This window comes from Haliotis cracherodii, unplaced genomic scaffold (genome assembly GCF_022045235.1).
Source record: "Haliotis cracherodii isolate W230 unplaced genomic scaffold, xgHalCrac1.p SCAF_21, whole genome shotgun sequence".
Taxonomy (NCBI): domain Eukaryota; kingdom Metazoa; phylum Mollusca; class Gastropoda; order Lepetellida; family Haliotidae; genus Haliotis; species Haliotis cracherodii.
The window spans coordinates 8,775,696-8,884,534 of NW_027266277.1; the positions used below are offsets into that span (position 1 = coordinate 8,775,696).

The 108,839-nt window shown below is 41.6% G+C and overlaps 3 protein-coding genes across 6 annotated transcripts; 1 reads left to right on the forward strand and 2 right to left on the reverse strand.

Annotated features, from left to right (window-relative positions):
* The first annotated feature begins 19,271 nt into the window (after nucleotides 1-19,271).
* On the forward strand, nucleotides 19,272-30,918 carry LOC139470921 (IgGFc-binding protein-like). Its single transcript, XM_071253247.1, has 6 exons — nucleotides 19,272-19,315; nucleotides 26,686-28,057; nucleotides 28,607-28,706; nucleotides 29,597-29,644; nucleotides 30,002-30,070; nucleotides 30,446-30,918. Exons 2-6 carry the CDS (start codon nucleotides 26,726-26,728, stop codon nucleotides 30,712-30,714), a joined length of 1,818 nt encoding a protein of 605 aa, XP_071109348.1. The 5' UTR covers nucleotides 19,272-19,315; nucleotides 26,686-26,725; the 3' UTR covers nucleotides 30,715-30,918.
* Nucleotides 30,919-35,644: 4,726 nt separating this feature from the next.
* LOC139470742 (DIS3-like exonuclease 2) lies at nucleotides 35,645-92,836 on the reverse strand. Of its 4 annotated transcripts, none has more exons than XM_071253023.1 (25): nucleotides 92,732-92,836; nucleotides 89,318-89,480; nucleotides 82,034-82,548; nucleotides 81,872-81,940; nucleotides 80,067-80,120; nucleotides 77,187-77,288; nucleotides 76,471-76,609; nucleotides 75,498-75,679; nucleotides 75,196-75,343; nucleotides 74,327-74,411; nucleotides 73,606-73,705; nucleotides 70,711-70,861; nucleotides 69,373-69,485; nucleotides 66,752-66,859; nucleotides 65,880-65,948; nucleotides 65,567-65,674; nucleotides 58,616-58,752; nucleotides 57,167-57,290; nucleotides 50,086-50,145; nucleotides 49,284-49,370; nucleotides 48,901-49,048; nucleotides 44,680-44,810; nucleotides 43,079-43,183; nucleotides 40,851-41,021; nucleotides 35,645-39,945 (listed from the first exon to the last, which is right to left on the reverse strand). In XM_071253023.1, the coding sequence occupies exons 2-25, from the start codon at nucleotides 89,439-89,441 to the stop codon at nucleotides 39,913-39,915; spliced, it is 3,063 nt and encodes a 1,020-aa protein (XP_071109124.1). In that variant the 5' UTR covers nucleotides 89,442-89,480; nucleotides 92,732-92,836; the 3' UTR covers nucleotides 35,645-39,912. The 4 variants fall into 4 exon arrangements, with proteins under 4 accessions (XP_071109124.1, XP_071109121.1, XP_071109123.1 ...); XM_071253020.1 differs by having other exon boundaries at nucleotides 89,285-89,480; XM_071253022.1 differs by having other exon boundaries at nucleotides 89,285-89,480; nucleotides 92,752-92,825.
* A 9,673-nt stretch (nucleotides 92,837-102,509) lies between these two features.
* Nucleotides 102,510-104,361, reverse strand: LOC139470744 (14-3-3-like protein 2). The gene has a single exon (XM_071253024.1). The coding sequence runs from the start codon at nucleotides 104,214-104,216 to the stop codon at nucleotides 103,467-103,469; it is 750 nt and encodes a 249-aa protein (XP_071109125.1). The 5' UTR covers nucleotides 104,217-104,361; the 3' UTR covers nucleotides 102,510-103,466.
* Between the last annotated feature and the right edge of the window lie 4,478 nt (nucleotides 104,362-108,839).

Below are 108,839 nucleotides of genomic sequence, written 5' to 3' on the forward strand. Positions count from 1 at the left end.
GATATTTTCTTTGTAAGAAGGCGGTCAAATCGAGCCAAAACGAAGTCTCCCGCATTGTCACATTTCAAGCGACTGGTTTACGTATACACTGAAAACTAATCACCAGGACACAGAAAACGATATAATTTTTAAAAAACGAAAGGGATTAAAGTGTTTTATCTGAGAATAGTTTGAAATATGAATCAAAAGTCTTTGCTAGTTTAGAAACTCTCTGCTTTCATATTTGTTTTTATGCGTGGTTCATCTGCCATAAATTTATCATGACATTACATGGTTATTATTCTGTAGCCACTCTATATATGGAGGTTTACAGATGTTACGTAATGTCTCATTTCTAGCTTCACCAGTATACCTGTCAGTTTCTGTTTGTAAATTATGATAACCAGATCTAAACTGAGAATGTCCATGTTTCCCATGGTTTACTGTGTGGATATATGGTGTGGTTCAGCACCGAAGATCGGTTTAAAAATGAGTATCCAAACCTTTTGTGCAATTAAATAATTCAGTATGCCATTGATGAAATGCCAGTCTTGCTGTTACGACTCTTTAAGTCTACCTAAATATTCATTTCAAAATAACGTTTCATTTCGAACCATCTGATCTTGCAAAACAAATCTGAATCCGTAGACGTGTAATGTATGCTTATTTCTAGATGCCCAACTCTTACAACCATAACTTTCCATTTGTACAAACAAATTATAACATTTCTTGACATCAACTTTTATAAGGTATAAATATACAATGGATATTTTCCACTTTCGCCTGGCATATAATGGTCTAATACAGAGGGCTTAATTCCTAACAACATTTAGTCCCCATATGTGTGCACCGTAGGCCCATTATACATTACAGAGTATACAGTGAGAGAGAAACATTATAATACAAAGGTAAATTTTAGGTGATTTACACAAGACGCAGTTTCATTGCTTTGTAAATGAATACGGATAGATTTTGAACGATCAGTACATTATTTGATGCCATTAAAATATTAAACATATGTATGGAGGGGTACAGGTAAAACTTTTTTGGTATATTTTCGTCTTAAATGTACATATCGATCACAAATTATTATATAATAAAATCCATCTTCAATTTGATTTTGATTGCAAGCCAGACATAACCTTTCAGATTTTAACTCTCTTTTTTTATACCTACCAGTCTCAATTCGGGGCTGGTGGGAACAGCATCTAAATTGCGCAAGGGCACGCCAATATTTAGAAATTGATCATTCTTTTAAATATGTTTCTAAGTCGAAATTTGTTTTGAATAAACTGTAAAAAGTTGATTTCGAGTTTGATGAAAGAGCTGAGTCCCAGTTTTGTTCATAAGATAATTTTAGACGGAGTTTAAATTCCGACAGAAAGCTGGAGATATTACTTATAAATTGTTGTTCCCATATGTAACTAAAACCAGTAGAGAATAGGATGTGTTTTACTTTTGATGTCCAGTAAGTTTTACCATTACTACAGTCTAACAATAATAAGTTATAACATTTCTTTACCAAACGTGATTCAGGCATATTAATTATTTTCCACAAATACTTAACAAGACGTTTAAATGCAAATATGTACATTGGGTATCTTCCGCATTCTCCTCTAATAACGTGATTTTCGGATGACTGCTTAACAAATATAAATCTCTTACAAACATTTGTACAACTTCTATTTCTTCGTAATTATGAACACCCCAAACTTCAGAGCCATACAATAGAACTGGGCTGATTTTGGAATCAAATATTTTTAAAAATAGATCATGAGGTAATGGATTTAACATATATAATGATTTAATAATTCCACACATAACCTTTTTTTGCCTGAGTTGATGCACTATTAACATGAGCAGACCACAGTAGTGATCTAGAGAATAATAATCCCAAGTATTTGTAACGTGAGACAAATTCAAGCTGGTGCTCGTTAAAATACCACTTTTCGACTCTTGATAAATTTCCACCATTTTTAAAAACAACGATTTTAGTTTTTGCTAAGTTAACAGACAGGCGGTATTTATCACAAAAACAACTTAAAACATTAATTCGTTTTGTAGCCCATAGACAGTATCTTCAAAAGAGACGATATCATCTGCAAATAACAGCAAAAATACCTGTATGATATCAGGATGCGGTATTTATCACAAAAACAACTTAAAACATTAATTCGTTTTGTAGCCCATAGACAGTATCTTCAAAAGAGACGATATCATCTGCAAATAACAGCAAAAATACCTGTATGATATCAGGATGCAGTTGAACCCCTGGCTCACATGAAGATTCTATTTGTTCAGCAAGCTCATTTATAAAAATAGAAAATAAGAAGGGGCTCATGACGCAGCCTTGCCTGAGGGTTCCCTCCCATAACGTAGACCTCCAAAATGCACACCTCCCAAAAAGCAGTTAAAATTAGCTCACTAATTAATTGGGCCATCCTGGTCACACCTAATTAATGAATGGACTGGTCCACTCCGCTGCTATGAGGGGTTATCAATATGTTGAGACAATGAGCAGTAGTGGACAACAACAACATTGTCTTAAAAAAACTCCTCCTTTCTTTAATCTGCTCCCGGTACATCACAAATCTTATTCAAACATTACCTTTAAACAAGTTGTGGGATTTGTGTAAGAATATACCAAATGTTCTCAATCACTAATACGTCCTTCTCTTGTGTATGGTATAACATAATAGATATATTTGAACATATGAGCCTAAACCTACCTATCTCAAAATCAGAAATTAAAAGTGTAAACACACCAAAAAAATACCAAAAAATGGCATAATCAATATCAAAACTCAAATAGCCAAATCAAAAAAGTACTCAGAAAACCACTAGCCAAACCTAAAATCCTACACCCCTCTAAAAACATTGACAGATTAATTACAAAACTCCAAACAGGACACACTAACCTAAATAACCACCTAAAAAACTTACAAGACACACCACAGGCAACTGCCCCCACTGCAAACAACCCGAAACCACAGAACACACACTCATCCACTGCACCCACTACCAAACACACAGAACCACACTACAAACCACCCTCAATCTAAATTAGGCTCCTACTCTAGATGAAATACTAAACCCTCAAAATAAACTAGAAAACTTCAAGGCCCTAGGCGTATTCCTAATCAAAAAAGATCTAATTAAGCGCATCTAAAAACTAATTAATCTACCAATCCAAAATCCAATAAACATACAAACACCCACCTCACCCGGCTCCCTTAGTTCCCTCCTCCACCCACTTCGGCATTTAGTCCAAATTTAAAAATTCCAAAAATTCAATATAAGCAAACCCTAAAAGACCCCTCTTGGGTTGCACACACCACTTTCACCCTTTTCGCAATACACTAAATGGTCCGGCCAGGCCCGTGTGCGAAATACGCTACAGTCGGAAAGCGCACGTTAAATTTCCTATATCAGTCAGTCAGTCAGCTTCAACCTCGTCCAATTAAGCTTTGGCCGGAGTTATGAAAGTTGAGTATGTCTTGTCCCAGAAAGGTGCCCCACAAGTTCTCCTAGACGGCTACATGTATGCTAAGAACAGGACGAAGAATGAAAATGTGTACTGGGGATGTGTGAACAGATCTTGCAGTGGCAAGTGCACCACAGTCAGAGACTACGTTCGCGGCACGTCAGAACACAACCATCCACCTAGTGATGACCGAGCAGTGAGATTTGTCAACGCCACAAGGAAGAGGGCCCCGGAGGATGACGATGCCCGGTTAACATTTAAATACAAAATTGTGAAATCTACCCAGCTTTCTTTCTTGTTACATGGGTGATACCATTTTACTTAATCAAGGGTACAGGGTACTACTTACTGATGCATCCAGCCATAACGAGTGTTGTTTTAACGGGTCTGCGTTTTGGCAGGTCTACGTTTTGGGAAGATACCATTGAGGCCTGAAGGGCATTAAAAACATTCAGATAATATGCAATTTGATTTCACACATTCCTTCACTCATCTATAGATAGATTCAAGTACATTAACTTGGGTGAAACTCCCCTGTATTTTAATATAAACTATAATTTAAATCTGTGAACAAAGTCGAAAGCTTTTTTGAAGTCTATTTTCTATTGTGCTATATCCTTTTCGAAATTCCGCTTGCGACTCGCTACTTTTGTCGTACGAATTTTCCCAAAATACTAATCTTGCATTAAGAACTGATGCATAAAGTTTACTTAGAGTGCTTAAAAGGGAAATACCTCTATAATCATTAGGATCAGATTTATCACCTGACTTATACAAAAGGATTATGATACCTGTACTACATGATTCAGGGAAATAGGATGATTAAAAAATGACATTAAACAACCATTCCATGCACGGCAACAATATATCGGAGGAGGATTTGAAAAATTCTGAGATAAGGTTATCTCCCCCTGGAGATTTAGAGTTTTTTAGTTGGTAGATTGCTTCTTGTATATCTTATTGAGTGAGCGGAGAATCCAGTATACAGTATCCTATCATAAGCATTATAGTCAGTATCAGAATTTTCAGTCTGTTCTGGCAAATTAGCGTCACATTCTTCAAATAAGTTCTTGAAATACTATAACCATTCTGATATATTTACATTGTCCTTTTTTGACGACTTGGTTGACATATGCGGTGACTCGGTCCGAGATCGATATTAAAATCTGAGCACATTGCAAACAAATCACTTGACACAATGACATAATCTATTACACTCGCTCCTGTTGACGCAAGAAATGTACAGTCACCAACGGACGCATCTGAACCAGCTCGACTATTCACAATAATCATATTTAAAACAGAGTACAGATGAAGTAGTAGTTTCCCATACTTATTAACAGATTTATCAGTTGATAAACGTTTTATGTGTAGACTGTCACATAAGAAATCACAATTTTCCATTTGTAAAGTTTTCATTATATCGTCTTCAACGAAATCTTTATCCGTACCAGCATTGAAGTCACCCCCTAGTACAATAGACACGTCACCATGTTATTGCCAAACATCCATAAGAGAATCTTGAAAAATAGACATTCCACAATTAATGTTTTTATCACAATACCACGCTGAATTCTCTGGGTTGATATATACAGAGCCTAACAGTATATCTTTGGGTGAACTAAGAAGTGACTTGTCAAATAAAACAAATATACAATTAGTTTGATATTCTTTTCCTTATCAGTAATGAAATTCCTCCCGAAGGTCTACCATACAAAGCAGTTTTACATGCCTGAACAGTGCGCGATACATAGTCTTCGAATATTGTAGCTAAATCACAACTATTTGCTTCAAGTATATCGATGATCTGATATCGTTCAATAACCATTAAAGAACCAATTCCCTTTCATTGATTTACCCACCTTAACTTGAAATAACTTGACCAGTGAGTTGCCTCGTCACCATTTGATAGTGATTCATCAAGACCTGCTCAGGACATAGTCTGAATCGTGCAATCGACTCTGTTTTTAGCAGACATTTCTTTGAATGCGGAAGGGGTTTTGTCGCTATTATTGCCCCTTGTATAGACTAGATTGATTTTAACATCTCACTACTGCTCCCTCTCACCCTTGCAACATACTGTCACCTGGAATAGTTTTTGATGGTATGATTTCAATACCGAAATCTGGACAATGTGTTTGCTGTTATAGTATATTGAAGTCTATCTATTATTCCGTTTCATAGCTTGTGCATGGAGGCACATTATTATTTGTTGCCTGCTCCAGTGATATTTAACGCCTCCACAAACGAAATTATAATGAATTGTATTTATGCTTCAAGCTGTGTATATGAGATGTTGAATTATGTTCTCTAAACCAAGTGTTATTTTGTCCGTCAGATATTTCCAAACAAACTCATGAACATCAAGCGAATTATGACTTAATTGTCTCAACTTGTTTACTTCATGACCTATCGATTACCTGTAAAACAAGTGATTTGCACGGGCAACGTATTTACAAAGGGGCCTATCAGCAAGATACATGCACGCTGTGACAAATCCTATCGCATATCAATAGCATGCCACACTGTGCGTCATCCGCACTGCCTACAGTGATGGTGGTAAGGCATAATAAACAAGCAGCCACAGTTATTTGTTTCTCGGCAATCAGTTAGGGCTTAAGTGTATATGAATGTTGTATAGAAAACAACAAGTTGTTTATTTCTCATGGAGTTATTTACAGTTCAGTGCCAGTTCAGTGGGGTAATCATAAAGAAATGTAGCTTGATGGATTACTATGCCGAAAACACCCGTAAAGAAATGTCGGAAGAGGTGACTGACGGGATCGTGTGGTTGGGCTTGCTTACTTGGTTCATGAATGTCATCGTATCCCATTTACGGAGATCGATGCTCAGAATATCAATCACTGGATTGGTCCAGACTCGATTATTTACAGACCGCCGTCATATAGCTGGATGATTGCTGAGTGTAGTGTTGAACAACAAACAAACAAACCACGCCGCACACTTCTAGTCTCCCAACCAGTTTTGCAACATTTTTTTAAACGTTTGTTTCTTTCATCCCCTTTATATCGCGCCACTGCATCAGTTGCCAACAGTCATATAGCAGTGTGTTTTCTCCCCCTTGACTTTCCAAGGGATAAGGGGTCAGCATTTACACAAGTGAGAATTGTCAGAATTATCCTCCGCTTGTTGGAATGGAATTGTTTTATTTTGGTCGCGTTGACCTTGATTTGAGACCTGGACATGGTAGGAGATGTGTTGGTAAAGAGAATGGGTCGAATTCATGGCAGTTAATGGAACAGTCATAACAACCACAGCAACCACGCCATATTTTCCAACCATACCACTGTTGTGTGTTGAAATGTTAAAATAAAAGCGAAAAGTCACCTATGTCACTGATGCGTCAAACTTGGAAACGTCCTCCAAATGTCTACCATAATAAATCTTTTAAAGCTATATTTAAGCCTTGATTTTTGCAACACTGATCAAACAACCTTTTGAGCATGAGTCGAATGACGCTCTTTGAAATCTTCCAGGAATAAGCATGCCCGACTGTGCCTCAAAAATTGGGAAATGTAGACACAAACGGCCGCAGCTGCTTGAATATTGCTCGAGATGAAGGAAAAGTAGACTGTTGGCAAGTTGAAGCCATCCTTCTTGCCATACACTCTGGATGTCACTCTGAATCTTTATGCATAGCTCTAAAGAGGAAACAGGCGAGGTTGTCTCACTGGTCTCCTTCATGTCCAGTTTAGATGGGTAACTCGTCATACACACTGAAGATTACTATCGATCGTGTCGTCTTCCTGTGAATGTGAGTGAGCGACTCAGCCGCCTCACTGCAGGGCACCACGACCACTCAGCAGCGGTTGGCTGTGGTTACACTGTTTCATTGTGGTTGGCTGTGGTTATACTGTTTCATTGCGGTTGGCTGTGGTTATACTGTTTCATTGCGGTTGGCTGTGGTTATACTGTTTCATTGCGGTTGGCTGTGGTTATACTGTTTCATTGCGGTTGGCTGTGGTTACACTGTTTCATTGCGGTTGGCTGTGGTTATACTGTTTCATTGCGGTTGGCTGTGGTTACACTGTTTCATTGTGGTTGGCTGTGGTTATACTGTTTCATTGCGGTTGGCTGTGGTTATACTGTTTCATTGCGGTTGGCTGTGGTTATACTGTTTCATTGCGGTTGGCTGTGGTTATACTGTTTCATTGCGGTTGGCTGTGGTTACACTGTTTCATTGCGGTTGGCTGTGGTTACACTGTTTCATTGCGGTTAGCTGTGGTTATACTGTTTCATTGCGGTTGGCTGTGGTTATACTGTTTCATTGCGGTTGGCTGTGGTTATACTGTTTCATTGCGGTTGGCTGTGGTTACACTGTTTCATTGCGGTTGGCTGTGGTTATACTGTTTCATTGCGGTTGGCTGTGGTTACACTGTTTCATTGTGGTTGGCTGTGGTTATACTGTTTCATTGCGGTTGGCTGTGGTTATACTGTTTCATTGCGGTTGGCTGTGGTTATACTGTTTCATTGCGGTTGGCTGTGGTTACACTGTTTCATTGCGGTTGGCTGTGGTTACACTGTTTCATTGCGGTTGGCTGTGGTTATATTGTTTCATTGCGGTTGGCTGTGGTTATACTGTTTCATTGCGGTTGGCTGTGGTTATACTGTTTCATTGCGGTTGGCTGTGGTTATACTGTTTCATTGCGGTTGGCTGTGGTTACACTGTTTCATTGCGGTTGGCTGTGGTTATACTGTTTCATTGCGGTTGGCTGTGGTTACACTGTTTCATTGCGGTTGGCTGTGGTTATACTGTTTCATTGCGGTTGGCTGTGGTTACACTGTTTCATTGCGGTTGGCTGTGGTTATACTGTTTCATTGCGGTTGGCTGTGGTTACACTGTTTCATTGCGGTTGGCTGTGGTTATACTGTTTCATTGCGGTTGGCTGTGGTTATACTGTTTCATTGCGGTTGGCTGTGGTTACACTGTTTCATTGTGGTTGGCTGTGGTTATACTGTTTCATTGCGGTTGGCTGTGGTTATACTGTTTCATTGCGGTTGGCTGTGGTTATACTGTTTCATTGCGGTTGGCTGTGGTTACACTGTTTCATTGCGGTTGGCTGTGGTTACACTGTTTCATTGCGGTTGGCTGTGGTTATACTGTTTCATTGCGGTTGGCTGTGGTTACACTGTTTCATTGCGGTTGGCTGTGGTTACACTGTTTCATTGCGGTTGGCTGTGGTTATATTGTTTCATTGCGGTTGGCTGTGGTTATACTGTTTCATTGCGGTTGGCTGTGGTTATACTGTTTCATTGCGGTTGGCTGGGGTTATACTGTTTCATTGCGGTTGGCTGTGGTTACACTGTTTCATTGCGGTTGGCTGTGGTTATACTGTTTCATTGCGGTTGGCTGTGGTTATACTGTTTCATTGCGGTTAGCTGTGGTTATATTGTTTCATTGCGGTTGGCTGTGGTTATACTGTTTCATTGCGGTTGGCTGTGGTTATACTGTTTCATTGCGGTTGGCTGTGGTTATACTGTTTCATTGCGGTTGGCTGTGGTTACACTGTTTCATTGCGGTTGGCTGTGGTTATACTGTTTCATTGCGGTTGGCTGTGGTTATACTGTTTCATTGCGGTTAGCTGTGGTTATATTGTTTCATTGCGGTTGGCTGTGGTTATACTGTTTCATTGCGGTTGGCTGTGGTTATACTGTTTCATTGCGGTTGGCTGTGGTTATACTGTTTCATTGCGGTTGGCTGTGGTTATGCTGTTTCATTGCGGTTGGCTGTGGTTATACTGTTTCATTGATATATTAATCCTACATATGATATGAAACGCGTCCCTATGCAACCTGTTCGTGCATTTGACCGTACATTTTCCTTATATCAAAATAAAGGGACCTCAAACCGAAACACATATATACATATATATGCAATATTTCACGGTATTCCAATTAGTTATTCGCGTGACCTAAAACAAACGTGGACGTATCAATATCACAAGAATGAAGACTATACGTGTTCCACCCCTGTTGAGTGAGTTAAAGCACCTTGTTTATAAATCCCGACACTCGTATCAAATGTTTAATGGAGACATTGTAAGCAATGTTCCTTCTTCTAGTGTTTGATAGCAGTGTCGCATAGACGGCGTCAGAAACGCCATAGCCATCACAACCACCATCACCACGGGCAGCCTGGAAACTAGGACATGATAGCAACACTATGAAGTTGTATGATAACTTATGTTCACGAATTGTTGAGGCGATCAAGCTAATGAACAAATATGGCTATAAGTGTTATTGGCGTAGTTTGTTTTAAATTGTTTAGCGCAAGCACAAACGGCACGTGGACAGAAACTTGAAAGATACATAACGAGATAAAAGTAACACAATTACTGTCAAGGTCAAGTTATACAATAGATTTAATAAATCTATATGAATATATAGGTATTATTTCAGTACGTATATATGATCTGACCTTTCCACAGCACATATTTGTTTTATATATCATGCTATACTTTCTATACAGTTCTAACGCGTTAAAAAGAACTACCTTAACTTCATTGAAGTGTACGCTACATATATTTCCTGTGAAATTGACTTCTGTGTTACTAACAGGCTGAGAGAGGGAGGAACTGTTAGACTTCCTACACTAAACTGTCCTACTCCTGTCTCCGCACCACATCAACACGTTAGCTACACACTGCGACACTGTCGCCAGCTAGTGTGACCGAATATAGAAGAGGCAGTGTTTGGTGTGAATGCAAGACGAAGCGTTTTAAATACAAAGGGTACATGTCGTCGTGTCATTCAAGAATCAATTGTGCTGACCCAAAACAACCGTGTATTTGCGTTCTGTTGAAACAGCAGAGAGCAAACACGTTCTGTGCATGTGCAAACATATTTGCATTGGCTCCCACGTGATCGATCGGTTTACACGAAACCAATACGAAACATCGATTTGTTCAAACGGTCCTAGATAAATTATGTCTCTCGTGGAATCATTAAAGCCATAACGCAGCATATGTTCTTTTTTGTGTTTTTCATACTATTCATACAGTTTCCAAATGTTTATATACATTATCTCCAAAAAATGTAGATGGTCATGAAATATACATGATATGATCGGTCTTTGAATATGACTACCAGAGATAAAAGGTTTCAGAACCAACCCCTAACGTGCAATTCCTCCGTGCACATGGGAAGGTGATCATTCTTGATTTTGACACCTCAATAAAAGGTCTTTGCTCTGATACATTAGCACTGTTGATTTTCAGCATCCACAGTAACACATACGCATTCTATTCTTTTAGAGCGTTTTAGTGCAGTATTTGATTTGAGCAGATTGGGAATGCGTCGTCTTTAGCGTGATGAACGCCCATTGTGTCTCAGTCTATGATTTGCAGACGTTGAAACATGTTTCTGCAGACACAAGATGTTAATGATGGGCCCTGTACAGAGTCCTAGGGCAACAACACAAGTCCAGGATCAGAAACCAGGCTTTAAAAAATAGAGCGCAGTCAATTAAATCGCTATCAAAATATGAAAAATGGTACTATAAAGGTAACCAATTGGAGATAACAAGTTTTTATGAATATTGAGGGGTGTATTTTACTAACCGTCTTTCATGGACATATCATGTAAGCCAAGCATCCTTACAAGCTCAAAAGGTATTCATTGGTATACAACGAAATGCATATGGTCTAAACTTTGATTATAATACACTTTTCAAAAATTTTGATATAATAAGACCAATTTTATTGTATGGTGCAGAGATTTGGGGACTCTCAAAAGTAGATGCTATAGAAAAGATTCACGTATGCATGTAAGAAATATTTAGGTGTAAAAGTTAATACACCCTGGGTTATGGTTTATGGTGACTGTGGTCGCTATCCACTGTATATTTTTGCATATATTAAAGTCATCAAATATTGGTTAAGAATTTTAAATATGCCTTTGTATAGATTTCCAAAGTGTTATAATATGTTATTGTTGTTTGATTCAAATGGTAAAAGAAACTGGGCAACTGGTGTTAGAGAACTCTTATTTGAATCTGGTTTTGGTAATGTTTGGTATGATCAACGGGTCAATAATACTGCTGAGTTTATCCAGTCACTGAAACAAAGACTAAAAGATATTTATTTACAATCATGGAATGTTTCATTGGCATTATCAAATTAACACTTTTAGTATAAACTTTTTAAATCTTACATTTATAGAGAATGCTATCTCGTTGATATTACCATACCAAACTATAGAAAAGCATTGGCACGGTTTCATTGCATGTCGCATGATCTACATATTGAAACAGGCAGATATATAAATACGCCACGAGAACAAAGAAAATGTAACATGTGTAACTTAAATGAAACAGAAGACGAGTATCACTTCCTTATCAGATGTCCGTTATATTTAGAACTAAGAATAAAATACTTACCAAAATACTATTACAGTGAACCAAACATACGTAAATTTATAAGTTTATTAAAATGTGAGACAACAGAGGTTGTAAAGAATTTATCAATGTTTATTTACCGTGCTTTTGCCCATAGAAATGAAATTATTAACTGTTAATTAAATACTAGCTATGCCAGAGTAAAATGAGCATATTCATGGTTGTCATGATGTATATATGTGGGAGATAATTTATTTCAATTTGATGTTCTATTGTAATGATTAATTATGTTGAATTGTATTATGTACTAAAGGCCTGTGGCCTCTTGAGTAAGAAATAAAGATTGATTGATTGATAATGCACTTGTGCCTGATGACCGGTGTTAAAGTTACCGTCCAGGTGATTAGAAATCGTTTGCATGCTCGACGACTACATGTCTTACCATCGTTAACAAATCCACGCACTCTAGCCAGACGCCAGTAGGAAAGCATGGACACTTTTGGAATCACCAATGGTCTCGTCTAATGATGAAAAGAGTCCTGGATAGACGTAGGACGTGTGTGAAGGCGCCGTGACGCAGGTCAACGTAAGACATGACAGGTTTCGGGGCGGGTCGGTAATGATATGGGACGGGAACACACGAACTGCCAGGACGCGATTCCGAGACAACATACGGGCCGAATAGTCGTGTCGTTTGCGCGTCGTAATGGTCCACATTGTCTTTCAAGACGACAAGGTTCGTGCCGACCGTGCACGTATCGTGCTACATCCAGCAGCAAAACATCCCCAGAATGCAATGACCAGATTGTGTTAAAAAAGAAACTTGAACCTTTCAATCCAACAGATAATCTTTTTTATATTGGCGTCAATCAAAATATGGGTCTTATAAGTTTTTTTGTTTGATACTATATCAAGGCGCCGTGTTCAAGGTTAACATATATATTTTCAATTTCCTACAAAACAGGTCCTTAATTCCATTCGATACCTGTCTCCGTCAAGATCTTACAAACTCTAAACAGAAGGTCATATTCGGTAAGCGAATGTTTAGCCCAACCGAAATGGTGTCGTATTATTTTAAATCAATTAAATGTCAGGTTTGTAAAACGATTCGATCTCACCAAACTCTCAGGTTTGTCAACACAGTCCGTTGTCAATAACGGTTTCTGCTTGGTTATTTTATAGCCTCTGTCCCTGTTTCTGAAAAATCGATCTGAAAAAACACGAGCCCACACAAAACACTAAGGTTCCTTTCACCATACATTTTAAACTGGCATATTGTAATGATGATGTGAAACCTGCATCTATGTTATATACTGCATAACGAGGTGCACCCTTCATCTGTTTTATATACTGTGTGGCAATGTGAACCCTGCATCTATGTTATATACTGCATAACGAGGTTCACCCTTCATCTGTGTTATATACTGTGTGACAATGTCAACCCTGCATCTATGTTATATACTGCATAACGAGGTGCACCCTTCATCTGTGTTATATACTGTGTGGCAATGTGAACCCCGCATCTATGTTATATACTGCATAACGAGGTTCACCCTTCATCTGTGTTATATACTGTGTGGCAATGTGAACCCTGCATCTATGTTATATACTGCATAACGAGGTTCACCCTTCATCTGTGTTATATACTGTGTGGCAATGTGAACCCTGCATCTATGTTATATACTGCATAACGAGGTTCACCCTTCATCTGTGTTATATACTGTGTGGCAATGTGAACCCTGCATCTATGTTATATACTGCATAACGAGGTGCACCCTTCATCTGTGTTATATACTGTTTGGCAATGTGAACCCTGCATCTATGTTATATACTGCATAACGAGGTTCACCCTTCATCTGTGTTATATACTGTGTGGCAATGTGAACCCTGCATCTATGTTATATACTGCATAACGAGGTTCACCCTTCATCTGTGTTATATACTGTGTGGCAATGTGAACCCTGCATCTATGTTATATACTGCATAACGAGGTTCACCCTTCATCTGTGTTATATACTGTGTGGCAATGTGAACCCTGCATCTATGTTATATACTGTAAGACAATGTGAACCCTGCATCTATGTTATATACTGCATAACGAGGTTCACCCTTCATCTGTGTTATATACTGTGTGGCAATGTGAACCCTGCATCTATGTTATATACTGCATAACGAGGTTCACCCTTCATCTGTGTTATATACTGTGTGGCAATGTGAACCCTGCATCTATGTTATATACTGCATAACGAGGTGCACCCTTCATCTGTGTTATATACTGTTTGGCAATGTGAACCCTGCATCTATGTTATATACTGCATAACGAGGTTCACCCTTCATCTGTGTTATATACTGTGTGGCAATGTGAAACCTGCATCTATGTTATATACTGCATAACGAGGTGAACCCTGCATCTGTGTTATATACTGTAAGACAATGTGAACCCTGCATCTGTGTTATATACTGTAAGACAATGTGAACTCTGCATCTATGTTATATACTGCATAACGAGGTGAACCCTGCATCTGTGTTATATACTGTGTGGCAATGTGAACCCTGCATCTATGTTATATACTGCATAACGAGGTTCACCCTTCATCTGTGTTATATACTGTGTGGCAATGTGAACCCTGCATCTATGTTATATACTGCATAACGAGGTGAACCCTGCATCTATGTTATATACTGTAAGACAACGTGAACCCTGCACCTGTGTTATATGCTGTAAGACAATGTCAACCCTGCATCTATGTTATATACTGCATAACGAGGTGAACCCTGCATCTATGTTATATACTGCATAACGAGGTGAACCCTGCATCTATGTTATATACTGTGTGGCAATGTGAACCCTGCATCTATGTTATATACTGCATAACGAGGTGAACCCTGCATCTATGTTATATACTGTAAGATAATGTGAAACCCACATACTGGAATGGAAAATGAAACTATTTGTTACGTGTTCGTTAACCGAATATTGAATCAGCCTGCTGGCATAGTGAACAGAAAGTATACTTGAGTTACAAAGACATGAAAATAAAGTGTAAATAGTAAAATAAATAGCATATTGCATGGACATGGTAGAAGAGAATTATATTTTATTGTCTTTAAATAAATCAAACGTACATTTATTCAGTCTTTGTTGACATATGATAAAATAAATATCCTTTTCACACATGATTGTATCTCACTCTGGTGGTCGATGATTTCCACGTCTGGTGTTCAGTACACGACTCTGCACTATATTAACAACAACAGCCTGGTTCTACTCATTTCCTGAAGCCTATAGTCACACTGATGGAGATCTGAGATGAACCACTCGCTCACGGAGAGATTACGTTACGGACAGTTGGTTTAGTTTGGGGGTCTCCCACAAAACCAGTCAGGCATGATAATCCCCAAGAACAAAAGGTGTCTAATTGAGTTTGGCGTTTCTGTTCTCCTTTCTGACGACTAGGTGCAAGGTTCACTCGTGATGCAGTGTATGAGAAAGATACAGGGTTCACCTTGTGATGCGGAGTATATGATAGATACAGGATTCACCTCGTGATGCAGAGTATAGGATAGACACAGAGTTCAACTCGTGATGCAGAGTATAGAATAGATACAGGGTTCACCTCGTGATGCAGAGTATAGGATAGATACAGGGTTCACCTCGTGATACAGAATATAGGAGAGATACAGGGTTCACATCGTGATGCAGAGTATAGGATAGATACAGGGTTCACCTCGTGATGCAGAGTATAGGATAGATACAGGGTTCACATCGTGATGCAGAGTATAGGAGAGATACAGGGTTCACCTCGGGATGCAGAGTATAGGAGAGATAAAGGGTTCACATCGTGATGCAGAGTATAGGAGAGATACGGGGTTCACCTCGGGATGCAGAGTGTAGGAGAGATACAGGGTTCACATCGTGATGAAGAGTATAGGAGAGATACGGGGTTCACCTCGTGATGCAGAGTATAGGATAGATACAGGGTTCACATCGTGATACAGAATATAGGAGAGATACACGGTTCTCCTCGTGATACAGATTATAGGAGAGACACAGGGTTCACCTCGTGATGCAGATTATAGGAGAGATACAGGGTTCACCTCGGGATGCAGAGTATAGGAGAGACACAGGGTTCACCTCGTGACGCAGAGTATAGGAGAGATAAAGGGTTCACATCGTGATGCAGAGTATAGGATAGATACAGGGTTCACCTCGTGATACAGAATATAGGAGAGATACAGGGTTCACCTCGTGATGCAGAGTATATGATAGATACAGGGTTCACCTCGTGATGCAGAGTATAGGATAGATACTGGGTTCACCTCGTGATACAGAATATAGGAGAGATACAGGGTTCTCCTCGTGATGCAGAGTATAGGAGAGATACAGGGTTCACCTCGTGATGCAGAGTATAGGATAGATACAGGGTTCACATCGTGATGCAGAGTATAGGAGAGATACAGGGTTCACCTCGGGATGCAGAGTGTAGGAGAGATACAGGGTTCACATCGTGATGAAGAGTATAGGAGAGATACGGGGTTCACCTCGTGATGCAGAATATAGGAGAGATAAAGGGTTCACATCGTGATGCAGAGTATAGGATAGATACAGAGTTCACCTCGTGATGCAGAATATAGGAGAGATAAAGGGTTCACCTCGGGATGCAGAGTAAAGGAGAGACACAGGGTTCACCTCGTGATGCAGAGTATAGGAGAGATACAGGGTTCACCTCGTGATGCAGATTATAGGAGAGATACAGGGTTCACCTCGTGATGCAGATTTTAGGAGAGATACAGATGCAGGGTTCTCCTCATCATACAGTATATAACTTAGATGGAGGGTTTATATTGTCATGCAGTATATAATATACATGCACGGTTCACGTCGTTATACAGTATATAACACAGATGCAGGGTTCATATCGTCATGCAGTATATAACTTAGAGGGTTTATATTGTCATGCAGTATATAACATACATGCACGGTTCACGTCGTTATACAGTATATAACACAGATGCAGGGTTCACATCGCCATGCAGTATATAACTTAGGTAGAGGGTTTATATTGTCATACAGGATATAACATAGATGCAGGGTTCACATCGTCATGCAGTATATAACTTAGATCGAGGGTTCACATTGTCATACAGGATATAACATAGATGCAGGGTTCACATCGTCATGTAGTATATAACTTAGATCGAGGGTTCACATTGTCATACAGGATATAAAACAGATGCAGGGTTCACATCGTCATACAGTATATAACTAAGATAGAGGGTTCACATTGTCATACAGTATATAACATAGATGCAGGGTTCACATCGTCATGTAGTATATAACTTAGATCGAGGGTTCACATTGTCATACAGGATATAAAACAGATGCAGGGTTCACATCGTCATGCAGTATATAACTTAGATGGAGGGTTCACATTGTCATACAGGATATAAAACAGATGAAGGGTTCACACCGTCATGCAGTATATAACTTAGATCAAGGGTTCACATTGTCATACATGATATAACATAGATGCAGGGTTCACATCGTCATACAGTATATAACTTAGATCGAGGTTTCACATTGTCATACTGGATATAACACAGATGCAGGGTCCACATCGTCATGCAGTTTATAACTTAGATTGAGGTTTCACATTGTCATACAGGATATAAAACAGATGCAGGGTTCACATCGTCATGCAGTATATAACTTAGATCGAGGGTTCACTTTGTCATACAGTATATAAAACAGATGCAGGGTTCACATCGTCATGCAGTATATAACTTAGATGGAGGGTTCACATTGTCATACGGGATATAAAACAGATGCAGGGTTCACATCGTCATGCAGTATATAACTTAGATGGAGGGTTTTATTGTCATACAGGATATAACATAGATTATTGCACTTATATAGCGACGTGCTTGCATGTGTACGTGTGTGTGTGGTTGCCTGTATTAGTCTGGACTAACGCCGGCCCACTGAGATAGCATGCCGCAGTTTAACATGAAAACCCCACTCAGGAACAATATACTGACTTCGAGACCGCCAGTCCTTGTTTTAGCCCCTTAATCCGGAGCGCCAGGCGGGGAATCAACAAGTACCATCTTTTGGGTATGACGCGGCCGGGGATCACACATCCGACCTTCCTCTCTTCGGACGGACGCTCTACCACTAAACAAGGGAAGCGGTCAACGGATGTATGGAAATATAAATATACAATATCTATTAATGTTATCATCTTGGGTTGCTGTTTTAAATTTGTTGTGTTGGTCTAAAGGAACCAATACACATATACTTGTTCATAAAGCTAGTACAGCATTACTTTCTTTTAAAGACTTACAGTATATTTCACCATCAGTTTTATTTAACATTTTGTTACCCAGACTAAACCAATATCATTTTATACATGTGAAGTGTGAGGTTTCGCATAAAATTGTTTAAATATGAAATATGTGTTGGTAATCATGTTTCAAATGTTGCTGTAGATTAGGTGTATTTGTTGACTATCAACAGAGATGTATTATATACAGCTTGAAATTGTAATCGCTATATAATAACAGATATCCAAACTTAAAACGTCCTCACCAGAGGGTAAGCATGTCCTGCCCTACCGATAGCACCTGGCACTCTCACATTTGCAAATAAAAGTCAGTGTTTAGATCAATATAATCGTGTAACCTGTGCAGCAGTGAAACTAGTCTTGAACACTTATTGTTGTCGTCTTGATCACACAAGACGCAGGTGACAATCTTGTATGTCTTATTACATCTGTACAAAGAAAAAGAGATTGTGATCAACAAGACCGGTATTCGGAGGTTTGTAAATCTAGTAAACTCTGTATCAAGAATATTTTGAGAGAATCTCCTATAATTAAGAAATGTCCACATGTAAAAATGAACGTTTCAATCAGTAAGGAATCCTGCTGACTGTATGCACATGGGCCATGTTGTCCGAATACGTATAAAACTTAAATGTCCGAGTTTATACATCGTATAAACTTAAAGGTCCGAGTTTATACATTGTATAAACTTAAATGTCCGAGTTTATACATTGTATAAACTTAAATGTCCGAGTTTATACATTGTATAAACTTAAATGAATGATCTTTATGAACCGCCAAGTCCATAACGTTGTTAAAATGCTGAGAATAACTGACCATACATAACATGACATGTTATTACCATCACACCGTGAAAGGTGCCGATATCCCACATGTTGTTTGAACGAAATGATTAACATCAATAATCAATTACATGAGAAATGTGTATTATACACAAGCCATGTTTCCTTGAGTGGGGTTGGCGACAGAAGGGGAGGAACCACTTTCTGGCTGTGTTAATAGCCCATTGTCCAACACTACTTGTATAAAGGACTCCATTGATCATCCATAAGTTGCCAGCCCCTGGAATGCTCTCTGAGTGATGGCACGAAAGCTTCTGCCTGGTTCTGGAAAACACCAGCTCCTCCAGTGAAGACAAACACCCGGCCACAGGTAAGTTTGCAAATATATTGTTTCCTTAAACAATGAGATATGGAGATTTTTGTTTGATTTTCTTTTAACATTAAACGTATTTTCTTTATCCAGCAAGTTATGCTAATGATAAGATCGGCTTGTAATTAATGTGTGCGAAAAAAAGCTTCTGACAACGTTTTATGGACTGCTGCAACTGACAACAGTCCATGTACGTACAGACGGCATCCTTATAGCAGGATCGTGTTTGTCTATAGTTTGTAGATATCAGTCCATGTGCGTGCGGATGGCATTCTTATAGCAGGATCATGTTTGTCTATAGTTTGTATATATCAGTCCATCTACGTGCGGATGGCATTCTTATAGCAGGATCATGTTTTGTCTATAGTTTGTAGATATCAGTTCATGTACGTACAGACGGCATCCTTATAGCAGGATCATGTTTTGTCTATAGTTTGTAGATATCAGTCCATGAACGTACCGACGGCATCTTTATAGCAGGATCATGTTTTGTCTATAGTTTGTAGATATCAGTTCATGTACGTACAGACGGCATCCTTATAGCAGGATCATGTTTTGTCTATAGTTTGTAGATATCAGTCCATGCTCGTACAGACGGCATCCTAATAGCAGGATCATGTTTTGTCTATAGTTTGTAGATATCAGTCCATGTACGTACAGACGGCATCCTTATAGCAGGATCATGTTTTGTCTATAGTTTGTAGATATCAGTCCATGCTCGTACAGACGGCATCCTAATAGCAGGATCATGTTTTGTCTATAGTTTGTAGATATCAGTCCATGCTCGTACAGACGGCATCCTAATAGCAGGATCGTGTTTGTCTATAGTTTGTAGATATCAGTTCATGTACGTACAGACGGCATCCTTATAGCAGGATCATGTTTTGTCTATAGTTTGTAGATATCAGTCCATGAACGTACCGACGGCATCTTTATAGCAGGATCATGTTTTGTCTATAGTTTGTAGATATCAGTTCATGTACGTACAGACGGCATCCTTATAGCAGGATCATGTTTTGTCTATAGTTTGTAGATATCAGTCCATGCTCGTACAGACGGCATCCTAATAGCAGGATCATGTTTTGTCTATAGTTTGTAGATATCAGTCCATGCTCGTACAGACGGCATCCTAATAGCAGGATCATGTTTTGTCTATAGTTTGTAGATATCAGTCCATGTACGTACAGACGGCATCCTTATAGCAGGATCATGTTTTGTCTATAGTTTGTAGATATCAGTCCATGCTCGTACAGACGGCATCCTAATAGCAGGATCGTGTTTGTCTATAGTTTGTAGATATCAGTTCATGCTCGTACAGACCGCATCCTAATAGCAGGATCATGTTTTGTCTATAGTTTGTAGATATCAATTCATGCTCGTACAGACGGCATCCTTATAGCAGGATCATGTTTTGTCTATAGTTTGTAGATATCAGTCCATGCTCGTACAGACGGCATCCTTATAGCAGGATCATGTTTTGTCTATAGTTTGTAGATATCAGTCCATGCTCGTACAGACGGCATCCTTATAGCAGGATCATGTTTTGTCTATAGTTTGTAGATATCAGTCCATGCTCGTACAGACGGCATCCTTATAGCAGGATCATGTTTGTCTATAGTTTGTAGATATCAGTCCATGTACGTACAGACGGCATCCTTATAGCAGGATCATGTTTGTCTATAGTTTGTAGATATCAGTCCATGTACGTACAGACGGCATCCTTATAGCAGGATCATGTTTGTCTATAGTTTGTAGATATCAGTCCATGTACGTACAGACGGCATCCTTATAGCAGGATCATGTTTGTCTATAGTTTGTAGATATCAGTTCATGCTCGTACAGACGGCATCCTTATAGCAGGATCATGTTTTGTCTATAGTTTGTAGATATCAGTCCATGCTCGTACAGACGGCATCCTAATAGCAGGATCATGTTTTGTCTATAGTTTGTAGATATCAGTCCATGTACGTACAGACGGCATCTTTATAGCAGGATCATGTTTTGTCTATAGTTTGTAGATATCAGTCCATGTACGTACAGACGGCATCCTTATAGCAGGATCATGTTTGTCTATAGTTTGTAGATATCAGTCCATGTACGTACAGACGGCATCTTTATAGCAGGATCATGTTTTGTCTATAGTTTGTAGATATCAGTCCATGTACGTACAGACGGCATCCTTATAGCAGGGTCGTGTTTAACTGTCACGTGTGTACTCTGGCACGCATTGAAGAAAAAGGTCACAGAAACATAGGGTGTTAATGATATTTTCGTAGTGCACACTCAGAAGGATTGGCAACTAAGGATAGAAAAGAAAGAATGTTGATTTGTAAATGTATTTTTACAACAAGGTTGCGTCACATCGGACATATGTGTGTTCATCATGACGTCACATATCGGAAGGGCCGTCGGGTAACCCAGTGGCTAAAGTGGAATATCCGGGTTCTATTCCCCAAATAGGTACAATATGTAAAGCTCATTTCCTGTGTCCCCCGACGTGCTATTGCTGAAACATTGCAAATACCGGACACATGTGTGTTCATCATCGCGTCACATAACAGATAACCGATAAAAAAATATATAATCGATAAGCCGTATATGAGGAATGTCTGCACGTGTGCTGCTAATATGAAACGAATTGTAAGCGAAATCCATATCATTAAAATGTAAGTCAGCGTTTAGTCTGATCACTCAATCACAGTCAAACCACGTCCATATCCCAGTCACCCTGTAGTCTAACCATGTCACACCTTGGTCCATATCCCACTCACCATAGATACCTATCTGTAGTCTAACCATGTCACACCTTGGTCCATATCCCACTCACCATAGATACCTATCTGTAGTCTAACCATATCACACCTTGGTCCATATCCCTGTCACCACAGATACCTCTCTGCAGTCCAACCACATCAAACCTTGGTCCATATCCCTGTCACGATAGAAACCTCTCTGTAGTCCAACCACATCAAACCTTGGTCCATATCCCTGTCACCATAGATACCTATCTGTAGTCTAACAATTTCACACCTTGGTCCATATTCCTGTCACCATAGATACCTCTCTGTAGTCTAACCACGTCAAACCCTGGTCCATATCCCTGTTACCATAGAAACCTCTCTGTAGTCCAACCACGTCAAACCCTGGTCCATATCCCTGTGACCATAGACACCTCTCTGTAGTCCAACCACATCAAACCCTGGTCCATATCCCAGTTACCATAGAAACCTCTCTGTAGTCCAACCACGTCAAACCCTGGTCCATATCCCTGTCACCATAGAAACCTCTCTGTAGTCCAACCATGTCACACCTTGGTCCATATTCCTGACACCATAGATGCCTATCTGTAGTCTAACCACGTCAAACCCTGGTCCATATCCCTGTTACCACAGAAACCTCTCTGTAGTCCAACCACGTCAAACCCTGGTCCATATCCCTATCACCATAGATACCTATATGTGGTCTAACCATGTCACACCCTGGTCCATATCCCAGTTACCATAGAAACCTCTCTGTAGTCCAACCACGTCAAACCCTGGTCCATATCCCTGTCACCATAGATACCTATATGTGGTCTAACCATGTCACACCCTGGTCCATATCCCAGTTACCATAGAAACCTCTCTGTAGTCCAACCATGTCACACCTTGGTCCATATCCCACTCACCATAGAAACCCTATCTGTAGTCCAACCATGTCTCACTTTGGTCCATATCCCTGTTACCATAGAAACCTCTCTGTAGTCCAACCATGTCACACCTTGGTCCATATTTCTGTCACCATAGATGCCTATCTGTAGTCTAAACATGTCACACTTAAGTCCATATCCCTGTTACCATAGAGACCTCTCTGTAGTCCAAACATGTCACACCTTGGTCCATATCCCTGTCATCATAGATACCTCTCTGCAGCCTATCCATGTCACACCTGGTCCATATCCCTGTCACCATAGATACCTATCTGTAGTCCAACCACGTCACACCTTGGTCCATATCCCTGTCACCATAGAAACCTCTCTGTAGTCCAACCATGTCACACCTTGGTCCATATCCCACTCACCATAGAAACCTCTCTGCAGTCTAACCATGTCACACCTTGGTCCATATCCCTGTCACCATAGATACCTCTCTGCAGTCTAACCATGTCACACCTTGGTCCATATCCCTGTCACCATAGAAACCTCTCTGCAGTCTAACCATGTCACACCTTGGTCCATATCCCTGTCATCATAGATACCTCTCTGCAGTCTAACCATGTCACACCTTGGTCCATATCCCACTCACCATAGACACCTCTCTGCAGTCCAACCATGTCACACCTTAGTCCATATCCCTGTTACCATAGAAACCTCTCTGTAGTCCAACCACGTCACACCTTGGTCCATATCCCTGTCACCATAGATACCTATATGTGGTCTAACCATGTCACACCCTGGTCCATATCCCAGTTACCATAGAAACCTCTCTGTAGTCCAACCATGTCACACCTTGGTCCATTTCCCACTCACCATAGAAACCTCTCTGTAGTCCAACCATGTCACACTTTGGTCCATATTCCTGTTACCATAGAAACCTCTCTGTAGTCCAACCATGTCACACCTTGGTCCATATTCCTGTCACCATAGATGCCTATCTGTAGTCTAAACATGTCACACCTTGGTCCATATCCCTGTCACCATAGATACCTATCTGTAGTCCAACCATGTCACACCTTGGTCCATATCCCTGTCACCATAGAAACCTCTCTGTAGTCCAACCACGTCAAACCCTGGTCCATATCCCTGTTACCATAGAAACCTCTCTGTAGTCCAACCACGTCAAACCCTCGTCCATATCCCTGTCACCATAGATACCTATATGTGGTCTAACCATGTCACACCCTGGTCCATATCCCAGTTACCATAGAAACCTCTCTGTAGTCCAACCACGTCAAACCCTGGTCCATATCCCTGTCACCATAGATACCTATATGTGGTCTAACCATGTCACACCTTGGTCCATATCCCTGTCACCATAGATACCTCTCTGCAGTCTAACCATGTCACACCTTGGTCCATATCCCTGTCACCATAGAAACCTCTCTGCAGTCTAACCATGTCACACCTTGGTCCATATCCCTGTCACCATAGATACCTCTCTGCAGTCTAACCATGTCACACCTTGGTCCATATCCCTGTCACCATAGAAACCTCTCTGCAGTCTAACCATGTCACACCTTAGTCCATATCCCTGTTACCATAGAAACCTCTCTGTAGTCCAACCACGTCACACCTTGGTCCATATCCCTGTCACCATAGATACCTATATGTGGTCTAACCATGTCACACCCTGGTCCATATCCCAGTTACCATAGAAACCTCTCTGTAGTCTAACCATGTCACACCTTGGTCCATTTCCCACTCACCATAGAAACCTCTCTGTAGTCCAACCATGTCACACTTTGGTCCATATCCCTGTTACCATAGAAACCTCTCTGTAGTCCAACCATGTCACACCTTGGTCCATATTCCTGTCACCATAGATGCCTATCTGTAGTCTAAACATGTCACACTTTGGTCCATATTCCTGTCACCATAGATGCCTATCTGTAGTCTAATCATGTCACACCTTGGTCCATATCCCTGTCACCATAGATACCTATCTGTAGTCCAACCATGTCACACCTTGGTCCATATCCCTGTCACCATAGAAACCTCTCTGTAGTCCAACCACGTCAAACCCTGGTCCATATCCCTGTTACCATAGAAACCTCTCTGTAATCCAACCACGTCAAACCCTGGTCCATATCCCTGTGACCATAGACACCTCTCTGTAGTCCAACCACATCAAACCCTGGTCCATATCCCTGTTACCATAAAAACCTCTCTGTAGTCCAACCACGTCAAACCCTGGTCCATATCCCTGTCACCATAGAAACCTCTCTGTAGTCCAACCATGTCACACCTTGGTCCATATCCCTGTTACCATAGAAACCTCTCTGTAGTCCAACCATGTCACACCTTGGTCCATATCCCTGTCACCATAGATACCTATCTGTGGTCTAACCATGTCACACCTTGGTCCATATCCCAGTTACCATAGAAACCTCTCTGTAGTCCAACCATGTCAAACCTTGGTCCATATCCCACTCACCATAGAAACCTCTCTGCAGTCTATCCATGTCACACCTTGGTCCATATCCCTGTCACCATAGATACCTATCTGTAGTCCAACCACGTCAATCCCTGGTCCATATCCCTGTCACCATAGATACCTATCTGTAGTCCAACCGTGTCACAGCTTGGTCCATATCCCTGTCATCATAGATACCTATCTGTAGTCCAACCATGTCACACCTTGGTCCATATCCCTGTCACCATAGATACCTATCTGTGGTCTAACCATGTCACACCTTGGTCCATATCCCAGTTACCATAGAAACCTCTCTGTAGTCCAACCATGTCAAACCTTGGTCCATATCCCACTCACATTAGAAACCTCTCTGCAGTCTATCCATGTCACACCTTGGTCCATATCCCTGTCACCGTAGATACTTATCTGTAGTCCAACCACGTCAATCCCTGGTCCATATCCCTGTCACCATAGATACCTATCTGTAGTCCAACCGTGTCACACCTTGGTCCATATCCCTGTCATCATAGATACCTATCTGTAGTCCAACCATGTCACACCTTGGTCCATATCCCTGTCACCATAGATACCTCTCTGCAGTCTAACCATGTCACACCTTGGTCCATATCCCTGTCACCATAGATACCTCTCTGCAGTCTAACCATGTCACACCTTGGTCCATATCCCTGTCATCATAGATACCTCTCTGCAGTCTAACCATGTCACACCTTGGTCCATATCCCACTCACCATAGACACCTCTCTGCAGTCCAACCATGTCACACATTGGTCCATATCCCTGTTACCATAGAAACCTCTCTGTAGTCCAACCGCGTCACACCTTGGTCCATATCCCTGTCACCATAGATACCTATCTGTAGTCTAACCATGTCACACCTTGGTCCATATCCCTGTCACCATAGATACCTCTCTGCAGTCTAACCATGTCACACCTTGGTCCATATCCCTGTCACCATAGATACCTCTATGTACTCATGGGCAATTTACAATGTTATGTTTTATCATTTTTTTAGATTTTTAAATGATAAGATTTGAGGAACAGAAGAGCAATGTTGAGGAACGCCATGGATAATCTGCTAATTATTATGACCGTTCTTATGTGTAACAGAGGTAAGCGTAAAGATGTCGCTTGGCAAGAGGCTGTCCTACTCAAACAATGAATGTTATTAGCAAACGGTTATAATAGAGCCTCGGTGCGTCTTAAATATATTGGGGTTTTATTTCAATTCTATCTTTTCAGGCTGTGATGTAATTTGCGGAATTCAAACCTGAAAGTGAATATGCGCGCACGCGTGTGGCATACGTGTTTGTTGGCACTTATTCTGTCTCTAAATCAAGGCTGCTTTGGGAACGCCGGCACTGACTTTGTGTTTGCCTTTGTACAAGTGTACCACACAAATGACAGCTATGACTATCTGGTCCTAACACCAACCACGGACCAGGGAGCAGAGGTGAGAGTTATCGCCCCTGGATATCCTAACCTGGTCAACGAAACCATCATTCTTGCCCCAGGTCAAATACATTCCCTGAAAGTTCACGGAGCAATGGCAATGAACTATGGGTCATACATAGACAGAAGAGGTATACATGTGACGTCATCACATGATATAACCGTTGTAGGAATTGACACGGAGTCTTGGAAAGGATCCGGCAGCAACTACGACTCATTTCTTGTTCGACCAACGGATCAGTTAGGGAATGAGTACTATGCTGTTTGTTATTATATCACGAACAGTGCGGCTGGGTCGACGTTTGCTGTTGTCGCCACCAATAATGATACCTTGGTTTCCATCACCTTGACAACATCAGATAATGTGACCGTAACGTTCGACAGTGACACATACTCAAATGGTGACATAATAACAAGGACCCTGGAACAGTATGATGTACTCCAAATTCAGACTCGTTCTGATCTCACCGGAAGTCACGTGATTGCAAATAAGCCCATCACCGCCTATAGTGGCGTTAATCGAACACGTGTTCACTTTTATGGATGTTCGTCCACAATGGTTGACCAGCTTCCTCCAGTAAACGTTTGGGGGAAGGACTATGTGACAGTGCCGTTTCCGAACAGAATGTCAGGAGACATCTACAGAGTGCTGGCTAGCTGGACCAACACGGCGTTGTATGTATATGGTGTAGGTTCATACCTCTTACGGGAACCTGGAAACTGGATGGAGTTTTACTTGGAAAATGCTACATACGTTCGAGCAAACAAACCTGTACAGGTGGCCCAGTTGTCGGTCAGTCGCACCTCTGATGAAGGTGACCCATCATTGTTGATACTGTCCCCCATAGATGCAGCAAGAACATCATACGTCTTTGGTGTCAGTGTGACGGGTAAATGGCGGTATTACGTGGCAGTTGTCATTCAAGAATTTGCGATAGATGGTTTGCTTTTCAATAACCAAAGTGTTAACGTCTCTAACGTCTCAGTCGAACAAGCAGAAGGAAGCCAGTATGCAATTGTTTATATTGAACTGATGAAATCGGCCTACCACAATACTATCACACATGAGGGACACGTTCCGTTCTTGGCCTATGTGTATTCGGGCGAAAAGTGTAAAGCTACGGCACACTCGTTAGGAACTGCAGCGTCAACGCTTTTTGACGTGAGTTTTTCCTGTTGGTCTCTTTTTTAAAGTGCGTGTGTGCGTGCATGTTGTGTGTGCGTGCATCTTTTTGTGTGCATCTGTGTATGGTGCAGTTAGGTGATAACCTTTCAACATCTGTTTTCTGTATGTATTCATTGCGTATATGTTTTAATTGTTTGACCTTTTCACTAAGAACTAACAATATAGATATATGTATGACTGTTAGAATTGGTCCCCAGCATTGTATGCGACCAAATGGATCAGTTTTCAGGTTCTGTGATTTGGTAGGTGTGTGTATCGTTGCTCATAATATCGATCACTAGATTGCTTGGTCCAGACTCGATTATTTACCGGCCGCTGTCATAGCGTTGGAATATTGCCGAGTACGGCGCTAAACAACAAACTAACAAATCAGTTCTCAGTGACATTTTCCTCGGCCGACTACCTGTGTATACTGTGAAGAATGCCATGTTATCTATGTCTGTTCTCACGCAAGGTGTGGACGTGGACGAGGTGTGGTTCGGCTTCTGGCTATCTTACCTCAATGTCCAATGACCAACATTTCAGGCCTGTGCACCAACATCTGGTTACCCAGGAGACGGCGTGGACAACGACTGTGACGGCGTCGTCGACGAAGAGGCCTGTTGTGTGAACAAAGATGGAATAGGTACTTATACATATCTTCTCGTCGGTGTCAATCCTTGGCCTCGGGCTACAGTTCTACACGATGTAATGTCTGCTGTTGTCGGCTGATGTCTGCTCGAGGCACAAGAGCAGAGGACCGTGTCTCTCAATCTCAAGCCCCCAATACTTTTACTGTCGATTGAGAAAGAAGTTTGTTCTTCCCGTCGAGACTTGGTTCTTTGAGAGAATGACGTCTTCTCATGTATCCTTAAATGTTTAGTAAATTGGCAAATCACCTAGGAATTTAAATTTCAAATTTCCCCATGATGGCTACAGTGCTAACATACTATTGTCGACAACAGTTATGATTTTAAAGTCACCATCTTCCCGAGGCAAGAGAGTTAACTGACTTTAAAAGGCCGAAATCGAAATCAGGTACGTAAAGTGTAATGCAGATTTCGGTCGACTGCAGGATTTGCAAAGCATGTGCACCGCTAACTCGTTGTCAACAGATATTTTCTAAATCTTTTCATGTTTTTAATCAAGGTGCTCACTTGATTTGATGCACTTCGCGGTGTAAGAATCGTTTTATCACATTAAAGATCTTGATTATCGATCAGATCGTCTTGACTGGGCGCCACCGTTTTGTTTAAAGCAAATGCAAGTGATACGAGAGGTTGAATCTGATTGGTCAATAGGAGAGGCATAGAAAGGACATAACTCGTAATAGCCACTGGTGGCGCTACGATCGATCCCAGGAATTCCAGCCTAGTTCGGCAAGGGTGGAAACTGGACTTTTAAAGTCAGTTAACACTCTTGCCTCGGGAAGATGGCTTGTCATCGGTGGGAACAACATTGGTGTATTTAGTATTTAGTATTATCCCTAATGACTAAAAGGAGGAACTGTTCTCATGGTGCACTTTGATATTTCAGATGACGACCTAGATATGGTGATTGACGAGGACTGCTACGCTCCTCCAGGTACAGATAAATACACGCACGCGCGCGCACACACACGCACACACGCACACACGCACGCACGCACATATCATCTTAAGCATACACATTACAATCCCACCTACCTATCGGGACACCCAGCTTGTAATTGTGTGGAATGTGCCTTAAATACACTCTAAGATAATCTGAGGAAGGGTCGACAACACATCGCTTTGAGACCGAGCATATTTTGATTTTGATATACTTGTATAATGGTTTTGTCGACAAACCATGGTCACACTGAATTATCCTTGCCCTTAGATCTATTAGTTGAATAGTGAATCATTATTTTGAGAATCATCTGTTACTCAACGCACATTTAAGACGTGTTCTATATTCCAGCTGTGGAGATGAGCAGTGTCTCGGGGCTTGCTGTGTGCTGTAGAGGGGACACAACCTACTTGTGTGAAGGTAATGCTCCACACATTGTACTGCTAGATATTCTCCCAGCAGTGCGTACACTGGCACTCAAGTTACGATTCATCATATCCCGATATTTTGTCTGATAACACCATTCATTACCTATTAATAGCATTGGCATTATTCAATTGATTGCATTACGATAATATATGAGTTGTAGGAATTACATGTATAATTATTTTTAGATATTAAACTATAACTGGTCGGACATATAACTTATATTTGTTTTCAAGCATAAACTGCTATTTATGTTCATCATATGCCGACAAGCTGAAACATGGGTGGGCCGGCATAGATTAGTCTGTCAACAAATCGTAGTCTGACAAAACTTGTTACAGGCCCACGTTTACTTTCCCTCTTCCACAGAAATCGTAAGAAATGGACATTTCACAAGGATGGGCGACAAAAAGTACTTAGCCACTGACATGGCAGCATCTCATACCCGCAACAAACAGCAGTGTTTCCATAACTGTGGCAGAGAGAAGGACTGTTGGGCTCTCAACTACCACCCGCCATCTTTATCTGGAGACGGTAACTGTGAATTGCTCCGGGGAGCAGTGACCGGCTCCACACAGGAAGGGAGCTGGACACACTATCAACTGGACAGATCTTGGTCGCAATATGTACCCCTTTGAGTAGCATTGCTCGTGTCATCCTTCACAAAAGGCGAGGGAATGTTTTAGGTCAATTGATCATGTTAAATACGATCCAAACGTATTTACCCCATCTGTATCATTACAAAAACAAATAAAAGCATGAACAAAGCATTTATATAATACTTACATATGACGTGGAACAAGCATAAGTTCCAAATATGTGAATTTAGGGTTGGAATTATAATTTGAAGCTGTTTTTTTTGGGGGGGGGGGGAAGCTTTCTTTAAAAAATAACGATTGCGCATGTACCGAGGCGGACATAAACATTTGGAATGTTTCTTGTTGAGCTTTGTTAAATACTGTGTTTCAGGTGTGACCCCTGACATGTATAAGTTTAAATAACAATAAACAATTCCAGTTTTTACTTGCTCTCAAACACTGACTTCCCCAACTTCAGAAGACAATAAAATTATATCCAACTTGGACTTTAACCCGTTTCTAGTTAGTACTCGAAGACCCATAAATGTTCATGAGCATACATAATATTAGCACACAAAGCCTGGGTCGAAAAGCCTACGACTACATTCATGCAACTCGCAGGAGAAACACGTTCATTGTCATGTAGGATGTCTCAAATACAACACAGCCAACAAGCGCTGCGCGGGGCGGTCGGGTAGCCCAGTGGTTATAGCGTTCGCTCGCCTCACCGAAGACCCGGGTTCGATTCCCGACATGGGTACAATGTGTGAAGCCTATTTCTGGTGTCCCCCGCCGTGATATTGCTGGAATATTGCTAAAAGCGGCGTAAAACCATACTCACTCACTCACTCACAAGCGCTGCGCAGGCAGGGCGTCACACGTCATGAGATGCTGACCCTGTGTGCAGGCTACCCTTTAGTTCACACCATTTTTATTAACACAGTATTCTCTATGGGACAAAGACCGCCTCAGCGGTCAAGTGATAGAGCGCCCATCCGGAGAGCGGAAGGTCGGGGGTTCGATCCCCGGTCGCGTCATACCAAACTATGCAAAAGATGGTACTTGTTGTTAGTCGCCTGGCGCTCGGCATTAAGGGGCTAAAACAAGAACTGTGTCTGGGTGATATTCATGTTAAACTGCGGCACGGTTGGTGGTAGTATTCAACACAACTTATCTTTACATTCTTGTGGACCCATATTTTGTGGGTGTTTTTTCGTGTGTTGCTGCTGGGACTATGGTCTCTGGTTGATGTTTTTGGTCTGCGGATTATGTTACCAAAGCTGTGTGATCGATGGATTACAACTTGTGCAGCGTCACTATAGCTCACCTGGATATTAGTAAACAGCTAGAGATGAGTTGAACCAAATACATGTATGTTACCACAAGGAGATACAAACATGCGTACATTTCAGAGGATAAGCTTAAAAGGCCATACAGGAATGTGAGAGTATGGTCAAAACAAGATAAACTGTTTTGCGAAAAACGGAACATACCAGTATTTGTTGAATACAACAAACTAAACAAATACAAATCTCAGTACGTCTTGGGCAGAAAAATAATCCATAAATAGATGTGTCAATATGAATGCCCTGGTTGCCATATTGAACTTCTTGAACAGAGTCGGTTCCATCATGGGTGGGAGCAAGCGTGTGAAGCACGGTGTGATTGGTCCAGTGGTGGCCCAGAAGTGCTGTACAGTAATATATGTAAGGAAATGCGTGTGGACAGAATCAGGACATGGATAAACTGCAAAGGTCAAATAAAGATAAAAAAAAATGGAAATACTAAAAGTATATTTTGAGCACGCTACAACTACACATTTAACAAATTACGTGAAATTTTAGGCATAGATATGTTTGTCAAGGTGACCATTTTGAAAATAGGATCATTGGTTCAGTGGTTTCTGAGATGTTTACGACGCAGAAGGGATGCTGGACAAACAGGCAATTTTAAGTGACACCTCGCAGTATTGTCGTGCGTACAAAAAGCATCATTGGGCTGTGTGGAGGTCCCATACATTCCGATATGGCCATTCATACGTTACATGTTACATGGGCGTCGTGGTGTGGTGTTGCAACGTCTTATATATTCCTCATATATGGTGGATGCGTTTGTTTACAGTTTAAAAAAACAATGTTATGGTTCCAAACGTATATGTTATATAGCATCATCACATGTGGTACAGCAGGTATTTTATGCTCGTAGATGATGAGTGCAGGTGATGCTAAAAAGATAATAGAAACTTCGTTTCGTAATAATAGATTTATTTTTAGATTGGCCATTTGGTAAATCTTTCCATTTTCAATTTAAAGAGTTAAACCCTCATTTTAAACATCACGGTTAAACCTTTATTCCATTGTATGAGTGCATATTATTACACAAATATCACTTATCTTGGCCTTTTTTTCTGAAAAGACACTTAATCATTACAGGGATTTGAATCAATGTTTCGGTTGGTTTTAAGCACATGTATAAAGATTTACTAGATCGTGTGGTTTCTGGGAAGGTTTTTAAATATTTCATCACAACTTGATTTTAATTTGAGTTTCATAAAAACGAAAATATTTTGATTTTCTCGCAACAAATCTGAGTAACATTGCGGCGCTAGCCATGTTGAAGTTCATCCTTTCGGCGAGCTACAAACATTCTAGACATTCTTTCTAAAATTGAATCAAAGTGATCAGTGAAATATGATAAAGAGACGCTTCTTTTGATAACTGTGTTGCATCTCTTTTCTATCTGTGCGTACTTCTATCATATAAACCTATAACCGAAAGACATCTGACCAGGCGACATTTCAACATGTGCTGATGTGATTAGCTCAACAGAGAGATGAAGCTGCGAAGACAAAACTGCTGAGCTGCAGTTCAACACAGTAGCAGCCCAATCACAACAACACATTACTCCAGAAATATGTCCACACCACGACATTAGACGCCAGGTGAAGAGTATTACACAGCTCGGCTATTCAAGTAGCAAGCTGTTTCCAGTTTTGGACATTTACCTAATTGAACACCACTCCTGTAAACAGAGACTGCTTAAAACTGATCTTAACAGTCTGTAAGTCGCATTAGAGCGCTCAGGTTTAATATGGAAGAAAAGGGCAAAGAGAGGTGAATTCCCCATGCAGTGGTCGGGTACTGACGCTCCATGGACCATAACAAAGTACATCTGTGATTCCGACCTACGTCCAGCTCACCCAGGCAGTAGAAGGCACCTCTCCGCGAAACAAATAATGATTAATGAGGCCTTGAACCACTTGCCCATCCGTTTTGTCGAGTATATCAGAATATCAAAGACACAAGGCCTCTGGTGATTGATACACACGTACGATTTGGAGACCTCCCATTTATCAGATACCCCAGTGTCAGACAGTTTAAAATCAAAAGTCGTGGTTGAGTACCCTTATTACCAATAGCTGTTACCCATAAGAAAAACTGGCTAGTCCTGCTCATATCCCAGTTGTCAGATGCTGTACTATACAAATAAGACGAGAGATAAATTCAAACTGCATTTTATCATTTTATTTACTTCATATTTGTCAGCACAAAAATATAGCACGTGTGTATAAATAAACCAAAGCAGTCATCAACAGTCATCAAAACACAAGAATATTACTTATAAGACAAAGTTATCGTGTCATCATCCACCCTGTTAGTAATCGTTGAACCTCACAGAGACGGCACATCTGGACAAGTATACATGGCCTCTATCTAAATATCCTGGACTTGATGAACATGAAGAAGAGGTAAGGCAGAGGCACGGAGGATCCATTTCTCGACCTCTGTATCCTCCCGCTAATTGTCCACCAGTCTAAGAAGGGCCTTGGAACCTTCGCCATGTAGCTTGTGCATACAACAACCCTTCACTTATGCATCAGGGAACTCGATCTGGATAGCACTGATAGCTGCCAACTTAAAATCTGTCTGGATCTTTTCTGGAGACAAAGCTTTGTTTAGGAGCTTTTGTTCAGAACATGGATCTTGAGAAGACTGAGAAGACGGCTGAATGAAGCAATAGTGCGACAAGGAATCAGGGCATATACTAAAGTATAGGGTGGGGATCCAACAGACAGTTGGTTCCTCAAGTCAGGAATGGCGGTAATTGTCCCATCCATGTAGACGACAGACCCTGACTTGAGAGCATACAATTGTGCACCAGGCGAAAAGTAGTGTCTGATGTCTCGGTGGTTATGGTCGCTGTAATTTCTTACAAAGTCACCACAGGTCTTCACAACACGCCTCCAGTGAACACAGGTCTTCATGGTCTTGTTCGTGTTGAAGAGGTGCGCTGAAACAGCACCTAAGGGGTACCTTTCTGCAACCCTGTCATTATTGTGACAATTTTCACAATTCTGAAAATATATATATACTTTAATAAAAACAGACAAATTGAGATGAGATCTTAGTGTCAAGATATTCACATCATCAAAGAGTTCATTAAGTCTCAAAGGTATTCACTTCGCCATGTGGTGAGTTCATTTTATCTGAGTAGATAAAGGTCCTTAGTTATTTGATCTTTCCAACTCGAGGATTAAGACTGGTCCATTATCACAATAGGTATGCCTCACATATTTTTATAAGCCACCACTATTAAACTGTCTGACTAATGGGGTATCACCATTTGGAGATGATATGAAAATTGACAAGACTACTTCCAAACATGGTCCGTGTACCTTGTAAACGACCAGATTATGCTATTACAGCAAGTGTGCAATAATTTCATAATGCAGCTTACATGCCAACATATACCAGACAAACAGTTCACACTACGAAGCAGGTGTCTCCATTATGTTTGAGGAAACAGCAGTCAGGAAGGACAGCGAAAGAAATATATGATCACATGATCAAAGTGATGAGGAAAAGTGTCCCTCATTGCACGACTGTAATTTGATGGCGGGTTGAAACATGGCAGAGTCACCTTTAACGACAAGCATGGGTAGCTGAAGACATATTCCAACCCTGATTATTTATTAACAAACACAGACAAATTGTTTTCAAAAGTTTATTTCATACTTTAGATAGTCATGTAAACAATTTCATTGAAATAACATTTTGTATAGACATGTGTTTTTATTTCTTTCTGTAAGGGAAAACCTTTCCAACCATACAGCAACCCCTTCACTAATGTCATGTCGTGTGGTGGAAGCAAGGTCAAACTAGTTGAGATCAGCTCAAGAGAGAAACAGCCTTCATGCTTGCAGAATATCATGAAAAAACTTCTCACAGAAATGATGTGAAGAAGTGTGTTGTCATTAAGAAATTTCTGAGATGGCAGAAAACTCATTAATGATGAAGGAAGATCTGAGACCTCGCAATAATCCTACATGTTAAAGAATGACTTCCATCAATTGGACAAGGCTCCAGTCACCATCACCATCACCAAATAAAACTTCAACAGCTTAAAAGTGGAATTCCCCATACACAACAAAAAGAAAATACCATAAGAAAACTGCCCCTGACCATGCCCACCCATAGAAACAACAACAGAGACATAACATATACAACAGCTAATAGACAACTTAATTAGACAAATAGACATAATTCCAGTATGCTTCAGCTTTTTAACTCGACTAACCTGGTGACTTATTCACCAATCATCACACATCTGGAATCATTCAGAACTGTGTCTGGGAATTTATTAATTTAGTGAGTGAGTGAGTTGGGTTTAATGCTGATTTAACAGTATTCCAGTTATATCACAGCATGTCACCTTGACGTGGGAAGAAAGCCTAAAGTGATGCAGGTCTCAGATGTTACCACCTTGGTGAAACCCACAAGCACGGATATGGTGCTGACAAACCTAGAAACATAATCAGGACTAACCAGGATTCAAGCCCACAATCGTAGGATTCTAAGGTGCCCAAGGGAAGCAACTCTTCACAGCAAACTGCTTTGACAACTGTGTTTTCTGTGCCACTATTCATGTTGGAATATCTAAATTTTGTATATCATATCCTAGAACACAGCATTATGTTAAAAGCATAATAATTGGCACATCTGTTACACACCACAAAACTATTTACAAATAAGTATAAAATGTATTTACTGAAAATAACATGTCAGAAATACCATGATATCCACATGTCATGCTATGTGAAGAGGTCTCTGGATAAACATTATCAAACACAAGCTGTGTGATAACCTATTGTTTGGCCTGCATAGCATATAACGGAAGAGTAGTAAGTTATTAAAAAGGCCAGTGAATAACCTCTGGGGATTCAGGGCCAGTGTATAACCTCTGGAGATTCCAGGCCAGTGTATAACCTCTGGGGATTCTGGGCCAGTGTATAACCTCTGGGCCAGTGTATAACCTCTGGGGATTCCGGGCCAGTGTATAACCTCTGGGGATTCTGGGCCAGTGTATAACCTCTGGGGATTCTGGGCCAGTGTATAACCTCTGGGCCAGTGTATAACCTCTGGGGATTCAGGGCCAGTGTATAACCTCTGGGGATTCAGGGCCAGTGTATAACCTCTGGGGATTCCGGGCCAGTGTATAACCTCTGGGGATTCTGGGCCAGTATATAACCTCTGGGGATTCCAGGCTAGTGTATAACCTCTGGGGATTCAAGGCCAGTGTATAACCTCTGGTGATTCCAGGCCAGTGTATAACCTCTGGTGCTTCCGGGCCAGTGTATAACCACTGGAGATTCCGGGCCAGTGTATAACCTCTGGGGATTCAGGGCCAGTGTATAACCTCTGGGGATTCCGGGCCAGTGTATAACCTCTGGGGATTCCAGGCCAGTGTATAACCTCTGGGGATTCCTGGCCAGTGTATAACCTCTGGGGATTCCAGGCCAGGTTTTAACCTCTGGATTGTCAGGTCCACACTCAATTATTTACAAGCTGCTATCATAATTAACAATGAGAATCAGATTCATGATGATTTGATAAAAGAGAAACCATGGAAATAAAAGATGCCTCAAAGTATTAAAATCCTTTTGGCAAATCTATAAACATTCATCTTTGGATGTGAAAGACTGCAATGTCATCCTACTTGACTGAGGCTGGAATCTAGTGAAGCCAACAAACAATGACCGCATGCATTTCAATCATATCCTGGTGTGTCAGCCTCATGGACAAGCTTGTTGTCAGAGGCAACTAGCGGGATCGAGTTGTCTTGCTCACAGACTTCGTTGATGCATGTCCCAATTGTTTAGATCGATGCTCATGATGTAAATCACTGGAATGTATGGTCCAGGTTCCATTATTTACCGACCGCTGTCATATAGCTGACAAACAAACCAATGATGAACAAAATCATTAAACAATGTAGGTTGTAAACATTATCACTTTAGTGAAACCCATAAGTATGAGTATGGTGCTGACAAACCAAGAACATAATTAGAGCAAACCAGAATTAGAAACCAAGAACATAGTATTCTGGCATGCCTAAGGGACACAACTCTGCAAAGCAAATTACATCACCTTCGATGATCACCCTTGGCCTTGTCTGCCACAGAGAAATAACTATTGTCAAACTAATATGCCTCAAAAGGCAGCACGTCAGCACTTTGTAAAACATTTCATGAAGACACAATGAGCATGAGCTCCACAAAGAACACTTAGCATGAGAAGGGCTCCACTACAGCACAACATGGTCACTGGGAAATTGTACTTTAGCATTGTGGGCTTAAGTCCTTCAGAAATGTCCAGTGTGATGAAACACATCAAGAAAATTGTAATGGAGACAAACATCTCTAAAAATCACTACAACTGGAAACTCTACATAAACCCAAGTTGAGTGTGGATGAAGATGCCAAAATGAAACTTTGTTTCTGTTTTTTGTGCCTTGTGGTTTCTGAGCAAGGTTTGTTGTTCTTTCTGAACAGTTTCACAAACTAGATATATACATTGTTAATTTTAACTAGGAAAGTGTCTGCACAGACAGCTGCAGCCCCTATATCTTGCCTCCAGCTAAGATAAAGATCAACCTAAACCATGGTTTACTGACTCCTATTACTCTCACTTTGTCAGTACAAAAATCATATACAATGTTGCTTTAGTTGACATGACATCCAGTATAGTGGCATCCATTCTGCTTGTGAAAACACAAGCAGTAAAATACTGCGCCAGGCAATGTTAGGCCTCCAGACACCTTAATAAGACATTTGTATGCATTTCCAGTTTAATAACCTTGACCTTCAATTTCTGCCAATCCCATGATTCATTATTTCTAGTTTAAAACATGAATCATGTTGTACCAACACAAAGGATTGTTTGAGTACACAAAAAAGCTTAACTAACAGATGAATGACCATTCCAGTGACGTTGACCTTCACTGGAGGTCACTAAACACCAGATCACTCTCAAGGATATGTACGAAATTACATTTGCCAACAGTAAACACTTCTTAAGTTATAATGAACACAATACATTATTGAGTGTGTGACCTTCAGAGTGAATGTCTTAGATGGACAGACAGACAGACAAAATAATCACAGCACTGTCAAAACTAATTAGGTGTCATGGCAAGCAGCACAGAGTCCATGTGTCTCAGATGTCCACAATGTAGGTCAGGGAATGGCAGGTTGGCCACTGAAGCATGGCCTTGTGGACGAGGTGCAGGATACTACAGTCTGACCAGACATAATAGGTGGCTGTCTGACAGCCATTCACCTAAGCAAACCCATGTCTTGTCAAAGTATATTAATACACCATATCCAACATGAGATCTGTGTACAGAATAACCCTGTCCAGAAGTGTATTATGTAGATGAGCATGTTACAGGAAACTGTCCAGGACTACAGCCACTCAGAGAGTCTGTAACAGAGATGCTGGTGACCAACACTATGAACAATGTCTACAGCTTAGGTCATTTATAGGTCTGTTAACGATAAACAGTCATACTTAAAACCTTCCTAACTCTGACAGTTGAATCAAAGCACAAAGTAAAACAGTTCACAAGTGGTGTGATGTCCCATTCCCTACTGGCGACAGATGAAGATGTAAATCCACACGACCTGACACACTGCATTCACACAATGAAAACACATTAGAAAATACAATTGTTCATCACACAACATGCACCCTCAGCAACTCCATAAGGTTTGATTCACATGGTTGCTTTCTATCTGTCTGGACTGACCCTCCACACCTCAGAGGTGGTAATGTATAAGATGATGGGTATTGCCAGCCATTTCTCCAGTTTGGTAGGCTTGACAGCAGTGGGTCCAACTTGTCTAGGTGCCGAGGTGATCACACTTGGTATCAACTCATCACTAGGACATGTCTGATCAGCATCCGGGGATAACATTCACTAGCAGCTCTCTGTTGGTCTTTTGAGGATAGCCTGTAATGTAACAAAATATATATAACATTTACACATACCTTAAACACTCAACTGAAGTCAATCACTCCTACACACAGTGACACGAGTTCACTTGGTACCTTTAGTCAATGTGGGGCCACGTCATAGTAGATAACCACAAACTCCAGATTTCCATGATTTCAAATGGAAAAGCACCATGTATGGTTTGATTCGCACCATAAACTGACCATTGATGGCGAAACAATGGGGGATATAACTAAGAAGGTGTTTGTATTACATGCAAACACAGAAGACCATACCAACCTTTCCTGAAGCCCCAAAACTTTCCCATCAGTTGCATGTATCATGATCTATTTTGACTTTACGTCAGGTAATACTTGGCTTCACACAAGCCCAATGCAGTAACACCTTTGTAACAGAAAAGCCTATGCCTGTAGCTACTTCAATAACAAGGTGAGGTGGTGAAATGGGGTTTTACGTCGTGTCCAAGATTATTGCACTTATATAGCGACGTGCACTTACGTGTGTGTTTGTGTGGCTGCTTGTACTAGTCCGGACTGATGCCGATTTATAGTGCTAGCTCACTGAGATACCATGCTGCAGTTTAACATGAATACCCCACTCAGTCACAGTATACTGACTCCGAGCCGACCAGTCCTTGTTTAAGCCCCTTAATGCCGAGCGCCAGACAGGGTACCATCTTTTAATGTCTTTTGGTATGACGCGGCCTTGGATCGAACTAGCGGTTGAGAAAAACAATAGTGGTGGCGGCAGCGGAAGCAGTGGTGGCGGCAGCGGAAGCAGTGGAACTCACACTCCAGCAAACAAATGAAGTAGCCCCCTTTACAGGGAAATGGCAGGATCTGCTTGTTCAGGGAAGTGAATCATCTATGGTTGTTTTCTTTGTGTGAATTATTTCCACAAACCTTCCACTTCAGAGGGTCTCTGTTGTCCCCCATCATGCAGATTGTGACTGATGTAAAGATCTTCAGCGTCTGTTTGGCAGCCTGTGGATAGTCGTCATCTGCTGCCCAGACTAGTGTGAGAATAGGTTGTTTGTGGTCCCTAATGTAAGACTTGCTCTGCAGAGGCAGTTGCTGCAAACAGGAAGACAATTATTTTTATGGACGAACTGAAACCATAAACACGAACCCTTTCTTACTCGAAAGCTTCATAAAAATCTGTACAAAGAGAGAATTAATGCTGGGGCAAGCAAATGTACCACCAAATCCTCGTCTCAAAGTTGAACTATACTGATCACCGACCAGTTATCACCATTTCTTTTCATGTTATTTCTGAAATTTTCCATGTTTAAAGTTACCTGTGGTAATAACTTTAAATTTTGTGAAACTACAAGCAAATGCACATTTTTCTGTCTGTGGAAAATGTTTCAGGAGATTTCTGTTACAACGCAACGACAGGGAATCAAAACAGTTGAAATAGAACTTTCCCATAGGCCAACTGTACCAGTTATCGGCATTGTCTAAACAGCACATGCCACATGAACACATACACCACTTTGTTATACAAATTAAATTTTCTATTTTCTCTGGTATCGTACTCTATGTTTATATTCATCACAATTAATAAGAAATGCTTTTATCAATTTGTCGTGTGCAAACTGATGTACACTAATATTCCCCAAACTTGATATACACATGTTTATCCTCAACACTATGTACTATTGATTTCACAATATATACAGGGTGATGCATTTTTTTTAAATATCTCAAATAGGTTTCAGAATTGAAATTTGGGGAAGAAATGACAGACTGTAGTAAGCTATAACAGAACTAAATGTGCATCCTTGTGTTGTTGGATTTTAGTTTACACATTGTATTTGAGCAAGGTGATTATATGGTTGGTTTTTTAATATTTCTTCACAAGAGTTAGTTGTGTTCACCATTTTTGGACAAATATTTCTCTTCTAATGAAACCAAGCAAAAGTAGAACAAGATGTGGTCACGTGTGCGCCATAACGGGGAGTTGGCAATAATTGTTCCTCAGTGATAACTGGTCGCTGCCAGGAATCCTTAATACGATCAAGGAAGGACTTTCTTTATACTACGAAAAAGTATTTGAAACAAGTGGAATTAAAGCTAAGTGGATTCTCAAAATGGAAGGGATTTGCTTCAAATTTTGCAATCTCCGAAAAGAACAATTCTGTCAAAACTACTTTATACACCACCATCCCACATGGCAAACTTAAGGAAAAACTTAATTCCTTGATCCAGGGCCATCTGTGGTGATCACATATATAGTGACATCTCTCTCTTCATAGGTTCATTACAATTTGTGAAAAATGAAAGCAAATGCCATCTGAAGTCTAAAGTTTACTGAGAAAACAACATGTGAAATGCTGGACTTCCTCATAGATAAGAGGGGGCACAGGTGGCCCAGTCATCTAAAGCGCCACAATTCGCTGTGCAGAGTTGCATCCCTTGAGCACACCAGAAACCTATGATTGTGGGTTCTAATCCCAGTTCACCCCGATTATGTGTCTGGGTTTGTCAGCACCATACTCGTGCTCATGGGTTTCACCGAAGTGGTAACGTCTGAGACCTGCATCACTTCAGGCTTTCCTCCCACATTAAGATGACATGCCATGATATAACTAGAATACTGTTAAAAGCGGCATTAAACCCAACTCACTCACACATAGATAAGAAGCAAGCATCCCTATGGGCACCAATTGTGCTCCCTTCTTGTTGATCTGTTTCTTTATGCATATCAATCATACTTTCTGCTAGACTGGCAAAGTCAAAACAAGGCCATTTGGCTAAGAAGTTTAACTGAAGCATCATATATATCGATGAGCTGATATTGTTCAATGACAATGAAATATCCAAGAAATAAAGGAGACCAGTGACTCTGCCTCATCTGTTTCACATTTAGATCTACGCATAAAGATTCAGAGTGAACAAATCCCTCTACATGACTGTATGACAAGAGGGATGACTTCAACTTTCCAAGAGTCAACTTTCCCTTTTTGCCTTTGGTGTATACATGGTTGTGATGTAGTCAGAACCATACATTCAATTCAAGATTTCTTGTAAATATGGAACAGGTTTGGTTGTTTATATTTCTGTTACCAAACCATTGCTATAGAGGTGATGTATGTGTTCCAACAGCATGGAATAGCTCCTCTACTTACATCACAGTAGACACGCTTGGAGACTCCGAACTTGAGAATGAAAACATCAAAGGAATGATCCATCACCCCCATTACCATCGCCTTCTCTTCAAATGGGCCAACCTCCTGAAGACAAAAAAACTTTCATGTACATCAAAACCACTACAACATTTATAATTAACAAAACTTACAGTATGACCACCTTCCCCCTCTTACCTCATCACCACCTTCCCCCTCTTACCTCATCACCACCTTCCCCCTCTTACCTCATCACCACCTTCCCCCTCTTACCTCATCACCATCTTCCCACATCTTACCTCAACACCACCTTCCCCCTCTTACCTCATCACCACCTTCCCCCTCTTACCTCATCACCATCTTCCCACATCTTACCTCATCACCACCTTCCCCCTCTTACCTGATCACCACCTTCCCCCTCTTACCTCATCACCACCTTCCCCCTCTTACCTCATCACCACCTTCCCCCTCTTACCTCATCACCATCTTTCCACATCTTACCTCATCACCACCTTCCCCTCTTACCTCATCACAATCTTCCCACCTCTAACCTCATCACCATCTTCCCACATCTAACCTCATCACCACCTTCCCCCTCTTACCTCATCACCATCTTCCCACCTCATACCTCATCACCACCTTGCCACCTCATGACCACCTTGCCACCCCATGACCACCTTGCCACCTCATGACCACCTTGCCACCTCATGACCACCTTGCCACCTCATGACCACCTTGCCACCTCATGACCACCTTGCCACCCCATGACCACCTTGCCATAACCACCTCTCCACCCCATGACAACCTCTCCATCCCATGACCACCTTGCCACCCCATGACCACCTTGCCACCCCATGGCCACCTTGCCATCCCATGACCACCTTGCCACCTCATGACCACCTTGCCACCCCATGACAACCTCTCCATCCCATGACCACCTTGCCACCCCATGACCACCTTGCCACCCCATGACAACCTCTCCATCCCATGACCACCTTGCCACCCCATGACCACCTTGCCACCCCATGACCACCTTGCCACCCCATGACCACCTCTCCACCCCATGACCACCTTGCCACCCAATTACCACCTTGCCACCCCATGACCACCTTGCCACCCCATGACCACCTTGTCACCTCATGACCACCTTGCCACCCCATGACAACCTCTCCATCCCATGACCACCTTGCCACCCCATGACCACCTTGCCACCCAAAGACCACCTTGCCACCTAATTACCACCTTGCCACCCCATGACCACCTCTCCACCCCATGACCACCTTGCCACCTTGCCACCCCATGACTACCAAGTTCAAGTTCTTTGAAGGACGTACAAATGGGATCTGTTTGTCCATTACATTTCATTTCCGGAGCATAACTCATAAACAATTCAATATTTTTTCATGAAACTTTGTACACACATCGGGCTTGCTTTAAACAGGTGCATTTTTTCCTTTTTTGAATTTTCCAAAGCAACCATTTGGAGTTGGGTTCAGATGGGGATAGGGATCATTTCAGGAGCATAAGTCATAAACTGTATCTTATTTCTTCGTGGAACTTTGTATACATTTTAAAGTGTCCAACATTTCCCACACATCACCCACCTTGACAAAAGCAGCGAAGAACATCTCGGAGCTCATCTCCTGCACCCTCTTGGCCATGTACTTCTTGTCGTTACAGTGGTCAGCCTGTTTGTGCAGCAGGCGATGGTCCTTGCTGGTCTCCCTGCAGTAGGCTGCAAACACCAGCACTGTGTCAGGCTACAGATCTCTCACCACAGTAGTCACCACAACAAGGCCATCATTAATGTACAACAAAGAATGAAGTGTGTTTTTAGGCAGCATAACAAAGTTCTAAATCAATTCAAAATGCAGATGAGTGGGAGAATGTTCCTTCTGCTGTTCTAGTTCACGATGCAGCACCAGTAACTGAGAGTGCATGAGTGCAAAGTGGGGCCATGTTCTAGTTCATGATGCAGCATGTTCTAGTTCTAGTTCATGATGCAGCACTAGTGAGTGAGAGTGCATGAGTGCATAGTGGGGCCATGTTCTAGTTCATGATGCAGCATGTTCTAGTTCATGATGCAGCACTTGTGAGTCAGAGTGCATGAGTGCATAGCGGGGCAATGTTCTAGTTCAGGATGCATTATGTTCTAGTTCATGATGCAGCATTAGCGAGTGAGAGTGCATGAGTGCATAGTGGGGCCATGTTCAAGTCCATGATGCAGCATGTTCTAGTTCATGATGCAGCATATTCTAGTTCATCATGCAGCACTGGTGAGTGAGAGTGCATAGCGGGGCCATGTTCTAGTTCATGATGCAGCGCTAGTGAGTGAGAGTGCATGAGTGCATAGCGGGGCCATATTCTAGTTCATGATGCATCACTAGTGAGTGTGAGTGCATGAGTGCATAGTGGGGCCATGTTCTAGTTCATGATGCAGCGCTAGTGAGTGAGAGTGCATGAGTGCATAGCGGGGCCATGTTCTAGTTCAAGATGCATCACTAGTGAGTGTGAGTGCATGAGTGCATAGTGGGGCCATGTTCTAGTTCATGATGCATCACTAGTGAGTGAGAGTGCATGAGTGCATAGTGGGGCCATGTTCTAGTTCCTGATGCAGCATGTTCTAGTTCATGATGCAGCGCTAGTGACTTTGAATGCATGAGTGCATAGTGGGGCCATGTTCTAGTTCATGATGCAGCGCTAGTGAGTGAGAGTGCATGAGTGCATAGTGGGGCCATGTTCTAGTTCATGATGCATCACTAGTGAGTGAGAGTGCATGAGTGCATAGTGGGGCCATGTTCTAGTTCAAGATGCATCACTAGTGAGTGTGAGTGCATGAGTGCATAGTGGGGCCATGTTCTAGTTCATGATGCATCACTAGTGAGTGTGAGTGCATGAGTGCATAGTGGGGCCATGTTCTAGTTCATGATGCATCACTAGTGAGTGAGAGTGCATGAGTGCATAGTGGGGCCATGTTCTAGTTCAAGATGCATCACTAGTGAGTGTGAGTGCATGAGTGCATAGTGGGGCCATGTTCTAGTTCAAGATGCATCACTAGTGAGTGTGAGTGCATGAGTGCATAGTGGGGCCATGTTCTAGTTCATGATGCATCACTAGTGAGTGAGAGTGCATGAGTGCATAGTGGGGCCATGTTCTAGTTCAAGATGCATCACTAGTGAGTGTGAGTGCATGAGTGCATAGTGGGGCCATGTTCTAGTTCCTGATGCAGCATGTTCTAGTTCATGATGCAGCGCTAGTGACTTTGAATGCATGAGTGCATAGTGGGGCCATGTTCTAGTTCATGATGCAGCGCTAGTGAGTGTGAGTGCATGAGTGCATAGTGGGGCCATGTTCTAGTTCAAGATGCATCACTAGTGAGTGAGAGTGCATGAGTGCATAGTGGGGCCATGTTCTAGTTCCTGATGCAGCGCTAGTGAGTGTGAGTGCATGAGTGCATAGTGGGGCCATGTTCTAGTTCATGATGCAGCGCTAGTGAGTGTGAGTGCATGAGTGCATAGTGGGGCCATATTCAAGTTCATGATGCAGCGCTAGTGAGTGAGAGTGCATGAGTGCATAGCGGGGCCATGTTCTAGTTCATGATGCAGCGCTAGTGAGTGTGAGTGCATGAGTGCATAGTGGGGCCATATTCAAGTTCATGATGCAGCGCTAGTGAGTGAGAGTGCATGAGTGCATAGCGGGGCCATGTTCTAGTTCATGATGCATCACTAGTGAGTGAGAGTGCATGAGTGCATAGTGGGGCCATGTTCTAGTTCATGATGCAGCATGTTCTAGTTCATGATGCAGCATGTTCTAGTTCATGATGCAGCATGTTCTAGTTCATGATGCATCACTAGTGAGTGAGAGTGCATGAGTGCATAGTGGGGCCATATTCTAGTTCATGATGCAGCATGTTCTAGTTCATGATGCATCACTAGTGAGTGAGAGTGCATGAGTGCATAGTGGGGCCATATTCTAGTTCATGATGCAGCATGTTCTAGTTCATGATGCAGCACTTGTGAGTGAGAGTGCATGAGTGCATAGTGGGGCCATATTCTAGTTCATGATGCATCACTAGTGAGTGAGAGTGCATGAGTGCATAGCGGGGCCATATTCTAGTTCATGATGCATCACTAGTGAGTGAGAGTGCATGAGTGCATAGTGGGGCCATGTTCTAGTTCATGATGCAGCGCTAGTGAGTGTGAGTGCATGAGTGCATAGCGGGGCCATGTTCTAGTTCATGATGCATCACTAGTGAGTGAGAGTGCATGAGTGCATAGCGGGGCCATATTCTAGTTCATGATGCATCACTAGTGAGTGAGAGTGCATGAGTGCATAGTGGGGCCATGTTCTAGTTCATGATGCAGCGCTAGTGAGTGTGAGTGCATGAGTGCATAGCGGGGCCATGTTCTAGTTCATGATGCATCACTAGTGAGTGAGAGTGCATGAGTGCATAGCGGGGCCATGTTCTAGTTCATGATGCAGCATGTTCTAGTTCATGATGCAGCACTTGTGAGTGAGAGTGCATGAGTGCATAGAGGGTCCAGGAAATGGGTAGAAGATAGAGGGAAGATAACACCCAGCTTCCCAAATTAACACTAACCACAATCAAGAAGTTGGAGCATTTAATCCCCAAGGAATAGTTTCAACATGTCTGGTGGATTCAATACCTCGCAATCCAGCTTGTGCAACAACAGGCAATATGTACACAGTGTCATCTTAAGTAGTAAATATATAACATGAACGATATATCAACACCTGACTAACAGCAACAAATTGTTTTTATGGACTTTGACTCTTTCTAATATTACAAACAATGGATGATGTGATTGTTTTGTGTTCTCAACAATGGATGATGTCATTGTGTTGTGTTCTCAACAATGGATGTCATTGTTGTATTATCAACAACGGATGATGTCACTGTGCTGTATACTCAACAATTGATGATGTCATTGTGTTATGTTCCCAACAATGGATGATGTCATTGTGTTGTGTTCTCAACAATGGATGATGTCATTTTGTTGTGTTCTCAACAATGGATGATGTCATTTTGTTGTGTTCTCAAAAATGGATGATGTCATTGTGTTGTGTTCTCAACTATGGATGATGTCACTGTGTTATGTTCCCAACAATGGATGATGTCATTGTGTAGTGTTCTCAACAATGGATGATGTCACTGTGTTGTGTTCTCAACAATGGATGATGTCATTTTGTTGTGTTCTCAAAAATGGATGATGTCATTGTGTTGTGTTCTTAACTATGGATGATGTCACTGTGTTGTGTTCTCATCAATGGATGTTATTGTGTTGTGCTCTCAACAATGGATGTCACTGTGTTGTGTTCTCAACAATGGATGTCATTGTGTTGTGTTCTCAACAATAGATGAATTCATTATGTTGTGTTCTCAACTATGGATGATGTCATTGTGTTGTGTTCTCAACTATGGATGATGTCACTGTGTTATGTTCCCAACAATGGATGATGTCATTGTGTTGTGTTCTCAACAATGGATGATGTCACTGTGTTGTGTTCTCAACAATGGATGATGTCATTTTGTTGTGTTCTCAAAAATGGATGATGTCATTGTGTTGTGTTCTTAACTATGGATGATGTCACTGTGTTGTGTTCTCATCAATGGATGTTATTGTGTTGTGTTCTCAACAATGGATGTCATTGTGTTGTGTTCTCAACAATAGATGAATTCATTATGTTGTGTTCTCAACAATGGATGATGTCATTGTGTTGTGTTCTCAACTATGGATGATGTCACTGTGTTGTGTTCTCAACAATGTAGCCATATGACATGCTACTGTAAGCACAGAGTTTACCGAGAGAGGCGGCCAGCAGTCGGTGCACCAGGACGTCGGCGTAGCGTCGGATGGGGGAGGTGAAGTGTGTGTACAGTGGGACATTGAGTGCGTAGTGGTGGTACACTTCAGGGTCAGCGATCATGCCACTACAGAAATACTTGGCATTCTGAAACAGCAAGGTTAGTCAAAGTCAACACTCGGCTGGAAGATGAGGCTAAGGTAGAGTAGCATGAACATCTTGCACCCAAGTCCAAGTCAGCAGTCAGCATAAAGCCAGCTGCAATGTATTCCTCCATTCCACACATTCAACAACACAACCAGTGTGCTGTATATCCAAACAACACTCATTAATGTGGATAATAACTAGACAGCTAAATGGCCCTTCAACTTGGGTACTTTACCTGCATGGGCTTCGAGCTGAGTGCCACCAGCACCTGCATTCTAGCTGCCGAGAACTCATCTGTACCTTGGTAGTTGCTGAGAGATTGCTGCAACATACACATCCAGTCTGGTAACCATGGCAACAGAACTACTGGCACGGAACAATGTTTCAATTATATCAAGGTCCCAGTGAGTGAGTTTACGCCACTTTTAGCAATATTCCAGCAATATCATGGTGGGGACACCAGAAATGGTTTTCACACACTGTACCCATGTCTGGAATTGAAGCCGGGTCTTTGGCGTGATGAGCAATCGCTTGAACCACTAGGCTACCCAAACGCCCATTTCAGGTTTCAACATAACACTCAAAGTGAAGAGCTCTTGGCTTCCTTGAAGAAACTACTTGCACTGTGGGAATTGCTTGGAGTATCTCATAGAGAGACAGTCTGTTGACATGTCAGAGTTTGCAGCCAATGTGACAGGAGAGATTTTAAACGTTTGGTTCCTGAATGTTCATGGACGCATAAAGTGCTAAAGAACTAAAGTAAATTCCTAGATCAACACAGCAAAGAAAGCTGTTGACTGGACTGTCAGTCTAGGTGTGAGGTAGTTTGTTTTTCGAGTGCATTCTTTCATTGCATACATAAGGATGGGTCACATGAAGATTTTCCATCACAGGCATGCCCCAACTACTTCCAGTGACTAAAAGGTCTAAATGATCCTGATCCAGATTCTGTCTGGTGTGTGCTGTGTGACCTTCACAATAAAACACTATTGGAAGACGTGTGTTTGTGACAGGGTTTCTAGCCTGCAGACACCTACCTGCCATGTCAGACTGTTGGACAAGTCGACTGGTAACCCCAGCTGCTCACACAGGTCTTTCTGAAACACACCGGTCATGTAAGTTGTTACTTAACACCTCACTGTGACACCGCAATATTCCATCTATATGGTGGTGGCCTGGAAATAATCAAGTCAGGGCCAGACAATCCACTGACTGATATTATGCGCATTGATTCCACACAATTGATATGCAATAACATGCAATCACTCAAGTCACCAAGCCTGCATAATCCATTTGATTGCTTAATATGCCACAACGCACATAGGGTACAGTGTGACAAAAATACCAAATACATATTCATTAAACAATATTACTAATCTGTGTGTAGGTATTGGAATATGTGGATACCAGCTTCTCCTACTCTTTTTCAGGTCCCCTTCCAGTGGAAAAGCAAATGTCACCTCCCAGTGCTACTGCACAGCATGGTTATTTCTTACTAAGGTGGTCAGGTGGGTAACAAGAATATTTTAACAATGTTTCAATTGTTGATGAGTATGGATGATATATGACACATTCTTAATACAATGGCAATTTGTAGAATCTGGCCAGGCATCTTTTTTCAAGAAAATACAAATATTGAATTGAAAATGAGTCACTAAAGTTTCTAGTCGGATGAAAAGGTTTGTCTGCTTGTTTATGCAAATCAGCTGCATCACAGTGTCATGTGATCTGAATGTCGCAGTCAGGTGACAAAAACTATACCAAGAAATAAGGTCCATGATTTCCGCATATAACGTTGAGGCCTGCATACTGCATTTACCATTGCCAATATTTACTTTTCAAACTTTCTTCAAACATTACAAACAAAAAACAATTCTTATAAGCTAATGTTTTACTTGAGACAATAATAAGCAACATAAAATTATGTAAGATATGACATCTGGAAAACATTGTAGAAGGATAACTTGTGGTCAAGGAAAACCACTTTTCCTGTATGAAATATAAAGAACTCAACTAATTCCAGATATCTGTTGACATGCACATCATGTAATCACATAAGTAGGTTTGCTGATGTCTAACTAAACATACATGTGTATATGTACATTTAATATGCATCCACATGAGATTTAACTAACGTGTGTAAATAAAGTATGTAAACGGTGTAATAAGGCACCTATATTCATCAGTCTGTTCATGACCTTCAGCATCAAAAGGTTGTTTTCAAATCAAATTCGAATGAGAAGAGAGTGACTTAAAAATCTTCACATGAACCAACATGTCTTTGATTTATTCTAGACAGAACTTTATGACTCCTTGAAACTCAATGAAAACACTGTCCGCCCAACTGTGGTTGACCCATGAAAGTTAGTGATGATATAAGGGTAACGCTATTTTGCAGGGTTGTGGTAACCCCGGACTACATACAGTCATATCATCAACAAGACAACCCGGTATTAGAGTGATAGTCAAGATGTACATTTACTCTTCTTGAGTGTTTACATTCATGGCGAAAGCAGCCAGAGCGAGGTTCCCAGAATTACCTGCTAAGGGAGCAGTTATTATGCTTAAGTGGAAATCACGGGGAGTGGCTTATTGTTTTAAACTGTTACTCTATGACACTTCTCCCCCATAGTTTTGTTGCACTTTAAACATAACTACCATAATGAATCTACACATGTTGAAAGAACTGACAATTGCTCGAGAAGATGTCTCTTCACACATCTCATTGGAACATTTTAAATGAAAATTAACCAATATTGTTCCAGATGTTATTCAGAGTCTCTCATGTAACACAATAACTGGAACACTTTAACTGAATATGCACTTGCATTAATGATTAAAGATAACTGGATATGCACATGCTTATGTCTGAATAAGGGAACCAATAACAAGATTCAAAACTATCAATCACTGATGGTTCACTTAGGTGACAAATAGTGTGAAATACATCACATTCTCATTACAGTTCATAACTCAGCAGCAATCTTTAGATTAAGTCTATCCGGCGCTTTCCGGATTCTGGAAGAACGACAAAATTCTTGCGCACCACAAGAATCTGACTGAGTAGGAGATAGTGTCTCTGGTAAGACCTGCTGTGGCTAGGGACTTGTAGAAGTAACTTCATCTTGCAGTTGAGGGGTATCCAGAAGTACTGGAATGTTGCCAAGTTCAGGCAACATAGGTAACTTGTCGGGTAGTTCTGGTATTACTGATTGTTCATGTGTTGATGGAACTGTTTTATCATGTTGGCTTTCATGCATCAGAACATGGCGCAAACGCAGGTGATCAATATGGCGCCTGGCAACACCACCATTGTCTAGACGAACATGGAACGACACTGGTTCTCTCTGTTATGATTCCTGACAACCATTTGTCACCAGGCTGAAAGTTTTATACATACACAAGATCTCCAACTTGCAAGTGACGGTCCTTTGCATGTGCATCATGTACTGACTTTTGCTGTTCTTGTTTGTTCCTAATTTTACAGCTCATATCTGGATGAAGAAGATTGAGATGAGACTTCGGTCTTCTTCTAAGAAATAATTCTGCTGGAGATAACCCTGTTGTAGTCTGCGGGGTAAGTCTGTATCTGAACAAAAAACGTGCATGTTTTGTGTCCAATGTGCCCCCTGTCATACGTTTAATGCCAGGTTTTGAGGTTTGTACAGCTCTTTCTGCTAACCCATTAGAGGCAGGGTGATACTGTGCCACACATGTATGAGCGATGCCATTACGTTTCATAAAGACAGAGAATTCCTCACTTGTAAAACAAGTACCATTGTCAGTGACCACTTGGTCCATGAGTTGCAAACATATGTCTGAGACAATCAATTGTAGCGGTGGATGTGGCACTGTTCACTTGAAACACTTCCAACCATTTGGAGTGTGCGTCAATACACACAAGGAACATTTTACCCAGGAAGGGTCCGGCATAGTCTACATGCAAACGACTCCATGGATGTTCAGGCCATTCCCAAAAGTGAAGTGAAGCCTCGGCTTGTACTGGACGAGACTGTTGACACACAGAACAGGTTTTCACCTTGAGTTCCAATTCATCATCCATCTTTGGCCACCATACGAATCCACGCGCTACAGACTTCATGTGCAAGATACCTGGATGAGCTTCATGCAACATGTTCACAACAATCTCTCGACCTTGTGGCGGCACAACAATACGATTGCCCCACAAAACACAGCCATCCTTTACACAAAAGGAGTGAAAGACTCCTCTAGATTTATGCTTGGCCATCCAGAAAGAAGGAAATTTCTCACTCTGGAAAGGGTTGGATCTCTGTCTGTCCATCGTTTAATTTGCCATGATTTCACAGGAGAAGCATCCATTGCTTCCAGTAAGAGGATTGTGTCCCCTGGTAGAGGTGGATTTGGTGGTGTGTATGGAAAGGGAAGACGACTCATGCAGTCGGCATTCGCAAGGGAAGTACCTTTTCGGTACTCAATTGTATAGTTATATGCAGAGAGGGTTAATGCCCAACGTTGAATTCTGCTCGATGCCATCTGTGAAATACCCTTGTCCCAACTGAAGATGCTCTTGAGGGGTTTGTGATCTGACAACAGAGTAAAGGAACACCCGTTGATATACTGATAGAACTTCTTAGTTCCGAAGATAATTGCTAGAGCTTCACGATCCAATTGAGAGTAATTCTTTTCTCCTTCTGACAGAGACCTGGATGTGACTGCTATTGGTTTCTCTACACCACCATCAGACTGATGTGAGAGGATGGCACCTACCCCATAGGGAGATGCATCACACGCCAATACAAGTTTCTTATGGGGATCATAATGCGTCAAGAGATCACAAGAAGACAAATGTCCTTTCACCATGTTGAAAGCTTTTTACTGTTGAGCTCCCCATGACCATGTAACTTCTTTCCTGAGAAGCCGATGCAAGGGGCCAAGGTAGTGGCGAGATTAGGCAAGAAATGCTGATAATACTGCAAGAGTCCAAGGAAGGATTTAAGTTCAGCAACCATGCGTGGAGCTGGAGCCGACACTATAGCCTTCACCTTTTCGTCAAGGGGATGCAAACCCTGCGCATCTATTTTGTGACCCAAATACTCTACTGAGCCGACCAGGAATTTGCACTTCTGTGTGTTTAATCTGAGACCAGCCTTGCTAAGTCTGGATAGCACTTCCTTCATGTTTTCCAAACGTTCTTGGTCAGAGGCCCCAGTGACAAGAATATCATCCAAGTAGACACAGACATGGGGAATGTCTTTGAGCAAGCACTCCATTGTTCGCTGGAATACGGCTGGAGCTGCCGATATGCCAAAGGGTAAGCGCTGGTACTGATAGAGGCCACGATGAGTGTTTATAGTCGTGAGCTTTTGCGACTCCTCGTCAAGGGTTAACTGCTGGTAGGCTTGACTTAAATCAAGTTTTGTGAAAGTCGTTCCACCTGACAAAGATGCAAACAGATCTTTGATCTTTGGAATGGGGTAAATATTAGTACGAGCGACCTTGACAGTTAATTTGTAGTCTCCCAAAATTCGTATGTTCCCATTGGATTTAACCACTGGTACAATTGGAGCACTGCACTGGCTTGATAATACCCTGTTTTTCAAGGTGTTCAAGTTCATCCTCAACTTTCTGACAAAGAGCGTAAGCAACATTCCTGTGCTTATAAAATCTTGGCACATTTGAGGTGATCTCAATAGTGACCTTTTGATCCTTGAATTCCCCTATATCATCTTGGAACACAACAGAATAAGAGTTCAAAATGTGTTGTAACCCTTCATTTCTCACAATCAAAATTTTTTTCCCCAATCTAGTCTGATGGCCTGAAGCCAATCTCTGCCAAGCAAGTTCTCGCCATCACCTTCCACCACTGTCAGCAGGAGAGTAGCCGACAGATTTCCATAATTTACTTGAACGTCTGTAGTGCCTACTATCGGTATTCTCTCTCGGTTGTAGGACCGAAGAATTGCATTGGTCTCACTTAACTTGGGCCTGTCATCACCCTCCTTCCACACTGAATGGAAAGTACTTGAACTGATCACGGAAGTTGCTGTGCCAGTGTCTATCTCCATAGTTAGCTTTTTACCATTAACTAACACTTCAATGAGTGTCGCTTACCACTCAATCCGTTTTGAGCATGTTGAGTTTCTACCTTAAAAAGTACCTAGTCAATACGATTAGCATGATTAGTGGAAGATCTGTTGTCCTTGTAATGGGTACTATGACCATGACCACAGCCCCTGCCGCGACCACGACCACGACCTGAAGATCTATCATTCATGGCGCTGCGAGAGCGACAAGCACGCTGGATATGACCAACCTTATTACAGTTGTTACACACAGTGTTTTTGTAATAGCACTGACTACTGACATGATTTGAGCCCCCACAGCGATCACACTTCCTGCCTGCATTATTTCTCTAATTTCTTTAATCTTGTGCACTGGCCTTGGAATCTGATCTCCCCCTTTAATATCATGCACTTCCTTAGCAGCCATTTCCATTCCTAAACACAAGGAGTAAGCCTTAGCAAAGTCCAATGTTTTCTCAGTTAACAGTCTTTTTTGCATTGCTTCATTGTTGATACCACACGCTAGACGATCCCTTAACTGAGTCTCTAAATCAGTGTATTCAGATGTCAATGCCAAACGACGTAACTCAACCACATATGCCGATACAGTTTAATTAGGCTGTCTATCAGGCATATTGTACCTCCTCCTTTCCATCATAATAGTGGGTTTCGGGTGTAAATGTGACTTCATCAGCTGTACTAACGCATCATAAGAATGATCGCCAGGTTTCTGTGGCGTAGACAAGTTCCGTATTAACTTGTATGACTTCGCACCAATCACACTCGATAGAATAGCACGCTTCTTACCCTGATTTGTAATTTCGTTTGCTGCGAAATAATGTCCAAGTCTCTTGACATATTCATTCCAGTCATCAGTCTGAGAATCATATTCATATATTTTACCGAAGGTAGCCATGTTGTTTTGAATACCGGGCGAACGCACATGGTCTGACCAAGATCATTGTTACTACTCGCCAGCACGACAAACCCACTAAATTGACCTCGTCGCCAATATATGTGGTAACCCCGGACTACATACAGTCATATCATCAACACGACAACTCGGTATTAGAGGGATAGTCAAGATGTACATTTACTCTTCTTGAGTGTTTACATTCATGGCGAAAGCAGCCAGAGCGAGGTTCCCAGAATTACCTGCTAAGGGAGCAGTTATTATGCTTAAGTGGAAATCACGGGGAGTGGCTTATTGTTTTAAACTGTTACTTTATGACAAGGGTATTATCAATTGCAGAAGCCCGAGGTCTTCAATTAACTGCCCGACGAATGAGTGCAGTTGAAATGATCGAGAGCTTCTGCAAATGATAATGCCCTGAACAATAGTGTTACCATTATTGTAGCTAAAATGGATAGAATTTGTTATTATTTTAAAATAAACAACAATATCGGTTTTGAAACATTTACTGCAATTTTCACTGACCCACTTTTACAAAAATGGAAAAGTTATAGAACAAATCACATTTCCCTATCCCCATGACGTCACCTAACAACGGGTGTGATATTGGGCCGTCGTCAAGAAATATGAGAGCATTATCAAGTTACAGTGGCCTGCTCATTTCTGATTACATGCGGATGGTTTAATGATAATTCTATCAATTTTAGCATGTATGTTGAATAGCGTTAACTTCATACAACAGAACTATTAGCCAATTTGTTTAGCGTTGGCAAATCAACAGATATTTATTGACATCTTCCTCTGGCGTTGCATAAACCATCTCGTGACAACATGTACATACAGTGCAGATTTGTACTTGTGTAAATTTTACATTTGCACCTGCTCCAGACATGGTGCAAATTTGCTCCTATATACATACATAAGTAAACATGTTCACATGGCAAGTATACTCACGTGTGCATATTTCCACACATATGCAAATATACACACATATTTATAGACGTGCATATGAACAGGGTATTAAATGACATATTTCATTACCTCCCCTTGAAACAATGACAACCAACACCCCCATAATACTTCCTACACAAAGTGGATGCATCACTGGTAAACTGGTGTTGGGTCTCTACTCTGTTATATAGAGATGTAGCTGGGACTTACCAGGTCATCCACCATCTTGGACTGCGGGGGTGGGTGGCGTCGCAGCACAGCCTTCTGTGGATAAGACTGGTAAATCTTGTGGGCCACCGCCATGTTGGCCAGTAACATGAACTCCTCTATCAACCTGGAAGTAATCCCAAGTTCCCATCAGATCTTTTCTCCATGTCAATATAATCTTTCTGTGCAAACCACATGTGAAATACGCCTGATGAAGCAATCAACATTCCACTGGTCTCCCACCAAAGACAAGTTCTTGCCTGAGTTCCCTACAAGTCCTGCATTAGCCCCTGAAAGATCTGTTCCTAGACCAGAGCAAGTTGAAATACAGAATAGTCCTTCTGCCTGGCCAAAACAACATTTACATCAACTGAACTACAGAAATGTTAATGTGTGGTTCAATCTCATTGAAAACAGATCTAAGTTCTCACTTCTGCGAAACAAAGGTGAGGTGAAATGGAGTTTAACGTCATGTCCAAGATTATTGCACTTATATAGGGACGTGCACGTACGTGTGTGTGTTTGTGTGGCTGCTTTTACTAGTCCGGACTGATGCCGATTTAAAGTCCTACCTCTCTAAGATACCATGCCGCAGTTTAACATGAATACCCCACTCAGACACAGTATACTGACTCCGAGCCGACCAGTCCTTGTTTTAGCCCCTTAATGCCGAGCACCAGACAGGGTAACAACATGTACCATCTTTTAACGTCTTTAGGTATAATGCGGCCGGGGATCGAATCCCAGACCATCCGCTCTCCGAGCGGACGCTCTACCACAAGACCACGGAGGTGGTCGCAAAAGATCTGAGGACATCCCATTATAGATCACATCAGAATGACCTTTGGCGACTTTGAACGACAAATGAAATGACTGACAAGAAGTCAATATTTGCAGCCTTCTTGAGCTTTATGGCGCTTGTTTCAAACTGGCGACTTCCATTCCAGACTATGCTCAGAAAATGATTGATTAAAATTTTGAAAAACTAAGCAAAAGAATTCTGGAATGTACACGATCAATATTGTATTGCAGTACCTTCCACTGGCTATTGAATGTGAGAGAAACACGTACATGTTGTAACTGTACCCTGTGTTAACCTTTTCGTGGTTTCTTGATTAAAAATAAAGTTATGACTATCACTTTCCCGCTCTGATTGGTCAAATGATAGGTCGTTCTGGCATGACCCAAAATGGGATATCTTCAGACCTTTGTTTAGATTTTAATCAGATTGTGTGTGGTTCAGCTTACTTCTCTCACACATACACGCGAAATATCACAAATAGTAGTTCAGAAATGTTCAGCACTTTCTTCAACAACATGACAATTCTAGTGCCCTGTTGACATGTGTTTTGGTACTGTGTCACAGCCATTGTCGAGTCACCTCTCATGACGAGCACACAAGACAATTCTTCAACTGAGTGTTACACTTCCAGGCCACTGACTGCCGTTTACCTGTTGCTATCTCTCTGCTCATAAACAGAGTAGCCATTTGGCATCCCCGTATCCTTGTCAAGGGCAAATGTCAGCTTCACTTGGTCCAGACGCAGGGCACCGCTGTCAAACCGCTTCTTCCGCAGACACTTTGCAATCTGAAACAAATCACCAGTAACAATTAGGGGAACCTAGTAAAATCCATGATATTTTTTATATTTGTATACTTATCCTGCATTACTCCTTAATGCATATTACTGCTTGTTCTTGACAGAGAAAAGAGCTGTGTGAAGATCCTTGCTTGAAGTTCTTCCAACTAGTTGAGAGGCCAACGTGACCAAAGGAAGTGATGCCATGGATTCTGACATTACTCTGGAGTCCGGAACATTGGAAGGCATCGTGGGGAGGTATATCTGTGATTGGCTGGTCTCCTTAAATGCAGTAATGCAGGATAAGAATACAAATATAGAAAAAATCTAGGATTTTACTAGATTTCTTACTTATTCTGCATTACTCCTTAATGCATCTTTATCGGACAGAATCAGTGAAGGGCACACCTTCAGATGTGGATTTTCAGCTCAGAAACTCTCAGATATTCCTCAGCTGTGTGGTCGGCTTCAAGTGACCAGTCCATGTATGGGAACCTCCGTTTCCCTCAGCCCGTCCTCAGCTGTGTGGTCGGCTTCAAGTGACCAGTCCATGTATGGGAACCTCCGTTTCCCTCAGCCCATCCTCAGCTGTGTGGTCGGCTTCAAGTGACCAGTCCATTAATGGGAACCTCCGTTTCCCTCAGCCCGGACGTCCTCAGCTGTATGGTCGGCATCAATGACCATTTCATGGAAGGGAACCAAGAGTCAGGTATGCGGTGTGTCCAGGTACTTCACAGCCACAGACGATAACCATGTCAAGTTAAAGTTGTAGACTGGTGTACCAAGCTGTATGCAAGTGGGGCACGAACCTTCTAGTCCAGGACTTTTAAGCCAGGGGAGGTCGAGAGGCCAGCTCTGGACTGGAGGTGAGGTCAATGGCGTTTAGTAATGGTGACCTGCTGGGACACAAACAGAGCTCTTGTTCATCTCCCGCGCCCACAATCGAAGATAGGGAAGGGATGAGGAACGATCTATCTGGCTGTCCTAGGGAGTTGATTCTTGGCAATGAAGTCCCAGCACAGGCCCAGATGCATGGCTCCATGTGCTCCATGCTCAAATCTGACGCATGTAACGTCCAAGGTGTGTAGCTCACTGACACAGTCAGCTGAAGCAAGCAACAGTAGGTAGACCGTCTTTTTTGTCAGATTGTAGATTGACGTCGCTTTGAGTGGCTTGAAGGGCGCATCTCTCAGCGAGGTGAGAATGACGTTCAAGTCCCAAGCTTGTGGACGAAATTTTGCCTTTTGGTCTTCCAACCTAAATGAGCGGAGCAGAGCCTGTAATTCCAGGATTTTCGTCATGCACCAATCTTCTGGAACTGCCAGGACAGAGTTGAGTGCCACAAGGTAGATCGTGATGGTACTACCCTTGAGCATGCACTTGTGGCGAAGATAGAGCATGAACTAGACCAGGAGTTGAGGGGATGCAGATGTGGGGTCTTGGTGCTTGCCCCTGCAAAAGCTCTAGAAGGATTGCCACTTGTGGTCATAGACACTCCTGGTGGTTGGGCGATGTGCCATTGTGATGGCCCTAGACACTCTGGCCGAGTAGCCTTTGGTGTTTAGTGCTCTCTGTAAATGGACCAGACGTGAAGACTTAATAACTTGTCTGGTCCTGGGTGTGGCTGTGTGCTGTGAGGGTGGATCAGCAGGTTTGGCCAATGTGGGAGTGGCAGCGGGTTGGAGTTGGCTAGCTCTCTGAGGTCGACAAACCAAGCCCTAGCCAGCCACCAGGGAAGAAACCTGTTCCTCTAGGTGAGCACCCCATCCCTGCAGGGAGGCCTCTATGAATAGGCGTAGAGAGGTCGTAAGCCCTGTCAAGGAGATGCCACTAAGACGTTTCTTGGAGACGTGGTTTGAGGTGATCTGGGAGGCGATGGATACCGGAGGGTCCTGGCGTCTGATGTAAGGAGCCAGGAACATCTGAACTGAGCACAGTTGAAGCCTACCTCTGTACCTCAAGTCCTGTGCTGAGGTTAGGAGGCCTTGGAGGACTTGCCATTGGCGCAGAGTGCGTGGTTGCACGTGCGATTGCTTGCGCTCCCACTGCTTGCCTCTGTAAATGATTTCAACACTAAGGAGAGATCCCAGGCCAATGCCCGAAGGCAGCCCTTTTTAAGATCTTGCTGCTAATACCCCGAATCACCGGCTCTTTTGAGAGACTGGTACCCATAGCAGCGTCCCTTCCGTAGCAACCCCCGGAGAGTTTCCGTGTATCTCGTAAGTGAGACATGAAACGAGTAATATCCTGCACAGATACCTTATCTGGCGAATGAATGTGATGTTTACAACACCACTTCGTGAAAATAGCCCAACGTGCATTATACACCTTATGGGTAGAATCAAGATGCATACTAACGTATGCCCGAGACGCCCGACGAGAAAAAACTTTACTCCTCAGACGCTCAGTGACAACATCCACGCGTGCAGATTGAACTGCCCTGCGTTTGGATGAAGCTGACAGGTGTGAGGGTGGATCAGGAGATCCGGTCTCACAGGAAGTGGAAATGGCGACTGCGTGGCCTGGGCCTGGGGTACAACCATCTTTTCGGCCACATGGGCGCGATCAGTAACAGCGAACTTCTCGGAGCCGGCTTAGAATGAGTGGTATTAACGCCGTCAGCGGGTAAGCATAAGCGTCCATGCCCGTCCAGTCTAACGCGAGAGCATCGTGATCCATGGCCCTCGGGTCCGGGAGTGGTGATACAAACAACGGGCCTTGATTGTTGAACCGTGTTGCGAACAGGTCGACCATCGGACAACCAAAATGTTCGCACAGCCACTGAAACACTACTGGGTTGAGCATCCACTCTGTGGGGCTCGGATCCCGAGGCCTCGATAGAGCGTCGGACAGTACGTCCCGCACACCTGGGATGTGACGGGCGCGTACCTGGCAAGGGATACTGTCCACCAGAGCGTAAAACTCGAATGCGAGATCGAGTAGCGAGTGACTGTGGGTTCCCCCCAGTTTGTTCACATAGGACACTACCGTCGTGTTGTCGGTCGCCAGCATGAGCCGGGCGTCAACGAGACAATGCTTCCAGTGATTGACTGCGTTGATCACTGCACTCCAATTGACAGATTGACAATCCACCCCAATTGCTCCTATAGCCGAAGTGCGAAATCGAGTTGGGGTGACAGGGTGTCCGTCATTCGATTGGCCACTAGCAAGTTGTCCAGGTACGCGAAGTACCTGACACCCCTCCTGTGGAGGAACCCCACTATGGAAGTGGTTAACCGGGTGAACAGCAAGGGAGCAGACAAAAGACCAAATGGGAGTACAACCCACTTGTAGTGCCTGCCTTGAAAGACAAACCTGAGATACTTGTGATGGTCTGAGTGAATCTGAACATGCAGATAAGCATCCTTCAGGTCGATCGAAGCGAGCCAGTTGGCCGGCATGATCAGAGCTTTCAGGTCCGCCAAGGTCAACATTCTGAACTTGGGCGGCTTGTGCAGGTAAAACTCGTTGAATGAGTTCAGATTGTGAATCATTTTGATTTCGGCACTGTCCTTCTTGGGAACAAGAAATATCCTGGAATAAAACCCCAGTGTTATTTCTGGTAGGGCTAACTTCCGTACCGCCCTCTTATCCACCAACCTGCCAATGGCATCGGCGAGGATGGGAAGATTGGCTTCCGAATAGAAACCTTCCAACGGGGCGACGGTGAGCGGCGGATCTGTTTGAGATCTAGCCGATAGCCGTACCGGATCGTGTTGACCACCCATGGGTTGTCGAACACTTGTTCGCAATTCTCCCAGTAAGTCCAGAGTCGGGCTCTGACAGGAGAAGGAAAGGGAGGCCTGACAGGCTGCGGCAGGCGCAACTGTCCAGGGCTGAGTGACTCGGGTTCGCCTACGGGCCAACCAAAGCTGGCGCTGTTGGCACACGAACCCTGCAAGTGAGCGTCATTTGGAGGAGCCCTTACTGTCCCGAGACGGCTTAGGCTTCCTCCACCTTTCCCTTCTACCCCTGAAAGGGCGGCATGTTGCCCTTACCGGGGCCTTCAGGGCGGTCCTCTTCCCAGAGGAAGAAGACACTGACCCCTTGGACTTCCCGGGGGCAGCATCCTGAGGGTCACTCCGTTTAGCAGACTGCTGTTCCTTTAGAACACCAGGGATCCGATTATTAAACAGGGTCTGCGCAGACCAAGGCTGCGAAAGTAACACCTCTTGGTTGGCGGCGTCCAACCCAGGCGGCAAGATACGCTTGCTGCCTCAAGAAATGGCACGTCCCGGAAAGAAAGGCCCGAAGCCCCGGCAACGTACACAAGGGTTGCATTAAAACCGATTAAACAGTTATAAATGCGCTGGTCTCGGTCCATGGGGGGGGAACCTTCAACCAGACTGGCCGCCGCCGTCAAGTAGGTGTCGCCATGTGACATAGCGAGCATGGAGTGCCGAGAGAGGGTGTCCATTTGCTGTAAAGTCGCTTGAGTGATAGTAGCAGCAGGTGGGGCACGGACACCCAACCTCTCCACATGGGCCTCCGCGGTTGGACCTGCCTCAGGGAAGGCCAGGAAGGCACCGGGAACGAACCCTTTCTCCACGACGGAGGAGGTAACACGTCTTGCTATGGCAAGCGAAGAGACAAGAGTGAAGGGTGTCACATGGCAGCTAGGTGACTACGCACGTGCTGCATGAGGTAATTGAGATCTCTGTGGAAGATTTCGCTTTAAGAGCAGTTGTGAGGGACAATAGCCTCGGTATAACAGTGGTAACGTATAACTTAATGTAATATGTATGCTTTAATTTGTTTTTTCCACTGCATGGTTTATGAAACAAATATTACGACAAACATAGTACAACATACAAAACAAAGACAAAATACTTGCAAAGGTACGACAATAGTGAGGTACCAATCAAAAAGAATATAGAACGCAAGCCAGTTCACAACTTGCTGGCCAAGTAAAATATTCAATATGGCTACTTGAAACAATGAGACACCTGGAAAATTTCCATTGTTTTCTTTTAAAAGAAAACACCAACAGGGGTCAAAAAAGGTTATGCACATGTTACAAACATAGAATGTACAAGATACAAACCGTATGCAAAACACAAAGACAATGAACATTAACTCAAGGAGCAAAACATGTGATGTTTGAACAAGTTTTTGCTTCAGATCAGAAACAGATCTTCACTCATCAAGTGACAAGAGTAATGTGAGGATCCATGATGTCACTTCCTTTGGTCACGTGGGAGCTGTGTGATAGGGTTGGCCTCTCAGCTAGTTGTTTGAACTTCTAAAAGCAAAGATCTTCACACAGCTCTTTTCTCTGTCAAGAACAAGCAGTAATATGCATTAAGGAGTAATGCACATTAAGTAAAATATTTACCTGTGTCTAGCAGTAATCTCCTACCTGTGTCTAGCAGTAGCCTCCTACCTGTGTCTAGCAGTAGCCTCCTACCTGGGTCTAGCAGTAGCCTCCTACCTGTGTCTAGTAGTAGCCTCCTACCTGTGTCTAGCAGTAGCCTCCTACCTGTGTCTAGCAGTAATCTCCTACCTGTGTCTAGCAGTAGTCTCCTACCTGTGTCTAGCAGTAGCCTCCTACCTGTGTCTAGTAGTAGCCTCCTACCTGTGTCTAGCAGTAGCCTCCTACCTGTGTCTAGCAGTAGTCTCCTACCTGTGTCTAGCAGTAATCTCCTACCTGTGTCTAGCAGTAATCTCCTACCTGTGTCTAGCAGTAGTCTCCTACCTGTGTCTAGTAGTAGCCTCCTACCTGTGTCTAGCAGTAATCTCCTACCTGTGTCTAGCAGTAGTCTCCTACCTGTGTCTAGCAGTAATCTCCTACCTGTGTCTAGCAGTAGTCTCCTACCTGTGTCTAGCAGTAATCTCCTACCTGTGTCTAGCAGTAGCCTCCTACCTGTGTCTAGCAATAGGATCCTACCTGTGTCTAGCAATAGGATCCAACCTGTGTCTAGCAGTAATCTCCTACCTGTGTCTAGCAGTAGGATCCTACCTGTGTCTAGCAGTAGTCTCATACCTGTGTCTAGCAGTAGTCTCCTACCTGTGTCTAGCAGTAGCCTCCTACCTGTGTCTAGTAGTAGTCTCCTACCTGTGTCTAGCAGTAGGATCCTACCTGTGTCTAGCAGTAGTCTCCTACCTGTGTCTAGCAGTAGCCTCCTACCTGTGTCTAGTAGTAGTATCCTACCTGTGTCTAGCAGTAGCCTCCTACCTGTGTCTAGCAGTAATCTCCTACCTGTGTCTAGCAGTAGGATCCTACCTGTGTCTAGCAGTAGTCTCCTACCTGTGTCTAGCAGCAGTCTCCTACCTGTGTCTAGTAGTAGTATCCTACCTGTGTCTAGCAGTAGTCTCCTACCTGTGTCTAGCAGTAGCCTCCTACCTGTGTCTAGCAGTAGTCTCCTACCTGTGTCTAGCAGTAGCCTCCTACCTGGGTCTAGCAGTAGCCTCCTACCTGTGTCTAGCAGTAGCCTCCTACCTGTGTCTAGCAGTAGCCTCCTACCTGTGTCTAGCAGTAATCTCCTACCTGTGTCTAGCAGTAATCTCCTACCTGTGTCTAGCAGTAGGATCCTACCTGTGTCTAGCAGCAGTCTCCTACCTGTGTCTAGCAGCAGTCTCCTACCTGTGTCTAGCAGCAGTCTCCTACCTGTGTCTAGTAGTAGTATCCTACCTGTGTCTAGCAGTAGTCTCCTACCTGTGTCTAGCAGTAGCCTCCTACCTGTGTCTAGCAGTAGTCTCCTACCTGTGTCTAGCAGTAGCCTCCTACCTGGGTCTAGCAGTAGCCTCCTACCTGTGTCTAGCAGTAGCCTCCTACCTGTGTCTAGCAGTAGCCTCCTACCTGGGTCTAGCAGTAGCTTCCTACCTTATCCAGCTGCAGCACCCGCTTCCTGATGTCTTCAACCACAAACCCATTTGTGATGGGAGGTAACTCTTCCTGTCTCCACTCACGATCTGGATTCTCTATGAACCCCTGGAATTGATCACAAATGTTCATTAATTTTTTTCATTGGAATTATCCAGAAAGAAATGTTTAACTGATAAGATGAAAGTTTATCCTAAAGGGCATAATTACTAAAACCTCATAAAGCAAAAGCCTGTGAGCAAATACTTAAGACATCTGAGGTCACATGAATAGGTCACTCCTCCAGAATATAAGAACCTGTTGTGTAACGCACCTGTGCATGATCGTAGCTGCACTTCACACAGGACCTGATAACAGTTCTCCCAAACCACTCATCTTCTATCTGGAAGCAAAAACCCATCAGTTATATTCTGAGCACTTGCATGAAAGAACAGTGAACAAAAGTAAGCATTATTACATCAATGAGCAATGACTCATGATTCATGAATGTAACAACAATAACAAAGTGTGAACAAGTCTGTACAAGGATGTGTGTGTCTGCACAAGGATGTGTGTGTCTGTACAAGGATGTGTGTGTCTGTACAAGGATGTGTGTGTCTGCACAAGGATGTGTGTGTCTGTACAAGGATGTGTGTGTCTGCACAAGGATGTGTGTGTCTGCACAAGGATGTGTGTGTCTGTACAAGGATGTGTGTGTCTGCACAAGGATGTGTGTGTCTGCACAAGGATGTGTGTGTCTGTACAAGGATGTGTGTGTCTGCACAAGGACGTGTGTGTCTGCACAAGGATGTGTGTGTCTGCACAAGGATGGGTGTGTCTGTACAAGGATGGGTGTGTCTGCACAAGGATGTGTGTGTCTGCACAAGGATGTGTGTGTCTGCACAAGGATGTGTGTGTCTGTACAAGGATGTGTGTGTCTGTACAAGGATGTGTGTGTCTGCACAAGGATGGGTGTGTCTGTACAAGGATGTGTGTGTCTGTACAAGGATGTGTGTGTCTGCACAAGGATGAGTGTGTCTGCACAAGGATGGGTGTGTCTGTACAAGGATGGGTGTGTCTGTACAAGGATGGGTGTGTCTGCACAAGGATGTGTGTGTCTGTACAAGGATGTGTGTGTATGTACAAGAATGGGTGTGTCTGCACAAGGATGTGTGTGTCCGTACAAGTACCAATGTGTGAATATACCTCTCCGTTGGCATCCATTGTCCAGAAGACAGAAAAGGTGAGCCTGTCTTTGTCTGGGTTGAGACTGCACAGCTCTTCACAAAGCAGTCGTGGCAACATCGGTATAACCTAAAACATCAGCAACACACTATACACACAGTACACACAGGACCAAGTACACACTGGGGGCTCTGCTGACTTACTTTCTGGACCAAGTACACACTGGGGGCTCTGCTGACTTACTTTCTGGACCAAGTACACACTGGGGGCTCTGCTGACTTACTTTCTGGACCAAGTATACACTGGTGGCTCTGCTGACTTACTTTCTGGACCAAGTACACAATGCTCCATCAGCTGACTTACTTTCTGGACCAAGTACACACTGGTGGCACGGTTGACTTTCTTTCTGCACCAAGTACACACTGGTGGCTTGGCTGACTTACTTTCTGGACCAAGTACACACTGGTGGCTTGGCTGACTTACTTTCTGGACCAAGTACACACTGGTGGGTGAGCTGACTTACTTTCTGGACCAAGTACACACTGGTGGCTCGGCTGACTTACTTTCTGGACCAAGTACACACTGGGGGCTTGGATGACTTACTTTCTGGACCATGTACACATTGGTGGGTCAGCTGACTTACTTTCTGGACCAAGTATACACTGGGGGCTCTGCTGACTTACTTTCTACACCATGTACACACTGGTGGCTCTGCTGACTTACTTTCTGGACCAAGTATACACTGGTGGCTTGGCTGACTTACTTTCTGGACCAAGTATACACTGGTGGCTCTGCTGACTTACCTTCTGGACCAAGTACACACTGGTGGCTTGGCTGACTTACTTTCTGGACCAAGTACACACTGGGGGCTTGGCTGACTTACTTTCTGCACCAAGTACACACTGGTGGCTCTGCTGACTTACTTTCTGCACCAAGTACACACTGGTGGCTCGGCTGACTTACTTTCTGCACCATGTACACACTGGTGGCTCTGCTGACTTACTTTCTGGACCAAGTATACACTGGTGGCTTGGCTGACTTACTTTCTGGACCAAGTATACACTGGTGGCTCTGCTGACTTACTTTCTTGACCAAGTACACACTGGTGGATTGGCTGACTTACTTTCTGGACCAAGTACACACTGGGGGCTCTGCTGACTTACTTTCTGCACCAAGTACACACTGGTGGCTCGGCTGACTTACTTTCTGGACCAAGTACACACTGGGGGTTTGGCTGACTTACTTTCTGCACCATGTACACACTGGTGGCTCTGCTGACTTACTTTCTGCACCAAGTACACACTGGGGGCTCTGCTGACTTACTTTCTGCACCATGTACACACTGGTGGTTCTGCTGACTTACTTTCTGGACCAAGTATACACTGGTGGCTTGGCTGACTTACTTTCTGGACCAAGTATACACTGGTGGCTCTGCTGACTTACCTTCTGGACCAAGTACACACTGGTGGCTTGGCTGGCTTACTTTCTGGACCAAGTACACACTGGGGGCTTGGCTGACTTACTTTCTGCACCAAGTACACACTGGTGGCTCTGCTGACTTACTTTCTGCACCAAGTACACACTGGTGGCTCGGCTGACTTACTTTCTGCACCATGTACACACTGGTGGCTCTGCTGACTTACTTTCTGGACCAAGTATACACTGGTGGCTTGGCTGACTTACTTTCTGGACCAAGTATACACTGGTGGCTCTGCTGACTTACTTTCTTGACCAAGTACACACTGGTGGATTGGCTGACTTACTTTCTGGACCAAGTACACACTGGGGGCTCTGCTGACTTACTTTCTGCACCAAGTACACACTGGTGGCTCGGCTGACTTACTTTCTGGACCAAGTACACACTGGGGGCTCGGCTGACTTACTTTCTGCACCATGTACACACTGGTGGCTCTGCTGACTTACTTTCTGCACTAAGTACACACTGGGGGCTCTGCTGACTTACTTTCTGGACCAAGTATACACTGGGGGCTCTGCTGACTTACTTTCTAGACCAAGTATACACTGGGGCTCTGCTGACTTACTTTCTGGACCAAGTATACACTGGGGGCTCTGCTGACTTACTTTCTGGACCAAGTATACACTGGTGGCTCTCCTTACTTACTTTCTGGACCAAGTACACATTGGTGGCTTGGCTGACTTACTTTCTGGACCAAGTATACACTGGGGGCTCTGCTGACTTACTTTCTGGACCAAGTATACACTGGGGGCTCTGCTGACTTACTTTCTGCACCATGTACACACTGGTGGCTCTGCTGACTTACTTTCTGGACCAAGTACACACTGGTGGCTTGGCTGACTTACTTTCTGGACCGAGTACACACTGGTGGCTCTCCTTACTTACTTTCTGGACCAAGTACACATTGGTGGCTTGGCTGACTTACTTTCTGGACCAAGTATACACTGGGGGCTCTGCTGACTTACTTTCTGGACCAAGTATACACTGGGGGCTCTGCTGACTTACTTTCTGCACCATGTACACACTGGTGGCTTGGCTGACTTACTTTCTGGACCAAGTACACACTGGGGGCTCTGCTGACTTACTTTCTGGACCAAGTACACACTGGTGGGTCAGCTGACTTACTTTCTGCACCAAGTACACACTGGTGGCTCTGCTGACTTACTTTCTGGACCAAGTACACACTGGTGGCTCTGCTTGCTGCCTTAATGTCCAGAGGTGTGCCTTCATCTAGGAAGAAGCTGACATCAGCTATGTGTACCCCCACCTTGTAGCTTCCTGCACACAGAAAGATGTACATCTTTATCACTACAGACTGAAATACACTTTTGGTATCAGATATTTGGATGTTCATGAGAAGCATACTTGAATAACTACTATGCTGTGTGATCTCTCTGTTGTATTTACCCTGTTCTGTCAAATGGGAATCAATCAGTGAGTGAGTTTTGTTTATCACTGCTTTCAACATAATGTCAGTTGTATTTAGCTTGTCACCTTTACTTAGGAGAAAGGACAAAAGGGACACGGCTATAGATTTGTAGCACTTCAGAGAAACATGAGTAGGGGTTCGATGTGCACAAGAAACCAAGGGTGAAAATCAGGCAACACTTGAATTGAAACAAGAGTTTGCCACTAACGTGGCTATATTCCCCACCCCTGTTGCAGAATTTATGACATAATTAAATCTAAACAAACCCTCACCTTTTTTAACCGAGGTAGAACTTTTCATGGAAATTGTAAAAAAAGAAGAATTTGGAACCTATGTCCATCTTGTTGCCATGGAAACGTAAAAAAATAAAATTTATGAAACTCCTAAATAGCAAAAGGCACCAGTTCAGCATGTACCTGACAGACCTGCAAAGTTTGATTAAAAAATATTGAACGGTTTATGAGTTATGCTCCGGAAATGAAACAGAACCTAAGTCCATCTTGTTGCCATGGAAATGTAAAAAATAAAACTTTCTAAAATTTCTAAATAGAGTTATGCTCCGGCCAAGAAACGTGACGGAGGGAAGTACAGACGGACGTACGGACAAAGGGACAGACGGGCGGACAGAGCCCGTTTCTATATTCCCCGCCAACTTTGTTGGGCAGGGGATAATAACCAGTGGATCTTGGAACATCTAAGGAGAACAACTTTCCAAGGTAATTACAGTGGCTTTAGACCACTGAGTCACTGGTGCTGCCCATTAGGGATAAGTTTGGAATAGGTTTACACCTGGAAAATCATTAGAAGCATCCATTGAAAATAGCCCCAACATATGGGCAGCATCGTATTCACAGAATCATCTTCACATCAAGCACATCTACCAAATGATGTGAGGTCTGCTAAAGTAGATGTACAGTTGTTTAACATTTCCAAAGCAACCAACTGTATATTTAAATCATCGGATAATAGGACAACCAAGAATCCTCGATTACGGTATAAGTACTTCTCTTGCAAGTTGAGGAAAGAGTGATAACATGAAGCCCTCTGTGCCCTACATTTGATTCTGTTACTAACCATTCCCAAGATCCTCTATAGACATGGCATCATCCAAATCTCTAGCAGTTGATGGATCTATTGTGAAGATACATTGTCTTCGCAAATCTTGCCGATATTCAAACTCAGATTCTGGAATCACCCATGGGGAGGTTGGTAGACACGTCAGCACCTGCATCAGCATCAATACAATCAGGTACAACACATTGTGTATTGAATCATACGGGGTGTACAACATATAGTGTCTTGAATCATACTGGTGTACAACATATAGTGTCTTGAATCATACTGGTGTACAACATATAGTGTCTTGAATCATACTGGTGTACAACATATAGTGTCTTGAATCATACTGGTGTACAACATATAGTGTCTTGAATCATACTGGTGTACAACATATAGTGTCTTGAATCATACTGGTGTACAACATATAGTGTCTTGAATCATACTGGTGTACAACACATAGTGTCTTGAATCATACTGCTGTACAACATATAGTGTCTTGAATCATACTAGTGTACAACATATAGTGTCTTGAATCATACTAGTGTACAACATGTAGTGTCTTGAATCATACTAGTGTACAACATATAGTGTCTTGAATCATACTAGTGTACAACATATAGTGTCTTGAATCATACTGGTGTACAACATATAGTGTCTTGAATCATACTGGTGTACAACATATAGAGTCTTGAATCATACTGGTGTACAACATATAGTGTCTTGAATCATATTGGTGTAAAACACATAGTGTCTTGAATCATACTGGTGTACAACATATAGTGTCTTTAATCATATTGGTGTAAAACACATAGTGTCTTGAATCATACTGGTGTACAACACATCGTGTATTGAATCATACTGGTGTACAACATATAGTGTCTTGAATCATACTGGTGTACAACACATCTGGTGTCTTGGATCATACTGGTGTACAACACATCGTGTATTGAATCATACTGGTGTACAACACATCGTGTATCGAATCATACTGGTGTACAACACATCGTGTATTAGATCATACTGGTGTACAACATATAGTGTCTGGGATCATACTGGTGTACAACACATCGTGTATTGGATCATACTGGTGTACAACACATCGTGTATTGGATCAACCTGGTGTACAACATAAGTGTCTTGGATCATACTGGTGTACAACATATAGTGTCTTGGATCATACTGGTGTACAACATATAGTGTCTTGAATCATACTGGTGTACAACACATCGTGTCTTGGATCATACTGATGTACAACATATAGTGTCTTGTATCATACTGGTGTACAACACATCGTGTCTTGGATCATACTGGTGTACAACATATAGTGTCTTGAATCATACTAGTGTACAACACATCGTGTATTGAATCATACTGGTGTACAACACATCGTGTCTTGGATCATACTGGTGTACAACACATCGTGTATTGAATCATGGTGTAAAACACATCCTGTATTGAATCATATTGGTGTAAAACACATAGTGTCTTGAATCATACTGGTGTACAACATATAGTGTCTTTAATCATATTGGTGTAAAACACATAGTGTCTTGAATCATACTGGTGTACAACACATCGTGTATTGAATCATACTGGTGTACAACATATAGTGTCTTGAATCATACTGGTGTACAACACATCTGGTGTCTTGGATCATACTGGTGTACAACACATCGTGTATTGAATCATACTGGTGTACAACACATCGTGTATCGAATCATACTGGTGTACAACACATCGTGTATTAGATCATACTGGTGTACAACATATAGTGTCTGGGATCATACTGGTGTACAACACATCGTGTATTGGATCATACTGGTGTACAACACATCGTGTATTGGATCAACCTGGTGTACAACATAAGTGTCTTGGATCATACTGGTGTACAACATATAGTGTCTTGGATCATACTGGTGTACAACATATAGTGTCTTGAATCATACTGGTGTACAACACATCGTGTCTTGGATCATACTGATGTACAACATATAGTGTCTTGTATCATACTGGTGTACAACACATCGTGTCTTGGATCATACTGGTGTACAACATATAGTGTCTTGGATCATACTGGTGTACAACACATCGTGTATTGAATCATACTGGTGTACAACACATCGTGTCTTGGATCATACTGGTGTACAACACATCGTGTATTGAATCATGGTGTAAAACACATCCTGTATTGAATCATACTGGTGTACAACACATCGTGTATTGAATCATGGTGTAAAACACATCGTGTATTGGATCATACTGGTGTACAACACATCGTGTATTGAATCATACTGGTGTAAAACACATCGTGTATTGAATCATACTGGTGTACAACACATCGTGTACTGAATCATACTGGTGTACAACATATATTGTGTTGGATCATACTGGTGTACAACATATAGTGTATTGAATAATACTCATGTTCAACACATATTTGTGCTGGGACGAGTCCAAATTAACTACCCGGGTAACACCCCCTCCACCCCACCCCTCACACACACACACACACATTATGCCTGACCCTACCCGGGTAGCCGCCTAAGGTCTGTCCGACTGGGAAAAAATTAACCCTAGCCCTGGCAAAATGTATTTAGATACTCGCATAAAACGATCAGGTCATGCATACAGCCGGGTCCTACTCAGTACCAACTTGTGAGCCATTAGCGTTGATAATCAAGTATGTTCTGTATAAATACTGGGAACCACAACCAACACTAGAATCCTTATGATATAAATGAGTGAGTGTCTGTTGCTTAACACTGCAGCAGCAAGCAGTGGGCATCCAGCAGGACGTGCCAAGCTTTAACCACTGGGCTACTCCACCGCCCCTGAGAGATAGTGCTTTTGTTGGGTTTTCACTTTGATTTGAGTATGCATTGTGAGAGATCTAACTTCGAGTGGACAAACCTCCTCAGGAAAGTCGTCCGACTCCACATTATGTTCAAGAAGTATAGCCTCTGTCTCTGGCTCAATCTGGCCTGCCTCCCCCAGGCTTCGGGACAGGTGCCTGAAAGTAGCAGGACAAAGTTACAGGTGCAGGTCTAGCATGGTTACAGGTCTTATGGATATTTGACAAACAACTGACCACATATATATGCTGTAGCAACCAGAAGAAATGTGACAACTATTTTTTATGTTTGACTCGATCCTGTATATAATCAACTGAATACATAAATGCACGATTAATGTAATGTGATGTGTTAAGTCTTGTTTGATTATCTCCCTTGTTGCGCACAACATGCATGTCAAGTGAGCCCAATTACTGACCGATGACACAGAGATAGCTATGTCAAAAATGAGTGAAACGAGACTATTGGTTTTGAATAATTGGCAACAAAACTTGAAAAGTTGACAGGATTACACAGAGCTACAGTTTATCAAAGTTTGAAACGATTTGAAGCCACCTGAGGCACACTTTTGGGACGTGGGCCATCTCTAGGGGTGAATGACATACAGTGGAGTAAATATCATGAAACCGGACGCCACACAACGCCACGCCACGCCACGCCACGCCACGCCACGCCACACCACACCACACACCAACAATGGCTACAATCAGATTGTGGAGTAAATGACACTCCACGGTACACACTAAACATGACTCAGTCCTTTGTGTACTCGTACTTACCCCTTCGCAAACATGGAGTTGTCCCACTCCGTGATTCTCGCTATGAAAAGTGTCTTGGCATGATCATCAGGCCGCTCAAAAAAATCTGAAAATAGTTTGACCTTGTTGTTAATCCTGACCTTGAACATATGATGACACTGATCTTATGTGTAAGGGTTATGTTTACCTTCATTCAACACAAACTAATACACACTGGCCACTGAACTCAACTGCACAAGCAGCCACACATATTGAACATGTAAATTTGACACATTATTCTTTCTGTATGCATTAAATAGTAATCAAATCATAGTTATCATTGTGTATAATTCTATGAATACTACCTCTATTACATCATAGTCATAAATTCCTGTTCTGGCTGTAATCACAGGATAAAATCGTTAGATGTTTCAAAAGACGTTCTATTCACTGCCAAACATATCTTATAGGTAGTTGTAGCTTCGCACTAGTTTTTATTTTGTACATATTGTTTACAGACAGGAAATGAAGCATCTTCCCAAAGCAAGGGAGTAAATTGTTCTGATTGTTCTGTACTAGCAAGACTATGCAATTAACATCCGGTTCATAAATTGCTGTAGAGATTTCAGATTTTCACCCAACAACTTAGCGTCAACGGATACTTTCGAAATCTTTTCATGTTTTTAATTAAGGTGATCACGTGATTTGAGAGTAAATAGTTCTGTTGTAGCTTGGACTAGGTCCTGGTCACATAACTGCTGGTGCTGGAGTCAGAAAAAAATTTTAAACAATCCCTTATCACTAAGTCACTACAGTTGGGAGAGTGCATTGTGAACAAGTCTATACCTGGAAACTCAGTGTACTACTGTTTCCATGGCCAGGATAGCATGGCAGACACATGACGCACTTACCTTTAGGGCATTCCGACATGGGCACCTGTATCCTCGGTACCCTGGAGTCTGTTGGTGAGAAGAGAGCCACATCCCGATTCCGGTCCTGCATCAGTTTGATATGTCCACTGCACACACGGGAGTGCTTTGCCTCCACCACTGCCACGACCTGCAACATATCCGGACAGTCACTTTACAAGGTGTATCGTCATGAACCTCAGTGTCAGCCATGGGTGGCATTCACGCTTACACCACACAACAGCCTGTTGTATCATTTTGCTCAAAAAATCCATTGAAAAAGACCACAAATTCAAAAGTCTCACCTTTGCTGTTCTCTGCAGCAGTTTGTCTCCGTCCCCCGCATCCCCCTGGTCCCCCGCCCCACCCATCAGGGCCCTGGCCTGGGGGCTCCCCTGAGACATCACCTCTCCCAGTGACGTGTACATCTTGCGTGGGGTGGCATGTTTATGCTTGTGGTTCTCACCTTGTGGCTTCTCTTTGGCTTCTGTCAACAAGTATTCTTTATTAAATCTAAACATAGGTGACCTAGATTTGTATCAAGAGACATATATATGTCTTTTAGTAATAAGTAAACAAGTGTTGGGGACGAGCTAATTTCCGTGCATGATGACTGATTACAGTTATCAACAGGGTGAGTATCGGGTCACAGGACGACTGTGCCACACAATACCATGTTTACCTATATTACTCCCATCGCCAGATTGTGTTCAATGCTCAATGAACAAATTAATCAGTGCCTTAAGTCAGACAGTAAAAATGACATCAAGGCATCACATTTAAAAAGCAGAACAACAGAAGTCATATGCAGCAGCGACAAGAAATAATAATGTTAATGAGATAGTTCTTTGCACTGCTGGTTCAATGACATCACTTTCAATTTGGGAGTGAGTGAGTGAGTATGGTTTTACGCCGTTTATAGCAATATTCCAGCAATATCATGGCGGTTGACCCCAGAAATGGGCAACACACATTGTACCCATTTCGGGAATCGAACCCGGGTCTTCGGCATGACGAGCGAACGCTTTAACCACTAGGCTACCCAAACGCCCCTTCAATTTGGGAAAACACATGTTAAATGTAAGACAACTTAAACACATGAAGACCCATACCTGTGGCTGCATAAAGAAGAAAGTCATATATGGATCCATCTCACCTTCACCATCTCATCATGTCTCCATTACAATACCCTGTTTACTCAAGTGCTGAACCTGCATTCATTCGAAATATCCCAAACACCAGCACTACAGGGCAACTGAGATTTATGTCTTCACAAACCTTGGCTGATTTGCATAACTTCTTCCACAACAACATCCGGACCTGAATCACTACCGTCATCCCTTGCCACATCTCCTTCACCCTGACCCCGATTTGGCTTGACCTTGGCCTCTTTGCTCTGAAGATCATCTACATAGACCTACAAGATATTCAGAATGACAATAGTTAAATGCCCAACATTTGCATGCACGATGCAAAAAGTTCATCAATTGACAGCACATACAACAGAAATGGACAGATGTCAAGTATATGTAGGATATAACATACTCTAAAAACTTCAAAATTTCCACACACAAAGTAAATCCTATTGATGCCACACATTCCTATTCGGAATGTCCCATTGCTGGAATCTCCCTGACTTTCGACACACATCTACCGGCATACCTCAGCTGTGATATTTTGTTTGTTGTCTAACACCGCACTCAACAATATTCCAGCTATATGACAGCTGTCTGTAAATAAATGAGCCTGCACCAGACAATCCAGTGATTAACATCACGAGCATCGATCTACACAATTGGGATACAATGACATGCATCAACGAAGTGAGCGAGCTCGCCCACATGATCCTGTTAATCGACTCTTACAACAAGCATGGGTAGCTGAAGATCTACTGTGTCTAATGAAGCATATTTGTAGTGAGATAGAGAGTGCATCGCTCCAGAAGAATACATGAGTGCTGTAGACAGTAGACACCCTACACAAGCAAACTTCACCTTCCACTCCTGTTTGTCCAGAAGCTGCACTGCCACAATGTCCCCATTCAGCGCTCGGTTCCGATTGTTCAGACCAGAAATATAGATATCAGCTGTCCCATCCTGGCAAAATACATACAGATAGTTGTCGGCGTTCAATAGAAATCTAACACCTTGAGAAACTCATGCAGGTGGTTGAACACTGAACCACAAAAGAAACGTCACCCCAAGTAACATTGCATGAAAAGTTGTCATTTCAATATCTGGGTAATTTTTATCAAAGTTTCCCAAATTACCATGTCTGGACAAAATTTATGATAAAAAATAAAGCAGATGACAATAAAACCGATCACCCAAACACATAACGGCAACAGACATGGTAACCCGATGCATGTGAGTTCCGTGCAAATTAAAATGCACATGCTTTCTCCATTTCTTGCCCGATAAAAATTGGTCTTGCGCAGTGGATCGGCCCTGTGGTCTTCCAGAACATCGGTCAAGGGAGAGGCAATGGTGTCACAGCATCTCAGTACATTGATCAAGTCTTGAGACCACATGCCATACCCCATTTGGCACCTCGCCACAACCACGAGTTTCAGCATAACGCCCAAACTGCGAGAGCAACAAGAGACTTCCTCCAGCAGAATGGCATCAGAACCATGCAGTGGCCTGCCCTCAGTCCCGATTTAAATCCCATTGAGCACCTGTGGGACGAGATTCAAAGACGGCTGAATTACGTCCGACCAAGGTCGACAACTGCAGCTGAACTGTGTTAGGCGTTCCTCAGAGTGTGGGCTCAAGTGCCTATGGCCTTCATCAACCGCCTCATACATTCCATGTATCGACGTTGCACGGCAGTCATCAATGCATATGGTGGACACACGAGATACTGACTTGTGATGCCATTTTCTCAGAGACTAGTGTTGTGTTTCACTTTAAGAACATTTGACACTTTCATTTCAACCTTGATGATCGGTTTTGCCAAGTTTCATTTTTCTATCCATGCTTACGTTTCTTTTGAAGTTCAGTATAGTTTTCCCTACATGATGTAGAAGGTATCACGGGGAAACATCTACAGATAGTTGTCTCTACATGTTGTAGAAAGTCATCTACAGATAGTTGTCCCTACATATTGTAGAAGGTCATATACAGATAGTTGTCTCTACATGTTGTAGAAGGTCATATACAGATAGTTGTCTCTACATGTTGTAGAAGGTCATTACGGGGAAACATCTACAGATAGTTGTCTCTACATGTTGTAGAAGGTCATCTACAGATAGTTGTCCCTACATGTTGTAGAAGGTCATCTACAGATAGTTGTCCCTACATGTTGTAGAAGGTCATTACGGGGAAACATCTACAGATAGTTGTCTCTACATGTTGTAGAAGGTCATCTACAGATAGTTGTCTCTACATGTTGTAGAAGGTCATTACGGGGAAACATCTACAGATAGTTGTCTCTACATGTTGTAGAAGGTCATCTACAGATAGTTGTCTCTACATGTTGTAAAAGGTCATATACAGATAGTTGTCTCTACATGTTGTAGAAGGTCATATACAGATAGTTGTCTCTACATGTTGTAGAAGGTCATTACTGGGAAACATCTACAGATAGTTGTCTCTACATGTTGTAGAAGGTCATCTACAGATAGTTGTCTCTACATATTGTAGAAGGTCATATACAGATAGTTGTCTCTACATGTTGTAGAAGGTCATTACGGGGAAACATCTACAGATAGTTGTCTCTACATGTTGTAGAAGGTCATCTACAGATAGTTGTCTCTACATGTTGTAGAAGGTCATATACAGATAGTTGTCTCTACATGTTGTAGAAGGTCATTACGGGGAAACATCTACAGATAGTTGTCTCTACATGTTGTAGAAGGTCATCTACAGATAGTTGTCTCTACATGTTGTAGAAGGTCATCACGGGGAAACATCTACAGATAGTTGTCTCTACATGTTGTAGAAGGTCATCTACAGATAGTTGTCTCTACATGTTGTAGAAGGTCATCTACAGATAGTTGTCTCTACATGTTGTAGAAGGTCATTACGGGGAAACATCTACAGATAGTTGTCTCTACATGTTGTAGAAGGTCATCTACAGATAGTTGTCTCTACATGTTGTAGAAGGTCATCACGGGGAAACATCTACAGATAGTTGTCTCTACATGTCGTAGAAGGTCATCTACAGATAGTTTTCCCTACATGGTGTAGAAGGTATCACGGGGAAACATCTACAGACAGTTGTCTCTACATGTTGTAGAAAGTCATCTACAGTTAGTTGTCTCTACATGTTGTAGAAGGTCATCACGGGGAAACATCTACAGTTAGTTGTCTCTACATGTTGTAGAAGGTCATCTACAGATAGTTGTCTCTACATGTTGTAGAAGGTATCACGGGGAAACATCTACAGTTAGTTGTCTCTACATGTTGTAGAAGGTCATCTACAGATAGTTGTCCCTACATGTTGTAGAAGGTCATATACAGATAGTTGTCTCTACATGTTGTAGAAGGTCATCTACAGATAGTTGTCCCTACATGTTGTAGAAGGTCATATACAGATAGTTGTCTCTACATGTTGTAGAAGGTCATTACGGGGAAACATCTACAGATAGTTGTCTCTACATGTTGTAGAAGGTCATCTACAGATAGTTGTCTCTACATGTTGTAGAAGGTCATCTACAGATAGTTGTCTCTACATGTTGTAGAAGGTCATCTACAGTTAGTTGTCTCTACATGTTGTAGAAGGTCATTACGGGGAAACATCTACAGACAGTTGTCTCTACATGTTGTAGAAGGTCATCTACAGATAGTTGTCTCTACATGTTGTAGAAGGTCATCTACAGATAGTTGTCTCTACATGCTGTAGGAGGTCATAAGTGTAGCTAGATTACTCACAGGCAGTGGCACATATGCTTCAGAATAATTCCTCTGGTTTACTCTGATTGGCCCCTGAAACAAACAGGTTATTATGTAAAATAAACATGAGTGAGTGAGTGAGTGAGTGAGTGAGTGAGTGAGTGAGTGAGTGAGTGAGTGAGTGAGTGAGTGAGTGAGTGAGTGAGTGAGTGAGTGAGTGAGTGAGTGAGTGAGTGAGTGAGTGCATTGTTTTTTAGCTGCTTTTAGCAATATTCCAGTAATATCATTGCAGGGGACACCAGAAATGGGCTTCACACACTGTACCCATATAGGGAATCAAGCCCCGGTCTTCCGTGTGCCAAGCGAACACATTTACCACTAGACTATCCGACCGGCCTATTTATTATTTTAATCCAGTGATAATGTACAAAACAAAATGGACTATCAGAAGGGGAATGAACAGTTAGAAACAGAAAACATCATTACATATTATACAGACAAACATTTTCTTTTTTTTAAATTCAACTTCCCCTTCATAAAACTTGCTTCAGGAACTTCATTGTTTAAACACAAGACAAATGAATGTCTGTGAAAGATCCTACAATGTGTGTGATGTCATAACCAACTAAAGTACTGTTGAAAATGCTAGGAAACTGCTTTTCTGGCTTCATTTAATAAATACGAGTCATAGGACTATAAAAATAGCATATATCAAAATAACGCGATTACCCTTAATATGAACTTTTACAGGTAAAATGATGATAAACTTAGAAAATATTTGTGTGTTGTCATGCATGTATGAAGTGGCCTATAACCTGAGGTAATTACCTGACACCTGTCCTGAGGTGATGACCTCACACGGTCCCGTGCGTCCTCCCAGGTGCAAATGTCACGGAGTTGGGGGTGGTCTCAAATATTATTATAATTGCTTGGAAACATGATGGACTAGTTAAGAGCTATGAAACAGGATGAGTATTGGAAGGTTGCGGTTTTGGAATCCAGAAGTATTTGTTGTTCTACAGATGATTTCTTGAGGTAGCATTTATCTCCGCTGATGACGTATATGAATCTGTACTTTTGAATGTTGTGTTATGTCTTGCCACGAACCCTGTACATTTAGCCAAGAAAGATACAACAGGGATGAGCTCACAATGTCTGACTGCCGTACGTAAGCCAACGTAACCGTGTTGTGCCGTCAGCACATATGTCTTGTACTTTACTGGTTTTTTATTCAGCCAAATTTTCTCCATGAGTTGAACCCCGTGAACTTTCATATGGTCTGAAGTCGACCAATGTTATATATTCCTGTATGGTCGCCTTCAGAGTACTCATGGTTTGGGCGACAGTATCTGATTCCCGGACGTTATTTTAACTGGCGTTATCCATGACAATCACACTGACTATGTTTAAAATGGGCAAAAGCTGAAGTTCCAACCAGTCTATGAACACATCACCTCTTATAATTTCCTTATGAAAATCACCAGTTTTCTTTTTCGCCTCGAAAACATCCATCAATAAGCCCCATATCATGGGTTTGCAGCGTGCAAAACAATGACACGATTACCTTTACCATGGGTGCTTTTTGATATTTCAATAACAAAAGTCTGTGAAAAATTATATCCCTTTTAACAGGCAAAAAGCAGTTTTCTAGCATTTCGGACAGTTCTTTAGCCCCCTCATAAAACCAGGTTCAGGAACTTCACTGTTTAAACACAAGACAAATGAGTATCTGTGAAAGATCCTACAATGTGTGTGATGTCATAGCTAAGACCCTGATGAAAGCTGTCAGACATAAGTGTTACATGTGTAAGTTTTTATATGCAAGTAGGTGCTGTGATGCATACCTCTATCAATGTCCCTCTCTTCAGGCCATCAGCTACTTCCTCTTTGGATAAGTGGTGTTCAAACTTGGCCTGAAATATACAATGTAGAATCCAATTGTCCTGTCTTCCATATTTTGGAATAAAATGCCATTAAAAAAATGAAAGAAAGAACAAATTGCATACCTGCTTGGGTTTTTTATTCCATTTTCTTCTATCCTTCTGTCCATGACTTTGATGACCTTCACTTGTCTGTTGACCTTCACTGGAATTGCCACTTCTACTTTGACCTTGACCTACATCAGACCTATTCCTGTTGCCTCTATGACCTTCGTTTGGAGGTGGACCAGTCCTGGCTCCTGCATGTTGATTCGGGTGGTTCCTTCTCCCGTGATAATCCCTTCCGCTGTGCCCTTGATATTGCTGACTAGGGTAGTCTTTACCTTGGAAATGTTGACCTGAAAGGTTATTGCCCTCACCCTTATGCCCTTGACTTGATCTAGGTGACATGCTACGTGGACTTTGTTCATATCTTTCATTCCACCGCGGTGCTGGTCCATCTCCAGGATAATGTCCACTTTTATTCCTCCCTCTGCCCCCGCTTCTGCTATCTCCGCCCCCACCCCTGGAACTCCCTCTCGGATTATTTCTCCTCTGATGAGATCTTCCTTGAGGTGACGGGGCTACCCCTCTCTCCACATCTAGAAGGAAGTCAAGGAGACTCTGATAATCACCACACATTAACTTGATGACTAAACAGAATAATTTTTGCTATTAACAAATTGACAAAAAGGTTTGTACTACAACATTATTAATTTATTTTTATCACGAATTGTTAGACAAGAGCTGTTTTGACCTTCAGCCATATTATTTCACTTGTAAGCAAACTGAGATGATGAAGAAAACATGTTTATTTAGCAACTGCCATGTTGGCTGACAACAATATCATAGTCTCTTCAGTTGACATGGCAGCACAGCTTAGTCAAGGTAAGACATCTCTTCCATTCAATTCTAAAATGAGATTTTCAATGCTTCAAAACTGAAAATGAGAGCCACATGGCACTGTAGCTCACCTGTCTATTTTTCAGAATATATAAAATGTAAGTAATTCCATGCCATGATGGAACATTTCCTGCTGTTGTGTAAGCTATACCAAATTAGTATCTAGCCAGTGAGTGGCCCTGTGCTGGTGGTGGTAATTCAATAAACATTACACAATGGCACAATGGTTTGCTTCTGCTTTTTAAAAGCCACATAAACACTTTTAACCTTGTGTTGTTCAATGAGGAGATATTCAGAAGGTAATTATCGGGAAATTCTGTGACAGTAAACCAGGGTGATATATGAAAAATATTCTGTATAGTATAGACAACTTTTAGGCAGATTCTTCTTATTCTTATGAAATATGTCAGAAAAACTGCTTAACAATCTTCCTACAAAGGTTAAACAAAGGCATGAAGTCAATGGGGCACATATGTTTACATGTGGTGATCTATGATGCACATATCTTTATATCCTGTGATCAATAGGGCACATATAATTACATGTGGTGATCTATGAGGCACATATGTTTACATATGGTGATCAATAGGGCACATATAACTACATGTGGTGATCCAAGAGACACATATGTTTACATTTGCTGAGCAAAGAGACACATATATGTACATGTGATGATCAATGGGACACATATGTTTACATATGGTGATCAATAGGGCACATATAATTACATGTGGTGATCCAAGAGACACATATGTTTACATTTGGTGAGCAAAGAGACACATGTGTACATGTGGTGATCAAAGAGACACATATGTGTAATGTGGTGAGCAAAGAGACACATATGTGTACATGTGGTGATCAAAGAGACACATATGTGTACATGTGGTTATCAAAGAGACACATATGTGTACATGTGGTGATCAATGGGACACATTTGTTTACATGTGGTGATCAAAGAGACACATATGTGTACATGTGGTGATCAAAGAGACACATGTGTACATGTGGTGATCAAAGAGACATATGTGTACATGTGGTGATCAAAGAGACACATATGTGTACATGTGGTGATCAATGGGACACATTTGTTTACATGTGGTGAGCAAAGAGACACATATGTGTACATGTGGTGATCAAAGAGACACATATGTGTACATGTGGTGATCAAAGAGACACATGTGTACATGTGGTGATCAAAGAGACACATATGTGTACATGTGGTGATCAATGGGACACATTTATTTACATGTGGTGATCAAAGAGACATATGTGTACATGTGATGATCAAAGAGACACATATGTGTACATGTGGTGATCAAAGAGACACATATGTGTACATGTGGTGATCAATGGGACACATTTGTTTACATGTGGTGAGCAAAGAGACACATATGTGTACATGTGGTGATCAAAGAGACACATATGTGTACATGTGGTGATCAAAGAGACACATTTGTTTACATGTGATGATCAAAGAGACACATGTGTACATGTGATGATCAAAGAGACACATATGTGTACATGTGGTGATCAAAGAGACACATATGTGTACATGTGGTGATCAGTGGGACACATATGTGTACATGTGATGATCAAAGAGACACATATGTGTACATGTGGTGATCAAAGAGACACATATGTGTACATGTGGTGATCAAAGAGACACATTTGTTTACATGTGGTGATCAAAGAGACACATGTGTACATGTGGTGATCAAAGAGACATATATGTGTACATGTGGTGATCAAAGAGACACATGTGTACATGTGATGATCAAAGAGACACATGTGTTGATATGTGATGATCAAAGAGACACATAAGTGTACATGTGGTGATCAAAGAGACACATTTGTTTACATGTGATGATCAATAGGACACATATGTTTACATGTGATGATCAAAGAGACACATATGTGTACATGTGGTGATCAAAGAGACACATATGTGTACATGTGGTGATCAAAGAGACACATATGTGTACATGTGGTGATCAAAGAGACACATATGTGTACATGTGGTGATCAATGGGACACATTTGTTTACATGTGATGATCAAATTGTAGAGATATTATTGCAGTCTACGACTTGTCTGAAGCACATGTCTTGTGAAATAAATGTCTTCTGGCCTAGCAAGATTAGCTAATATACTGGTACAAATTTTTAGACTAAAATATCAAGTTTGGGCCAGTCGACTTAACATTTTGGCTAAGAGTGACAATGGAAGGATCATCCATCAGTCCCAGCTGTATTCCGGGTCAAAAGTATAAATTCTGCAACCACTTTTTGATAATTTTGTACACAATTCTGTGAACTTTTAAGCCTGGTTTTCGTGTTGCACCTGTTTGACTTGTGGCTGGCATATTTCGGACAAACTTATCCATGCCTAGTATAGCTTACTAAAGTGAATCTGGCTATCACTAATGTAAACATATAGACAAGTTCACTTCAAAACGAAATCTGGATATTGATTCCATTTAACTATTTTTCAAAACAGAAAATGCTTAAAGATTGATTGTAATTTTTTTTTAAATTTTCAATGTAACACAAACGCCTCAAATAATTATTTGGAATGATTTAATTAATACAATGCACAATTCAGATAATGACTGTTCGTTTCAGAAAACTTATGCAACCTTTACACATTTAAAAACATCGCTCAATCTGTAAGTTAGAATGCTGTACATTTCTGCTTGAGTGGACATTTCTGCAAATATTCCGTGACCACGGATTCACAAAATACAGCGGGGACTGATCCTTACAAAATGCGATCATCATAGGCGTGTATCTACAGTGGACAATGGTGAACCATGGACAATGGTCGAGATGTTTACAACAGACAGGCAGACAGCATGCCATGACACTGGCTCACTTGAACCTTCTTCCGTTCAGGTGAGTTGAAAATGGCTGACCACCCTCCATGCAAAACCATTCTGTGTTCACATCACTTGCATCACTACTACACCCGTAGAGCCAAGCATAAAATGATGGAGATAGGAGCTGCTCTACAGCCTTACAATAAATTCCACAAGGTCAATATAAATTCTTAAACAAGAAATTACAGAGAAATAAACTAAAAGCAAACAAAACATCAATAACCAAACAAAAGATGTTAGTCAACCCAAAATACAAATAATTCCCGAGATATATCTGACAATGATATTAGCTAGAATAAAGCACTACAGTTAAAAGCCCAAGCCAAGCTATGCATAATATGACTACAGGACTATGGTACACCACCCATCATTGCCAGAAGTCCAAATGGAAATTTTACCTGTGAGATATTTTCAGATATCAAAGTAACTTATATCAATCTCTAATTTAACAGATAGATGAATGATATATCCTATGATATCATGAGAATAAATTATCCATATCCATGAGAATATGATCCAATCATATATAATAAGTTTATGCAGATAATATTGATAGAAACTGAGGATATTAAACTGAAAAAAGGACTACTTGGCCCCATATCAGTGTGTTTCTCCCCTCCGACTCACCAGCCAGCCCTCTGTCACTTTCCTCAACATGGGATTTCCTTTCTTTCTGTGGGGACTGCTGGACAATCTGACCTTCGGAGTCATCTGGGAATCTTTCACGTTGGCCATTATCCTCATAAGTTATGTCTGCAAACTGATGGAATCTGCCTGAATAGCCATAGTCCTTACTCGGTTTACTTCTGTCCTGTAATTCTTTCTGATATCTTTGTTTTTTCTTTTGTTTCCTGGAATGTTTTATTTTATGAGAGTCACTACTAGCAGCATCTCCATCATATTTCTGATCCTGATCATAAAAGCCTCCTTCTACAAAATGTGAACTGTCCTCTGCATACTGGAAGTTAGTCATATTACCATCCCTTTCACCACAATCCTTCTTGTGCTTCTTCAATTTGTCTTTCTTCTTGAAAGGAACATCAACCTGCTCTTCCCACCGGCCCTCTCTGGGCCCTCCTTCAGGATACCATCTGTCTTGATACGGAGCATACATGTCATCCACGTCCTGAAACCTTTCATCTTCTCTTGTCTGGTTCCCATAACTGCTTTTCTTGTTCATTTTCTTCTTATTGTCCTGTCTCCTACCACCAGCGCCAACACTGTTTACAAAACTACTGTAGCAGTCAGTCTCAACATGTCGTGTCCCATCTCCTGTGGCAGTAATTGTCAGATTCATGAACCCTCTGTCCTGCACAGTTTCAAATGGCCCGCTATCTTCAAGCATATGCATACTCTGATTAGAGGACTCGGACTCAGAATGAGATCTTCTGACATCTTGCGTAGAATATTCTCCTGGCTTTTGTCCACTATGACTGGAGGAATCTGATCTGTCTGTCCTTGACCTCCTGAATTCCCTTGATCCCCGCGCTCGCCCCCTTCCTCTTCCTCTCCTGCTACCCTCATCAGAAACTTGACCTCTACCACGACCGCTGGCCCTTCTCTGATTCCTTATTCTGTATCTATCTTCATTATCATCATTATCATCATCATCAACATCATCCATTAACTTGCCTGACATCCCAGTGTTGTCATAATAAACATGCCGTGAACTGTTACCATCATCTAATTCATTCCTAAAATATGCCAGTGCACCTTCTACAAAAGCATCCTCTTCTCTACTTCTCTCATGCCTATCAAATCTATTGAACTTTTTACCCTCCCTCTTTCTCCTGCCAACCTGATGCCGCAGATCCCCTGGGTCCTCATCTACACTCCCATCATCAAAGTCCTGGAGTTGTTCCACGTGCTCCTCGTCAGCGGCGTCTCTCGCAGGGAAGTCTTTGTTCTGCCTCTTTTTCTTCTTCCTGTTCTTCTTTCCTGGTTTAGTATTTCCTGCAGCAGCATCCTCTCCTCCCTGTTCCTCCCCCTCCCCTTTCACCTTCCCCTCCCCTTTCACCTCCCCCTCCCCTTTCACCTCCCCCTCCCCTTTCACCTCCCCCTCCCCTTTCACCTTCCCCTCCCCTTTCACCTCCCCCTCCCCTTTCACCTCCCCCTCCCCTTTCACCTCCCCCTCCCCTTTCACCTCCCCCTCCCCTTTCACCTCCCCCTCCCCTTTCACCTTCCCCTCCCCTTTCACCTCCCCCTCCCCTTTCACCTCCCCCTCCCCTTTCACCTCCCCCTCCCCTTTCACCTCCCCCTCCCCTTTCACCTTCCCCTCCCCTTTCACCTCCCAGTCTACACTTTTCTCTGTGGTCTTCCTCAGCAGATGACTGTAACCCATTCCTGGAGGATTCCTTGACCCTCTACCAGACCTTTTCCTGACACATTTTCCTGGTGAAACAGATCTGACACTGCTTGAAGACTTTGGTCTTACATCGCTATCAGCACCTACAACAGCTTCCTCCAGTTCACCTTCTCCACAAGTGTTCTGCTTTTCTTCAGTTTTCTTTTCTGGTGTAAAACCATCCTGTGTTAGAAGTGTTTCACTTTGAATTTGTTTTGCAGAATCTGATATGTTTATCTTGTCAGTATGTGAGGACTCTGTTTGTTTTAATTCAGTTGTGTTCTCTGTGACAAGTTCTTTGGCTTTGCCCTCTTCAACAGGAAGTATTCTCAAGGCATCCACCTTGGAGTCACACAAAACATTGACTTCATCTCTGGTATCAGGAACATAATCTGGTTGTTGGCTTTCCTGAAGTAAAAGGGTGTCAGAAATAATTTCACTGTCAGATTCCTCATTCATTTTAGTCCCCACCATGACCGACGTAGTCTCCCCTGCAGATTCATTGAGTGCTGCTTCCTTTGTACTGGACCTGACTTCATTCCCATCACTTGCAGACGCAGCAGCAGGAATGTGGAGATCAGTTGTCGTCGCGGGCCCAGTTCCAAAGGTCCCTTCTGCTTCCACATCCACATCATGTCCAACATCAGCAGGTAATAGCGATGTTGAAGAATGTATATCAATCTTGGTGACACTGTGCATGATTGTGCATGTGTTTTCTGATGATGGAGGGCAATGAGGGTCAAACTGGGCAGATGTGCCTGGTGCAGCACCATCACCCTGTGTCACTTGGTCTGTGGTGACACCATCAGTGACAATCACTTCTTCTTCACTGTTGCACTCACACTTCTCTTCATCCCTTACTTCCTCTCTTCCTGAGTCTTCCGTCTCCAGACCATCACCTTCTTTACCATCCATTTCTTCACTTTCTTCACTTCTTAAAATTGGAGGCTGATCATCTACTATTTCTTCTGTAACAGGGTGTGGTTGTGATCCACCTGCGGCACAAATGTTGTTATTACCCCGGCATTCTACATCGGCAGTGTTAGTTGCATCAACAGAACTCACAACAGGGTTATCTCCCTTAGCATGCACGTCACAGTTATGGTCCTCAGGTCCATGCAATAGGGTTGTGTGTCCATGCAAACTTGTGGTTTCAGAGTTACTGGTTGATCCTTCATCAACCACATCAGACATCAGATCATCACTACTGTCCTTACCTGATCTTGCTGATGTATCCAGCTGGGATTTACCTGAGACATCTTGGATATTTTTCCCTGTCTTGCTTGACTCTCTAATACTGATAGATTTAAGTTGCTCCTCCACATCTTCAACATCAGCTATCACTTCTGGCTGGTCACTTTCAGAGGATGCCATGGAAACTTCTGGATCTTATCTTGTTGACACTTAAACAGTCTGAAAAAAAGAACAGTCAATATTTAATAGAACTACAAGGCTTTGCCACTCACCTGAATTTAGGATTTAATACATAATGACAACAAAGGGTTATCAACTCAACTCATAGCGTATTCCAGTGAGTTACTTTATAATCAACAGCCAAATATGATTTGTTTCTAAAATGTCAGGAAGACAAAATTTAAAATGTAGACGTAACATGCTTTATCCATGTGAAAAGCATGACATTTTACATGCAACCATGTGTGAAGCTAGCCAGCATACAGGTAGAAATGGGACAATCTATGAAGCTAGCCAGCATACAGGTAGAAATGGGACAATCTATGAAGCTAGCCATCATACAGGTAGAAATGGGACAATCTATGAAGCTAGCCATCATACAGGTAGAAATGGGACAATCTATGAAGCTAGCCAGCATAAACATAGAAATGGGACAATCTATTAAGCTAGCCAGCATACAGGTAGAAATGGGACAATCTATGAAGCTAGCCAGCATACACGTAGAAATGGGACAATCTATTAAGCTAGCCAGCATAAACATAGAAATGAGACCATGTATGAAGCTAGCCAGCATACTTTGTTTGCTTGTTTATTTAAAGGGGCACTGATCTAAAGCGATTCTCCGGGACTGGTTGTTGCCTTTGTTATTTTTTTTTACCCCGAATGATACGCAATCAGCTGAGCGTGACAAGAGACTGGGCTACCGTCTGCAAGGACAGCTAAAGAAACTGATTGGTTACCCGTGATCTATAAAGATTTGACAAAGGGCGCATGTTAATTAATTTCTTCAGCCTAAACAAACGGTAGAGTTCATGGGATGTCGTCATTTGGAAATACCCCTGATTGTTATAGTCTAATAATAAAAAAAGTATACATGCAGTGAAAGTATTTTCGGATTTCGGATTGCGTTGATAATACGATTACAACTCCATTGTTGTCATCCACATTTTCTGGTATAACCCTACACTTTTGTATTTGATGCTCAGTTAATGAATGTATTACGGGTATAATTAGAGGTAGCACCACTCAGATTACCTGACAAATGGTTCCCATTTGGCATTTATAGTGTCTGGGGTAATTATTCAATTTAAATACAGGTTTGAAGTAAAGTGAAATGTGTGTTATGTAATATGCACGTGGCAGCCCAGCAAGAGATGAATGATCAGTTGATTTACTTTTTTGTAAATCAACGGATCGTTCCTAGTCATCAAAGTATTTACAGAAATACATTGATTGATAAATCACTGTTATCTTGCACAGAGGATATGTCAAAAGTTAGTGTTTACATGTCTAGGTTTACTAAAACAAAGGGAATACACTCATATCGTGGCGTGAAGTGCCGATGTGAAAACAGCTTACTTTGTTCAAAGGGTTAACCGATAATCCGTTGATTAATTGTTCATTGTTATTTAATCAAAATATTTTTATAGGAACCGTGGATGGTATGAAAATAGTTGTCACATGGGCTTTCTCAGCCGACCTTTGAGACTTGACACCTATGTGAAACACCTGAAACAATCTAAGTGATCAGTTGAGAAACGAAAACGGATTATAATATCTGAAACTATATATATATTTTAAAATATTTGATTGTTACAGAGACACGTGACATCGAATAAGTTTCTTTGTACAGCTGCAGACGTGTGGGATATTGTTCCTTTTTGTGGATATTCACGGATACATTCCTTGAACAAGGAAGCCTAACATTACACAATATATTTGGTAGGTTGCAATTATGATATTTGCATTTTGTTTTCCTTCATTTGCTGTAGCATTGGACAGATTCATTCTTCTTCCTCTACGTCTTGGTTGGGAAATTCTTTGATGCGCGATAGACGTTGTTTTCACAAGTCTTTTCCTTTGTAAGCGTGTATATATTACAGTCAATTTGTAAAATGTGATTCTCTCAGGCAATTTATAAAATGTGTAAATATTTCAGTCATTTTGACTGAAAATTCTGTCCATTTCTTTAACAAATTGACTAAAATTGATTAAGACGATCAAAAGTGCCTAAAAACATCACAATAGATTATTATGTAGGATTAGAAGCCAAACAATATAAAAATGTACTTTTCATCGTAACAATTTCAGTCTCTTGGAATTCGTTGTCATAATAATACAGATGGATATATTTAGTCAATTTGTAAAATTACTGAATATTCAGGCGTTTAATAAATTTCCAAAGCGAAAATTTTGCACATTTTGACTGTAAAAATATAAACACGATAAAATAAGCAGTGCTCAGGAGAAATATTTACTTTGTGTTGCAAGTCAAAATAGTGTAAACAAAATCGTGCTACCCACAATAAAACCTACATTTCCTTATTATTTCCAAAACTGTATTTCATTTTGTCGATCAATGTGACCATACGCCCTTATACTATCAGTAAAAGTGACAAATGCGCTTACGAAATGCGCAGCACAGGTCGCGAACGAGTCTAGGTTTCTGCTATATCATCCGGGTACTCACGGGAAAAACAATAACAAAGGCAGCAACCAGTACTGGGAATTGCTTTAGATCAGTGCCCCTTTAAGCACTCAGCAATATTCCAGCTGTAAGACGGCAGTCTGTAAATAATGGAGTCTGGATCAGACAATTCAGTGATTGACATCATGAGCATCAATCCACGCAATTGGGATATGGATTAATCAAGTCAGCGAGTCTGACCACCCAATCTTAAGACAAGTAGAGTCACCTCTTACTTTCCAACATATAATATTTAAAAATACCAAACTGTTTTCTTTTAATTAACGCCTTGATGCAAGAAAAGGCCAATGTTTAAAGAAATTCAGTAATACAGGCTTGAATTATTATTTCTTGACAAATATCTTGGGGATGAAGCTAGCGCTTGAAGTGAGGTATTTACACTCAGACACAGGCGATGGCAGCTTGTTAACAGCGTGACTATCCTATAAGGCCGGTATGCCGCTTATTGTTGATTTGCGTAGCAATGTGACAAGGGAGAAAACGCATCTCAGAACACAGGAAAGTAGACATCTTTTCGTAAACGTTCCTCACTCTGAATTAACAGACCTGAAGCTCTGAAGTGTTCAGTCTCCCTGTCACTATATAATGTATTGCACCACCAAAACACATAATCACAATCCACCACACGCACCTCACTCAGACTCGGTACCAGGCCTGTAAATGTAATGTTTTCACGATTGTAAACTTATAGTCAGCAAGAAGACGGAAGATGGGGCAAAATAATACGCCTAAGTACTTGACCCGTGTGTGAGCATAAACATACCGGATTATCAAATTATGCACCTTCGTTTCAGGAAACGTCAAAATTGCCCTCTGATTTCGCTGTCACGCATTCTGCTGAACTGCTTTCAGTTTACATATACCGCGATATTGCACGAGATTAACCAAGGGAAGCCACTCCAACATAACTTGGACAAAGGATAACATGTCATTTGTTATTTTACATGAACGGCTTGAACAGTGTTCGTACCCACATTTTGTTTTATTTTTTTTTTTTTATGCAGGTGTTATTAATATCTACGATCAAGAAATATAAAGCATGAACTAGTAGGTGTGTGTGGAGAGTGGGAATTGAATCCACCATGTACAGACATATATCAGGTAGTGATCAATTTCAAAGAATTCTTATTTCAATCTCATATAATTTTTTAATTTGAAGTTTACACGATATACGGCTTTTCCATTGGACGAGAGGTCGGTCATATGACCGCGAAATTGACGTTTGTAAGTGTATGAACGACACAATTTGACGTTCATACGTTTTTCACGAGACCGTGTTCTTGAAATGACGTAAACACTGACGGACTACTTCCACATTCCTGGGGAAACCCCTGGGAATTCCCTAGCACGAAAACATGCATAAGCGTTCTTTCTGATCATTTAGAACCTTTATTCTTGGTCTCAGCCTTTCAGTATACATTGAGAAATGTCAGAGAGCGTGACTGCACGATTGTTCACGAATATCCTCGCTACGGCCCATCCTAATGAACAAACGAAGAAATGCACATCTAAACTATCGTAGTATCGACTCGATCCGTGCCTAGGCTGACATTGACCGTCTCCATCAATCTATGAATTTACCTTTGTGTCTGTTTGACGCATCTTTCTTCACCTCTCAATGATCGGCCATTTGATCAATGATGACTAACACATGTAACACAGCTCCGACGTTCATACAGTTTGGCCCTCACTCTATGAAGGTTCATACTCCAATGAACTCACACAAAGTGAAGGTCAATTCTTAAATATACAAAACACAAATATTGTGTTTCAAAGGTTCGGACTTGCATTATTCACTCCCGCCACGAAGTGGAAGGTGGAGATAGGAATGGGTGTTGTCTGTCCGTCCAACCGTCACGTTTCGTGTCCGGAGCAGAACTAAAAAAACATGAGAGATATCTTAACACACTTGGTACATAGATAGGTCTATTGGTGAACTGGTGCTCTTTGGTAGTTTGGTTGTTGTTTTTAAAAATATATAGTGTTCGAGGTTCCATGACAACGACTTTGACTTAGACTGAAAATGGCGGTAGTGCTCGTTTCTGGAGCAGATCTTGAAAACCGTAGAATATAACTTCACCCAACTTGGCACACGGTCTAGTGGTGAACTGGTGCCTTTTGACAGTTTGGGAGTTTTTCAGAATGTTTCCTTGGCAAGAAAAGTACGTGTAGCATTCGTTGCCGAAGCATAACTCAGAAACCGTTTTCACATTCTACAAAAAGATCTACACAGGGTTGTCTGAGAACCGTTACCATAATTACCTAATTGAGATGTATACCACTTGACAAGAAATTTAAAGCCCAACCTGGGCCCACTTAATCAAAGCGATCTTAGCGCTAAGATGATCGTAACTCACATACTTTAACATAGGCTTACAATAGTCGTAGCGCTAAGATCGCTTTTTGCAAGTGGGCCCTGGTCAAGCGTATACAATGCTCAGTAGGACCTCATCAAGGAAAGGCCTAAAACTTGTAGATTTTGATAAACAAAAAACTGCAGTAAACGAAAAACCATTGAAGTTGTTGACGAAAATGCGGAATGAAAGACTGTTGACCTGGACACACTCTGTAGAGAACAGTCATGGAGTGGACTCAAGGTGGCTCACTTGAATGGTCGATCACTCAACGCTCATTTTGAAGATGTGAAGAATGATAAGTTCGTCTGTGTGGTGTATGTTTTGTGTTTCAACGAAACACACATCAATGATTACCCCAAACAGTGTCAGCTATGTGACGTAACCTCATCTCGCAGTTTGGAATACATTTTCTTTCTTGTTGGAAAGTTCTGCATTGCTTGTGTATATGTGCCGGTTGTCACATTCACTTACTAACTTCATGCAGAAACTGCAGGATCTCTCCGAGCAGCTTGAATGTGAACATGTCCTAGTTACTGGGGATTTCAACTGTGATCTGTGTGAAAAACAAATTTTTGAAGATTTCTTTAATGTGCAGAAAATGACTCAACTCAGTCACTCCCAAGGCCACTGTCTTGGAGCTACACTGGACTTGTTGTTTACTGATCATGCCAGTGCTGTAGCATTCCAGACTCCAGTCTACGACTCAGATCACCAGACTTTGGTGCTGTACTTCCCAGTACACCTCATGATAAACCCTACTCTCATTGATATCTAAGTAAAGTATGAACTCACTCACTCCTCTGATTATTGTTTAAGTAATAACACAAGTCATCACAAAAACAGTCACATATTCTTACATAAACTGCAGATGTCAAGAAACACTAGTAATAACTTTTCTTAGTGCTTGCAATTAGGCCATTTACAAAAAAAGTCCAGTGAACATAGATCACAGAGTCTTGCACACAACCAGACATGTCATATTGGCGGGGGATAGGAGTATTTCAACCTTGTTCTTTTATACATTTGGAAAAGATTCAAAGGATGTGCAGTTGTATTTGTGAATGAAACCTGAAATGTTCAATTACAAATAACATTAGTTTTGTCTCGATAACTAAGGATTCGACAAACTATATGGAGACAATGGTCAAATTCAACACCCCAGGCAAGAACAATGATAGACCTCTACATACGGCATCGGTCCCTTCTTCAATTATCCAAACCAAAATAATTATATTGCCCACAATGTCGTTTGCAACAAAGTCGTTTCTTAATGTACAGTACTACTACTACTACTACTAATAATAATAATAATAATAATAATAATAATAATAATAATAATAATACGTTCTATGAATTATGACACTTATCATAAATATGTATTTATGGTTTAACAAAAGAAGACCTCAAGTACAATGTTGTATATATATAATAACTGCTCTGATATCAATACCTATCAACTAGTTAATACATAGAGATTAGTGTTCGAGCATGTGCGTCAAACTGATTTTACGAAACAATTGTCAGAAATGTTATATTTCCCGAGTGAGAGCGAGGGTAATACATGAATTCTTACACGAGGTTCGTAAACTCAGTGTGACACACATGCAAGTGTAATACTTTCTTTTACCCATTATTTCGTCATCATGTTGAGCTGTCCTTTGCTAAAATGCACTGATCACGATCACCGTCTTTAAAAAAACAATTGTCGAATGACATCAACAATCTTCACCTATGACGTTGTTTCTAGTGCTACGTCATTCCGACCTTATGTCACAATAAGATTCGAATTCGGTTTTTATTACCCATAGGGTTAGAAATAACCCGATTATTATGAACTCGGGTTATTTTCAACCCTGTAGGTAATAAAAACCGATGAAAGCTGACCCATCCTTAGTATGAGTATTGTGAGTACAAGCGAAACCTTTTTATTAATTGTGCTCACATTAATATCATACCACGTGTTATCACGTGAACATGTTATGATATATGTTTAAAATTCATCAGGTACGTATGAGTTATTATATATGAAAACCGTTAGACATTATACAAAGAAACGTGCGCTTGGAAAAGAAAACATTGCCTCTAATATAGGAACCACTTTCTAGGCGCGGTTTACAGCACTCTCACGTGACGTCAGTTATACATGTTAACGCTTCACTCCGCAATAATTCAGCTATATGACGACCGCCTGTGTCCCACACGGTCGGGGACGACGAAACACAATCAACCAAGTTACCGAGTCTAATCACCAGAACCACGAAGTCGCTTCTTACAAGGAGACGGTGGGGTACCCAAGTGGTTGAAGCGTTCGCTCGTCACGGCAAAGACCTGGGTTCGATTCCCCACATGGGTACAATGTGTGAAGCCCATTTCTGGTGTCCCCCGCCGTGATATTGTTTGAATATTGCTCAAAAGCGGCGTAAAACCATACTCCCTCACTCACGCTTACACAAGCATAATTCGCTGATGGCCTATTCTGACCAGGCATGCTGAAGATGTCGTGATTCGTCGAGTGAAGTACATGAAGGGGCAGGTACAATACATTCTTTAGGTGGTCGGATCTTAAGCCGAAACGCGATAAAGCAGGGTTGTCAGTCAAACACAATTGAAGGATACGTCCGCCAAGATGGCTTTGTTGAAAGGGTGTGCTCTTAATTGGCACCACAGTACGGCGCTTTGCGTATTTATAACCCTAACCATATAAAATGTTGATAAAGTATGGGATTATAAATAAAAAACCATGCATGTGGCATTGTCACTTATTATTTTCATCTTGATTGTGATTGGCATATATTTACATGATGGCTACCCTGAGGGACATGTGTTTACAATATGGCTATGGTGATTGCCATGTTTATATTAAGAATTTAGTGAATATTTATGACATATTATTCTTGCATGGATTTAGTTTTAAAAGCGTTGTGACTTGAACTTTACCAAGTTCGTCATACCAAAATATGTTAAAAGATGGTACTTGATGTTACCCTGCAACAAGTAAGGGCCTGCTCCGTGTGGGGTGTGTGTGTTGGGGGCGGTGTAGTGTCAACTGATATGTGTTTACATTATTAATTATTCACAATTTCCAACAATGTGCTGTGTCCCTTGATCATGTGTGGTCCAGTAGCATTGTTCATCTTAATACTCTCAATCAAGTATAGTAATATGCTGTCTCCCTCTCTTTGTTGCAGCAAATATCTAACACTAATACTGTACTGAATTTGTGAACAAACAAAAATAACTTAACAATGCATGTACATGCATTTCCTATTCACTTACCCATTACCCATAAGCATCCAGACATGTCACACACCAGTTGTAGATGAGGCAATGAGGCCCCTCTCCACAGCCAAACATTATCAGAGGTGCTGTATAAGTCCTTACCTTGTAGTGATCATTTGTTGGGAGAAACATTAGGTGGCAGCATTTAGCAGCCCTCTTTAAGTCTATCACAGCCAGAAGTCAACCCTGAAAGAATCCCTGGAACCCCCTGAATACAATCATCACTATGTATAGGAGACAATCCTTATTGTGGACCTTTACATTCCAACATAATCAAAAGTAGCCATAAGTCTACTCTGGAGCTCAACTGATTTAGGGTGCAATAATGGCAGCCATGTTTTAAGTCAGATTTGAATTTTATGTTCCAATTTTTAGAGATATAATACCTGGGATCATTCACAGAAAGTTACGTCTCTATAGGCCTAGTAGTTTGAGAGATGTCATAGCTTGATCATATATCAAAATATGCCAAGTATGCCTGTATGATATTCTGCATGCCCCATAGTGGCTGCCGATCAAATTCCATAATGACACATGAAGAGATGGCTGAGTGATCAGCAAACATTACAATGTCAATATGGTCGCTGTCTGCCATGTTAAAGATGGATTGGAATTCTGTGAGCACCTTTTAGAGACATCAGAGCTGGGATTGTTCATCCAGTTTCAGAACCATAGGCCTTGCAGTCTCGGAAATGTTGAAAGTACAGTATTACAGTAGAAGAACAGGGGTATATGAGACCACAGATTGACAAAAATCGAAACATGCCAATAACCGTGTACACTTTCAGTTTCATAGGCTTTGTAGTTTTAGAGAAACTTAAGAGTTAATGATGGACAGAGAGACAATGCGCCTTGACATAAGTTCATTTGACTTTCAACCAGGTGAGCTAAAAATGTGTGCATGTATGCACATACATGCCATGTGCTCAATGAATGGAAATATTTGGTAGCTGTTATCTTACTTGAAACTTGATGTGAACTCCCATGCACAAACTCAATGTGTACAATTTCTGATTACTGCTGAATATTTTTCACATCTTTAAACAACATCCCACAGAGTTTTCAATTTATTCTCTTCATAGTACATGATTGGACAGATACTCATTTCAATGTCTCACTTAATTTGGATAAAGGGAAAGAAATTAAGAGTTTAACCTCAAGTCATGTATGTATGAGCTACCAATTCATTATTTTTTAAAGCTCTCATGGGAATTCCAGTTAAGAGTGACAGAATTGGGTTTAACACTGCTTTTAACAGTATTCCAGTTATGTAATGGCATGTCCGCTTAATGTGGGAGGAAAGTCCGAAATGATTCAAGTCTCAGAAATTTACCACTTTGGCGAAACCCACAAGAGCTTTGGTATGGTGCTGACAAAACTAGAAACATAATTGGGGTTAACCAAGATTCAAAACCACTATCACTGGTTTATGACATGCCCAAGGGACACAACTCTGCACAGCGAATTGTAGTGCCTTTGAGTACCATGTCCCTCCAGGTTAGAACTGGTCCACAGCAAACATTGCTAGAAACAACAGGCAACATATCAATCAGGCGGTCAGGTTCAGTGACTTTGTGTCAATGTGCTCCAATGCTCACAATATCAATCGCTGGATTGTCTGGTTCAGACACGATTATTTACAGGCCAACATCATGTATCTATTGTTGAATGTCCCATTAAAATTTCTTTTTGAAAGACCTTGGTATGCTGGCAACAAGGAATTTGTAAATATTGTATTCTTGCCCTCAACTGAAGAGATTCCAATGTTGAATAGGATGTATGTCGAAATTACTTGCATTGTCATTATGTGCACAAACAAGGAGAATATGACCCAACTATTCATTTATCCATTCAGTATTGCTCAAATGTTGCCTTACAGGAAAAAGATGTTTTTGTCATTAATGCCCTTGATATAGAAGTGGTAGAAGTGTATAAGTGAAATTAGTCCAAGCAGCCCATATGCATGTTGTACAATGAGGGTAAGTGGAGCAGCAGGTCATGATTGGTGACTTGGTTGATAATGTGTCATTGTACCCTGACAGTGTGTACCCTTAATGACAACCACTGGTTTATCTGCCCCAGACTTGGGTGTAGCATCGAACAACAAACAAAATATTAAGATCCATATTGGGTCAAAACCTATCAATATTTGATTTTAAATTTTATCGGGATAGAAGAATGCTAACATGATTAAGCAATAGCTGGGCGTTATTGGACAAGAGAGGGCTGCCCTTGTATAAATAATACTTGTATCAAACCAGCTGAGCTGAGCAAATGTAAGGAACAAAAGAGACAAGAAGACTACAGGACTTCAAAAATAACACATTTTCCTCAGTCTTCCGACATGAACATCAATTTTCTTTAAGACCATAACTCTGCTTGCATTTCAATTTAAATTTACATCATTTAGTTCTCATGAACAATATTCTATTTGAAGCATATTTCCTGGCAGTCTGTGGTCCTAGTTACTGAACCTAAGCCCAAATCTATCCAAACTCTCAGTGTACTGTGGACATATTGTAAGACTGGGAGCAGTGTTCCCCCTATACTAAGTAAATGTGGACATGAATGTGACAATCATGACAATAGGGGCCTCTGAAAGATACTAATGAAAATGACCAACGGCTTTGGTATGTAATTCAAGCATATCCTTTACCTTCATCAGAAATGCTTTAAAACAGTCAGTGAACCAAAATATACCTAAAATGATGTTAAAGCCCTGTACATTCTTGTTCTCACAGGTATTTTCCCAAAGATGAATGAAATACAAAACACAATTATCAAAGTTCAATGTAATGGTGTGCACTGTTTATTTGCAAGCATGTCAATTGTAATTAAGTCAGCAGCTTAATAATAACAGTTCTAATTTTAAATTAGAATCCCTGGTCATGTTAATGATTCCAGAGTTTTCTTTGTTTATCTATCAGCATTGCAATTTGTTTGACTGTTAGCACAATAACTAAGAATATATATCCCTAGACATATTTACTTTGAAAATTGTTCAACCAATGTCACTATACATTACATGTTTACAACTGTTCAGCCGACTGGGGAGATTGTATAGAGAAAGTGCTATCACTCTCCACTTGGCAAATTGCTAAAGTCAAGCTTTCAGTAGAGCCTTGTTTCGTCACACAAACCTTTTGCTCTCTTGAGGTGGTAGTAGCTAGTTAACAGAACATTACTAATACAAATGAGCAAAGCACATGCTTAGAAATGCCTCCAAGACAGTATCTCAATGAACAGACCAAATGGCGAATGGTGGGTACAACAGAGGGGCGGACATCAATATCCCAAGTTGCCCAAATGTTTGGCAAATCAATTAGTGTAATTTCTCAACTGTCAGACAAGTACCGTCGAATAGGTGTGGCCAAAGAGACCTGGGTGTTGCAGGCCTAAAATGACGAGACTTAGACACGACGGTCTCATTACATTAATTGCACTACACAACCGATTCAAATCCGCTCCTGTTGTCAAAAGAGAATTCTGTACAATAACAGGAAGGCCAATTTCAAAAGCTACAGTCAAAAACTTACTTTGTAGCCTGCCTGAAAGCAAAGCATCCCGTGAAGGGTGTGACCCCAGTAGGTTACCATATGCGACAAAGACTGGGGTGTGCTAGGCAACACCAGGGCTGAGCATCAATGTCATTACCCCATATTTACAGACAAATCAAGATTTTCCGCCCAGTACTGAGATGGTACAAAATGTTGGTGACGCAGCAAGAGCAGTATGCAAGGGCAACAATTCTTGACCACGATTTGTATGGGGGCGATACTGTTATGGTGTGGAGCAGCATGACACTGGAAAGGCGAACTGATTTGGTTATTGTGAGTGGACATTTAACTGTCCAGCTATATCTTGACGAAATTTTGTGTCATGTGGTTGTTCCAATTGGTAGAATTATCAGCAGAAATTTTGAACTGCAAGATGACAATGCCTCACCACATCATGCCCAGGTCAATTGATCATCTCTGACAAGAAGGCATATGGGCATTGGACTAGCCGGCTAAGTCCCCTGAAGAGTCCTGCATAGAGCATCTGTGGGATGTACTCACCCGGAGAGTGTATGCCACAGACCTAGCACCAACTAATGTGGTCTGATTTGGGGTAGCTTGTCAGTCATATTGACGGGCAATAGCATGGAAAACATGCACAAATTCATCAACAGTATGCCATCAAGGTGTCGATATTGATCAAAGTAAGGATAAGATTTATGGATGAACAACTTCTTTATTACATTTAGGAGCGACACCGTTATCAACGAAGTGAGAGACGTTTCGGTGTAGGTTCCAACACTGCTATCAACCAAGTGATGACTGGCTTGATAACGGTGTAAGAACCTAAACTGAAAAGATGCTCCTAATTGTAATAAAGAAGATGTTCGGCCATAAATATTATCCTTACTTAGTACTCAAACTTCTATATGCCTCTCAAAGAAGATATTGACCTACACGCATGAAATTGTCATTACACCTTCATTATAATTTCATCAGTTCCCTTATTTTTGTCGGTGGTATAATTTTGTGGCATTTGATAAAATCCTTCAGAATGGTTGTATTCTTGGTAGAACACTTTACTCGGATTTTATACAAAATAATCCATATATCATTACAAATATCTATATGATATGATGAGAAAGAGACAAGTTCAAGCTGATATACTCCAATGTTTATGGCTAATACTGGTAATGTTACCATTGTTAAGTTGTTAATTCCTAATTAGCATGATTAGGCTACAAAGCTACTTGAAAGTGGTCAACATACAGAACAGGTTAAATTGATTTAAATGCCAAAGGCAGGTTTCCATATGCATGATATGAGCATAGATTGTCCCAGATAAGTATTGTTTGCAACTTTGCATGCATTTCCATGGAGAAGGTAATAATAATCAACAAAATACAGCTTGTGTTTCATAACAATCCTTGTTGCCATGAGAGTGGAAGGTGACAAGGTTTATAAAAAGTGTCAATTTACATCAAATTCAAGATTAAAATTCTCAAAAACTTAGAAATGGACATGAAAATCACTTTAATTCAGATGCCAATACATATCATAGATGAAGTCAATTTGTAAATGGAAAATTGTACAAATTTATGCCACAGCCAAGATTAACAGCAGAATTACACTAACTAATCTAAAAACAGTCATGATTTATCACAAATACTTCAATCATTCTCAGTAAATAGACATTTAGCCATATCTGGATCACCCTAATCATTCAAATGTGGTGGTGACCTAGCACATGCACTAGACAAGGGAGGTAACTCCAATTGAACAGCTGGAACCAGTGCTTGCAGATATTATATTTATCTAGTCCTTATTAATTCTATGGAAAACATAAACACAAGTTATTTTGGTGGATGTATGATGGAGCTTTAATATTGATCAAGATTACATAACAATTTAAGACATAATACTTATCTAGATATTATCAAGCACTTAAAAAATTGTTAGCCTATTTTTCTTTCTGCATTTAAAGGATAGAACTTAAAAATTCTGACAAAACCGTCACTACCTGTATGACACTAAAATGTCCAGTGTTATTAAAATATCAACAAACTATCCTCACAGATATCATATTATAACTTTGGACAAGAAAAAACATGATATGAAGAGTCAGTACTCAGTAGTATGGGTGTCCAAGCTTTCTGAAGAGGAAACAAGCAAAATACGAAAACTCTTTCCTGGCACAACTCGATTGTAATTCATACATGATACTGTCATTTTGGAGAGTGTGCAAGCAGCAAATTCAACTAGTCCAAGCTTTGGAGTCCGTGGGACAAACGAGAGAACAAGAGTGACTATTGAGACTGTTCCAACTTCACATTCAACCGTTTCTCGCACAGTTTGTGTTTACTGTTCACTCCTGTGTCTGCCCCTGTTCGTCTTCACAGGCAGCATCAGACGTCCACAGTGTCAGGTTGTCACGCAGGAGTTGCATTATAAGTGAACTGTCCTTATATTCCTCACTGCTAAGTTGATCTATCTCTCCTATGGCGTCATCGAAGGCTTCCTTAGCCAAAGCACATGCTTTGTCTGGTGAATTTAGAATTTCATAAAAGAAAACAGAAAAGTTCAGTGCCAAGCCTAAACGGTTAGGATGTGTTTTATCCATTTTTTCCTTTGCGATTTTGTATGCTTCTTCATAAGCATGTTGAGCTTTCTGCTGGACCTCCGTCTTGCTGTCGCCTTCGGAGAACTCGGCAATATACCTGTAGTAGTCGCCTTTCATTTTCAGGTAAAATACTTTTGCTGCTTCGTCCTCTGCTTTCTCGATGAGGTGCTTATCCAATAATTCCAAAACAACGTTACATGTCTTATTCAGTTCTTTCTCTATACTTTGTCGAAACTCCTTAGCAATTTCCTTCTTCCTATCCGCTGTTTCTGGCTTGTTTTCGATCATACAAACAACCCTCCATGACGATCTTCTAGCGCCGACAACATTCTTAAATGCCACTGACAGCAGATTTCGCTGATCGGCGGTTAGCGGTTTCTGATCACGCTCTGTCACTAGTCTCATCGCCTCGGCCATATCGTCGTACCTTTCAGCTTGCTCAGCCAGTCTGGCCTTGTACACCAACTCATCAAACTCTTTCGCCTGGTCAGTCATTCTGGCAATCTCTACCAGAAGTGTCAAAGTGTGAAGCGATCGGCGATTCTTCAACAACTAGATTCGATTTGAAAAAGGAAGGGCCTGAGCGGCACTTTCCAAAATGGCGGATGCTGAGTCTGGCTGTTGCTTCGTGATCCCTCTGCGAAATGAATCATTAGCTCGTGTGCAAAAGCGGTGTGCGCTTTCTTATTTACCCATGAAAATAAGATCCGCTGTTAGGGACCGATTCAAGAAGGATGTGGTGGACTTTTCTTATAGGCAGTTACCAACCTGTCATCATCTATACAAATATTATTGTTATGTGCTAAACATAATAGAATTGATATAATATCCTTACTTATATATGTGATGGGGGGATATTAAAGTTTTTATTCGCAATTCAGACAATATTGATAATAAAAGTGTTTTGTGCATTTGATAGGTTCCCCAAAGTAATGTCTGAAGAAAATCAATGGCAAGGTAATGCAGCATTACAGCTTTGAGCCCGTTTGTGAATGACGCACTCTTTGTTGACCGAATGTAGTTACCTGGCAACTAATTTCCTGGTGTAAGTGCCGCATATGTGTGCGAAATATTGAATATTTCACCACCTCATGAAAATCGAGGTCGTGCATGCACAAGCATGTACTTTACGATCTATATTTGACATTTGACCAGTATCAATTGAACAGCCTCGTGTAATCAATATGACACTCGCACCGTGACAACTGTACACTTTAATAACGCACGCGGCTGTAGCTTAGCATCATATCTATACACAATGAAATATACACGAAGTCTAGCTCTCCATTGACATGCAAATTACCAGCATATATTTATATATATATATACAAAAAGCACAAGGCAAGACAAAATACACAAAACTCATTTCAAATGCCATACAGCTGTCATGTATATTGGATGCTTGGCGCTCATAATACAATGCGCTACGGTTATAGTGTTACCCAGCTATGTCACACGTGTCGTGGAAGAATATACAGTGAGGTAGGGACGTGAAGAAGATTCTCCATAAAATGTAGATGGGCTCAATTATCATCGTCACCAAATACGTTTTCGATGTAATATTACTTTATATGCATGCCATGATTTATATCAGATGTAACGTATGTTTGTTGAGAACACACTTGCCTATGAAGAAGACACCTTGGTTTTCAATACTTTTGTGTTTCCATGGTAACAAGTTCAAATGTGTCTGTGATGATCGTTTTTACGTTACTGGCAAATTGTACTAGCCCACAAGAGAGTTGTCCGACGTGTATGTAGGAGTTGCGTGTGTCTGTTTCCGCCCAGTGAGGGACTGTAAGGCGCGATGTGTAAACGAGGAAACATTATATTACGTAGAAATACACATTTAATGTTCTCAGTGGTACGATTAGAACTCGCGAGATGTCCGTATACCGAAACTGAGTATATTCCTGCATATACCGAAACTCGAGCAAGGCGCTTGTATAGGGAAACTGAACCACCCGTATATACCGAAACATACCGACACACATTCAGTATATCTGTACATACAGCATTGATGTCAAGCTATCCAACTTTACGTTGTGTTATTGAGTACATAATGAGTGTGTGTTTGTGTGTTATTTATTTACATGCATCCAACATATTATATGCATATTATATATTCATCGTATCCAATGTAAAATCGCACTTTGTATACTGATTAAGCTGAGAGAAAGAACTTCCTATTTTGTATGCACAGTTCTATACTCGGAGCTTATATGGAAGCATTTGTTTAGTAGATTCGTAATTACAACAACGGCGTAGGAGACAACGTTTCCCGTCCTATCCAAAATATTCGAATAGAACATGTAACTTGGTATATATAATTATTACATAGGTCCCAAACGCATGCAAGACAAGCATCAACACACCAGCCTTGACCATGGGAGATACAAATTGATAAAACCCTTTGACGCTTTTCCATGATCTACTTACAAGGCAAGACGATGACTTGTAGTATCACGTTAAGAACCGACCGAAATCATATCAGTCTTCTTGAGTCAATCAACAATAAAGACTTTTTCACATTCGACCAGAAGACAATGTTGTTCTCCTTCATACGAAAAGATGTATTAATATACACATGTATTGTCATTCATCGACACGCACTATACCTCGGATACTTCGCTAATTGCAGGAACCCGAGCTGTACGAATAGACTAGCTGTCACTTTTTGGTGGAATTTCTTCGTTTAAGAAAAGGTGTTTTGACATTCTATATTTGATATTGACATCTTGATATTATAATTCTGGAAATTGCTGGTGTATATAAAAGAAAACTTCCATTACTTTGTTACATGTTGTTGAAATAATTTTGCACGATTAAACTTGTCATTTTAACAGCCTCTGCCTCAATCACGCGGTACGTGTTGTGACGGGTCATGAACTCCATATATTACTGCAACCTCACTATTTGTAGATCTGACTCATTAACACCAGGGAGTCCATATATATCTTTGTAAAATCTCCTTGTTAATACTGATATCTGATTATGGTAACAGAAAGAAAAGGAATGGTTATGTTAACTGGACCATATGGTGTTATTTCATCAAGTAAAGACAACCCAACACTCTTAGAGATTATCTTCGTGGATTGTTTTTAATATTTTGTTTGTGTTTGAGATTTTTAATCAAGTACTAAATGTCCCTGGAATAACAAACGATCAACATATTATTGTAAATCTGGCTGCCATTTTGACTCCGGAAGTGTTTGACTACGGAAATGAGGTCACTCGGCCACCTGCACCTGCAAACTTGATAAATGCATCAGATAAGTCTATGTAAGGTGTCCAAGCCTGTGAGATTAATCATTATCAGAGGTTCCAAAGATAACATGAACTGCATGAAGCCAGTTACTTTAGCGGTTATCGTTATAAACTACATGAGCATTAAGTATATGTGACAATCGGTCGTTATACGTGTGTTTTCAGTTTTAAAAAAGAGGAAATTGTTTGATCGTTTTTGTATCTTTTTTGTTTTGTACTTCTTACAAGTGGGATGATGCATGGAGGCAACGTATGCCAACAGACATGAACTTGACAACAAACAACTGTGCCTATATATAAGATGGCATTATATTAATTCTTAATAATTGCTTTCATTACCGTGCACATTTTGGGATATACCGAAAGCATTGTAGGATTACATATTTGTATGGGTGGGAATCCCAAACCATATCGTTATGTCATGAAAAGTGGTTTAATGACCGACACGTGCACACGCGGAGTTCGTTATCCAGCATTTGACTGTGTAGCATAATACCGCTCGTCAACACCTCACGGAGCATGCGCAGTCGCGGTGTCCGGAAAGTCGCTTACACTACTTAGCAGGGGATATCTGTGTATTGCATAACGTAATCAATACTAGAGGTCGGTGGCCATGGCGACTGCTACCCACGAGCGCCACAAAAACAAATTATGACCGATTGACAGAGGTTGATAATCAGCCATGTAGCAAATCTGTTGGGACTTCTGGTACATGCGGGTATGCGGCTTTGCATGAAGAAGCCATCATTAATGTCCCAGCTCCTGGAAAATAAATCTATATTTCGGTATATGGTCTCTGAAAATGCACAACTGGGTTTTCTGATGTGGGCTGGGAACATCAAAAATATATTCCGTACATTTTCTGTCCCATATTTTCACCCTGAAACAACTTACAATTATAGCACAGACCATACACCGACGGAGTCTTCCTACTTGTCCAGGAGACCCGTGAAGGTACAGGTTAGAATAGGTCTTCAGCAACCCATGCTTATCGTTTGTTTGTTAGTTTTTTGACGCTGCACTCAGCAATATTCCATCTATATGACGGCGGTCTGTACCAGACAGGCGACTATGCTTGAAGTAAGAGGCGACTGACGGGATCGGGTGGTCAGTCTCGCTGACTTAGTTGATACATGTTATCGTATCCTAATTGCGTGGATCGATGCTCATGATGTCAGTCACTGGATTGTCTGGTCCATACTCGGTTATTTACTCGTCATGTAGCTGGAATATTGCTGGATGCGGCGTGAGGCAACAAACAAACTTGTCCAGTACCTATTGTTATAGGTACCAATTTACCCAAATACCAGCATATGGTTTCTGCAATTAGTTATGACAAAATAGATGCGATTAAATCTGGTAAGAACACTCGGGATCAAGGAAAAGGCTTTGGCCATTACATATGTGTGGAAGTAGAATACCCCACTTGTACAACTGTTAAATATTCATCAATACATCTTTACATATATAATGTAATTATTAGTTCCCGGCTTCGTCACATGCATCGTGTAGGAATATGTGTTCTAACTTCAATCGGGAGCTAGGTCTAGATCTATGCACGTCTTTGGTTGGAGAAAGTCAAAAGAGAGTTGAAAAAACCCAGGACAGGTTCTCGAGGAGGGTACGAATTTTACAGTGCACTTGACGTGTCAATAAAGGGAACATCACGCTATAGAGCGAACACCGGTGTGCTTGTCGTGTTAATACAGGGGGACCTCACGCTATAGAGCGAATACTGGTGCACTTGCCGTTGGATTACCGGGGACATCACGCTATAGAGCAAACATTGGTGCAATTGCCGTGTTAATACAGGGTACGTCACGCTATAGAGCGAACACTGGTGCACCTGAC

Coding starts and splice junctions, on each gene's coding strand:
- LOC139470921 (XM_071253247.1), top strand. CDS start 26,726: ATGCGCGCACGCGTGTGGCATACGTGTTTGTTGGCACTTATTCTGTCT. Junction 28,058..28,606: donor CAGCGTCAACGCTTTTTGAC/GTGAGTTTTTCC, acceptor CCAACATTTCAG/GCCTGTGCACCAACATCTGG. Junction 28,707..29,596: donor TGTGAACAAAGATGGAATAG/GTACTTATACAT, acceptor TTGATATTTCAG/ATGACGACCTAGATATGGTG.
- LOC139470742 (XM_071253019.1), bottom strand. CDS start 87,362: ATGTCAGGCAAGTTAATGGATGATGTTGATGATGATGATAATGATGAT. Junction 73,706..74,326: donor AACTCCATGTTTGCGAAGGG/GTAAGTACGAGT, acceptor TGCTACTTTCAG/GCACCTGTCCCGAAGCCTGG. Junction 49,371..50,085: donor CCAACAGTCTGACATGGCAG/GTAGGTGTCTGC, acceptor TGTATGTTGCAG/CAATCTCTCAGCAACTACCA.
- LOC139470744 (XM_071253024.1), bottom strand. CDS start 104,216: ATGACTGACCAGGCGAAAGAGTTTGATGAGTTGGTGTACAAGGCCAGA.